At 41.3% G+C, this 142,847-nt stretch overlaps 8 protein-coding genes and 1 long non-coding RNA gene across 21 annotated transcripts in view; 5 read left to right on the top strand and 4 right to left on the bottom strand.

Annotated features, from left to right (window-relative positions):
• LOC119217042 (dipeptidyl peptidase 9-like) overlaps positions 1–4,837 on the top strand; it is a 10,099-nt gene extending 5,262 nt beyond the window's left edge. Inside the window, exons 11-21 of the mRNA XM_037470355.2 lie at positions 1–104; positions 205–364; positions 723–802; positions 1,358–1,528; positions 1,944–2,079; positions 2,169–2,314; positions 2,474–2,620; positions 2,940–3,092; positions 3,229–3,371; positions 3,556–3,667; positions 3,965–4,837. The exon at positions 1–104 is cut by the window's left edge and continues 74 nt beyond it. Of these exons, the coding sequence (XP_037326252.2) occupies positions 1–104; positions 205–364; positions 723–802; positions 1,358–1,528; positions 1,944–2,079; positions 2,169–2,314; positions 2,474–2,620; positions 2,940–3,092; positions 3,229–3,371; positions 3,556–3,667; positions 3,965–4,057 (1,445 nt within the window). The 3' untranslated portion in view covers positions 4,058–4,837. The remainder of the gene's footprint in view (positions 105–204; positions 365–722; positions 803–1,357; positions 1,529–1,943; positions 2,080–2,168; positions 2,315–2,473; positions 2,621–2,939; positions 3,093–3,228; positions 3,372–3,555; positions 3,668–3,964) is intronic.
• Positions 4,838–5,708: 871 nt separating this feature from the next.
• Positions 5,709–8,669, bottom strand: LOC119217043 (angiopoietin-related protein 4-like). The gene is made up of 7 exons (XM_037470356.2): positions 8,103–8,669; positions 7,662–7,772; positions 7,461–7,551; positions 7,007–7,120; positions 6,699–6,794; positions 6,315–6,599; positions 5,709–6,192 (listed from the first exon to the last, which is right to left on the bottom strand). Exons 1-7 carry the CDS (start codon positions 8,592–8,594, stop codon positions 6,011–6,013), a joined length of 1,371 nt encoding a protein of 456 aa, XP_037326253.2. The 5' UTR covers positions 8,595–8,669; the 3' UTR covers positions 5,709–6,010.
• Positions 8,670–19,422: 10,753 nt separating this feature from the next.
• Positions 19,423–41,003, top strand: kank3 (KN motif and ankyrin repeat domains 3). Of its 3 annotated transcripts, none has more exons than XM_037469542.2 (12): positions 19,425–19,547; positions 30,030–30,090; positions 31,657–31,732; positions 32,113–33,885; positions 34,264–34,372; positions 34,581–34,826; positions 35,035–35,125; positions 35,971–36,190; positions 36,501–36,643; positions 38,179–38,379; positions 39,891–39,989; positions 40,263–41,003. In XM_037469542.2, exons 3-12 carry the CDS (start codon positions 31,696–31,698, stop codon positions 40,323–40,325), a joined length of 2,982 nt encoding a protein of 993 aa, XP_037325439.2. In that variant the 5' UTR covers positions 19,425–19,547; positions 30,030–30,090; positions 31,657–31,695; the 3' UTR covers positions 40,326–41,003. The 3 variants fall into 3 exon arrangements, 2 of the variants coding, with proteins under 2 accessions (XP_037325439.2, XP_037325441.2); XM_037469544.2 differs by having other exon boundaries at positions 19,538–19,642; XR_005120137.2 differs by lacking the exons at positions 39,891–39,989; positions 40,263–41,003 and having other exon boundaries at positions 19,423–19,547; positions 35,035–35,114; positions 38,179–38,316.
• A 3,695-nt stretch (positions 41,004–44,698) lies between these two features.
• On the top strand, positions 44,699–47,052 carry LOC119216759 (GTP cyclohydrolase 1-like). The gene is made up of 6 exons (XM_037469867.2): positions 44,699–45,084; positions 45,369–45,478; positions 45,642–45,697; positions 45,837–45,868; positions 45,978–46,062; positions 46,322–47,052. Exons 1-6 carry the CDS (start codon positions 44,823–44,825, stop codon positions 46,449–46,451), a joined length of 675 nt encoding a protein of 224 aa, XP_037325764.2. The 5' UTR covers positions 44,699–44,822; the 3' UTR covers positions 46,452–47,052.
• Positions 47,053–48,238: 1,186 nt separating this feature from the next.
• On the top strand, positions 48,239–64,306 carry LOC119216917 (phosphatidylinositol 3-kinase regulatory subunit gamma-like). Of its 3 annotated transcripts, none has more exons than XM_037470150.2 (12): positions 48,239–48,802; positions 50,473–51,207; positions 52,740–52,880; positions 53,220–53,316; positions 53,454–53,552; positions 54,848–55,028; positions 55,308–55,433; positions 55,547–55,689; positions 55,816–55,992; positions 57,929–58,000; positions 58,437–58,598; positions 58,783–64,306. In XM_037470150.2, the coding sequence occupies exons 2-12, from the start codon at positions 50,946–50,948 to the stop codon at positions 58,970–58,972; spliced, it is 1,650 nt and encodes a 549-aa protein (XP_037326047.2). In that variant the 5' UTR covers positions 48,239–48,802; positions 50,473–50,945; the 3' UTR covers positions 58,973–64,306. The 3 variants fall into 3 exon arrangements, with proteins under 3 accessions (XP_037326047.2, XP_037326048.2, XP_037326049.2); XM_037470151.2 differs by having other exon boundaries at positions 48,239–48,806; XM_037470152.2 differs by having other exon boundaries at positions 48,240–48,802; positions 55,311–55,433.
• On the bottom strand, positions 55,683–65,501 carry LOC119216920 (uncharacterized). The gene is made up of 3 exons (XR_005120174.2): positions 65,379–65,501; positions 55,988–56,075; positions 55,683–55,811 (listed from the first exon to the last, which is right to left on the bottom strand). It is a non-coding gene; the product is annotated as an uncharacterized LOC119216920 (long non-coding RNA).
• Positions 65,380–69,207, top strand: LOC119216918 (gamma-interferon-inducible lysosomal thiol reductase-like). Its single transcript, XM_037470153.2, has 7 exons — positions 65,380–65,620; positions 67,227–67,415; positions 67,489–67,560; positions 67,655–67,744; positions 68,139–68,291; positions 68,648–68,716; positions 68,964–69,207. The coding sequence occupies exons 1-7, from the start codon at positions 65,396–65,398 to the stop codon at positions 69,021–69,023; spliced, it is 858 nt and encodes a 285-aa protein (XP_037326050.2). The 5' UTR covers positions 65,380–65,395; the 3' UTR covers positions 69,024–69,207.
• Positions 69,208–69,682: 475 nt separating this feature from the next.
• LOC119216916 (cAMP-specific 3',5'-cyclic phosphodiesterase 4D-like) lies at positions 69,683–129,962 on the bottom strand. Of its 7 annotated transcripts, XM_037470141.2 has the most exons (17): positions 129,933–129,962; positions 124,612–124,814; positions 82,720–82,911; positions 82,086–82,127; positions 80,962–80,998; positions 80,496–80,569; positions 80,361–80,410; positions 79,927–80,039; positions 78,310–78,403; positions 75,694–75,866; positions 75,506–75,604; positions 75,106–75,270; positions 74,922–75,021; positions 74,524–74,678; positions 73,664–73,786; positions 73,009–73,191; positions 69,683–72,773 (listed from the first exon to the last, which is right to left on the bottom strand). In XM_037470141.2, the coding sequence occupies exons 1-17, from the start codon at positions 129,945–129,947 to the stop codon at positions 72,222–72,224; spliced, it is 2,370 nt and encodes a 789-aa protein (XP_037326038.1). In that variant the 5' UTR covers positions 129,948–129,962; the 3' UTR covers positions 69,683–72,221. The 7 variants fall into 7 exon arrangements, with proteins under 7 accessions (XP_037326038.1, XP_037326039.1, XP_037326037.2 ...); XM_037470142.2 differs by lacking the exons at positions 124,612–124,814; positions 129,933–129,962 and adding an exon at positions 122,725–122,989; XM_037470140.2 differs by lacking the exons at positions 124,612–124,814; positions 129,933–129,962 and adding an exon at positions 105,172–105,659.
• A 6,145-nt stretch (positions 129,963–136,107) lies between these two features.
• On the bottom strand, positions 136,108–141,399 carry LOC119216169 (uncharacterized). Of its 3 annotated transcripts, none has more exons than XM_037468633.2 (4): positions 141,265–141,393; positions 140,240–140,593; positions 139,491–139,654; positions 136,109–136,956 (listed from the first exon to the last, which is right to left on the bottom strand). In XM_037468633.2, exons 1-4 carry the CDS (start codon positions 141,323–141,325, stop codon positions 136,912–136,914), a joined length of 624 nt encoding a protein of 207 aa, XP_037324530.1. In that variant the 5' UTR covers positions 141,326–141,393; the 3' UTR covers positions 136,109–136,911. The 3 variants fall into 3 exon arrangements, with proteins under 3 accessions (XP_037324532.1, XP_037324530.1, XP_037324531.1); XM_037468634.2 differs by having other exon boundaries at positions 136,112–136,956; positions 140,240–140,437; positions 141,265–141,399; XM_037468635.2 differs by lacking the exon at positions 140,240–140,593 and having other exon boundaries at positions 136,108–136,956.
• Between the last annotated feature and the right edge of the window lie 1,448 nt (positions 141,400–142,847).

Raw genomic sequence — 142,847 nt, 5'->3', positions numbered from 1 at the left:
CGGTTCATCAGGACGCGGTCAAAAGGCAGGAGAGCCTAGAGGCCCTCGGAGACAACGTGCATCCCTTCATCATCTACCAGGAGACCTGCGACATCTGGATCAATGTAACGCCTGGGACCTATTTGTTCAAAGGGCGTTGATTACAATCTCGGAGAAAATAGTGCAGCCTTCAATGGAAAAAGAACATTGTGATGTGTCTTTCAGGTGCACGACATCTTTCACCCTTTCATCCAGACCACTGATGATGAGATCAGCTTCATAGCAGTAAATGAATCAAAAACAGGGTTCTGCCACTTGTATAAGATCACCGCAGTGTTACAGCAGGGCAGCTACAACTGGGCCAAAGGATACACGCCCTCTGAAGGTAACACCATCAACAAGCCCATTCACAATGAAGGTGTAGCAGATGAATTATCTTTACTGGATGACTTCAGGGAAGGGCATGTCTTAACTTATTTTTGAAATTTATAAAAATGATCTGAAAGGAAAGGACACGTTCTAGTTTTGGTCTGTAATTTAACTCAACCGTACTGTACCCTAACAATGTATTAACTTGAAAAGCCCAATTCATTCAGTTTTGGAAAATATTCTTTGTCTTTTCACATATGAGCCACAAAGTTTTGTCTTCTAGTTTCAAGACTTTCTATTCTGATAGAATGGTCTCATTATGTTCTTCTCAATTGATCTCTTAGTTTATGCACACTTCTCTCCCCTCTCGCCAGATGATTTCAAGTGTCCACTCAAAGAGGAGGTCACCATAACCAGTGGGGAGTGGGAGGTGCTGGCCAATCACGGATCGAAGGTAAGGCGCTGCTGACACGTGGGTTCAAGGTGGCTGGCGTTTAACTGTATCCATTCCTGGATACCACCGCATCCCCTCATCAGAGCACTGATATGAAAATAGAATTTGGGATGCTCTGCTTCATGTGCTGTATATGTCATCAAGGATAATGTGGCTCTATGGTCTGTTCTCCAGGGCTCCTTCTTCAAGAAGCGAAATCAATTACGTGTTTTTTAAAGGCCTTAATAATTCTGGTATTACACAAATGCAATGAATGCAAGCCGTGTCAGTTGTAGTTTTCAGTTACAACTTTGTATTTGTTATTTTCTGTTCAATTCAATGGACAATGAACTCTTTGGGAAATGGAGAGTTTTGAGCCCCAAGTTCAAGTATATGTGTTTATGCTCTGCATATGTACGATTGAGACATTTAAATGATAATGTATGAATATAGTTGAATTTGTTTTAAACTAATTAGAACATGACAAAGAAAATATTAAGATGGCCAACTATAGAAAACTAAGACTTTTTGTGTCTTGACACTTTTTCTATCTGTTGTTTTGGGGATTTTTTGCAGCGTTCATCAAGTCCTCAGATTTGGGTGGACGAGACGGCAAAGCTGGTGTACTTCCAGGGAACCAAAGACTCTCCTCTGGAGCATCACCTTTATGTTGTGAGCTACGACTCGCCAGGAGAAATCGTCCGACTCACCAAACCCGGCTTCTCCCACAGCTGCTCAGTCAGCCAGGCATGTAACACACACACACACACACACACACACACACACACACACACACACACACACACACACACACACACACACACACACACACACACACACACACACGGCACATTTACGAACTAACCGTAGTTACAAACGAGGATCTAAATTAAGGACAGATAATCACTCAATCACTTTAATTTAATAATTCAATAATTTCATTCTGTCTATTTCATGTTTTCCCCGGTTGTCTAAATGCTGTTTCGAAGGTTATTTCACTCCTGTTTCGGTCAAAATCGTAGAATTTATGTTATTTCTTAATCTTGGCACAAAATATCACTCATTCCCATTCTCATAATAAATGTATTGAAACCCTACAGCTTGTTCCTGCATTAGTTGTCAAGAGTCAACAGTGTGATGTTTGCAATTTCTTTTTACACAGACCTTTGACATGTTTGTCAGCCACTACAGCAGCTTGACCACTGCACCCTGTGTGCACATCTACAAGCTGCAGGGCTCAGACGACGACCCGCTGCACAAAGGGCCTCAATTCTGGGCGAGCATGATGGAGGCCTCCGGTACGGAAATCTTATTCGTTACGCCTGTTTAAAGATTACACTCGTGTCCGCTGGCTCCAACTGAGTTCCCGACTTGTGTTCATTTCCAGGGTTCCCCGTTGACTCCACTCCTCCGGAGATCTTCAGCTTCACAGGGAAGTCGGGCTTCGAGCTGTACGGCATGTTGTACAAACCGCACCACCTGGTGCCCGGCAGGAAGCACCCAACCGTTGTCTTTGTTTACGGCGGCCCGCAGGTTTGATCCCCCCCCCCCTCACAGTAGACTTAAATGAGTAGATTTACTTCTGATGCTTGATTGATGTTTTACTGATGAAAGGCAAACAGGGATCTGCCTTGTGACTGTAATGACGTTACACACACAGTTAAAGCTGATCGTGTTCTCTTTCTCCTTCAGGTCCAGTTAGTGAATAACTCTTATAAAGGAGTGAAGTACCTGCGGCTGAGCACGCTGGCTTCTCTGGGCTACGCCGTGCTGGTCATCGATGGACGAGGCTCCTGTCAGCGGGGACTTGAGTTTGAGGGAGCTGTGAAAGACAAAATGGTGGTTAACATATAAGTGATTGGTCGGTTTATATGTTTTACTCTAAAAGAAGTGTTTATAGAAGAAATTAAGTAGTTTAGTGTCGATGAAGGTCGGTGTTTTATGACGACATTGCACAATAACATAGGCATCTTTTAGTTACGCTATTATCATACTCTGAATTAGAATTCACATTTAATGTGATACTTTACATTTTATTTCCATTTTATTAGTTTTCACAGTTTTCAAACTTGTAGTCAAAGTAACTGTGTGCATATTTCCTGTAGGGAAATGGTATTTCATTGCCATGTGACTAACCCACCTGTCCTCTTCCAATCAGGGTCAGGTGGAGATCGAAGACCAGGTGGAGGGTTTACACTACGTTGCTGAAAAGTACAAGTTCGTGGACCTTAGTCGTGTTGCCATCCATGGCTGGTCATACGGAGGCTTCCTCTCCCTAATGGGCCTCATCCACAAACCGGACATCTTCAAGGTCAAAGCAACTAACGTTAACTCTGTTCAGGGATTATGATCTGAACTGCCCTTTTGGCCAAATTTCAAAATAGATTTCTTAGAGGAAGCTGTAAAACAGAAGCGCTTCGGTCTGACTTCCTCTTCATGTTTTTCAGGTTGCCATTGCAGGAGCTCCTGTGACGTTGTGGATGGCCTACGACACTGGATACACAGAGCGATATCTGGACACGCCTGAACAAAACCAGAAAGGATACGAGGCTTGTTCTGTTGCCCTGCATGTCGACAAACTCCCCAATGAGTGAGAGCATGCATATAACTACATTATATTGTACTCTATTTGTAGGTTTATTTGTTTATTTGTATGTAGGTTGAAGTTGGAAGTATGTGCCGTATTTGATGTACTGTCTCTATTTGTGTTCAGTTTTGTTTGCATGTGAACAATGGCACAGAAACTAAGAGTTGCATCTCTCTGTCAAACTAAGGCCTAACCGATTACTGATCCTGCACGGGTTTCTGGATGAGAATGTGCACTTTTTTCACACAAACTTCTTGGTGTCTCAACTCATCCGGGCAGGAAAGCCTTACAACCTGCAGGTAAGATGATTCTTGTATGTACACAATGGCTTCAGTGAAGTCTGTGATGAAGATGGGATACTGAGTCTGAAGGGGTCGAATACTTGATTAAAGAGCTGCGTTGTCATGGCCCAATGCGTTGGACCTTCATCATCATGCGCATGTCTTTCTGTAATTCTCACAATAGCAAAGTGATCCAGCGGGCTGAACTGGACCCCCAGCAGGCTGCATTCGGGCTTGTTTGACTCGCCTAAGCATTAAACAATCCAGCTGATCATTGATGATTGGATGTGGGGTTTTTTGTTTCTTTATTTCCAGATCTATCCCAACGAGCGACACAGCATCCGATGTCCAGAGTCTGGAGAACATTACGAGATTACGCTGCTGCACTTCCTCCAGCAGAACCTCTGATAAACCCGGCTACCCACTGATCTTCCTTTCCTCGCCTCTTAATCACCTCATCTCCTTGTCTCTACTCCTTCTTTCCTTCTTTTATTTAAACGTACATAATCTTATCCTTTCACTTAATTTTATATTATGCTGACTGCAAGCTATGCCAAACCTCATCACACCTCAAGAGTTGACAGACTTAAAGGTGCTGAAGATTTTTAGCATCAATTAATCATTACTTTTCAGATTTTAGAATCAACAACAAAAATGAGACAATGGCTGAGAGCAAGAATGATTGCAGTCCACACTGTACTGTAACAGTGAAGTGGAGTCTGCTGGATTGCGTTCGGCCCAAAAACCAACAGAGGGTTCGCCCCGAACAAACGGGGCTTAAGCTTTCCGAGACACTTGAACAAATATATAAAAAAAGTACAATGTCACTGATGTTTAGACAGAACTTTGTCAGCAGAAGTGGAGAAGCCACTCTCTGTTTTAGTCTTCTTCCCTTTGCAATTCCTTTTTGTTTTAAATTGATCTAGCCCCTTTGATGTTTCTCTCGGATCGTTTCCCTGTGTCTGTGAATAAACACTGGAGTGATTTTGGCAAACGTAAAGCTCTATAAGAGCATATAAGCAAGCTATTGCGCCCCCTTGTCGTATACTCTGTGCCCTGATGTACTTCTCCTGCACCGTGTCACGTCACACTTTCGCAGATCTACAAGAAAAAAAGTCATATTGTTTTGTTTAGTGTCTAGAAAATTTGTATGGATTCTTATGCATTCATAAAAGGTTGAAATATGGAGCAACCTGTTGCTGTTTCACCCGTTCAATCACTCACTCACTCAATCACTCGCTTGCTTAGATTTTGTGGGGAGCTTCTTTTTTCTTCTGCTGCTGCTGCTGAGGAATTTTGCACATATTACATACATTTGCCTTGGTGCCAACAAACTGACCTATAAGATGATGTATGACACAACTGTTTGCAGTCTGAGGTGCCTTGCTCGTAGAGTATATATCAGGGAAACTGTCTGAGGACCTACGACAATAAAATGCCTTGTTACGCATTTGTCTGACGACCATCTTTAAGATCAGCTACTGGGACCCCATCATGCTTAAGTGCACTCTTGGATATTAAAGAAATAAGAAGTTTAAAGTATTATTTAAACGTAAATCTTTTTAGGGTATTTTATATGCAGGTTCCTCTAAAGGTTCAGGAAGTTGGTAGATATTTGAGTTTAGGATAAAGAGAATGAAAGGAATAACATATAAAAAAAACGGTCGGTTCCGGTTGAGATAGACTCTTCTCAACATGAAGATATCAAAAGGGAAATGTACTACTCCCAAAATCCCAAAGAGTATTAATCACCCTCCATCAGAACCATTTCACTTAAGAAACAAAGTGAAAAACACTCAACAAATGAGCTTACTTTAGATAGACAAACATTTTACTTTTCCATTCATCTAACTGATGCAGCTTTCTGTTTGAATTTGACACATCTGTGGTCTTTGTAATTTCCCCAGCAGGGAGCAGTAGTAGTAAAGAAAGATGATGAACCCCTTTGTCCAACACTCATGAGATGTTAAACAAACCTCTCTGTGCCAAGTATTTTGATGTAATAATGAATAAACAAGGATTTATTAAACTTTTACATTTTTTTATTCTCATCCACTTCATGAAAATGAAACATCAAATGTCTAAAGTATAAAAATAACCAAGATAATACATTGCATATTATTTAAGTAGAACTAACTTAAAATCCATACATTAGGTATTACAAAATAAAATCAAGAAGCCCTCATAAAGGGTACAAACAATTGTCAATATGACTGAACGTGTCCACTGTGACACGTATTGATCGTATGGCACAGCATAGAAATAGCTGATGATCCACTGATTGGTGGAGAGATCATCAATTAGTGTTAAACAGAGTCACGTTTTCCTTGGTCTTCTTCGGTCTGAGGCGGACTGATGTGCTTATTGTTTTATTGTGGCGGGGGCAATCTTCAGAAGAGTACCGCTCAAAGGGGCGTCTCGGCCCCTTGTGGACGTCCAGAACAGCGCTCGTCTCCTCGACTGCTGCCGTCTGAGTGCGCACTGCCTTCTGGGATATCTCCCATTGAGGTTGGACCCCCCGCAGTCACTGAACCACCAGCCACCTGTAACAAAACAAATAAAAGAGCGCTTTTAGAGTTGCTGTTTTTTTTGTTGCTTCATTTGTTGTTGTTTTTGTGCGGTAGAAGCTGATCAGACGTGATCGTACTCGGTGGATCTGTCGTACCTGAGAGCAGGGCAGCACAGTTTACGTCTGACGCCAGGTCGTTGTCCCTGTCGGCCGTGGAAAAGGGAAGACCGGATTCTTTGGGCGTCGTTATGATCTCCTGAGTCCCAGATGAAGCCTCCTGCTCCAGGTGGAGAGCAAACTTCTTTTCCTCCCCTTCGAGTCGGAATCGGTATCGGGCCTCGTGCTGCTGCTCTCCCGCGCAATCGGAGAGCTCGACCTGCAGGACGTATTGGCCTTGGCTGGAGAGAGCCCGGATGTTTTCCAAGCCCAACCAAAACTCACCTGAAGGGAAGACAGGGGGTTGAGATTCATTCACCACTGAGGTTTAGCAATGCGGTTGTTTAAAAAAAACAACAACTTCTTTGAGCAAAGCTTCCTTACCTTCCAGGTTGCCAAAGCCTTTCTTATAGCTTTCCCATAGCTGGTTGAAGTTCTCGGATCCATCGTGGCGTTTCTGGATCACGGTCCATCCGCCTTCTGCCAAGAGAGAAACACAACATATTGAGCTAAAGGGCATTATTACACAAAAACACTTTTTTATTGACGCTAGAGTGTAAATGCAAAAACACAAGAGCTGCTCAAATTGCTTTCTTATCACTATTATGTGCAACCTTTTGAACAGTCACTTGTCCTCTTAGGAAGGTCCTTTGGAGAGTTTTCCACAGACGGTAAGGGCCTGTTTGACTCACCTGAAGTCATTTCACAGAAGACGTTGAAGGGCTGCGAGTTCTGCGGTTGTATTTTGTAGACGCCGCTGACTTGCTTTCCCCGTAGAAACAGATGGTGACAGTCTCTGGCCAAACCTGAGAGGTACCAGAACAAAGAAAAATTATTTTTGAGCCCTCTCTGCTCTACAGATGTACAGGACAGAAGCTGCTTTGTTCACTTTCTCCTGATCTTTGGACTGTCTGGGAACTGCTCTGCCAGCGAGTCAAGTGTTACACATTCAGGTGCAAAGGTGGTTGTTCTTGTTCTTATTCAAGATGAATGAATAGCTCTTTGCAAATTGTTGCAACCTGAATGATGTTTGCTGAACTGCCGTCTGAAAGTCTTTTTAACATCATCACTTATTTAGATTTTTTTGTCTTTCCCCTGAAAGCTATTTCGTTTTTTTTTCTCTCCATTCCTTTTAAACTTCCTTACCTGATGCGTCTCTGCTGGGCTCCTGTGGTTCTCCCCTCAGTGCTGTCTCTTCGTCTCTGCGTCGGTGTGATTTTATTCTCTTTTGTGCAACCTGGAGGATCACAGAGCAGAAATCACAATGAATCATTGGGTTCATACAAAGCTAATCTTGTGGCAGGGATCATCCTGCAGCTAAAAAGTCACTTGTCAATGAAGGCTCACCTTGATTTGCAGAGTTTGCAGGTGCAGGCTCTGCTTTTCCAGTTTTTCTTGTTGCTGCTTGATTTTCTCCACCAGCTGATCGATGCGTCTGTTCTGAGCTGCTACCAGTCTCTGGAAAAACACCATGTCTCGTCAGCTTCACAGCTTCCTTGTGTTTTCGGGGATAAAGCTTAGCTTGAAACATAACATCCAACATGGAGGTGTTTATATGGGAAACAATCGCACACACTACTACAAGCTCGTGTTTTGGGAAATTCTGGAAAGCAGTAGGGAATTTCTGGTTTTCAGAATGTATCTTTGATCACATTTGGGTTTAGATTATCTGATGAAATAATCTGTGAGGGGTGGGGTCAATGGTGACAACCCTTTACAAAGTGTATTGGATTTCTTGTGGGAAGCTGAAAGGACATATTATAAAAGCAGTGTTTTTCTCTCTCTTACCTGTATAAATGGGACTCCTGTGTGATTGCTGTGGTTGCTGACCAGCGCTGGCCCTTTAAGAACCGCATCCACCTTCTCCTCCAGTCTGTCCATCCTGCTGTGGATGTCGTCGCTCTGTGCCTTCACCTCCTCCGCCCTCCCACTTGCCTCCTCTGCTGGCCGCGCCACTGGCTTCTCCCTCTCCTCCTCCACCCCTTTGTTTCTTTCCTGCGAGGCTTCATCTCGCTCCAGTTGCTTCCTCTCCAGTTCAGCCACGGTGAAGTTGAAGGCCTTCAGCCTGGCGTTCACGTCCCTCATCTGGGCCTTGGTCTTGTCCACGTGCTCCTTCAGAGCCTGGCCCAGCTGCAGCAGGCCGTGGGCCATCACGTTCATGTCCTCCCAGGCGGCCTTTTTGTCCCGGCCAGCCACTGCTCTTCTGTCCGTGGGGAAGGCAACGGCTGCGTGCACCAAAATGATGGCCACCAGGAGGGTAAGATGCTGGGGCATGTTCATCTCTGTGTCCGCTGACAGTCTGTTTCCAAAGTACCAAACGCTGGTTCCGATGTCTGTGTCTGAACTGGAATGAGAGGGTTTTATAGCTCAGTGCGGCAGCAGAGGGCTCTTCTGATTGGCTTCCAGAGCCGGGAGGTGGGATGAAGGGAGGCCGGGGGCGTGGAGAGTCTTTCATAGTACTCACCCTTATGTGGACTTGGATCATGATGCAATGAAAGGTTTAGATTACTGATTAGATACAGAAGAACTTTATGTTCTAATATGTATTTCTGTGCGATTTGTAGTTTTTCATGAAATGAGTAAGATATCATTATTTTTTCTTATTGATTCATCTGCTGATTTTTTTTCTTAATCAACTGATTAAACATCTTTAATATATCAGAACCAGGACAAAATACATCACAAGCATTAATTGTCCAAAATGTTCCCATTTGAGAATCCGGAACTAGGACATATTTAGTGTTTTTGCTTGAAAAACACCCAATCGATGCAAACTAATCAATTCATTGGCTTATTAACATAATAATAATAATAATCCTGTATATTCCATGATTATTCCAGATTATTCATTTCAAATATTATTGCATTAAGTATTACATCTAATACTAAATAATCCCTATCTGACATCCCAAACTGATTTAAACTGTAATAAAACAATATTAATGTACAGTGTTTTCTATGCTTTACTTTTATTTTATTCCAACAGTTTATTCAAAGCCATTTAACGCAATACTCAAATATCTGTGTGGCTTTTATTATTTTGTTTAACTTTGTGTGATACTTCAGATTGTGAAAAAAACAAGTTGTAATGGACAGACTTTTGTTTCTTCGGCCGCCACAGAAAAGTCACAAATAGATAAACATGGGCTTCTATCTGGGTAAGGGAAGCAGGCAAGTCGCTGCCTGTCCTCAGTACGAAGCCTTCAGGAATGCTGGATAGCGTTCAAAGATGGAGGAGTCAGTGTGAGAAGTAGGGGAAAGTTCAGCCCTCAGGGCCTTTTACACACGCTGTACTGACAAAAGAAATCCAAGGTTCGCACAAGTAGACATGAGGCACGTGCAGCTTACCAATGAGGTACAGATGTGTCACGGAATGCCAGACAGTTAGGCAAACACATGCAGTACGTTTATGGTGGCTTTGGGACATTTTACAGAAATAGTTTGAAAGTGAACACTTAAACGTATGATGCACTACAAAGTTTGTAACACATAGTTTGTGGTTTTTAAAACCAAAAGTGCAAATATTCCTATTTTAGATGAAAGTCATTCTTTCGGTTTTAATTTAGCCTCGACGTCAGCTTCCTGTGCGTTTGCTCTGTGATCTGTGACCCAGTGCACGTATTGTCTGGGCTGCAGGCTGCCGTCCTGCACGTATCCCCAAAATTTCCGCTTTCGCTTCCATGGGGCGAAGCTCTGAGTGAGCCTTGGGACGTGTTATAAAAACAGCTATTTCCTTTCAGTAGGAATGGATAATGGGGGCTTTAGAGACTGGAAGAAATATTAATTATATTGTCTGGAGGCTGCCAGCTACAAAATATTGTTTAGTTTAAAGACATTCTTCACAAAATATATGATGTATAAAAACTGTGGCTCCAATTGAGCTGTCAATTAAAATATTTAAAAATATATAATCTAGAGATTAAAGTGTTTTCACTCTGTCACGCTTTACTGAATAAGGTGCCATTTCTGAATAAATGAATTCCCATTGAAATTGGTCCGAAATTTAATGTGAGAGTTTGTCAATGTTCAAATGTCGATGTTAATTGTGTCTCTATGTATTTTTGCCTTGTAGTTGGTGATAATCACAAACATATTACACACAAACTGCATCTGTGCCTTGAATGAGGGGAATGGCACTGAGCGGAAGATAGCGTCTGATTATATGGTCCCTCAGCCTTAGATAACCGACCATCTGCAGAAGAATCACTCCCAACACATCCCGCTTTGACAGGAGTAGGAAGTCAACGCGGTTTTCATCTTTCGACACATCCAGAAACAATCCTGAGCCTGGACGTCACTTTAACTGTACAGATTACAACAACACAACATGTACCATCAGATCCGCACATGTACAGCACATGAGCTTCCACCGAGGGGCGGGGGGGTGATGGGGGGGGGGGGGGGTAGACCATGTCTTTCAGGCACCAGTGGGTCAGTGTGTGAAAGGTGAGGATGTAGTCATGTGTCTGGGGTGTTGCATCAGCCTACTGCCTAACTGTGTTTGTGATCTGACACACTCAGCTGGGCCTGATCTGAAGGGCTGGAGCTGGATCAGAATGTATTTTTAACTTTTGTTTTGACCTCGTCTTTATCGGCCACCTTGGGAAAAATAAACGCAGGCGATTCGCAGAAACAGAAGATGAGGAAACCAAAAATTGTTGAAATGTTGTTGTTGTTTCAGATGCTGGTGAGACGATCCCGCCTGGCTCCAGCGGTTTCACTAAGAGCCTTTAATGGGATGTAATGTGGTTAAAAGCAGCTGTGCAGTGTAAATTTACATTGTTTATGTAGGTTAGTAGTCTCGTATCCATCTTCCTTATACAACTCAAAGTGGAGTATTTGCCATTATTTCAATACCTAGTAAGACAATATTGGACATTTTGGTTATCTACATTGAAATGTTCCGTCTATATTTTTAAGGAAAGGACATACATTTACTGAATTCTGTAAAGAAGTTGAACGTGAATGTTTCAGTCTTTAATTTTTTTTCTTGATGGTTTTGGTTTTGGTATAAGTTTTGAAAAAACAGTCTTCACTCTCGGCTCGTCTCATCTTTTTTGTTTTCAGCATATGGGAGACAGCTCAGTTCATTTGGCAGAAAAGCTAAGTGTGTGAAAGGTAACGCTCGTCTCAGCATTATACGTTTGGGTTCATAAAAAAAAAGAAAGCATTCTTGGCCCATTCACATGCATCACTCACCGACCTTTTACCCAGTTTAGCTTTCCAGCATCTGTATCCTGGTTTTCCCTCTCGCTGTGGGACCCGTTTGCCTTTCCTCTTTTTTAAAACCTTTTTTTTACAACCCGATTCTCTTGTTTGCACTTTAACCTAGAAAGTTTCCCTGAGGCGTCCACTTCTTCATCAAAGAGTAAAACAGAGGCGAAGGCATGGAGGCTGTTTAAAAACCTTTGCTGAGTGAGGTTAATGAGGTTTTTACCTTCAGGTACAACCTGTACCTTAAAGTTACACAAACCATACAACCACTTTTTTGCTTTGTGTTTTTAACAAATTTAAAGTCAAACCTTTTATGAAAATGACATATTTCTGTGATGTAATGAGAGATTACCCTGAAATCACATTTAGTCTGTCAGAATACCCTGATGAGGAATTTTAATGACTTAGGCAATTCTTTTGAATTTTCCTTTGAAGACAGATCAAAGTTATTACCTGTCCTAGATGAATCAGAATGAACTTCAGGTGGGACCATAATAGCTTGTAGACAACAGTTCCATTAAATAGGTTCATCACACAGGTGTAAACATGGAATGTGGCACAAATAGCAGAAAAAAAGGCCATCTGACTCTTTTCTAAGCTGATTGTTCAACTTTCATCGTATTGTATTGATTGAAATATAAATATTTTCTGACGTCTGCTCCGTTCCTTACTATGAAACCCTGTCTAACTTTTATTAACCAGGTATTAACCTTTTACTTCAATCCAAAAAAAGTTACTGACATCGGGCTTCACTGCCTCACTGCACGCACATCACATTACTTAACAAGCTCGGCTGTGACGTCAAATACCTTCTCTTACACAGTCCACCTTTCACCCAGAAACCGGTAGGAGCCCTTGCGGTGTGAAAAAAAATTGATCGTGGTCCCGGGAGAGCCACTCCTTTGTTGTCTGGGCGGTGCGCTTGGTGTGGTTGTCTCGTTGGAAGATGAACCTTTGCCCCCCGGTCTGAGGTGCAGAGTTTTCATCAAGTGCATCTCTGTACATGCGTTCACCTGTCCCTCGATCCCGACTGGTCCCCCCGGTTCTTCCCGCTGAAAAACATCCCCAAGGCATGAGATAAGATCATCCTTTATTAGCCCCGCAATCCCAGGATTACAGCAGAAAAGGTTAAAGTGCAAACAGACATAAATACGAAGATTAAAAAGTAATAAAAATAACAACTCCACAAAAGAATCCACAATAACATAAATATGATACATGCAGGCAGATAAAAGCCCGCCACCACCATGCACCACTGTCGGGATGGTATTTCTCCAGGTCATGAGCGGTGCCTGATTTCCTCACGACATGACGCTTGGCATTCAGGCCATAAAGTTCAATGTTTGTTTCATCAGATTGACATCTGATGTCAATTTTGTTTCTCACTGTGTGAGAGTCCTCCAGGCGCCTTTTGCTGAGGAGTGGCTTCCATTTGGCCACTCTACCATACAGGCCATCACCTTCTGGAAGGTTCTCCACTCCTCACAGAGCAACGCCGGAGTGACCATTGGGCCAGGGACGGATGCTGCAGGCCACTGCGCTCGTTGGAACTTAATGAACTTAACAATGTGGGAAAGTGAACACTCTACAGATCCACTGCACACTACAGTAAATCATACAAAAAATATACAAATCTTAAATTACATCCCTACTCAAATGTTTTATGGCTTCAACTTGTTTTTTCTGACACCAAAGAAGGAGCTCATTTCCCTCCTCAGAAGCCTTGAAACCAATGCAAAATGTGTTTATTACTTCTTCCTGTTGGGCCTCGCCTGGACTCTTCTTTGGGCCTGCAGTAAAGAAAACATGTTTTTCTGCCAGTGTCTGGACTTTGACTTGTACTCCAAGAACATGAAGGAAAGGTCTCCTCCCACATCCATCCTGTCAGTGCCATTCCCTGCTCAGTAGGACGATTGCATGTGTGTGTGTACAAAGGTTTCTACAAAGTTACCGCCACAGAATCAAGGTTAACGGTCAAAATTCAATACTTTAATGCCGTGTCAACTCAAAAGAAGAAGATGCAGAAAAAATCTTGTGTGTGTGTGTGGGTGCATGCATGTGCACTAACATACACCACACCAGCTGTACAATTTATGACATGTGTGTTTTCCTGATGACTGCCTGTGTGCTTCTGTGTTTATTTTCCCCAACCAATCATTTTCAATCACTAATCAATAAATGAAGCAGCTGCTATTCCGGATACATCTGTGGCATAGCAGAAGATGGGGGCTGGTGCGCAGGGCCGGCCCTTCCTAGAGGCGCCTTAGGCAACCGCCTAGGGCACCAAATTTGTGGGGGGGCGCCCTCTAGCATAACACATCTTTCTCTCAACAACTTTGATTAACAAAATAAAACCCAGGTGAAATATAACAGTGATTAAAACAAATGACCATGGCGCCCCCGCCATATGTTAGGGGGCGCACGATGACCCTGTTACCTCTATTATACAGATTTTATTTTACAGATTTGAAACAAATACATTTTTCACAAGTGACGTTAGCTAACGTTAGCTAGCGTTTTTCACAAGTGACGTTAGCTAACGTTAGCTAGTGTTTTTAACAAGTGACGTTAGCTAACGTCAGCTAACGTCATCAGCTTCATTCCTAGTAAGCAAGCCATTGTTATATATTTTGTTGTCAAAGGGAAACGTGCCTGAATAAATAATGATTAAGCTTTACCCAGACTTTCGTTCATAGACAAGTGAAACGCTGATGTAACGTTACTTGTCCAAATGACAAGTGTGTCAGTACAGGGGGCTCGTAGGCAAGGAGGGAGGACTCAGACGCGGAGTATGCAGAAAAAGGACTTTAATAGTTTACTTTAAAAAACTAAATCAAAACCACTCCAACCAAAAAAGGGGGAGAAGGAGGAGAAAACAAAAACAGCCAAAAAACAGGGACCTGGACTTGAAAATACCAACGGACATGACACGGAACGTCGACATGTAATGACGCCACACAAGACAAGAGACTCACAGGGCTTAAATAAACAAGGGAGGTGCAGGTGATTGGACACAGCTGGAAACGATCAGGCACGGCAGACAATCACAGGGGAAGACAGGACAAGGCAGGAAGTGAAGTTACCCAGGAACACAAGAGACATTGAACTACAAAATAAAACAAGGCAAGAACCCAAACCGTGACAAAGTGCCTCAAATCGTTATCCTTTTACAATTTTCACCCGATAGTAACTGTTTTTTTTATTGTTTTTATTGCATTTATTGTGCCTGGGTTATCTGTTGGTTTATTTATCTGTTTATGCTATATCTGTCCTGGTTTTACTTTAAAGTGTCTTAGAGTACCATGTAAAGCGCTCTATAGATAAAGTATTATTATTATTATTGAAGGATTTTGCTGACAAATGGTATTCTTAATTTACAATCTGGTATATATATGCATTCCACACAATATGTTGTCTGGATTGTATTTATGGTAATATAAATAGTAGTTACATGTGAATAAATGTGTAATGTGGTGTTATGGAATGCTAATATTATTTTATATTTTCATATGTCCAGATGCACTCTAGAAACTTTTGCAGAGACCCTCACCTCCTAATGAAAGCTCAGCTGATCCCCCAGGTTCACCTCTCTCCGAACCTTGTAAGTTTTTATTTATTATAGTTATTGGTGGTAGTAATAGTTTTAGTAGTAGAAGAAGTAGCAGTCTATAAATGCATATTAATAAAGCTATAATCATATGTAATCGTTCAATACACTCAAAATATGACCTCACACTTCCATTCATTGTAAACGACTTTCAACTTCATTCTTGATCGTTTCATAATTTAAAATAACTTCACTGATGTTGTTATTCTCTGTGCTTGAATACAGCTGAAGGGACATGTAGGATCACACCCAGCGCAGCAGCCAGTGAAACACAGAGTAGGCGGTGGGAGCGGATGAGGCGTCGGACAGAATAGACAGGGCCTCCATCGACGATGCAGGGAGGTGGGGGGGCCGTGGCGGGGACGAGAGGGCTCTCCATCACAGCCAGTTTTTTGGAGTCGTCACGAAGGGGAAGGTCCTGAGTCGATAACCAGACCTTCTAGCCCACCCGGTAAGTGGGCGCGGTGGAGTGTCGGCGGTTAGCCGAAGCGGCGTATCGCACCACCGAACGCTGGAGGTTGGCCCTCGCCCAGGTGCCTGGACATTGGCGGATGAAGGTCTGTACGGCTGAGCAGGAGACCTCTTTCTCCTGGGCTGGGAACAGGGGTGGTTGGTACCCGTGCGCACTGGAATGGGGAGAGGCCGGTGGACGAGCTGACCAGTGTATTGTGGGCGTACTCCACCCACATCAGTAGTTTGGACCAGGTCGACGGGTGGCTGGTGACCATGCACTGGAGGGTCGCCTCTATCTCCTGGTCCTTCCGTCTGGCCATGGGACTGGGGGTGGAACCCGGAGGACAGGCTGGCAGTGGCCCCGATGAGGGTGCGGAACTCCCTCCAAAAGACAGAGGTGAACTGCGGTCCCTGGTCCGAGACCATGTCCACGGGGAGGCCATGGAGTCTGAACACGTCGCGGAGGATCACCTCCGCAGTCTGTTTGGCTGACGGAAACTTAGGCAAGGGAATGAAATGCGCCATCTTGCTGAACCGGTCTACCACCGTGAGGATGGCGGTGTGCCCTTGGGATGGTGATAGGCCGGTTACAAAGTCCAGGGATACGTCGGACCTCAGATCGGACTCGGGCTTGATGTTGCGGCTACCTGGTCCATAAGAGAGGGTGAAGTTGAAGCGGGGGAGGAAGAGGGACCAGCGGGCCTGCCTGGAATTCAGTCTTCTGTCCGTCCTGATGTATTCCAGGTTCTTATGGTCGGTCCACACCAGGCCCCTATGCCAACATCCGAGGCGTCCACCTCCACTACAAATTGTCTTTCTGGGTCGGCATGCGCAGGATGGGGGTGGAGGTGAAGCGTCTGGAAGGCGGTATCGGCTGAAGGTGACCTTGGGGGAGGTGAGAGTCGTGAGAGGGGCTGCCACTGTGCTGTATCCTCGGATGAAGCGCCAATAGAAGTTGGCGAATCGTTGCAGCTGTTTTCGAGATTCTGACAATAATGCAGCGCAACACATTGACGAAGAGCGAGTTTTGCAAGAGTCTTTGGAGGACCGCCCGGACGTGGTGGATGTGGTCGTCCATGGATCTGGAAAACAATAAGATGTCGTCCAGGTATACGAAGACAAACTTGTCAAGCATGTCCCGTAGGACATCGTTGACCATGTACTGGAAGACGGCAGGGGCGTTGGTGAGGCCAAAGGGCAAGACCAGATACTCATAGTGGCCGGTGGGCGTGTTGAAAGCCGTCTTCCACTCGTCCCCCTTTCGGATGCGGACCAGGTGATAAGTGTTGCGAAGGTCCAGTTTGGTGAAAACGGTGGTCCTCTCCAGGAGTTCAAACGCTGAGGATATGAGGGGGAGCGGGTATCGGTTCTTTACCATGATGTCATTGAGGCCCCGGTAGTCTATGCAGGGTCTCAACGTCTTGTCCTTCTTTTGGACAAAAAAGAACCCAGCCCCAGCCGGGGATGAGGAGGGACGGATGATGCCGGCGGACAGAGAGTCGTTGATGTAATCCTCCATCGCCTTTCTTTCTGGTGCGAGATGAAGTAGAGGCGGCCCCGGGGAGGGCTGGTGCCAGGGAGGTCAATGGCACAGTCATACGGCCGGTGCGGAGGCCGGGAGGTAGCCTTTGACTTGCTAAAGACCTCCTTGAAATCGTGGTACTCAGCAGGCACGCCCGCCAGGTCTGGGGCTGAAGTGGGGCAGGACGAGGGCTGGGAGATGAGGGCTTGTTTCAGGCAGACTTGATGACAGGCTGTGCTCCACCCAAGGATGGACCCTGTCGCCCAGTCGATGTGCGAGTTATGCTGACGAAGCCAGGGGAACCCCAGGAGGAGCGGGATCCGAGTTGAGTCCACGACGTGAAATGAAATTAACTGGTGGTGGTTCCCGGAGAGCAGCATCTGGACAGGGACAGTCTGAGGTAGGATGGCGTGGGAGATGTAGGTTGTTGTCTTTTTTCCCTTTCAACTGCATTTTGTGCCTCATCTTTTCCATCTCTGAATGGCGGTCTTGCATCCGTCACCCAAAGATGCCCAATTTTTTTTTTAAAGTCCAAACAAAGTCTTCGAGGAGGGTTTTTTCTGCCTCATATTCTTGGACCGTGGTGGCAATCAGGTCCTCCGTCTCCCTGATCCTCATCATCAGGCCCAGCTCATTGAAGTCAGCGGTAGCGACTTCCTTTTGGTATTCCCACTATTGGCGCTTGTTCAAAGCAGCGAGAGAATCCCTCTCCTTTGTAAACTGGATGTTGTCTGCCTCCAACTTTTATTTTGTGAGCTACCGCTGAAAAAGGCTGTTATTTTGAAGAAGAATTACAATGTGACTAAGTGTGGTCTTCGAAACAGGGTGTTGAAGGTTTCAAAAGGACACTTAAGTCTAAAAAAAGGACAGGTAGCACTGATAAATTCTCTCTCGAAAAAATCTCAACCGCTCATAATATAATAGGGCTGTCAATAGATTTAAAAAATCACTATATCATCTTAATCTGGATTAATCGCAATTAAAAGTTTGTTTTTCATTTGAAGACTCACTTTAGAATGCGTCTATTTTAAACACTGTTGTTTAATTGTAATTTTTTAAACACAACCCCTGCTGTATACGATTTCTCTTAATAGCCTTGAATATCACACTTGTCCTCTATTGGAGAGTAAACACGTGGCACCATCTCAGAAGCAGCACGTTCAACAACGTCTCTAAAATCTAAGCCATTAACAATGACTTTAATAAAAGGGGACTAAAATTGAATTACACTGTTTTGTATCACTATTGGTCAGAAAGTAACCTGTATTTAATTTGCCTACCTAAAACCCTTTCGTGCTTACCTCAGAGTTCAGGGCCACCGTGATGATGAAGGCATCATTATACTTTATTTTAATTTTGTTAGGAAGTTCCTACCAAAATGTATACCTTTTCATATCGTTTACGGTTTAGTCGGTCGCAAAATTCTCTGACTTCCTTCAAACTGAAACACAACAGCGCCCTCACCTGCTTGATGGATGCCATTGTAGTTTCTAATGTTTTGTGGTTTTAGTCTATGAGTCTCTCTTATGAGACTCATATAGTCTCAATCATAGACATGGTCTCAATATGGTTTTGTCTCTAGCTGTGACGGAGATGACACCTAAAGTATTGCGTGAGCACTGGTGGAATCACATCGATTTTAGATATTTTGACTGAAAAACCGAAGTAAACAGGACAGGTTAACTGGGTTTGAAGCATATGGATTATTTTTAAATTTGTAAAAACGCAATTATATAAATTAGCAGATTGGCGTTACGACTATGAAGACACGCAACGAAGCGGTTTGCCACCAAACCAATGAACAAGTCCCGCCCCTCTGTCGTCCCTGATTGAGGGGTTTAGCTGTCTGTCATTGATTCCTTCAGCCGGGATCAGCGGCAAACCAACTGCAGACTTAAGAAAGCCGGTCAAAATGAACAGCTACACAGGAAATGACTAAGTCAAACGTGACCCTGCCTTCACAATAAAAGCAGGGGGTCGGTACACTAAAAAAATGTATTATTATTTATTTTATGCTCAAAGGCAGACTGTTGTAGTGTATATATTTCACACTCAGCCTAAACATTTGTCTTGTTGCCATTTCATTACCATATTTGTCAGGCTTTCAGCATGAAAAAAATAGTTGTGTCTCCTTCTGGTTATCAAATCTTCTCATGTTGTCAAACAACATCAGTGGGTTTCACCACTATCAAGGTTTGGCACACCAAAAATGTTTTTTTTTAACTGTAATGAAATTTATTAAAAAGTATTGCCAAATCTAAATTTGTGTTTTATTTTTAAACCCCACGCCGGAAAACCCATTTTATACATTGTTTAACTTGACACCAGTCAGAAGGGTAGAATTTTTTTTTCCCCATCTTCTCCTCCCAAACTTTTCTTACCCAGTCTTTAAAGTCATGACAAGTCCCAGTGAGACTGGACTGAGAGACGGCAGAAGGTAGGAAGCAGTCCGAGGGATTGATTACCACACACGATCCTGATAAGTGTTGATCAGCTGATTATTGGGAAGCTCCGCGAACAAACGACACAACGGTTTGCTCAGCTTCTTTTAGTCAATGTGTTGCGCTGCATTATTGTCAGAAGTACTCATTGTGTGCAGCAAATCTATGTTTTTGATGCTCCTGTAATATTTTCAGGACTTTTAGTGTTCATCTATGCTTACGTGTTTAAAATCCCACGGTGCCTTTTCTTTTTGTTTTGCATTTTCAACTTTCCAGCAATGTAGCCGAAATCCTTTTAATTTCCAATAGAGACCTATAGTTTCTATATTTTAAGTCATTAAGTTTCATTTAAGTAAACGTGTGTATATATAGGTATTTCTATTACCTTTATTACTCAGCTTATTCTTCATTATATGTCCCTTTTTTTCTCTGTCTGGCTCCCATTGAGGACTCCTATTTTCCAAAGTGCTTCATTAATGAAGTTTGTATGCTTGCTGAACAAACATCTTTCAGACGTAATCGTGGGTGAGGCTGCTAGATGGGATGGAAACTCACTCCCTTCCCCTTTTGTCGCAAGTTTTGGACCCAAGTTGGTAGAAACCAAAGAAATTGCTTAACTACATTTCAACTCTGACTTGCATTCACTGGGCTGACACAAACCCAACTCTATAACTTCTGGATGTGTAAATAAGCAGCTATTTGCCATTAGGCTCATGTTGTTAAACTTACAATGTGATGAAATGTCAATGCTGTGCTCAGTTTTCGCTGCTCCCCTGTGGCCCAAACAAGTACGTTAATGCGGGACTAACCACAGCTAGTTGTAAAACTGCTAAAAAAAATTCTAATTGATAACAACGCGACAACCTGCTGTACAAACACGACCTGAGCAAGCAGTGGCTTGTCATTCGGGGGGATGTTTATCTCTTTCTAAACTGCCTTTTTGCAACAGGACTCTGGGGTCTGACTTACTGCTGTCACCTCAAAAATAGATTGTAAGTGTAGTTGGAGATGTCAGGAGGTCAGTGTTACACTTCGATACTCTGGATATTTCCTCTTTTGCTTCGGTAATGATCTGCCTTTTTATACACACTCCCTCGTTCATACATTCTTGTCTCACACCTAAGAATAGAAGGAGGATAATTTAAGCTATGTTAGATTTTGGTGTGTTTGTGCTCTCGCTCACGAGCTTGATAAGATGCATGCTGTCGTATTTTTAGCTCTATTACGAGTGGTTTTATTTCAGCGCCTCCAGACTGTGTAACTCTGCACTGCAGTGACATGTTAAGCGAAGAGAAAGCTGGACTAAGGGTTACGATGACAGTACGCCAAAGTTTGAATCTAAATAAACCTTTTTTTTGTTTCGGTAATATGGTAAATTTGCAATTCTATTACCTAGTGCATTTGAATTAAGTCGCATTATGGGCACACACAGACATTTATTTCTGCCTCATTCCACGCATTCATTTACCTTTTTTTTTTTTTTTAGTTCAGCAACAACCTATGTTGTAATATTGTGAACACAGACACAGGCCTCGGGTTGCTTTTGGAGAATCCTTTTAAATTTGATCTTCACCTTCCCAAGCTCAGAACCTCTTGCCTGTTTGGTGCTTCCAGACAAACCAAGTAGCTAAACATGACTGTACCGACCTGACCTCGCTCCACTGCTTTTCACCCTAGTGTGACCTCCGTGGGAAGTTGATTTTCGGAGCGCAGCTTTAAGTGGGCATTCAGGCGTGTTGTTGAGCTGTAGGGTAGACAATGAAACACATATTCTTTGCTTCAGGGCTCATCAGACACCAAACCACTGGACAGAGGAGCTGTCACAACATCTTATGACTCCTGGAGAGAGTTTGCGGCGGCAGCTATTTCATCTCTTGTGACAACAATCTCAAAGTAAACATTCTGAATCCATATCTGATGCTCCTAAGTAACGTACCAGGATGGAGCGCTTACAGGGAGCCAATGCAGGATGAGGCCAGATGACATTGTGCTCCTTTGCCAGTTAACTGTCACTGTACTTGACTATTAAATTTACTTTATTTGAATAGTTCCGTTTTATTCGACAGATAACCACTGATTTAAATAACAATTCCTGCAGAACTTTAAATTAATTAATTTTCTGCTCTGAGAATCTATGCGGTTTGTTTACCTTTCGGTTCGAGCTATTTTTTTTTTCTTCTTTTTTCTACGGTAACAATTAGTGTTGGAGCGGAGTGGAACCTGATAGCCGGAGCTTTCATCCTAATTAGCAAGGGTCCAGGCTTTGCAAATGGAAACGACCACTTTCAGCTCCATGCTGGACCCTCTGATTGGAGTGGCTTTACAAATCGTCCCTGAAAGGGGGGGGAAGCCTTGTACAAGTTCAGCAGGTTTGTGTGAAGCAGCTGGGAATTTTCTGCATGTAGCTTTAGCTTCACATGGGACATCTATACTGATTTTGCAGATACCATATATTTTAAAACAAGTAGACTTCCAGTCGCACAGGGCGTTTTGAGCAATTTCAATACACAAACAAACATTTTGCAGATTGAATATGTATTTAATAGTTATCTTTAGCTATCGAGATCTGTCAAATATACTGAAGATCACAGATTTGTGATTTTGGAGGAATGTAACTTTAATTGAATCATGTTGTGTGATTATCTTTTATAATCAAGTCATTCCTCTTGGCTTTTTGAATAAGTCTAATCAAGTCTCACATATCCTTTCCAAACAGCTAATAGAATTGAACCGTCTCCGAAGAAAAATGAGACATTGGAAAACTTAATTATCTTGGAAAAGAGAACTGTTTCAGTTGTAATCCTGAGTAAATAGTTAGATCCGTTGAGGTAACTCAATGACCTTTATAGACATGAATAGGAGCATTTCTCTCCCAGGAGGATCTTTATATACTTAGAATACTTTATATAATACTTATATAGTTGTGTTGCAACATCATGAAAGTCCATCATGAAAAAGGCGTGACAGTTTCCTGAAGCCGGTGGGCACAGCAGTTTTTAAATTAACTTTATTTGAACAGAAGTAAATGGTGTATTCCTTGAGTAAGCCATTCGGTTGGAGATTAATACACAAAACATGCATCACATTTAGGCTACACAGACTTTTACTGGGATAAATTCATTGTTTGATGAATATAATATGCTACATAATATTCTGCGGTTGCAAATGACTACACATAAGTATAGGTATGAGTGAATTAAAAGGTTAGTGTCGATCAAGATACCAATATTCACTGAGGTACTTGTGCAGATGATATCAGGCTGAGAAAAAGCTAATTGTACAAATCTACGCTGCATTTTGATTAATCTGGTTAACCTGTTTAGTCGAGGCAATAATCACGGCTTATAGTCTGAGGTACTTGTCCCCAAAAGGCTGTTTGACAGGAAACACAGTGAAAGGTGGTTTGAGAAAGACTGACTTTTTTTCTGGCTGAACTGACCACTCGTCTCTGTGGAAGAACCAAACCACGGCGGCTTTTGGGAACCCTTTCTGCAAGTCACTGTGATGCCTTAAACATTTAGAACTTTTAGGATCAAACAATGAAAGTTGTTGTGCGCCTCTAGAGAGAGAGAGAAAGAGAAGCTTGTTGTTGAACTCAAATTTTCTCTACAAATGCGTTAGATTTCAAATGTGATATCTGAGAAAACCTCTTTGAGGGCACATGGAGAGCGAGTCCTTGAACTCCAGTTTAATACGTGTTTCTCAGCACAGAGATCACGTCTGTTCGCTGGCTCATAGGAGGAGATGTTGTGCAGAGGCACCTTTGCCCTATGAAGTCATACAGAGGGGCTGAACTACACTGACATGCAGCCACATAAGATGAAAATGGTCTTCTTTGTACCCTCATTTTGTTCTTCTTTTAGGTCTTTTTGAAAATAGTTTAGCATTTTTAATCTCCGGTTACCTTTTCACTACTTTTCTATTGCTTTTATGAATAGCAGTCATTCATGTCATGCGTTTGATGCAAAGCTTTATGTTAGGAAAAGAAAATCACCTTTTACAGCAATTACAAATAATTACTTCTTTGGGAATCATGTTGTAAAACATCTGTGTGGCTGCTTTGTCAGAGTTTCTTACTTTCTAATAATCAAGTTGTTCTTTTAATCAAGTTGTTCTTTTAAAGAAGTCCAGCCGGTCCGTCTGAAATAAAGGAGCCCGAAATACTGTACAGGACCAGACAACCTAAATGTTGGTTGTTATTGCTTAATACTCATCTATTCAATTAGTTATCAACTTAATGATCATTTTTACTTTTTAGGAAGCTGAGCCAAAATATTGAAAAACAGCAAAAATCAACAGGCAAAAGAGTCCTGTAAACGTAACAGATGAGGCGACTGAAGAGGAGCAAGTCAAAGCTGACTTCATATGAAAAGATCGCTGTGCAGATTGTCTCGACGTCTGCCGCGTGGCATCGATGTGCTCACTTATGTTTCGTAATGTCAGATGGCCTCTCACAAGTAGTGAGTATCTTTAGAAGCTAACTGATTCAGTGCCTGCTCGAGAAAAAAACCTGAATTAGAGTCCACAAACGTGTATTTTCTACAAGAGCTGCTCCGTGGTGATAAAGGTGTGTTTGCAGGAGCTTCGGGAGACATTTCAAAGACCTACGTGCACCCGGTGCCTTGTCATTACCCCAATGCTGTGCATCAAAGAGATGCTGAACTAGGGTAATTTCCACCAGTGAAGGATACAACTTGATGATGCTATACACACATTTCCCTTGTTTCTGGGCAGAAAGCTGCTGACATCTGGTCCCGTTCTGTAGTTATGAGAATCAACCATCTGGAGAATCCAGTTGCTACTGTTGTCAAAGAGAAGAAATGTTGATATCCCCTCAGACAGACTTTACAGATGCATTGAGCTACTATAATGGAGAACTTGGAGAATCTTTTCTTGCTATTTAAAAAAAAAAAAAAAACAGCAGCTTCTACAAAGGTTCGGTTTGTCTTGTTGGAAAAACAGGCCTTTGTGTTTCCAAGGCGGGACAACAAGGTGATTTGGTCCAAAAGGCAACGTGACGTCGGACTTGTACTCTGGCTAATTGGGGAAAACTTGATTTCTGAATGCTGCTTTATTTCGGGGGGGTCAGCCATGGGACTCGCCTCGGTCTCAGCTGACCGGATGCTGCTGTTGCAGCTGCTGAGATGATGAGCAGCTCTTCAAGCTGACGCTCACACCATTGGTGCCAGAAAGAAAATATATATCATTTTGCTCTTCCAAGAATTCTTTAATATGCAGTCGGATCGTTTGGTTCTGCAGTCGTCTGTTTTTTATTCTTCATGGATGGAAAATCACAATGCTGTCTTCACAAAAGATGTAGAAGGAAGTTACTCGTAACCAAGAATAGAAACCAATGAAGCTTCAGATATTGGGTGAACACTGGAATGCAAGGACTATGTACTGGTTGTTCCACGGTTTCTTCTATTTTGAATCAATCCTCCCACAGTATGTTTGTTTGTTTCTCCTCTGACCTGACCCTTGCTGCTCTTTAGAGGCCATACTTTCCCATAATTCTCGAGGCTGCTTATCCACGCTAGCTGTTTGTGGCGCCCGTCTGGCACTCGGTGAGGGGGATGTATTGTATGTAGTAGCAGAGACGCTGTGGGAGTGTCAGTCATTCAACAGAGACGTGATAAATATAAATTTTTCCTTTTTCAGGCGCATCGATAAACTTGGTATTTCTAATGGATGAGGCTTCAGGTGGGCTGTAGGAGCTGATCCTGTTCTGATTGGGCACGATGGCTTATAAACGGTCTGCAGGGGGGGAGCAACAAACGTTCATTCAATAACCCCCAAAATCAATTTTGATGAATTTCCCTGCTGGTATTTCTTACAAACACTCATGCTATCCTCCAGCAACTATATTTAATTTACTTTGTGACATTATGGTGTGGAGGGCGGGTTCTGTGGCGAAAACCAGAGTTCTCCCAAAACCTCTCGAAAACAGCGTCGCCACTAAAGGAGCATAAAGCTTCATTGTGGAGTGTGAATGGGCCTGATTGTGTTGGGAGGAAGAGGGCGGGGAGGCAGGACGCATGTGATGCTTGAAGTCAACATTAAGGTGTTATGAAGAAAATTATTTCTCATTTAATTTGGATACAAACGTGATGTGCCTTCACTGTGTGTGTTTAATATAGAGACGAGAGCGACGACGTCAAACTGCTCTGTTTGTACGTTTGTGCCAAACAACGGAAAAGAACTAGCAGGGAAATGGAGAACTCTTCTCATTTTAAATTTCTTCCACACAGAGTTGATGGAACCAAAGTTACTTGTTACCACTATTGTCCTGTTTTAAATACACACAAGACAGAGGAGAACTGCTTTTAATTTGTACTCTTTACTTGGGTAACCCATCCATGCCTCCCCCCCCCCCCCCCCCCTCACCTGATACCCCCTTGGGTCCTACAGGTACTGTTTCTTATAAACATCAATAGGCATTATGAACATCCACGTACCAACATATTTTTTATAACAAATACAAAACTACTGAGCAGAGTAGCTGCAGCTCCCTCATAAAAGAAACGTGTTTTTACTGCTACCTGTCCAGAAAAAACAGAAAACAGGTTCATGTGTGTAGACTTGTTTGGAAGGTGCCTGTTATAATGAAACTTGTTTGGCTATAAAGGAACCAGATAAAACGTTAATGTACTGGCATTGTGTGTATGTGTGTGTATAAATGTACTGTTTCTTTACGTTCAGTGTTACTGTGGGACATTTTAACATGCAAGTCTTCAGTCAAAAGTGCTAACACGTTATCTAACCTCCATGAGATGCGTCATGTGATCTCGGCCTTGTGCTGTTGTTGGCTTTAGCGTGTGTGTGTGTGTGTCCCACTGGCTCTATTTGTTCGGCTCAGTTTTTGCTTGCGTTCACTCCGGTGTTTTCCTGCTGCCTTCAGGAAGCAGCTTTCAGGACGGCCTGATGGGTTTCCTGGCAGGCCCCCACCTCCCCCCAGTTCCTACTGGGGGACAATGGGAGGTCTCCCACAGGGGCATGAAAGGGTTGTGTGTGTGTGTGTGAGATGAGGGGGGTTTATTGGGAGAGACGTGTGTGTGTGTGTGTGTTTTTGAATATTTGTCTGTTAAGCCGAAATCTCCTCTCCTCGCCTCTATAGGAGATTAAGTTCCGGTTTAGCAGAATTAAGGTTTAAGATTAACTGGGATGAGGGCTGAAGCTTGTTAAAGTGGACATTTCTGTTTCCTGTTTCAGAAAGCAACAGCTGAGTCCATGTTCTACGTTCATTCTTGATTTTTGGAAATAACAGAGAAAAATCAAACCTTAAGATGGGGTCAGTTGTCCCGGTATTGTAGTTCATATTTCATTTTCCTGAACAATGTCCACTCACAAAGTGGAGCTTCAAAGCTTGTTAATGACCTGATTCACACGTTGGACTGTACAATCAACATCAGCACGTCCTTCAGTCCTCAGTTTGTCCTCCTGTTGTCTTGATTTAACAGTTTAACCCCAAAATATTACATTTGAGCAACTTTTAGTTTCAGGACAAGATGTCTGTTATCTTTTAAAATGACCTAAGGGAATGTCCTCAGTCAAGTACTACATAGGGTGTCTGTCCCATATGGTGGAGGCCTATATTTGTGGTCTATATTTCTGTTTCTTTTTGTCGATGTAAAGCGATCGGTTAGTGAAAGTTAGTGAGAGGATGTCGCCTCTTTCCCTCCTCGTCCGTCAGACTGACTTTTCTTTCCCGGTAAAAGGGTGGAGGGCAGCGTAGATGAGGTCACTGTTAAAAACACGGCCCCCGAGCCTCCACCCAGCACAGCATTTCCTCTTCCACGGAGTGTAGGATAACTCTGAGTCTGCTCTACTTCTCCTCACACACAAGAGAACGTTGAATCGTAACCAAACTCATTTATTCAACGTTTAAAAAAATAACATTATTGGTCACTAAAGTATTCATTTTTCCTATTTAAAAAAAAATAGAAATAAATGTCAGTGTAAATCAGAAATTGACTTCTATCTCAACTATGCTGGTGGCATAGCCACACCCCGAAGAGGAGCCTCCCCTGCTGCCCCTCGTCTTGCTCTTCAGGGTGGGGGGACCTTAAAGCCCCCTCCCCACTCCTTCATATCCTCCTTGCTATCAGAGATGCGCCATCCCACCAACGAGCGCAGTGGGGAGGTTCTTCTCTGGACAAACCCTCTCCAGGTGTCCCTCTCCACCACAACAGAGACACCTCCCATCATCCGATGTAGCAAACATGACATATTCGAATACCTCGATCCTCACCTTCATCACCAGGCCGAGAGCCCGACCTCCTGTTAGGACCATGCTGTCTCCTGTAAGGCACCACACGTCTCAGCAGAGGAGACCTGCACCCTGAGGACACCTTCCTCATCTGGGACACCACCTTCCTGTGCTTCACCAGCTCACCGAGCAACACACACACACACACACAGGGAGAGCGAGCTTGCATTTATGGGCCTTTTTGTTATTTTGTTTTTGGCATGTGCAAGTGCCATTATGAGCTGTGTGAGAATGCTCTCAGCTGGTCGGGTTTCGGGGGCTTGGGGGGGGGGGCGGGGGGAGGAGGGTCAGGAATGCAGCTTCTGCCTGAAGTCTGTAATTTGCTGTCTGTCATCAAATCAGAGGGAGAGACAGAAACACTCGAGTTGTGTGTGTGTGTGTGTGTGTGTGTGTGTGTGGAGGAAAAGTAGAGACTAAGGACTGAAAAGGGGAAATGAGAAAGAAAGGAGAAAATAACTGTACATGAGAATAAGGCTTGGAGGAGAGCACAATGAGAATAAAATGGATAGCAATGAATATAAAATAGCAGGGAGGAAGAGATACTGCACTGCAAGGGTTTTATTGTGTTAGTTCAACAGTCAACTGAACTTTAACACATTGTGCGATCAGCTTATATGCTCTTACCATCAACATTTCATCCGACGGGGTCAAAATAAGCACTACTGCTGCTTTGTACCTGTTAAAGTCTCAGATTTCCCCAGAGTAGGGGCCTTTCTGAGGGGTCTTTAAAAAACGATTATCCCCATTGACCCCCCTGGTTACAGAGATGTTTTGCACTCTGTTAATAAACAGAGTTCTACCTGGTCCATGTACAAATGGACACAGACTCATATATTGTCTGATACCCCATCTAACATTTGAGGTTGTAATGGAGACATTTAAAATCATGGTATTCATTTAGGAATAGCTTCAACTAAATGAAGGTTACCAGACAATTCAAGGCTAGACACCTATGATCACAAGAGTGCAGATGTAGAGTTAAAGGTTCACAAACCAAAGCCAGATTGTCTCAACATCTTCTCTTCCATTTCCAACCAGGACCAGAATTACATGCTGCAACAATTGCATAATAAATAAACCATCCTTGAGTCTTTAGAGTTGTGTTTATAAACTCTGGTTAACAATCTCAAAGTACAGTAAACTACCTCCTTCTGGCTCAGGCCTACGTAAACCAAAGAGGTGAAAGCTTATAACTCGTGTCTGACCGGCTGGGATACTGCAGCATCGTGTCTGCTGTGATTTGACCCGAGCGAAGCATCCGACCGCCAGCCTGAGCAGAACCAGAGCTGCGGCTGATTAGGGGAGACTGAGCAGAAACATTGTTATCAGTTCAGCAGATTCCTGTTCCTTCCACTGCTTATTTTAATGAATCTATTGTCCGTAGATAGTCCACAGTATGATCTGTGATTATTAGTCCCCTGTCTCTCTGGATGTTGTCTTCTATACTTTGACAATAAACAGCCTGTCTGCTGAAGGCTGAGAGGACACATGATGTGTGTGTGTGTGTTTATTGGTTATCAGTCAGTCAGCTACAAGGACAACTGGCGTGTTGCCACAGCATGTTTTAGGAATGTTCCCGCTGGGAAACACTGCCGTATGCGTGTTTAAAACGGATTGATTGACTTGTGTGTAGTATTTTTTTTTTTAATCTGTCTATTTAGAAAAATAAATAAAAGGTATGCCCACATTGCTGGTGATTTTCTCTGTATACCCAGCTGTGAGGTTTGTGCTGTTGGATCCATTGTTCAGCATCAAGGCCTCTCAAATTCTACTCTCTGGCTTCTCAAACTGCCCCTTTTCACATGATCGCCCATCTTCTTTATCTAGACGGTTCTCTTTGTCCAATGTGAAAACGACTTGAATTTGTGCAAAAAGGACAAACAATGAGCCTAATTACTGCGACTGTGGGATTTTACACACATGTGACAAATGTGTACAAATTGTCGCAAGGTCACCAGAAGCTTCCTGAACTGCTTCATTCTACTGGATTGATTGATTGATTACCCTTTTTATAGAATGGTGGTCAGGTGTTTATCATGTCAGTCCCGAACTTCCGATACAGGGTTTTGGATCTGTTGAACTTTGAACGACATCATTCATAATCATATGGACAACATGTTGGACTTTTTCCTATTCTTGCAACTCCACTGTGATGTTTCTGATGATGATGTGTCACTCACTCTCACTTGGTCTCTCTCTCTCTCTCTCTCAGGGCTGAGTGGAGCAGCAAAGAGGGAACCAGCTGTATGAGCCAGTCACTGACGGGCTGAGAGGTGAACTCCTCTAAAACACAACATTCATTAGAAGTTAAACTCTGTTAAATATAAATTAGGGCTGTCAAATGATTAAAAATGTTAATCAAATTAATCAGAATTTTCAGTGGATTAATCAGGATTAATCACTATTTGCAATTACACCTTAATCCTAAACCATTTTTTCTTTCTGAAATGCATACCAAGGATAAATAACAGGACACAGACACATAATTATTATTATCATCATTATTATTTTTTACATAAATACATGTTATTGATATTTGACTTGGTTTAATCCTTTCCAGATTCCAATAATCAAATCAATGTTATTTGATAAGTTACAGACTGATTTCTCTAGCCTGCATGGCTCTAGAAGGGTCTCGAGCCTCTGTAGTTTATCCCACTCTGCTGTGGTCGGCAAAACGAGTTTGTGCTCCTGTTGGTCCAGGGCTGCGTTGACCAGACATGTCAACCCTCTCGATATTTACGGGAGACTCCCGAATTTCAAAGCCCCTCCCGAAAATCTCCCGGACCGACCTTTCTCCCGAATTTTTCCCGATTTTTGGCGCTGCAAGGAAAACCGCTAGCACACCCCCCCCTCGTTGATCGCCAACACCCCCCCACGTTGACCGCTAGCACATAAAAAAATTGACGTATTTAACAACAAACAACTAATTAACGTCGTTAACGCGCTATTTTGGACAGCCGTAATATAAATTAATGTCTCCTCCTTTTTTGCTATACTTGCTGTGTACACATTTCTAGAAATTGTTCAGTTTAATGCCTGTAAACGGCACATGAAGCTTTTGACGATTTAGTGTATTTTTTGAACAAACCCAGGAAGAACATGCTGTAAATGTTATTATGACGGAAAGAAGAAATACAACTGTTTATTTTATCCAAAAAAACAACTGAAAAGATAGTTGACTTTTCAATGTTGGGGAATTCCCATAGTGTTCAGCTTTGTTGTTTTGGAAATGATGGTTTGACAAGTTAGTCAGTCCCAAATTTGTTTCTACATACGTCTTTCCCAAAGGAAAGGATTTATGTGTGTCGGGTTTCAGCAGTCTTGTGCTGACAAGAATCCTGTGGTTTCCAGTAGAGTCGGATGGTGTGATGCTGTCATTAATTGAGCAGCTGGCTTGTGGTTTGTGAATAGCGTTCAGCTCTTTGTTGTTGACTTTGTTCCGAGGTATTTCCCCCGCAATTGCCAACTTCGCTGTGTGCCAGAAGTTTCTGTACCCACACACTGAAAATGACACTTCAATGTTAGGCATGTATTGTGTCTCGCATTCTTAGTGAGTTTTAATTTATTCTTTTAGGTCAAGCAACAGTCAAAAGGCTGACTGTTTGAAGCACACACACACTTTAATGAGCCAAACTTTTTAAGGCGTTTCTGTACTTTGTCTTGAGTTTATAAGTTCTATAAAAAAGCATATGTCCACCATTACAGTGAAGGCAAGGAGCCACTTGTTTGTTGCGTCTCCCTTTAGGAAAAACATTTAACTTTTTCTACAGTATCATTCTTTGAGGAAAAGCTCTATATAAATCGGATTATTGTAATATCACTGTTTATTTTGCCAGGTGTTTATTTGAAGCTGCGTGCTGACAAATCTCCTGAAAATGACTCAGTCGGTTCAAGTTAACCCGAAGCTGCCTGGTAAGAAACTGCAGGACGATGCCATGTTGTGTTTGGTATTCAAACCTTTTATCCCAATTTATTTTGTGACTGTGAACATATTGAGACTTCTCTATTCTCCTCTTGGGATTTAACCCTTAACTAAATTAATTTTAAATTGTATTTGTGTGTTGCATGTATTGTCGGCACAACAGGTCAGACACACATACCTCTGTTAGAATAACATTATCTACAATCCAGTAGAATAAATAGCAATATGAGACAGGAAATAACACATTTGTTAGACCCCAAGGACCCTCCAAATACTTAAACACAAAGTGTAAACAAAGCATTTTTCCACAGACCATAACAAGTAACAGGATAGTAGCCATATTGTCTTGTGGCGTGCCTTCTTCTTTCAGATCTTGGCTCTCCCTTCCTCTACTCGGGTCAGGAGGACGCTGACCACTCGGGCTCCTACTCCGTCCAGACGCCGTATGGTTTTCAGCTGGATCTGGACTTCCTCAAATATGTCGAAGAGATAGAGAGTGGGCACCACCTCCGTCGGGCTCCCCTTGGCTCCCGCCGCTCTGGCCGAGGCGTCAGACTCTCCCAGAGGGGAGCGGGGGGACGCACCAGCGGCTGGACGTCCACGGAGTCCCTGGCGTCTCCGGCCAGCGAGGACGGCAGAGCTCCGCCCCCGCCGCCGCCGCGCAACCGCCTTGGGTCAGCACCCTGCGAGGGGCTCCGTCTCTCCCCCGTGACCCTCCTCAGTGTTCCTCCCCTGTCCGCCGGAGCCAAAGTGCCACCTCCTCCGCCGCAGCGCAACCCCAGAGTGGAGCGCACTCTCCTTGAAACCAGCCGGCGGCTGCAGCAGGAACAAAGTCACCAGCACCAGAACGGGCCGCGCTTCCAGCTCGCCGATCCTCCAAAACCGCTCGCGGCCTCGCAATCCACTCAGCCCATGCCGAGTAGCTGGACCAAACCCAGTCCTCAGACCTCTGGGCGCAGCACTCCAGCTGTTGGCGCCACAATGACTCCGATCCCACCCAGCCAGCTGCAGACGGTCAGGGAGCAGATGGCTACAGCCTTGAAACAGCTGAAGGAGATGGAGGAGCGGGTGAAGGGTGTCCCTGCGCTTGAGGACGAGGTGGCCAAGCTTCGTGCAGAGAAGGACACGCTCCTGTTGGCCCTGCAGGAGCAAAAAGAAGCCAAGGAGGTGCCCCAGCCCAAGCAGAGGTCCACAGATTCCTTTACCCAGACCACAGAGGTTCTTCAAACTATGCACTGTCAACTGACGACACCAGTTTCACCTGGACATAAAGGCCTCGGAAAATCTGGTGAGCTGAAAAGGCTGACTGAAAAGTTTGAGGGGAATCAAGGGAAAGCTATAGAACCTTCGTCAAAAGTTTTAGTGAAACCTCAAGGAAAAGTGGCTGTTGAGAAGAAGTCAGTGGCCGTTGGGGGTGACGTGCCAATGGACTCTGTTGTTTTCTACTACAGGCAGGGTGTGAGAGATGCTTCTGAGGGCACGGAGGTCAGAGTTTGTGATAAGGGCTCCGGGATAGACGCTCCTCTGGTAATAGAGGAGGGAGTACAGGTCAGTGTGGAGACGGCAGAGGCGGAAGTTTGGGTTATAGAGTCCCTACTTGGTCTGACCGGCGAAGCGCAGCGGGAGATCGATACTTTACAGGACACCATTAAATTCCAACAGGAGTCCATTGTGGCTCTGGAGGACCGACTGAGTGTGGCCGACCAAGACCTGGGGATCCTTAAAGTCCAGATGGAGGAGAAAACCTCTAAAGTCACATTCGAGAAGGGCGTTCTTGCCAAACCAGACCTGACGAATGCCCAGGCAGGGACATGGACTGCTGAATTAAAACACGTTGCAGTCTCGTGCCATCCTGAGGTGAATGATGCTTGTGTGGGCGAGACCTGCACAGCGGATCAGATGGAGCAGTTCACCCAGACTGACGCCGCAGCAGAGCCAGCACCCGTTGCAGCGGTCAGCACTGGATGCCAATGGGAGAACGTGTTTGAGGAAAAGACGGAGCTCCAAAAGGTTGCTGTTCTTAAGAAGAGACAGATGACCATTGCTGAATACAAAGTCTCGCCAGAAGAAGAGGTGGTCAGTATGGCTGAGAAGCAGGAGGACGACCAAGGAGAGAAGACGTCAGCCAACAACTGCAAAACAGGTGACAACTTAAGGGTTTTTACCTTTTTAATGTAGGGTTCAACTTCACATGGGTCCGACCAATGAAAGTCTTCTTTTTTTTTTATTCACAAAATGCATCAAATGTAAAATCCTTTGTTTCATTGATGCAAAAGTAACGCATCATTGGTGAGTGCATCCTGCGGCGCATGGCCGAATATTCATCACAGTTGGCGTAGCTTAAAGTCACATATTCCATCTTATCTTTAATAAAAATGAATTTTGGAACTGTTTCATAATAGGAAGATAAAAATGAGGTTTTTTTTAAATCCACGGCTCAGTGGTTTAACAATAGACTGAAAACATCTTTTTGTTTACATCATGTGTGAGTTATGTGTATTCTTTTTCTTTTTTTCATCAGCTTCCATAATAGCAGCAGGAATGCTGAAGTCCATCATGAAGAGGAAGGACGGGAATAACTCGGGCGAGAAGAAGAAGAGCCTGCAGTTTGTTGGAATACTGAACGGAGGGTGTGTAACATAAATTTTTGTTTTATATTACAACCACAGTAAAAATATAAAAAGAGCAGCATGTGGTCTACAGGTTCATAAGCTGGACGTGTGAGACACAAAAGCTTTTTTACCTCCATTTGCAGTGGGCTCTCCCCGCCATCAAAGCTCCTTAAATGAGGAACTACAAATGTTGGTCTGTATTCCAGAGAGTATTTATGTATTACAGGTATGAATCTACATCCAGTGAAGAAGAAGGGGAAGAGGAGGAAGAAGAGGAGGAGGAGGAAGAAGAAGATGGGACTTCTTCTGGAGAAAGTGGAGAAGGCGAGTGCTTGGACAGCACAGAGGAGGATGAGGCGGCTCTGGAGAACGAAACCTCAGAGGAGGAAAGAAACATCAACCTGGACGAGAGTGACACTGACGAGGAAACCCTGAGAGACACAAGTTATTCATGTGAAGGTGTAAAAGAGAAGTATGTTGTTACTGAGTATCCAATACTACATTTTGATTGTTGCTATAAATTCAGTCCCAGGTTAGTGCAGTCAATGTGAATCCTACCGAATCCTGTTGATGACAAACAGCAAATCTCCTCATTCAATCCAGGGGAAGACTGGATATGACTATAACTGTGTATAAATTGTTTGGTGTTTCAACTTTAGATCCTTCTGTGTCTGTTGCAGATTTGAGCTGAGCTCAAAAATGCGTGAAGCGTGCCTCATTCTGAAGAACCACCTGAACGATGACATCACAACACTGAAGAGTAAGGAAGTGGTGCGTCCCTGCATGCTTCTTCAACCCATTTATCCCAGAGTTACACATTTAACTTAATTCATTTTTGGAATTATCTCATTCAGTAAAAGTTGGTTTGGACTGTATTTCAAGTATATATTTGCCACTAGTGAACATTCATTATTAACACTTTGTACACAATGGTGTGGGGTGAGAAAAGGCTCATGAACTGAATGATTGATCAAGGACTTTAATCCACGACTTCCCTTTACAGGGAAGTCAGGCTATAAACAATGTCTTTGTTTATACAAAAGTTTTACCAAATAATGAGCTTTCTTTTTGTGAGAAACAAGTGTTTGTGGTGGTAGAAGTATTTCAACATTTAAGTGTTAAAATACTCTGAGTCCTGTTCTCAAAACCTTAAATGTACAGTGCAATGTGCTTTAATTACCTAAATGTAAAAGCACTTATAATGCAGAATGGCCAACTTCACACTCATATTTTTTATATATATATATATATATATATATATATATATAATATAATATTGTGATTATCATTGATAAAACATTTAAAGATGGAGCTTATTTTGCCTTCTTTTAATACTACTAGGTAGTAACAGTTTACAAAGGATCACTATGGTCTTAACTGATGATGAAACATTACTTGATTTATACTTATCAGATTTCAAACTTTTTATGACCTTTTTCATAGTCACATTAAAGTAGAAGTATTGAATTAAAATAATCAAATACAAATACTTGTACTTTAACATGGTGCTTGACTAAATGCATTTAGGTACTTAAATACAGCTTTATAACTTTCTACCTCCAGCTGCTCTGTATAAATATTGTAGATAATATATCACTTCAATCCGTCACCCGAAGCTCTCCAGCACCCACACCGTCCAGCTCGAGTGGTTCCGTATCTCCAGTGCCAAGATGGCTCAATCTCCACGGGTCTCCGACTATCTGATGGTGTTCTCCGAGGTGTCGTCAGCTTTGTTGGTTCACGTGGTCAACATGACGGACGGCAACGGCAACACCGCCCTCCACTACAGTGTCTCCCACTCCAACTTCAGCGTGGTGGGGCTGCTGCTAGACACAGGTCAAGGACCTCCTGACAATAATGAACCTTACACTAATGCATCTAGTAAATAACCCAACCAATTATTAGAAGTGAAGAAGGAAAATTTCCCCATTTTTGGGCTATTTTATTTTTACCACATTTATAAACTGTCCCATTTCTCTGCTTGAGACCTCAAGTTTGTCTGATTTAAAATAACAAAAATAAAGAAACGGGACGTGGAGAAGTTTGTAACACGTATAAAACACCATGAAACTGATTGTAAAGTATCTAATCATCTGCACTGACTAGTAAGTAGCTCTGTGCTCTAAACAGCGTGTGCTGCCTGCAGGTTTGTGCCGTGTGGATAAGCAGAACAAGGCCGGGTACACGGCCATCATGCTAGCCGCTCTCTCTACTGTGAAGGAGGAGAAGGACATGGCTGTGGTCAAGAGGCTCTTCAATCAGGGCAATGTCAACGCCAAGGCCAGCCAGGCAAGTCATCCACACACACACACACACTTGTTGCTGAAAGACTTGAGGCACGATTTTATTTAAAGGTTCAATTCTGCTTTTAAGAAGGCATCACCTAACACGGTGTGCAAGGCCGACGTGTGTTTGTAAAAGCAAGAACACGGAGACTCTCATTTGACCCGACGCATTTGAACACGTAGGAGTCAATCTTTATTCAATGTGAAAAGATTGACTATAAAAAAAAACACAGGGTTAATTCTACATATTAAAGTCAAATAAGAACGAGGGTAAGAGCGGTAGATGAGTCATTTATTTTGGGACTCTCTTTTTAATAAGGCAAAGTAGAAACCAGCTCAATGAATATCTATGCGATTCTCACTTGTTGGTTTAAGTGAAGGTAAAAAGAACTCTGGGATAAAAGCCGTCTTTGTTCCCTGTTTACTTCAACCGGGAAAGTGTTAAAAGAGCCTGCCCTGTGTTGTAAAGAAGTTCTTTATTCAGTCAGATGAGTAATTGGATACAGGTTCAACTGCATTAGAGGAATGTTTAGCGTGCGTGACACATTCATGACAATCGGTTGCCTGTTAAGTGGCTTTATCTCTTTGCTTTATTTGATCAGGTTGCACGTATTTGTGTTTGAACACAGCACATGACAGGCTCTCACACTGCCAAGTCATAGGACTCTGGATTCATGGCCAGTGATGCTATAAATGCAATTTCTGGCACTGGTTGTTGTGGCTGTTGGGCTAAAAACAAAAGGCATACAATGCAATGTTATAATTTGCGCCCTGTTGCATAAAAGCACTTTGGCCAGGGTTGCACTGAGATCTTTTTTATGTTTTCGAACAGCTACTTTTACATTGCAAGAAGGTAATGGGCAACAGTTTCGCCCAGAAAATCTACAGGGACCCACAGCAGTCACTTAATTAATAGTTGAACAAAAGAAAATGGAAGAATTCAAGAGGAGATACCAAGACGCATTTTTAATTTGTTGAGCCACGAAAAACCTGTTGTAGAGTAAATATTTTAATGTTGCTTATTATATATTACATGTAGGCTAACAATAATGACTTTGGCAAAGAGACTAACTTAAAGCCACTGTTTGAAACCCATTGGCATGAACTATGTGGGTAGTGTGGATAAATGAGAATTCTGCTCCCTTTTTAGATGATTAGTTAACTAACTATAACTTTTAAAGATTGGTGTGGTCTTCTGTGGACAAACTGACAACATTTTACAGATCGGTCAATTACATCAAACAGTTAAAGACTAAAAATCACTTCAATTTGAATTAAGTTTACATTTGAATGAAGTGAGCATGAATGCTTAGGAAACATTCTCTTCATATGTAAATACAACAATTTCCTCATTCATATTGTCTAAAATAGTAAAACATAGGATAAATATCAGTGAGTGGTTGTTTTGGCTTTATTTTATTTTTTCAATATTTCTCAAGCTGTAAATTGTGGAATTATTTCAATCACAATAAATAAATAATAAAAGCTCAACAAACCCTTACTGTCTTGGAGAGAAATTACATCCTTTGCCTCTTGCAGGCGGGCCAGACGGCGTTGATGCTAGCTGTAAGCCATGGGCGGCAGGAGATGGTGCGGGCGTTGCTGGAGTGCGGCGCTGACGTGAACGTGCAGGACGACGAGGGGTCCACGGCTCTGATGTGTGCCAGCGAACACGGCCGTGCCGAGATTGTCAAACTGCTCCTGGAACAGCCTGGATGCGACATTTCCATCATCGATAACGTAAGGCATTTACATTTAGTTGAGGCCCTCTTTAAGGAAGCTGCTCAGTAACTTAACCTGAACGTACAGGCGAGGCCGACTGCTGGTTCCATCATTGCTGAAACCATCAGTGCACGTTCTCGTCTGGGTTTCAGCTTAATCTCCTCTCAGGAAATGGTTCCTTGTGGGAAAATGGTCTCTGCCGTTTCCTTCTTAAATCTTTTTCTCCCTCTCTACTTTTTAGCTTTTTCTTCAATAATAAGATGGGCTGAAAGCTAAAGAGACGCAATCAGATTAATGTCAACTCCATCTGGTTGAAAGCAGTGTTGTTTACTGGAAACCGTCACTGGGTTAGTCAAAGGCCCCTCGAGGGATGAATTAAAAACCCACAACTCCTCCATTGACAAGCGCAGATTTTGGACACAATGCCTCTGCAGACTCCATAAAATGACCCGTTCAAAGTCAGCAGCCTGTTCACTAACATCATCTAAATCCTCAGTGATTTTATTTTTGAGATTTCTTTTGTCAAATAATTAACATAAATGAATCACCAAATGTATTGAATTGTTGTTTTTCTGGTGCATCAATTTGTCAGTAGGAACATTTCTTTTTTTCTCAAATAGCTGAAAAAAGGACCAAAACTTGCTTAGTTTCTCGCGTAGTGTTTTTGTTAATCAGCACAGCTGTGTGTTTTAAAAGTGATTTCACACCAGTCCGAATGTCTGCAGAGGGGCCTGGCAGACTGATATCGGAGCATTCACATCTGTGCCTTGCATGAGTTGACCGTTCAGGGAAGGGAGCTCCACGATTGTGTTTCAGTGCAGCACAGCTGGACCGAGCGGTGGACTGGGGGAAGAAAAACATTTGGAAAAGCCCCCACCTCCACACACACAAAGAACAGAATGATAAACCATTACTAGGAGAAACCGAAGAGTTGTTTGAACAAACATATTCAATCCATTTTAACCAAAGGTGTAAGGGAACATGACTTTTGGTTCAGTGTTCCAAAGAAGTAATACTTCGTGTTGAATTGGCTTACTATGTCAAAACAGGTCTTTGTTTTCGACTAGAACAGCTTGTTAGCCCCATCATGCTGGTCGGGTAAGTTAGGGTGAGTGTCTCTTACGTTTCCCAACATGTCGTAGCTAGTCGAAACAAATTAGAACTGTTGAAAACTTTGTACCATTGTGAAACGGATGAATACATTTAAAAAAAACAACAACAAAAAAAACCGAGACAAAGCCATTCCCAACAGTTTCAATGCTTCTTTTACGCTACTCGATAATGTTTGTTCACCTGCGCATCTGAGTCAGTCACGTCCCTTAAATAAGTACAAGCTCCCCGTAGTCACGCTCCCTACTGATAGGAATATTTCATATTCAAAAAAGCAACCTGATTACTGGCTGTTACTTGGAAAATACTTGTCTGCCCTGACAAACCAAGACCAGTTGTTATATTCTCTATTGTATCATGTTTGAAGGGTGAGTAAAGTCCCTTTTACTCTCTATGCTTAATCTGGTTCTCCTCTATAGGATGGCAGCAACGCTCTGTCCATCGCACTGGAGGCGTCTCACAACGACACGGCTGTGCTGCTCTACGCCCACATGAACTACGCAAAGAGCCAGCCTGTGGTGAGTGCTCCTTCCCACCAGTCTCCTCTTCTTAAGAGATGCTTTAAAAAGCCCTCGACTTGCAAAATGCTGGGAAAATGTAAGCAGACTGAAGTCTGCGCAAGTCAAATCTCACAACACAACGGCCCAGTGAGTGATGTCTGACGTATCTCAAATGGGTCGGGTCAGTTCCTCGGGAGCGGTCCAGGCGTCAGTGTGGGCAGCACGGATTGGAGGGCCACTGCTGCCCTCTGTCGGTGCTATTAAACACTTTCAAAATGTGTTGTCTTTCAGGGGAGTCCAACAGCGCAGCCAAGAAGCCCCACCAGCTCCCACAAGTCCTGGCCTTCAGACTGATCCCGGCTGCTGACTGGTGATCACCAAACATAACTGGATATGAGCTGTGAAAAGCTCCACTGGAATTTATTAAAACATACATGTATTTATATATTGGTATTTCGTTTATATATGTCCTGCATTTTATTATATATTATTGTTTATATGAACATATTATTTTTCCATAAAGGTGGTTATATAGTATACTTGACTAACAAGAGCTCTATCTCTAGCATATCTAAATGAGATCTCCAACTCCTTTGTTGTTACAGGAGATGAGAGCATTGCATTAATTATTTGCACTCCACTAATATATTTTTACAGTTTAGAGTGACACACACCGGTAGGATACGACGCACACAAGAAAAAACGTAATTCAATCTTCATTTTCCATGTAAGTTGACACGCTGACATTACGATATCCACCGGAATGCACCACTGTGTTGTTTCTGAAAGTCCAGAGACTGTGTCATCAGCCTGTATGTCCTGTGGGCACTTTGGCCTCGTCACATGACACAACGACACAGCCGGTGTGTATCTGCTCTTTCTGTCCTGCCTCGGTTAACTGATCTGTGAGCCTCTCCACCTTCATAGTCCGCACTAACTGTCTGTACATTTTGTATTCATATTCATACACAAACATATGCAACCATGTCTGAAATAAACATATTAAAATAAATGTTAATGGAGAGCAGTTTATTCAGTAAACCTAAATGTGTTTTCAATGCTACTGTTTTAAAGTGAAGATTGTGTTCAAATCTTAAAAAGTGAAATATCTTTGTTCTAACTGGATCATTTAATTGCTTTGTGCTTGCTCCGTTTTTGTACCAGCATTTGCAATTTAAACTGATTAACAAGCTAACGTGTAGGTACGCTTATTGTGAATGAATCATAATGTGACATTCCTACCAGGACTGAACACATGACACCAACAACTACCACATTTTGAAACTTGTTATGTGTTTAGAAAAACTAAAAGAAAAATACATTACAGTATTTGTTTTAATTTTATGGAGTGGGCTGAAAATCCCAATAGATACCAAGTAGATGATGACGTTTCCACTAGTGGAAGAAGGATACAGACCTTTTACTTCAGTCACAGTGATATTGCTACTTCAAATTAAAATAGTTTTAGCATCAATATATACCTAAAGTAACGTAGTAAAGCTTTAGAATGGTCCATTTCAGATTTAATGTGTCATGTTGTTGAGTTATAGTTAATGCTGCATTAATGTGTGTATCACACAGTAGCTTGGAAATTTATCTCAAGAGGACAGATTTTGTATTAATGATCTCTACAAAGTACATCAGTTATGTCATGCTTTTGAAGTTTAATATAAGTTAAATGATTAAAACAGTATTAAACTGGTTTAGATAATTTGAATAGTGTAATTGGTCTCATCACTATAATAAGTGAGGGTGTCTGGTGACCGTCACAGAGGATCTCATGGTCAAAGCTCTCTGGAGTATAATTAGAGTCGGTCAATCCTCCTGTCCGCCGCTCTCCTGTCTCATGTCCTCCTGGCTAGTTCTGTTGAGCACAATGACACCGCTGTGTTATAAGATGTCACATGCCAAAATGTCTGACATCTGGGAACCTCTGACAAGTATATGCTGTGTCATACAGACACTGGAACTGCACAAATTGTGTATTTTTTTTATTAGGTTTTCAACAGGGCCCGTTTGCTGATTTTCCACTGTATCCCTACCTATCCAAGTTAGGTATGATGTGGAAAACACATGCAGTTCTTATTGAATTCCTCTGTGTCTCTGAGTCACAGCTGCAGAAATCTTTTTGTTTTTGCAAAGGTGACGCACTCAGTATGACGAAGAACAACAGCGCTTTATTTTCTGCCTTGGTAACTGTGCAGTGCAATGCTGCTTCAAATGCCCTTAGTCTTGTCACAAAATGATTGACTGACTGACCGAACATTGGGAGCAATATTGACACTTTTGAGTTTATTTATCTTACAATCAAATATAGCGGGTACAATTGAAATAACATGCATCTTGCATGTGCACTTAATAATGGACCATGTTTGGATATCTATTTAAAAAGGAGGCCCATTTTCCATTTAACAATTGTCATGCTATTTATTTTATAGTCAGCAAATAGTGATGCTTGCTTATGAATAATTCTGGCAATTATCCACCAACACAATTGCCTTTAAATAAAGAAAAGGTCAACAAAATGTCCGTACCTTGCAGGGCATAAAAAATTGATTGACGGATCAATATGTATGGCAGCATATGACCATCAGTAAGCTGAACCTGACATGTGCCTCAACTGTCATGCCTTCAAGATACTTCTGTCTCTCATTCGAAAGAAAGTGTCAAACAAAGCATTCCTCATTAGACTCACTCGTTATTAAATGGATGATATCTCTGACATCCACAAGGCTATGTGAAAGCGAGGAGTCAAAAGGTACAAACGTGACAAGTGTAATTGTGACATCCAGCCACAACATTTCTGAAAATGCTTTTTCAATAAGGATTCCATAAGGAAACAAGGTTATAAAGTATTGAAGAGAAAATAAATGGTAAAACTAAAGTAACCACTTATTTCATGCTCATTAATGCATTTGGTTTTGGTCCTGTCTAATGCGCCGGGTGAATTTTGATGGACCTCAAGATGTGGGAGATACGAACATTCCTCTGAACCACAAGACTGTCAGCAGGGTGAAGGTGGGTCTTGTGTTTCTTTTAAATGTATGACATGTACAGTGAACCCAGGGCTCAAAATGTTATATCGTAGAGCTGCACCATTAATACAACATAATATTTTCCTTAACAGGCCCGTAATTATGGTCTGACCATTGGGCTCAGGACCCCCCATGGAGGGACACAACCCCAACAAGTAAACTCACTGTTATTATTGTAGGAATCATATTTTCATATATATTCTCTTGGTTGGGATTTGTTATTACCGTTGTTGTTCGTGTGTTTGTTATTTTACCTCCTTTATCAAAATCTGAATCTCTACCACAAGGACTGCCAGACTTACACACCTTTTTTGTTGTATTTACAAGTGCTGTCAAACGATTAAAATATTTAATCACGATTAATCATATTTATGTCATAGATAACTCCAAATTAATCACAATCGCAAATTTTGATCTATTCTAAATGTTCCTTCATTTATTTTTTTTCCATCTTTTTTTTTCATTTTAATGCTCTAATAAAGTGGATTGGCTTGCTTTATTCAAATATTTTATCTCTACTGAAAAACAACAATGCACAAACAGTGTGGTACAAAAAAAGATTATAAAGTGCACATTTCAGGTAAACAATGACTCAGTCTATAGTGCAGTTAAACTATGGCTTAATATTTTCTTTTTTTCAAGTACAAAGCAGTCAGGCCTCTTATTTCAGAAACAATGAACCGTAAGAGGTTACCAATAAGCTACTTCTTTGCTTTCAGCTACTCAAACAGAGAAGCCTGTTGACATTTTCAGACATCAGTCATCCACCTCCTTAAAAAATTGACAGTTGTTAAAATGGGTTTGCATTAACGCTGTCAATAACGCACTTTAGTGACAGCACTACTATTTACATTAACAAGCTTTTAATGATTTAGTAAATCACACGGTGTCCTGCACCTTCAGATGTAATTATTATTGGAAGAATAATTACATTTTCTTTAACACACATAATTTCAGGTAAAAGTATTTGAGTTTGTAAGTCCAGCGGACTATTATTATTTATTTATAGGTTTTCGGGGGTTTTAGAATTACAATGGGGTTTGAGTTTTTTATTTATTTATTTCAAAGCAAAATGGGCAACATGCCACACAAAACCATCAAAATTTGTTCAAATCAGTGTGCCAAATGGATCTTTTCAGACACGACAAAAAGGCACAATACAACAAATACATGTGAGTTGAGTGAGCTAATTTTTGAGGGAAGGGAATTGAGAAACAGTTTCTAATTTTCTGATTTTTTAATTTCTTTATCCATTCATTTTATTTTACATTACATTCGTTAAGAATTGGGACTTAGATAAATGCTGAGTGGGACATTTGCCAGTTGGCCATTTTTTGTTTCCATCCTTATTTCTAAATCCTATCAAATCCAATACATGAGAATTTGTAGCCACCACTGTACAATGGATAATCCTGCATAGTCCAGGACAATATGTCAGCCATCTGCTGAACCTTATTCAACTTCATTTCACTGCTCAGCGGCAGTCCTCTGTGACCTCAAATCAAAGCATGGGGTTCTATTTCAACTTAAATCACAGGATAAGTCAAATGCTGTTCCAATGCATTTAATTCAGGGAAATATGAAATTGATTTTTATGGCAATCCATTTCTTGTCAGTGAGGCGAGTTCAAGCCCACCCACTCAAATTGACAATTGTTCACATATAATCATTTTCTGCTCGGGGTCTTGAGGATCAAGTGACGCTGACGCCATACGTTCCCAAATCAGGGTATAAAAAGAAAGCGTGTTCTTTCTGAGGCCACAGAACAATCAGTGTACTACTGGTCCTATTTCCTTGTGTGTTTGAGTTAGGAGCCATGATGGAGTGCCAACATGCTCCAGAGATGAACGGAGGAGTCGACAGGAATCTGACCGTGTGCAAACATAATAGTTTGTGCAAAGAAAAGGAGTCAAAGGACAATGTAGAAGCAGAAAAGATGTCTATCGTAGAGAGAGCTTACAGAACCATACTGAGTGAGCTCGGAGAGGATGTGCACCGGGAGGGACTTCTGCGAACACCACTACGTGCAGTCAAAGCCATGCAATTCCTCACCAAAGGATACAATGAAACAACTCAGGGTAAGGATGCACTTCTTTATCTTGTTGAATATTAAACTTTCAGGAGTATTCATTTCACTTTAGAATGTAAAGACTTTTCAAATTTGTTTTGAAGGGAATAATAAGGATACGTTGATAACATTTTGGTTGATTCATGAAAGATCAAATGTTCATAAAAGATTCAAAGGTAAATCTTTCTTAGATATATGCTGGGTTCTAACTGATGATTTAATTGGCTGACACTTTTGAATTAATCTATTGCTCCTGTATGAACACTGAATACAAAGCTAACATCTAATCCACAGATATATTGAATGATGCGATCTTTGATGAAAACCACGAAGAGATTGTTATCGTCAAGGACATAGAGTTGTTCTCGCTTTGTGAACATCACCTGGTGCCCTTCTTTGGCAAGGTAACTATTCAGTGTCCCCAAAATAAATTAAAATTAGATCAATTAAAACATATTCATCCAAAAAGTCCTGGGTTACTCTTGATTGCACGTGTATATTTCAGGGTACTTTAATATGTACATTGCGCATCTTATACAGAGACATTAGTTTCTTTAAATATTCCAGGCTCACATCGCGTACCTCCCAAACAAGAAAGTGGTTGGCCTCAGTAAGCTTGCTAGGTGGGTGAATAAAACACGGCCACACACACACACACACACGGCCACACACACACACACACACACACACACACACACACACACACACACACACACACACAAAGTAACATACCAACATCTGTTATACTCTTCTTTTTTACAGAATTGTTGAGATCTACAGCAGGCGGCTTCAAGGTCAAAACTAAAGCAGTGATACTGTTTACACACACACGTCTCCTTTTGTAATGTTATTCATCTCTTTTCACATCTGTGTGTAACATCCGATGTGTTACTTTCTCCACAGTTCAGGAGCGTCTAACCAAACAGATTGCTTCTGCCATCTCTGAGGCGTTGGAGCCGGCAGGAGTAGCCGTGGTGATTGAGGCTGTGTGAGTGTCTCATTCATATTGGACTGTAATTTATTATAATTTCTTACGGTCAACCCAATAGGTGTATTTTAATTTCTCCTAGCTTCTTTGATATTGTTTGATACATGCACTGGTAAGACACCAAAAAAATTGTGAAACTAAAACTATCCATTGGACTGCGCCTTAAAATATGACTCTTCAATTCTCATCTATGACATCTCATTGATTCTGTGCAAATCATCATTTCATAAATGTAAACACCTTGGTTTGTGTGTTTCAGCCACATGTGCATGGTGATGAGAGGCGTGCAGAAGATAAACGCCAGCACTGTTACAAGTGTCATGCTGGGAAAATTCCATGATGATCCGACAACCAGGAAGGAGTTCCTTAACCTCACAATGAGGAAGTGAACGATAGTTCATCAGTGGATAAAAGAAGTTCAGATCGGGCCAGTTGATGAAGTCTGAAGTGCTCCACCTCTATTCCTATTCAGGCCACACGATATTCAAACTAGTTGTCAGATATAATTAGACATTTAGATTAATGGTGCTATTGTGATCAGTCAAACTCACACATCTCTGCCAGTTTTACTTTCAGTGAATTGGTCTTTTGAAGCGTTAAGGGTGACACTGCTTGATTTCATATTTAATCCATTTTGACTGTCAGGTACAAGCAGCGCTGTCACAACCGTGAATTTTATTTGCCGATTAACTATCAGGAAAAAAAAATGCAATTCATGATTTAATTGTCTGTGATTAATTTAAGCCACACAGCGGTGCTGGTAGGAAAAACTATTCTATATATATTCTTTTGGTAGCAATTATTTTGCAATATTCATATTTGTTTACAATTTCCAGAGTTCTTGACTAGTATAAAGATGTATTGTTATTCTTTACCTTTATCTGTCCACCTGTACTGTTTTTGTCCCTTGGTATTTCTTTTTCTGTGTTTGTTCATTGTAAGAGGAGCACAAATGGAGTAAAATCCATGTGAAAGCATTTTTGGCCAAATAAAGCCCATTCTGAATCTCTGTGTCTGTCTCTCGCTTTGATCCAATTAGAACAGCTCAATGGAAGTGACAAATCCAGCCTAACTTCCCCCAGACCTGTCAAACACACTGCTGCACCTGCAGCCTGCAATAGGTCAAGATGCACAGTATTGGCACCTCTCTGTCATCAACCCAAATGTAGTAAGATCTAGACAGCAAAGCTCTATTTTCTAATTCTTTTTTTTTTTTACTTAGAATGGGAACTTGCTTTCAGGGGAACACTTTATTTACCCAGGAAGTAAAACATAAGATTTGGTATACAATCATTACAAGTTGAAATGGAACTATCCTTTTTATAATATGGTGATTTCAAAAAATGTTCTCTTAAAGTTTGATTAGAGGAAAAATAACCCTGTTTACTGAAGTTACTTAGCAAATACGTAATGATGAATGTGTTGGAAATGCCATGTCCTCAAAATAAGACATAGAAATACATGTTATGCGTTGGCAGAAGTTTTAGCAATACTATATAAGAAATGGTAAGGTGTAAAAAAAGCATCAACCAGAAAACAAATTATAGGCACCACCCTTTATATCTCTTGCTCGGTTACAATTTGATGAATTTTTAATGCAAGGACCTACTTTGTAAGTATAAGACAGCTAAAAATAAAACAAATAAAATCACTCAATCAAGATATTTAATAAACGAAATGCTCTTTAACCTGTCCAGTAACAAAAACACAATGTAATCACAGCACATCTGTGTCTCATAAAATTGATCATATCAGCAATATCAAGTGAAGACAAATGTTTTTTCTCCTGAATGTTTGTAATTGTCCTCACTGGGGTGTCAGGGAGTGAGTTGGGGTGGTGGGGGACCGTGTCAGCTGTTTGGGTCTACGGTGCCGTAACGTCTTTTTTTAACCAGTTACTTCCACACCATTTCTTTCATTATGCTGATCTGTGAAGCGGAACGCGGCGCTGGCTGAGTTGAGAGGTCAGGGGCTCCCGCTGCCTAGATACATACAGTCTAATATTAGAACATTTCCTTGATTTGTTAGCAGCATCTCTGCTGACTCCTGAGCACATGGCAACAGGCCGGCCAATAGGATTTCAGGAGACCACTAAGCCTCTCGCTCTGTATAGCAACAGTGGCATCCTTCCCTTATTTATTTATATATGAGTTTTTTTTTTTTTTTCACCGACTCGTGTTCATGCTTCTGTCCCCCCACTGTGCATTCACACTGTGCTTTCAAACTGTGAAAAAGAGTTACAGTGCGAAGAGTAGAGCTGTTTTTACCTTTGCCTTTCATTTACCTGCACAAGATCTAAAACCTACATGCTTTTTGCAGGTTATGCTTTTATATTATTGCAGTTTTTTTATACTGCATCACACATTTTTTTGTGTGCATTGCATGCAAAAGTAAACTCTAAGTGTCATGGAAAAGGCTTGATTTTCACGAAGACACGAGGAGCATCGTGACGAGGAGAGGAAATACCCAGAGGAACAGCACAGTGGGAAAATGTGACACTCGGAGGGGATGGACAACAACGAAGTGGAGAGGATCTTAAAAAGATGGAGGAAACAGGAGAGAGGCGGTACGGGTTGGGAGGAGAGGGGGGGTAGAGGGACATTGGATGGCGTGAGGACCGAGGCCGGTGGTTGGTTTGATCTGAGCCACGTGTGCGTCCTGCTACGTCTCTTCGACCCTTCATGGATGTCGATGAAACGTCGGCTTCCCCCGCTGCCCGGTCCCTTCTGTCTTGGCCCAGGTAGGTGCGTACTGTCCCGTCCTGCTGAGTTTCATCATAATGGTTCTCTTTTTTTCAGGCTGTTTGGGAATTTGTCTACACCAGAAGTTGCCATTTTGAAAGTTGTGTGCATGTTCATCCTCGGTATGGCATCGTCATTCCTCGGCTTCGCTATGGGACGATAGAAAGCTTCAATGCGTTATGGGAAATATGGCCGATATAAGCCGTCCCGTTTTTGAGATACAACACTGATCAATAACCGAGTACGAGCGCATATTTGACCAATAAACGCGTTCGGAAGACAATCAAAATAAATACGTTCTTCAATTTTTCATGGTTGAATGACAATTCTAATTGTCCGACAAAGTCAGTGACATTTTAAAAAGAGCGTTTCAAAAAGCAAGGTACGTCAAGAGATTTTCAGGTCTCCAACTTAGTTTCTCACTACTATTTTTTCTTATGGATCTACCAATCCAATAATTATGCATGATTCAAGGAAAACACATATACTCTGATTTGATTAGCAAATCCTAGTTTGGGACAGCACGTTGTTCTCAACTAAAGACATGAATAGAAAATGTTGCTATTGATCAAATAAGGTTATCAATAAAATAAACCAATAGACCCAATGTGCTTTTAAGAAAGTATAAAAACATTGGAAAATTAGTTATAGAAATCACAGGACTTTTTTGTGCATCATCTCAATAGAATCTGGACACAATGTCCCTTTCACACCGTCAACCAAGACTCCATGGCTGGGTAACATTGGAAGTATTTTATGTCGACGCCATTTCCAACGCTTAGAATTTTGATCGGCAAATTTCTATCGCTCAGTAAATACCGATTCTACTGTTACAGATTACTGTTGAACCCATTCAAAGTAATATTTTTATTAACAGAAGCAATAGAAAAAGTAAATTAGAGTTGTCTCATAATCAGTATTATTTCAAGTTTTTTAGATTTCTATGATAACAGAAAAATGGTGCTGAGAAATGGTGCTTAGTTGATAAGATTTAATAAATAAGAAAAGGATTTAGTAAAGGAAGTTACACATTACTGTGTTTTTGTTAAATTGCTTATAAGGTTAGCAACTCTAACCTAATTTTCTGTTCAAATATATTTTGATGGGATCCGGTCAATTATGGTATGAAAATAATCTTATCTTGATTATAACACATTTTGATGACAATTAAGTTATAACAATTTAAATCTTGCAGCACAGATGACACCCCCCCCCCCCCTATCTAACTCTGGTCTCATTGTCAAGGGTATAGGAGGGTAATAACTGCTGACTAATCCCAGATGCTTCGGAGAGAAAGCAGATTAAGTCACAGTCCTGTGGATTCTTTACAATATAATGGTTTAAGCCTGACAATGATGTGTTGACACCTATCAGAAAACTACGGTGTGGAACATATATATGCTATGTATTAACATGTCGGTAACCGAGTGATTATGTTTTTCTAAACTTGTTAAGCAGGAATCCCCTAAAGGTTACCTCTTATACCAGCTGTTTACTATTTGCTACAAGTTCCTGTTTAACTGTCCAAAATATCAAATAAGGGACAGATTTGTGACACCGTGCAGATTATTAAACCCTTATTTGGCCCCATGTTTGCATTGAAAAAGGCGTACTTTCCTAATTCTCAGTACTAATCCTCACACTTCATTCATGCATTTTCTTTTCTTAGGTTTTCTGACATGAGATGATGCGTAAGAATGAAATCAGACGGCCGTGCCTCGGTCTGTTACTCACTACTGGGTTTACAGCTCAATAACTAGTGTCAAAGTGCCTTTGAAGCAGGCGGTCAGCTGTTCACGAACAAACCGTGGTTGTTCTGGGTAGCTCCAAGATTATGAATCCCTTTAAGCGAATGACTGTGAAGCAGAACAGAGAAAACGGCCACTGAGTACATTCAAGGGAAAACACAATGACGCAACGTCATCGCTCTGCTCTGTGATGAAGTTCAACCGGGGATTCAGGCTGAGGAAAATGCTCCACCTCCACAACACGGGGCAGCCTTGAACTCTGCTGCGCCACTCTCTCTCCTCAGCCATGATTGTACCTCCAAGCTGATAGTATGTGATCAACAGCACCCAACAATCCCACAGCTTCTCCAACTCAATAAAGCCCAGCTGGAATATTCGGTCCGCGTTGCAAAAAATGGCAGAAGCGGGTTTCCACCTCAGAGCGCTAGACAGTGCAGAGGACGATGAGCTCCAGCAAGATGACCTCCCCACGTCGTCACTAGCATCCCTCCATCTCAGGGACCGAGCTGCGGGCATCGACCAGAGCGCCAACCATACGGGGGATAATCCTGGGCCTCATTCTGTATTTTCTGTAATGTCATCACTGCTCAACCAATCACAACAGCAAGCAGACATATCCGTTGCTACCAGGCCTGAGCCTTCACCAGCAGTTGCAGGTAAGCTTTGGTGTTTCTTTTTTTTTTTTTTTACACATCAGTATGGATAGGACTTCCTAGAATAGTAAATGTGATCTATTTGAAGAATTCTAGTAAACTAGATGAGAAAATCATGGAAAATCAATCTCATAGCAACAATGTTGGTGTTGCTAAAATGTCTTAATTGGTTGAAGTGCAAGGATGTTTTTAATCAAATGTCGTCTCCATTTAATCAAACATTACAGTTGTTAGGAAGTTCCTGTCAATTACATCCTAGTACATTTATCTGATGTCATTTCTTTTTCTTAAAAGTGTTAAGTGTAACATTTGCACCTCTAGGTGACAATAAAACTCAGCAATTATATCACTTGATATCGATGATAGATGGTAACCATGCATTTACAAGTGAGTAGAAATGTTAAGCTGTTTCAGTACATTGAGGGCTAAAAGCCACAATCGTGCCTAAAGTTTTGAATGTTTGTGTATGAAAGCTAAAGGGTTCTTTAATACAGTGAAGTGAGAGGCTGTGAACATACAAACGAAAAGAAGCATCGCAGTATTCAATGTTGTAAATCTCAGTTAATACATTTACTCTTACTTTGTAAAATTGGCTCAATAATATTTACAAATTCCACAAATTAAAGTTTCATATTGACTGACAAAAATATTTGTTCAATTTACTGTAAAAGTGTAAGCAATTAATTAATTAAAAAGGCTTTGACGAGAGCATTATAACAAAAGATGCCAGTCAATTTTCTTTCAGCCAATTAATCAACTAATCTTTTTAGCAAACCAAGCAAAATACGGCCATGTTAAAGGCTTGTATCCAACCGATTCATGTGCATTCAGCATTAATAAGACGCAGAGATTTTCTCAGGTTTCTGTACAGGACAAGTTTGGACAGAGCTTCACTATTTGCAGGCTCTGGGCTAATGAGTTAACGCTCTTTCTAATTTTACTACAGCATATGTGATTCCTCCAACATTCGGCTCTATTTGCAGCAGCAATTGAATGCATCTTCAGACATACCATCACAAGTGCTGAAGGGATGATTTACATCAACTGCTAACGGCACGCCTCTCACATACGAGTAAACACAAACGATTCCCACGTAGATGAAATGCCTGACGACAGATTCTCAACTTCCCCTGCTTTCCAAATACACACACACACACACACACACACACACAACCAACACAATCACACACAGCAGTCCATCAACAGCTCCAGTCCTTCATGCCCATGGCATCTCGCTGCAGACAGCTGTCGTTTGTTAGGCAAGGCGAAGCAAGGCGAGGTCGGGCCCGAGCAGAGTCCGGCGGTTGACTCCGGGTGTTGAGGAGTGCCCATTCTGGTATTTAAGGCAGTCAGACAGTGTCACCTGCCAGCAGACTAGTCTGGACAAACTCTCCCCACGTGGTGCAAGGCTAAAGCAACACAACGATATCTCCCCTCGGAGTCCCTGTCAGTGGGCCAGCAGTGTGAGCTGAACTCCCGCAAAGTGCAGATGGCCACATGCAGCCCGGCCTGAAGTGACACCGCTGATGTTGCAGAGTTCTCGGAGCCCGAGGAGGACCAGAACGACGGCGAGGCTCGCTCTCGCACCCTGACAGCGCTCCCGCAGGACTCTTCCTCCCCCGTCGATCACGATGAGGTGTCTGATGCACTAAGAGCCGACATTGTCGAGGAGGGAGGTAATCTCATGCACCTTTTTGTTCGGCTTGTGAACAGTATAAAAGATGTTCTGAAGCTTATTTAATCCATTCGGGAACTGCATATTCAACGCTTCTCCGGTTTTGAAATGTCATTTTTTTAATAATGACAAAAGTTACCTGCTGATCAAATGAAAAAAAAACTAGTGCTTCATACTTTTAAGTACATTTAGGCCTGATACCTCCACCATCCGGACTTAATAATTATAATAATAATAATATAGTTGATAATAATGATGATTATGTAGATTTTCTGATTATGTAGATTTTGGTTTTGTCTTTCTGTATAATAATAGTTTGTTGTTTTTCATCTGTGGTCAGAACTTCAACCTAAGACCAATGCAATGGCAGCATGCGACTGCAGCTCTGATGACAACCATCTGTCGGATGCTGAGTGGTACTGGGGCAATACCTCCAGGTATTGAACGTTTTCATATGGCATGTTGATGGTTAATCTGTTTTGTTCTAAATGTTGAAGTTTAAAATTAAAAACACAAATGAAAACTCCCAAATGACCAGATTTAAAATGCGTAATGCCCTTTTGTTGTTGCCCAGAGAGGAAGTAAACGAGATGATGAGAAACACTCCTGATGGCACGTTCCTGGTCCGTGATGCCTCCAGTAAGGTTAAGGGGGAATACACTCTGACTCTTAGGTAACTACTGTTGACTTCTATGTGTTGTGAGCACTTAACTAAATTACATTTCAACAGCTAGTGAAGTGTTATTCCTGTGTAAGTATTTGGAAAGCTAACAATAGGATTGTAATAGGTATTCTGTATCTCTCCCAAATCCAAAATGTCGTCAGAGGTCAGTTATTATTTGCTAGTTTTAAGTCTACATTTCTTTTTGCGGTTTTATACTGTAAGTTTAGACATTTCTATTACAGTTTGAGGGAATGACGCCAGGTGAGGTTTCAGTTCTACAGCTTTGTTGTTTGGAAGTATGACATTTTGTTGCTTGGTTGTGGAATCCAGATAAAGGGTCCAAACAGGACAATGAATTTATCAGTACAACCAAACAGCTCCGATCATCTTACGCTGATTCCAGAAGTCTAATTTTGACTGGCTGGCAATTTCAACATCTTGCACCAGATAAACATCTGTGCTGAGCTCTGTGACATGGAGAATTTTTTCAAATCACAATATTTTCCACCTAAATCTTTCACTGAAGAGAAAATGAAATATTGATGTCTTACAGCTCCTTGCTCCACAGATGGATGATTGAAAAGAGCGGAAAAGAGTTGAAAACAGTACAAAAAATGATACAAATTGATGAAGTAAACAAAGGATTTTCTTTGACTGGACTTGTACTATAATGGTGCTTTAGAACGTAGGTCTGATTAAAACAACACTACTTGCCCGCTAAGTAAAGCTCATTGGGCTTGTGTGAAAGCTGATTAAACAAGTTCACTGAGCTTAATTCAAGGGTTTGTGTTAAGTTGACTAGTTGAATTAGCTGATAATGTCTGCATTGGTTCATTAAGTCCAACCAAAAATCTGATTGATACGAGATGCCTTTTATTCCTGTCTCTACCTAGAAGTCCGTCATGACTCCTAATATTGGCTGCTGGCAGTAATACACATTAGAAAGATTTAAGCGATGCTCAAACTCCCGTCAGAATTTCATGACAATGAGATACCTGTCAATCAGTCCAGTATAACTTTAAGCATAATTCTTTCCTCTTGGTCCGGAACAAGCTCTTAACACATTGACTGTAAGCTCGGCCAAATTTTTTAGTGACCAAACGGTGGAATTACAATTCTCAGTCAGGAATGTGATCCCACAGTACCCCAAAAAACCTTAACTTAACTTAAAAAGACTTACATTAGGAAAATAAATTAGTCCCTTGTTGGATTAATTATATTTTTGTATCAATAAACTTGTGAACACATGAATTACCCTTAACAGCAACATTAGACCTGGTAAAGAAATCTGATCTTTTTCGTAGGAAAGATGGCTACAACAGACTGATAAAGATCTTCCATCGTGGGGGGAGGTACGGCTTTTCTGAGCCAGTGGGTTTTCCCTCTGTGGTGAACCTGATCCAGTATTACCAGAATAAATCTCTGGCCCAGTACAACTCAAAACTGGACACAAAGCTACTCTATCCCATAACCAGATACCAGCAGGTGGGTTTACCATTAAAACTTTATAATTACTGAATATAAATAAGTGAACCTTTTTTGGTTTCATTCATTGTAGTGGTTATTTGTTATTGCTGTGATTTTATTTAAAACTATGTAGCCCTACATGTGATTTGAGAAGCATCAGAGCAGTAATAGGAAAAAAATGAGTTGATTTTAAGGATATTTATGTAATATGTACCAAACCTTCTGTAATGTTCAGACTAGATAGAATGAATCATGAGCTTTCAAAATGTTCTTCCTAAATGTCTTAATCGTCCGTAGCAGCAGATCGCGGTTGACGTTGACATTGATGCAGTTGGAGAGCAGCTGAGGATATTTCAGGATCAATACAAAGAGAAGAGCAAAGAGTACGATCGTCTGTTTGAGAAGTTTAACCAAACCTCTCAGGTACAACAGCATCCTCCTCATTGAGACTTTATTTCACTAAATACATCCGTTGTTTCGGTCTGGCTGTAAGGCCTCGACGGTAAAAGTGAAGCTTGGTTTGCTTTCCTCCTCAGGAGCTGCAGAGCAAGCGGACCGCCATTGAGGCTTTCAGTGAAATCATTCGGATCTTTGAGGAGGAGTGTGAAACACAAGAACGTTACAGCAAAGAATACATCGACATGTTCATGACATTAGACAGCATCACGCAGACAGACAAGTACGCTTCAAAATGACGAGCCTTGCTTCTGACTTTGTCCGTTTTGGGTGATGTCTTGACTTGTTTTCTGCATTTGCAAAAACCATCTCTTCCTCCTCTTCTTCTTCCTCCTCCTCTTCCTTCTAGGATTCAAAACAATTCCGATGAGCTTCAGTTCAGGGTGGAGGAGATCCACAACAGCAAAAAGAAGTTGGAGGAGGAGCTGAGGAGGAAGGCGGTGGCTCACATGGAGGTTGACCAGAAAATGGACAGCCTGAAGCCCGACCTGGTGCAGCTCAGGAAGATCCGAGATCAATACCTTCTGTAAGTGAAACCCTTCAGCGCCTCATCTTCTAGATCCAAAAACATTGGATGCAGGTCTGGGCCACGGCTGTCACCGAATATTCCTACACCGGAAAATACATTCAAATGGTGAAAAGAAAAGAAAAAAATTATATTAGATTGTGAAAATAAGCAACACTACCAATCAGAGGTGGGATCAAGTCACTGTTAGGCAAGTCACAAGCAAGTCTCAAGTCTTTGCCCTCGAGTCCCGAGTCAAGTCGAGTCAAAGACGAAGCAAGTCCCAAGTCGAGTCACAAGTCACAGCCAACAAGTCTCAAGTCGAGTCACAAGTCGTACCATTTTAGTTTCGAGTCATTTCGAGTCCTTTTATTATAGTGGGGACGGGGAACCCTGGGTGATGGTGCGCTGCCTCACAGACCTAGACTACGAAGGAAAGGGTAATGGTGGATCGACTGTGACTGTGTTATAGTACTGTAACGCTCACCCCAATGCTGCAGCGTAAATAAGGAGGCGATGACTGGCTTGCAACTCTGCTGCATTTATTTATATAAAACAACTCAACTTCGGTCACCACGCCGAACGAACACTTCCGCATACACGGCCCCCCAAAACTCGGGTTGTCTCGCGTAACTACAGCTGGTAACGGAGCATAACGTGAACACATGCAACATTTGCATAACTGATTAACTAATAACTTTAACTCAGCTCATTACACTACTTTAAAACGGACGTTGACATAATGTTGGCGAGGATTTCCATCGGAGTCTGTATCCGGGTTCAAAAATCCCGATTTTTGTAACCATGAACGAGCTGTCTCGTTGATACGGTCAAATGGACTGCAGTGATTGGATGTTGTTCAGGCAGCGCGCGCTCTCTGCATACAGGTGGCGCACATTTTTTTGACAGATGCAGATAAACAGAGCGGCGCGGTGGTGTGAAAATGTTTTCCCCCAGTTTTCATGGTAAGTAGCAAGTCTTCTCGAGTCAAAAGGCTCGAGTCCAAGTCAAGTCACCAGTCATCGGTATTCAAGTCCAAGTCGAGTTGCAAGTCTTTGTACGTTTTGTCGAGTCGAGTCTCAAGTCATCAAATTCATGACTCGAGTCTGACTCGAGTCCAAGTCACATGACTCGAGTCCACACCTCTGCTACCAATACAGCCAACAGCAAGTAGGATTCTTTTCATTCAATCTCCCTGTCGCCATATCAAGGTTTCGTGTAGTAAAAAGGGCAGGTTTTGTACAGAAATCTCCTCATTCCATCTTCAATAAAGTTCAGCTCAATACGGCGCTGTACACAGCACAGCCAGTTAGGAGACGGTCTCATGTACACAAAGCTCAAAAATAGGTTTTGAATAGTTTGAACCTTAAAAAAAATATTCAAACGTCCTTCTTCACCAACTCTGACAGGCCCCTCAGTTCAGATTATAGACACGTTAAAACCGATATCCTGAACCTCTATTCATTGATAAATGCATTGTTAGAATGGAATAATTGTTTGTTGTATCAAGCTCATTATAACTCTCTGGATATCAGGTCACCCAACATGGGGCCCTAAACCCCAGCGGGCCGTAACAGACGTGTCACCAAGATTGTTGATTACGGTCAATTACAATCAGACAAATTCATCTGATATATATATATATATATATATACATGTATATATATGTATGTTAGCTTCCAAACAGCCGTTCACAAACCAGTTGTGGTTTGTGACAGCTGAGTGGTAAACATGTAAAAAACAATCAGCTGTTGTCATTCATGTTGCCACAGCTATGAATGTCCAGCCTGCTCAGCACGATGCCTGATGGGAGGACCGTGTCTTTCTAGTAAAGTCAAATGAAGAGACGTGCTATGTGACCGCTGACTATTCAAGCTATAATGGACAATGATAATATTTTCTTGTTGGAAGAAACTTTATCCTTATATGGCTTTGTTTTTTTTCCTCCATGTGTCAGGTGGCTCACTCAGCAAGGCACTAGACAGAGTCAGATAAACGATTGGCTGGGTATCAAGAACGAAGAAGAAGAGTGAGTATCCTCATTTAACCTGGTCGAGTAAATTAAAATAAAAATAGTCAACGGAAAAGTGTAGAACATTCAAGATATTTCACTATTCGTTATTAGTTACTTCATGTGACACTCACAATATTCAGAAACACACTTCCATGCGTATCTCTTCATGCAAACATCTGGGTGTGGAAGGGTCTGTGCAGTATGCCAACCACCTTCACATGTAACAGGCTTGAATTAATTAAAAAACACCAACTTTGGCAACTGTGGTAACAAAAAACTGTACCAGTTTTTGACTGATTGATACTGTTTGTATGATGAAACTAGCATCAATGTGGTGAACGATCAGATGGGGCCTAATTATTGTTACTATTAGTTTAACAATAGTGGGCTTTAAGATGTATATGTTTCCTCTCCTAATCAAAGCATTCCAACTCCCAATCCAATCCTTTAGCCCTTACACTCTGGCAGAAGATCCCGACCAGGATGAAAGAAGGTGGTATGTTGGTGGTATGAGGCGTAGGGAGGCAGAAGAGCTGCTGAGAGGGCGGAAGGACGGGACCTTCCTAATCAGAGACAGCCAGACTCAGAGAGGCTCCTTTGCCTGCTCTGTTGTGTGAGTACCATTACATTTGTATCACGTAAAGATCTCATCATTTCTGACTGCTAATCCCAACGCAACACAGCCACATTTTCAACAAAAGTGATGAGACCACCATGTGTTGGACAAAGACATCCAAACTATCCTCGGACTGTCCCTTAATCATTACTATTGTCCCATTCTGTTTTGTCTCATGCAGTGTGGATGGCGATGTGAAGCATTGTGTGATCCACAGAACATCCACAGGGTACGGCTTCGCTGAGCCCTTCAACCAGTACCCATCGCTAAGAGAGCTTGTCCTGCACTATCGACACACATCGCTGATCCAACACAACCAGCAGCTGAATGTAACCCTGGCCTGGCCTGCTCTCAGCCAGCAGCCCAGCTGAGACGCACCAGCACGACGCCGCTCCCCCACAGCTTTACTGTTTCCACCCCGGATGCACCAACATGGACACAGTTGCCAGGCTAACAAAGTACCGGTTTGTGTTGTCACCCCTTCGTCATCAGAAACGTTTTGAGTGCTTACCAACACTGGATCGATGTCACAGCAAAACAAAAAAAAACTATTACCCAACAACAGTCACTCAAAAACTACGCTAAGTCACCCAGGGCAGATATTGAACAGCATCTCAATGAAGCTGGTTGGTTGATCAGTTGTCACCTTAAACAGAAATGGTCGCCTCTCGACTGCAGCTCTGTGCTCTGCTAGCCAGTTTATTTTTCTGAAGCTATTATTGCTAATACTAGAAATCCCATTTGCTCAACATCTGCTTGGAAAAAAAAACACATTAAGTACTTAGCTGAATTTGTCATTGAACTACATACTGAAGAAGTACTGGAATACTGCCTCCACCTGATCACAGTACTGGTCCCAGCCAGATTCCCAAACTGATGATGGTGCTAAAGTAGAAGTATACAAGTTAAAGACTCTTAACTGCACAGTGGTTTATAATGGCATTAAAAGGGTACCACAGGAGAATACTGATACTTAACTCCTTTCTATGAGCACAATAACCAACATTTTGGCTTGCTACTTTCAAGTATAAATGGTTTTTCATAGTGGAGAGAAATTGGCTGAATTTATCCACAAATTCATACATCAAATATATATATTTATTTATTTATTTATTTATTTTCTGAAAGTAAAGCACAAGAAATCATAAATACTTGAAAAGGCAAATATTAAGTTTCGCATATAGAATGGAGGTGATGGTGTGAGCCATCCTCCCTCCACAGTGGATATATCTTAAATACGTGTAGTCAGCGCGGTTGCAGTGTTTAAGGTGCTTCTAGGTAACTAAGCTCAGGATGGGACTCACATTTGCACTGTGGTTAGTGCACTATAGAGACTGAGGTGACACACAAGCACTTTATCTAAACAAGACAACCAGAACACATATAAGCACAGAAATGAGAGTTGGAGGTTTGTGAGACACTCATTTCACATATTGATGTTGCTGGTTGAAAAAAATGTTTTTATGTGGAATATAAGTTATTTTCTTATTGCCACCTTCATTCTGCACTTTCCCACAGTTTTCTCCTGTCATTAAAATAGGGAATAGCCTCTGTGGTATATTTTACTTTATATCCCCTATGCGTACAAGGTTTTAGAGTTATTATAGAAATCAATCGGCAGATGAAGATTTATGTTGTTATAAAAATGAGACAATCAAGCTTAAATTGTTGTAATCTGTAAATGTGTTTGTTTATTACGTTACGGTGATGGTTATAACGTATAGGCGGGTATTAACTGTGAACCAGCAGACATGAGGCACAGGACATTAGCTAAAGAATTTCTTTGAATGATGTACTTGCCCATTTTTGAATAACAACCAAATAAGCAGTTGCTACTGCTTCCTATTAACAGTTGATTAATCAGACAGCTGTATTTAAAGTTCTATATTTTTTCCAAGGATTCAGCTGGAGCTAACCAGGAGCTTTGATACGTTTCTGGGTGTGGTGGAGGTCTTTTAGAAAATTGGGTTGGAAAGTGCCCTTAAATGTTCCTGTTGCAGCCAGCATGATTTATTTAGTCTTACTCTCAGGCCAGATGTTTTGTCCCCTACAGGAGTATGATGTTGGGTGCAAATCGCAATGCTCTAAAGACCCGTGTCAAGCTGGACACAGAGCTACAATAGCACAAATACCCAAATACTCGTATACTACAATCAGTATGCTAGAATAAAATATGAGGAAATTATAATATTTAATGTGTTGTTATATAACGGTTGGAAGACAGCAGCAGAACAAACCTATAGACCTAAATGTGGGTTGTTCACATTTACGGCCTATTCTGGTCCTGCAGCCCTCGGGTTAGGAAACAGGGACTCTTTTGAACGTGCATGTGTGTGTGTGTGGCTGTAATGGGAAAAACTATTTTTATAAGCAAAAATATGACATTGTTAGTTTTGGCTACCCATTAATGTATTTTTTCCTGTTTAATGGGTTACTTTGAATTCTCTCTCTCTCTCTCTCTCTCTCTCTCTCTCTCTCTCTCTCTCTCTCTCTGTCTTTCTGTCTCTCTCTCTCTCTCTCAACTGAGTGGTCACAAGTTGAAGTTCCCTCAGCTTTCAGTTTTCTCCAATTCCTGTTGAATGGCACTTAGAAAGGTGTAAATGTTGGATTTTTTGCATTGCATTGGAATGGTACGCATTTAAGACTTATAATGTGGAGATAATGGCAGGGCACTGTTTTAAATATTGGTTCTGTTATGAACGACATGTTTTGTTACCTTTTCTTAGCTGTTGTTTTTTTTTGGCTTCGTCTCCATCATTGGTGCTAAGCACTCATTGCTGTAGTTTTTTCTTAAATGCACTTCCATCATACAGGATGAGTGAATATCGAAGCAAATGAAAAGCGCTTGTGTTGGGTTTGGTCCGTTATACTTGTGAACGCACAAACCTGCGATATAGTGTTGCAGTGTTTGTATCACACAGGTTGTGAAAAAGCCAGTGCGAGCCGCACTTTCAACTTGTTTAGTTACTCTGTGGAGCAAAGAAGCCCATTTTGAAAAGCCGGTCAGCTTTTGATGTTGTTTTGTAGTACTTTGTAGTGCTTATGGGCAGCGTTAGCATTCTCCCATGTAGAAACAAAGGCTGAGGTCAAACAGTCCGAGACAACCGCGGTTAATAAGAGAATCTGACACTTAGATTAGGCGACGTTGATGGGTTCCTGCCTTTGGTCTGACACGCTCAGACCACAATGATGTGAAGATGGAATACAAAAAGATTATATGTTACAAGTCATAGAAGTGAAGTAAAAACGTATTTTACCCTGCTGTACACTCATATGTATCAACAGGAAACCCAATTAATAGGATCATATGAAAACGCCTCGTCAGTCACGGTGATCGTCTGTCGCCAAATGACAAATAGTCCTTCACTTAAAGACAATGAATAGTGGGACAACATGATTTCCTTTCCCTTTGAGGTCCAGTCTACCCTTTGTGAAAGGTGATAAGAATTAATGCATTTAGGAACATTTGCTTAACATTTAGAGAATTTAACCAGGTCATTTCACTCAAATGAAAAACCTTTTAAAGACTATTAGACCACAGCCTAAGACTACGTAACAGTCTTCAATAAAAGTCCCAAAATCTACAATCATCAGACTGTTGAGAATGAATCAACATGAATCCTTTTACATTAAAGTAACATTACATGTCATTTAGCTGATGCTTTTGTCCAAAGCCCAACTGGACATTCATTAAAATGTCATATGTTTTGTTGTTATTTACAGTAAACATGGATGGATGCACATAAACGACTGTTATTACGCAAGGCATGTCGCATGCACATGTGGCATGTGGAATCTGTTCCTTGTCATTTAGGACACGTCATATTTTATTTTATTTTTTTTGCACACTCAATAGATTGATAAAGTGCTTAATTGAAGTTTGTCACTTCGAATTGAAATTTTTTTTAATATTGTGAAATATAATTAAAGAAAAGAAACTGAATATATCATTGTAGCAAAAATACAGAAAAGGTGTACGGTTTGTATGTGCACAAAAAACAAAATGGACAACAGCAGTTCTTTGTGGTGTTTAGATTTAAAGCAGTGTTTGCACACAAGTGTCTCCTGCTTGTTGGAGACACTATGACTGTCTTCATCTACATCCACCCTGTTGCTCAAGCAGGTGGTGGTGCTAAATATAGACAAGTTGCTGATGAGATTGACATGTTGTTGCACTGATAAAATACTGATATGAGTTTACAAAAAAATCTCTTTAATGCGTTGTCCACTAAATAGCAATGTTGTTTGTAGATGCAAACGTTTCTCTCTCGTAACTGTTTCACTTCGTAGCTTAAACATTTTATCATTGTGTGAAAAAAATGAATACAGAAATAATGAAAAAATATTACAAAAAGAGAGAATAGTTGGTTTCTCATATCACAAAATGTGTCATGATGTGCTTTCAGCTGCAATCACAGTAGTGAAGTTTTGTCCAACAAATGACTCATAACCTACTGTTACTTTATGCTCTAACATCCATTACCCGCATAGATTTGCTGTTGTGCACAGAATTATACATCATAAAGAATAATGTTATGTTAATGAATTAAAGCTTTGTAACAAAACAAAAATATAATAATCATATAAATATATTATGACAGTCTGTCAACAAGCGAGACTTTGTAAAATCTGGATTTCTTCTTCTCGAGAAACCTTGTGAAGATTTACTGTATTTTGCGCTAAATACAATCAATTTGTGAGTGGTGTTGTAAGATCGAGATGGTTTCAGCTGTAATAATGCTGGCTTTAAATGTGTTTGCTTTTTTTCACACTTGTTCCATGTAAGGAATGAAGGTCATATTGGATGTGATTTTTAATCAACACCAATTTCCAGCTACAAGGCAGGAAGTCGTGTGTCACCTGGGCACAGGAGCAGAGGGTGCTGTGTGAGAGCTGGAATAGTGGCTGAGCATGTCAAATGTTTGATTCTGATACAGGCGACTGGGGCCGGCTAATAAAGTGAATACAGGTACGAGTGTCTGCAGAGCGCGTCGAGGTCGGGGTCGTGTGTGATGCACAGGTGGTTATTCAGACGTGTCTGTGTTTTGGCTTATGGAGCTGAGTGAGGGAACTAGTCATGTGCAGAAGGAACTGTGTCAGAGCTACTGGATGGTTTAAGCGTTTAGTCAATGGTTTAGTAAGTACGGGTGAGGCTGTGTTTAATGAGGATCTGCTAGGGTTATGCAAGGCTCCAGAGGAAGGAGGTTGTTCAGTAGGTGATATTTGCTTTCACACAGTGCTCTGCTCCATCAACTAATCAAACCAGGACATTTTAGGAGATAGGATTGTTTTCCAGGATCATTCTTTATGGGAGTTTTAAATGTTAAATCTAGGGATTTGATGTAATTAGTTTTGTTTCATTTTGGCTGTGCTTATGATCAAATACCTCGACCTTGTCTCTTAATCACATTCAACATAGTACTTGATGTTTCTGTAACTCTGACTTCAATTTTTTCCCCATTGTGGCGTGTGTTTTGTTTTAATTTTACTTTGGGAAGGTGTAACTGCTTATTTAATGTATTAATTGTGAACTTACATTCAGTTATTTTTAAATAGCCTGTGTTTCATTCAGAAGATATATCTGAAAAAAAGATGGTTTCAAACATTTTTGTTGGTGTAAAACCTGACTTTACCCACTTTAGAACATCATTGTTCATGTATGCACTTTCAGATCCCCAAATAAACTTGAGATGATAATAGTGGAATGAATTGTTGTGAGTATTATTTGATAACCTGAGGATGAAGACTTGCGATGTTCAAGGTGATATTGGATTCAAACTGCAGGCCTAGATAAACAAAGTATAAAGTATGCATGACAAATAACACTTACATTTACAATATTTAGGAGCAATATATATTAAAAAAAATGTGCTGCAGCACACTACCAATTTTCTGTGGATGTACAGGCATCTAGCCAATTTATTGCACATCGACTTACTGTACTGTGTAGAAATATTCCTCCGTGTCTCCATTACAAAACAAATTTTTAAACCCAATTAGGCTGGTTAAATAAAATAAAATATATTTCAACCACACATGTATCCACGGTAATATTTATATCGTTGGACTAAACCTTTTCTATGTTGCACCCGGTAAAAGTGGATGATGAGTCTTACCGCTGGGCCTTTGGCCTGGGATTTCCCCCAAGCCATAATTTACCAGTGGAAGTGTGGAAACCTGAGAGGTGAAGAAAAGGTCACCACATGGGTGTTCAGCGTGGCAAATACAATTGACACAGGAACAGGAAAAAGAGTGTCAATGCAACATGAAAACACACGAAAGCAGAGGAATGCAGGCAGACGTCGTTACACAGCGTGACTCATTAAAACATTACATTTAAAGAATTCCAAGAAAATAGATCAATTGACAACAACCTCTTAATTACCCAGCAAAATGCTGTCCCCTTTGTATATTTACACCATTTGACACCTTTACAGCGCCTCTCACAATGTTGGGGGCATCAGGATTGGGCCTGTGACAATTTCCTTAAAACTGCACTATTTCATATTTTACTGCTCATTTGTGACCACCAGAGGGCGGCGAAATCCCGCACTGATACCAGTATGCAAACTTAATGTGGAGGCTTCACCATCATGGCCAGCAGTTATCGTATCGTGTTTTTTTGTCATTTATCATGATGCATCTTTGTCAAATGCTAAGACACTGTACTCCAACATTAACAGCCCGATGTTATTTGTTGTTTTTGTCTACCGTATCTGCGGAGACATAAGCAAAAACTTTCCAGGGGTCCCTGAAGGCAGCAGCGGTCCTTCTCACCTGGAGTCAATCAGCTGATGATGAGGCTGATTGGGCGGTTCTTGAGGACCAGCGTTGAGTTGTTTCTCCTCCGTCACACGCGAGGACCACAAACATCCAACATGACGCCTTTTGGACTGATCGCTGTGTTTTTACTTCTCTGTATTGATCTGGGAATTTCCAGGACGTATCACCCGAAACCGTCCTGCCGTTACCCGCCGTCTCAGTGGTGTCGGTCCCTGGAGATCGCGATAGCATGCAACGTGAGTACAATAAACACACCGGAATCTACTTCCACGAGTCTGTTTTTTCACACCTGCCGGGGTCTCTGGGAATTGTGCATCTTTATGCGCATTCATTGCAAACGTAAACCAAAAATATGATTTGATGTTAACGTGGTAGTGAACTGTAATTAAATGCTTAACTGTTCTCATCAGGATGTAACTGTTAATTCACTTATTGCTTATAACACAGTTTAGATACGTGAGGTGTTTTGTGCAGCTTTACTCTCTAAAAATGTTATCTCTTTCCTTTTTTGGTAGACTTCGAGGCCGTTCAAGTTTTACAGCAGTCACCTCATGCATTTGTCAATATTAAATAATTTCTTTATAGATGAGGACACAAGTAAATTCTCAAATAAAATATGTGATAATTTAACACCGATAACAAGAACTACATTAATATTCTTGAGTGTTGTTCGTTTTTTTTTTTTTTTTTTAAATGAGAGTCATGCTTCATAAATTGAACACCAGTGGCTCTTCATGTGACCGGCAGAGCAGCTCTGCATCAAATCAAATTGACCCATAATCAGTTTAAAGCTCAAGGAAAATCGGGCAGCCTTTTACTAAAAAGGCAAAGCTGAATTCTCTGTGCATTAAAAGCCACAAATAAAATGCTTATCTCCATTGATGTGTTTTAAATAGGGCTGTCAAATGATTAAAAATTTTAATCAAATTAATTAGAATTTTCAGTGGATTAATCATGATTAATCACACCTGAGTCCTAACCATTTTTTCTTTCTGAAATGCATACCAAAGATAAATAACAGGACACAGATACATAATTATTATTATTATCATCATTATTATTTTTTACATAAATACATGTTATTGATATTTGATTTTTTTAATTCATTTCAGAAAATAATCAAAGCAATGTTATTTGATAAGTCACAGACTGATTTCCCTGCATGGCTCTAGAAGGGTCTCGAGCCTCTGCAGTTTATCCCACTCTGCTGTGAGTTTGTTCTCCTGATGGTCCAGGGCTGCGATGACCAGACATGTCAACCCTCCCGATGTTTCAAAGCCCCTCCCGAAAATCTCCCGGACCGACCTTTCTCCCGATTTCCACCCGAACAACAATATTGCTGCACCACCCGTCACTGGGCGCGCCGTTTCAGACCGAACAATAATAAAGGTTACACCTTGAAGTCGAGCGCGGCGATTAGAACGACTGGCGCTGCAAAGAAATCCGCTAGCACCCCCCATTTCAGTGTGAAATATTCCCATACCTGGGAGGATTTAGATCGCCTTGGCTTCTCTTCCTCCGCATGTTTCAGAACAGTATTACGGGTCTCTCCGATGGTCTTTCCCAACAGCCTTTAAAGGCTTTCGGTATTCTATTTGTTTTAAAACAAAACAATTTATTTTCTCATTCATCATAAAACTAGAAAATAGTTGCATCAGGATCTCACTTTGCTTTATTTGCTCTCTGGAAAAAAAATTCTTTTACTTTTTTTCTTTTTACATTTTTACTGAATCCAATGAGCGTTTGAATGTTTTAGCCACAGCCCGCATGTCTTTTATATATAAAGTTGAACACATATTTTGACATTTGAGAAACCACATTTACTAATCTTTTCTTGTGTAGGTCCAGAAACAGTGTATGGAGGTGAATGCTACCAGACCAAATCAGGCGGTTCCTCCAGTATCGGTCACTCTGTACTATGAGAGTTTGTGTCCAGACTGCAGAGTCTTCATCACCCAGCAGCTCTTCCCCACCTGGACAATGCTACAGGACATAATGACAGTCACTTTGGTCCCCTACGGGAACGCCAGGGTACGCTGATCCACTGTGTTAATGGATAAATGATCATCACATGACTACTGAAAGGTGTCCTGCTTCTTTTTAGGAAAACCCGTCAGCAGATTCTCCCTTCACCTGCCAGCACGGAGAGCCTGAATGCAGAGGAAACCTGATTGAGGTCAGAACCATCTCTCACCTTCACGGTAGCTCGGCCACGTTTTAATCAATATGGGAAAATGTGATCTCATTGTCTGGATTGATCTTTTCCTCAGGCGTGCATGATCCATTTGACGGGACCCTCAGCCTTTCAGATCATCTACTGCATGGAGTCTGCTGAAAATGTTCTCAACGCTGCCCAGCCTGTGAGTACCTGCAGAGCAAACTGCACAAGAAAAAGAGCTCTGTTTGAACAAAACGTCATATTTTATTCAAATCAAACGCAAAAGGATACTTGCAAGAGATGTCAATCTACAGCTTTGCAGGACTTCCCTTCTGACAGTAATTATTGTCGTGGCGTTTCATATAACCAGAGCTCTGCAAAGCCTAAATTGGCATCACATTGACAATTGTCGTTTTTAAGTTTAAGCGTAGTTTTAAGCATGAATAGAAATGTAGTTCTTCTACTTCACTCCAGGGATTGAGAAGAACTGAGGGTTCCTGTTAACTCTTTGTCTACAAGCCTACAATTTTTTCGAAAATCTCAATTAAATTTAGAAAATGAATGAAAATCAATCGCACAGTGTTTATCTGTTACAGTGTCTCCAGTTGTATGCTCCCTCGGTCTTATGGTCGAGTGTGGACTCCTGTTTGAGGGGAGCTCTGGGACGCCAGCTGATGCACGCCAACGCTGTCATGACCAGAGCGCTGCACCCGGCTCACACGCATGTCCCCTGGGTCACCGTCAACGGGGTAAAACACTGTGATAAAGACCTAAAGCAATTAAAAGAGGCACACCTCTGCTTTTCTCGATTTTGAAGGGGTATGATTACTTATTTAACTCATTTTTATAATGTTAAAAAAATTGTAGTTTCCCCTTTTTAAATATAATGTGAGCTGTACAGAAGGATGATCTTGTTTACTGAAGTGGAGAAAAAAAGCAGGTTTAATATCAAGGACCTGTGATCAAAATATCCTAAACTAAAAGACGTTATAGTCAAAGTAATGTAACTCATCCATGATTATAGTTTCTGTATTAAACTGTACAATGCTATGAAGCTTTGATCAATTGCATTAGGGAGGACTTATCTTGAACCGTTTCTGTTCAGGAATACACAGAGGAGAATGAGGACACGGTGTTGTCGTCTCTCTTCCACTTTGTTTGCGAACTGTACAAGGTGAGTTATTTAACTGTCTAATTTAGTCATTTGCAATATTGATACGGGTAAAAATCCATGTGAAGAATTATGGGAAATATTCCATAGTAAAGTTAGTAGTGATGATGGAGAAATATTTATTGCAAATAAGATACTTTGAGTCTGTATATTTGTCCATTGCTGTTCGACACATTTCAGATTTGATCACTATATATTTGAATTGACCTGTATGTACTGTGAAACACTTACAGCTGTGTTTTGTGTTCAGGGGGTGAAGCCTCCGGTCTGTAATGGCGCTCCAGTCAGATTGAACAGAAGTTTCTGCTGAACACAACAAACTAACATGTAGCACGATGTGGGTGTGAGATTGGATTTAAAAGTGGAATAAGTTTTGAAATGTGTAGTTATGTAATAATATACATTTAAATAACCGTTTGCTTTTATAGTCTAATGACATAATAAACACTCAACAACCAGTCTGAATAGATTTCCATATTTATTGGCATTTTTCACTTAAATCACCCTGGACTCCTCAGTCTTTTGGCTTAGAATGACAAACAAACAGTATTCTTTGACAAAAACATTGGAGTGGCTTACGTATACTTTTAAAGTACATTTGATTTTTAGGCTTCAGAACATGAAATCAAATGTTCTATGTTACAGTACTTTGTCTCAACATACACGTTTTGAATAAATATCTTTTGTAGAAGTTTGCACGACACAGGTGGAGAAAACAGACGGCATAAACATCAATGGTGACTGTGTGACATTCTCCTGCCCATGAATACATTTAACACTGTAGCTCAGAGACGTCTTCCTGTGTTCAACATGCCGATGGAACTCCTTTTGATCACTAGGCTGCAAATTACATCCATTGTTTCAAATCCACATGCAATGTAATTGTTGTCCAAGAAATGTGACCAGTTTTCTTGCTTTAAAGTCGATGAATTTTTCATAATGACCTGATGAATGTAAAATGATCTCTTCCTGTGCTTCAGTAAATCGCTAAAAATGTACTTAGATTCATCATACTTCCTGTAAAGAGAAAAAATGGACTGACTTATTATACAGTGCCAACGTCTGACTGGGCTTTATTGGTTGTACTCAATGTTTTAGCTGCATACTATTAGGGAAAAAATAGCATTAGCTATAAACTGTTCCCTTTCCTGTATTGTAAAATGAATATGGCCAAACATCAATACAACTAGTATTGGCAGGGTGACTAAACTCATGAAGTTTGGGGGAATGAATTTTCCCACCATCTTTGACATTTTGTGCAACTATAAACGTTTACACGGTATGTTGGTGGTGGCGTTTATGATACTATGCATAAAAAGTGGAACAGGAAAGGCAGATTACATGTTTAAGTTTCAAAGGCAAACAGTTTTTGATTCAGGTTTGATCAGATCAAACAACACTGGGAGGATAACTTATCGTAAATCTTACTGGATGCATTAATGAAATATTGATGGACTATTTTTTTTTTCTTTACGACTGCCTGACCAGGATGTGCGTCAAACCTTTGTGTAGTGCTTGTTTACTTCCTGGTCTTTCTACCTCTGGGGAACGCCGCTCGAGACTGAAGGTGAACATTCACAAGTATCAGCTCTCCGAATAGGACAGAGCCAAGCGGCACAAACGCATATCACTTGTAAAACTCAAAGCAATGGTCATAGACTTTGATACAATCATCAAGTGACAGTTTCTAGTGTAAAAATGTACAGCATTGTAGGCTGGCAGGAGTTTTCATCCCTTGTGGCACACAAGCATCTATCAGGTAATCTGATGAACACAATCTAGTTTGATCTCTACAACACACCATGTCGGCAGGGCAGGAAACACCAGGTATTTATTTGAAATTATGACATTAAAATCGGGCATTTGCTTGTCTTTGGGATCAAATTTTACTAAAACGCTTAGTCAATCAGGTTTTGTAAAGTAAATGCGTTTTAGTCATGAGGGTATAATGACTCAAAGGATAAATGTTCTGTCAGATTTTTCCTGCTGTCAACAAAGCCCATGAAAAGACACGACAACCATCAATTAACTTGTGCATTGTAGTTTGATTTGGAACAATCTCACCCAGACTGCCCTGCTGCTGTAAATGCATATCAATCCACAGCTTAAGGAGGCACGCTTTTACAAAAACAAATTCCTGGTAGTCGTAAAAGACTCCTTTGTAGAAACAAAGGCTGACACCCCGAGGAGTGAAGTATTGAGCAATGCACTAAAATGTTTTCATGGAATTTATTTTCAACAAGAAAAATCTATATACACAACACCAAAACTATCCTTAAAGGAAAAGAGTGTTTTGTTTTTCCCACGTAGCAATCATTTAGAGGTTCAGAAAGGCTCACACCCTGGCTGGAAAGGCTGTTTCTCTCAGGAGGAACAGGGATCATTTTCAGGGGGAATATTGCAGGTAAATATCACTGTTGAGTTTCCTGCTCCGCCTGCTGGTACCTTAGTCAGACGTCCTGTACTGTGTGATCAGTAGGCCTACAGTGGACGGAGCCCTTTGTCTGACAGGATCAAAGAGCTGAAGGGCAAAGACGGTAAAGTGCTACTGCGGACCGGAGGCACCCTGATAAAAAAAAAAAATTAAAAAAAGCTTTTCAAGCACAAACACAAAAGACCATCAAACGTACAACTGATTAAAATCTTGAAATTATCTCAGGTAAAAAAAAGACGCTCAATCTAGTAATCAGGGGATGTCTTGTATTTCCAACATGTGAGACTTCAGTGTTGATTCGCTCTGGTGCTACTAGCTGGTTTAAATACATAATATTTGATTGCTTCAGTTTCCAAATGTTCTATTAAAGGGCTTAATTAAATGTGAAGACACGCAGGTTAAACAAAGTTACAGAAGTTGTGGTTTGGAGGTAAATCAAACAGGAAAGACAGTTTGGGGTCAAAGGTCAGGCGAGGGTTACCCACTACATCCGTGCTACATTAGATTTGTTTATCTACCCTGAGGTTTAGGTCCGTCAATTTTCTCTCAACTACAGCCTGGATTTGGTAAAATGATTCATATCTTACATCATTCTCAAATAAAGTCATACTCGTATATTCCAACCGGACTCAGTCATTTCATGTAAAAAAATCAAAACTACGGTGCAAAATAATTTCAAGACCCTGTCAGACCACAGCGATCTTCATTCCCATGTCTGAATGTCATAAACGGTTATTTTGGAGGAAGACTTATCCTTTAACCTCTTGTTCGAGTATCTCGACTTGGCTCCACTCTTCTCAGCAGTTCAGTTGCAGCAGTCTTTGTCACGGGACACTCTAAACTCAAGCTACAACGAAGCAGGATGGGACACAGAGGTCATTCAGGCACACGAAGAGAGGCTGAAAGGACTCTCTTGAAAATATAAAATAAAAACAGGGGACACGTCCCTCTGCTCTGTGCACTGTGTCTCCAGTGTAAAGGGGCGGTAGTGACTTTACAGTAAAGGCGTGCCCTGCCTCCGTCCCTCCATCCTCAGCATTCGTGTCTGTAAGGCGGGGCAGGCACTGCTGGTTGTTACGTGCCCGTACGCGCCACCCCGTCGCCCTCCAGGCCCAGTTCTCTGTCCCTGCCGGAGCCTTCCCGATCTGGGAAGGCCATCGTCCTGTCGGGGCTCCGCACCGACAGGGCAGCCGGACTCAGGGTCCGAGACGGGTGAGGCGAAGGGGGGCGGTACCTGCTGTTGCTGCGGGGGTCCGGGGACAAAGACGGAGAGGAGTCCCGGTGCTGCTCTCCACTCGACTGGGACTCTGCCTCTAAGGGGCTCTCCTGGTCAGACTCCACCTCCCCATCATCATCATCCTCCTCCTCTTCCTCCAGAGTAAGTTCAAACTGGAACTTATCCCCTCCTCCTGAAAGGACAGGGCCACCTGCTCCCACGTCGCCGCCCCCTGGGATCACCTCCGGGTGGTGCTCCTCGGGGCTGGAGGGAGACGGGCTACGGCGGATCATGCTCTGATACCACTCCCTGTTGTCCTCCAGCGTGTCCAGGATGTCCTGGGCGTCAGGGTGTACCAAGTCTGCCCATGTCTCCCACAGAGGGTGGACAACGTAGTCAATGAAGCCCACCTAGTCATAGAAATAATATTACAATTTTAAAGAATCTAAATATGTAACACAAACTAAAATGTGCATGTGCTTCAAATGAGTTTCAAAACCATTGCTGAATACACATATGTGCATAAGCCCTGTGGATGTAGAAGGCTGTAGAAATAGACATGTCTTTTGCCTCTATGTTCTCTTTTCTCATCTAAACTCTGAAGTTCAGAACATCACTGTTCTCCTGTGTGTCAGCGGGCTTTACCTGGTTCTTCTCTATGGAGGCGTTGTGTTTGTCACACATGGGACTGATCTCCATGCCTTTGTCCCGCTCTTGGTCGCCCTGGGTGAAGAACTCCACCATGATGCGGTCTGTCCACTTGCGGTAAAGCTCCAGCGGTTTGGTTGGGTTGCTCAGGTCGGCACAGTGGACCATGTTCTGCAGAACCTGGACAATAGACGGATCATTCTGACTCAGAAAGTGCAGCAGAGGAAACTTGAGAAATGCAAGTAGCTTAACTTTTATCGGTTTTCCAGATTTTATATCTATAGTACGGACCGGTTGAAAATAGCAGATCAGTTTTTTGTTGTGCGGAGGCGTGAGACACAGCCTGATATTTACTGCACCTTTTAAGTATTTTAGCAAAAGCATTATTTCTGACTACAGCCTCAGATTAATGATCCATTTCTAAATCCTGGATCAATTCCCTGTTACAATTTGTATTTCACGGAGACAGATATCAAGTATCTGCTGTTGATCTTATTGTCAGGGACTTAATGTGAAAGGTCATAATGATGGTTAGTTTCTTACATTACTATAGAACGCTGTATATTTACCTTTTGTCTGCCCGCCATCTCTAAATAGATCACGCACTTATGAGTAGGACATGATACTATGTGTTTTACTATTAGCACCTCACCTGGATGCGGTCAGAGTAGTTGTCTAGCAGCAGAACACCTAGACTCGTCACCTTCTTGGTCTCCACCATTGTCTTCATGTCCGCCAAGAAGTTCATGTGTTTGGACATATCCGTGGCGAGCACCTTGTGAAAGGGTTAACACATCGTCAGTCACCCGTGTACTCTGTATAATGTTGCGTTGTTGTTGCCTTTATTTCTAGAGATGAATGGTTTTGTAGGTGTTGGTTAGTGAATCCTGTATAACAAGCGTACATGAAATTCTTAGCGGTAATAAAGCATTAATTAACGCCGACAATTGAATCCCAGCTGTGTGTGTGTGTGTGTGTGTGTGTGCGCGCAGGACCTCTTATCAAGGGCACTTGCCACTAGACAGATTGATGAGATATATATAGAACGGTTATGATGCCCCTGAACAAAGACATGTTTATGCGGGTACTGGTTAAAAAAAAAGTTAACTTGCCTTATGTCATGATTTTGGAGGGTAACTTGTTTTTCTATTACAATCTAGATAACATGTTAATACTCTGGCAGTGGCCAATAGCTTTAGTTTTATATTTGATTTGATTTTCATTAAAGGTTAATTTGAGAAATAATTAAGAAATATTATAACAGCTACTGAGTAAATGGAATACTGCATCCTAAAAAGATTTTATCTGTTTAGTGTGTTTGCATAAATGACATTGGCCAAAAGACTACTTGACCAGATAAACAAAGCTGCCACATCAGGAGAATTTTACTGAACACAACCATTATTGAACCATGAACAAAAACAATAAAAAACCAACATTATAAAGTAACAGCTCAGGTACAGCACATCTGAAAGGATAAAATATAATTTTTTTTAAAAGCAGCAGTCTCACCATGTCAATCACCATCTTTCGGAGGGACTCTTTCTGTTTCCTGGTGAGGTTTTGGAAGATGTCACAGTTTTCTACTTGAAGCAGTTTGAAGCCCACGGCGAGGTGGTGATTCTCCAGCACCGAGGCGTCGTTGTACATCAGCGCGAGCTCTGAACCTGTGCCGGGTTGATATTGTTCAAACCCTCTAACAGGACACCTCAAACATAATAACATTTCACTTACATCAGTGCTTGTGGGAGCTAATAAGAACGTGCAACGCAGGCAACGTGACCCAGACCCAGTTCAGGTTAAGTGAAGAGACAAGCTATCGCCTCGGTACGGAGGTACACAGCGGACCAAACCGTGCGTCCTCCGGTGTATCAAATGCTGTAGTTGTGCAGCGTCAAAGTGAGACCTACTGGTGTTAATGAGGAACTGGTTTGTGACTCCTGGGTGGTCAACATCGTGGATGGCACTGGCAAACAGAACAGCCATGATCTCCAGGTCTGTGAACACCGCCTGGGATGACGAAGAGAAAACACATCGAATCAAAACCATAGGCTGATATTATGTGGTAACCGGGGGTTACGGTAAAGACCTCACCTCCAGAGCAGGGGTGGACAGGAGGACGTGGATGGACTGCACCACATCAGCCGCATGGATGTTGTTGTGGTAAGCTACGTCTGCCCGGTAGTGGTCCTCCAAGGTCATCATCAAGGTGATAAAGGTGTCATTTGGAATCTTGAAGATTTTCATCAGGTCCCGCTCCTAGAAGGGTGAGAAGGAAGGAGACAATCGGTCACATCATCTACAAATCAGGTTCTCTCTTCTGTGGTGTTGATTCAATTGGCTGCGGACAATCCCTAAAGATTTCTTGCAACCAGAATATTCTTCCTTAAATTGAACTTGCTGGGTCGACTCATAAAATACACTGTAGAAACATACAAAATTCTGTATGACTAATGTATGACTTTTTAACTTTTATGACGGAGAATCCTCCTACCTGGAAGATGGTGTACATAATCACCGTCAGAGGGCGGTTTCCTGAAAATTCTGCTATCTTGAATATATCCAGACCCCAACGATCGATGTCCTCGACCTCCTGGAGAAGCAAGACAGGAAATTTGTGAGACACGTTGTGTTTGTGTTACGAGTGTGTTTGTGTGAGCGAGTGAGTGCGTGAGTGCCCACCTTAGCCAGCAGGCTCTCCTGGGGCGTGCTGACTCCAAAGCGGGGGATGCAGGTGGGTGCTAAGCTGGGACTCTGTGTGGACTTTTTCACACCAATGATCTGTGACATTGGCCTCTTCTTCTTCTCCTTCTCCTTAGAAGTTGGAGAGAGGATCTCCACGTCATGTTGTTTCTCTGCAGCAAATACACATTGAACACTGTTGAATATATGCGTCGGTTTTCAAGTAATTTCAATAGCTTTTTCCACATGGTCACCCCATTTTCAATGGGGTTCTATCCACACATTTGCTTTGAAATAAACAGTTTATGACTGTTGATGTTCTTTAAGAAAAATAAATGACCATCTCTGAAAATGAACAAAATGTAAATTAGTGGAGGAGGTATGCAGGTTTTATGCATGCTTGTTTAGAAATATGGTCTTAATCTGCTTACATGGACCTGGGCTGGTAGCAACCAATGGACACCATGACTTACATGAACCTACCAGTGGAAACATGAATCGGTCCATGTGTTTACCCATCATTACCCTCCTCCCAGAATGTCTCACCTAACAGGCTTCAGTGGACAAAGATTTTCTTGTCAATAAAGACAATATCTTTGCGTGAGCTCTGATTATTACGGTCTTTGAAGGGGACTTGTCTTGACCCATAAGTGGGTGTCTCCTTCTGTAGTAATTGTTATTACTCAACCTGTGTAAGCCTTTCATTACCAGTGCAATTAGTGCTTTGATGGCTGCTACCTCTATTAGCTATAGTAATAATTCTGCCTCTTATCTTTGTATCAATACTGCCGTTACACTCCAAACTATTATACTGTCAGCATTTAATCAATCATTAATCACAATTACGGTTGGAAGTATACCAAAAGCTATTACTGCCAATATCACAACTACCAGCTAATACACACACACACACAGACAACAAAGTGTGTAATGACATGAAACCTGCTATCAGCAAATGACAGTCACCAAGTATGCCAGTAACAATACAATCAGAATCAAAGGAGTCATTTTTATGATTTCAACACAAAAATGGGCCTTTTTTGAGCATGCAGTTGCACTTCTTTTCAGCAGAACAGTCAGAATCTGTGTAAATGAGCCTGTACACAATTAATAAATTGTCAAATTATTATTTATAGATTTCAATTTTAGATGTGTTCTTTTTGTATACAGGTTATTACTGTGAACAGATAGTGGTCGGAAGGTCACCGACAGAACGATACTGTGTGTAGCTACAATGAAGTACACCTGCAGTACAAAAGGATGTATACGAACAGAACACAAGTAGTAGAACGCTAAGGATGATTCTCAGGAGCTCAGCAGCATCTTGAGCTTGATGACAAAGTGCTTCTCATCTTTCCCAAATTGTTTTCCTTTATGTGGGTTTGGAAAGGCTTTATCACCTCTAAATGATGGAGATCTATTTTTTCAACCCAAAGTGGAGCTCTTCGTCCTTTCAGCAAAAGCAAACAAGGTTCCCACCAAGAGTATCATCATAATCTTTAAAAACTTGTTGACACTAAAGATGCTGTCCCAGCATACACGATAATGTTGAAAATGACTCATCCGTATTTGAACAAACCAAGGAAATAACGATCCCACTATGACATCACAAACAGCCTGCTTTACCTCACGTGCACACATCATCTTGAGTAGTTCAAATCCACGTTTGTTTTAAATTAGCCCGGCAGGAACAATATCCAGGAAAAGAGCTCAGATACAAGCCACCATAAGGATGCAGAGAGACCCGAGTGGCAGCGTCACACGAGGCGCTGCATGGCCTCTCTCACCTCTCTCGCAGTGCCTCCTCTTCCTCACACTGAAAACCCCGGGGTTCATTTCCAAACGCGGTCGGGCTCCACGGCGAGGCACTCATGTCAAAACGGTAGCCGATCGACAGCTCCGTCCTCCTTCGGCTGGACGTCCATCCTGCCGGCGGGGCTGTAGAAGACTGAGCCTCCTATTGATGCAGCACGCCGTCTAATAATATTGCACCCTGTTGCTACGACAACGCCACACAATGTGTCAGGGAATGCTGTCTGTCGCCACGCTTCCCTCTCTTTTGAATGAGGAAAAACCCTCATCTTCTTTATTCCTCCCAATTTAATGAACAGTCATCTCATCCTTCCTCTCCTTTAGGAAGATGTTCTCTTCATGATTTCCGTTCCCAAAAATTCCTCCTCCTCTCTATCGTAGCGCTGGCAATGCTGAAATTCTCATCTCGGTTTCTTAAATCACTCCTCCTGTTTTGCTTCCTTTCCCTCAAAAGCAATCTCTCCCCATTCTCTTTCGAAAAACATATACAGTATATACAGTATCTCTCTATATATAGATATATATATATATATATATATATCTATATATATACACACACACATACATACACGCACACATATACTGTGTATATATACATGGCTGTTAATAAAACAAACATGCAATGCAATTATGCAAATCCACATCTCTATAGCAGAGCTGTGCAGCACGGACAGGTTTAGGAAAGCACCTAATTAATTTTATTTCATAAATTTAGTGGCTGTAGAATCTAGAGGGCTGTTGTATTATCCAGCATCAGCTTTATCCAACTTCTCTTGCGCATTTACATCTGGCATTAAAACTCACCTAGGAAGGTGTTGGCGATGAACTCTGACACCTGATTCCCCGAGCGGCTTGTCTCTGATAGCTGCGTCAGCTCGCGGTTCAGCATCCTCTTAAACTGTGTACACAAAACAAAAAATGCAGTTTGTGTATCATGTTTAAAACAACAGTTTGGAACAAAAACTAAATTGTAATACAGTTATAAAACTAAACATACCAACGTTCAATTCACACCACAATTCTGTATATTGCAAACTATATGGATGGATTAAATGTGTGCTCCATTATCTTTGCAGTGGTTTGTTAAAGTTAATGAACACCAACATGTAGGACATTGGAGAAGTTTTTCAGATTTGATAATGATAGTGAGATTGTCCGGGTGCCAACAGAAGCGGCTGATATAGCGGAAATAATACAACATTTTCATTATCACAACTATCTTTATTTTTCATATGACAACGTAGCAAAATATAAGCAACTCACGCAGTTTTTCCACGCCTGAACAACTCTAAAAACACTATTCTGCCTGTAATTTACATCTGGGCTGTCATCCATCACATTGAACACTATATGGAACACCTTAAACTTTCATGAAGTTTATAAATATCGTGACATGATCATTTTAATAGTCAAAAGTAAGACTGTTGTCTGACAAAGGAAGAATTGCATTGTAAAATTGCCGTATGAAATCTGACCGTGGGCTGTGATTGGCCTTCGGGCCGGACTTTGGACGCCTCGACTCAGACCCACAGAAGAAATCTGCACCGTGGTTGTCTGTTATAAAGCCATGTCAGCTGCTCCCTCTTACATTGCTGTCTCTTTTTCATACCACCTGCATACATTGATATTAACTAACTCAACATTCAGTCCGAGCTGACACACATATGTCAACCCGGGCATGTTGGTGTCACAGGTCCCTAAAAATCCCAATAAGTTTGCCAGCTCGGGGACGAGCTGCTCGATAAACTGTAGTTCACGGGACCAGTTTGAACAGAAAGGTGGGTGTGTCGTGTTGGGGGTGGAGGGGGCTGGGTATGTGGTCTAGAATCGGGGAGAAAGCGTGAGAACCGCGTGAGAACGGCTTCTCAGCCAACCGCTATCACAAGTTCACTTAGGAACATAAAGCGAGAGAGGGCGGCTTTGAGGAACCCTGCCCCGCCCTGCATGTTGCGCCCCATTCTCTGTCCAATGAGATCCACTGGGCTTCAAGGGCTTGGTGGAGGTGTAGGATCTGATTGGCTGACAGAGATTGAGGTGGGGTGAGTGAGGAGCCGTACGGTAAAGGGATGGTGAGAAGAGAGGAGATGATGATGAACTGTGAAAAGTGGAGAAATCATCCATTCATATGTTTCTGGGTGTGTTCACACTGCAGCTGCATGTGTCATAACAACTGACTTTCTCCCCTCATGTTATTCAAATCTGTTTTTCCAACAAGAATGAACAGGAAAAAGCTACAAGGACGTACACTTTGTCAATACTGCTCAGCACACATGGACAGCAGCTACAAAATCAGATCTATAAAGGAATGAATTGTAATAAATTTGAAACGTTTTGGGTTCAAAAAGCTTTGCTTATGTAGGCTACGTGTCTCTTAACCGAGATTCAGAAATATTCTCAATAACAAGGCTAACTTCCACTCACCTTGTTGGACGCCATCTCTCCAACAGAGTGTCTCGTCTGCAGCGTCTCCAGTTGGTCCAGACACCAGTCTAGCTCTTCTAGTGTCTCTACCGCCAGCTTTTGATAGGGCTCCTCTGAAAGGTCAGAGGTCACACATACAAATGTCCCAGGTCAGGTCTGTGGGACTGCTATCAAAACATCCACATCCTTGAATTTTGTCAAGTGATCCAGGGCTGTGGTGTAGTTCTTAAGAGCAGGCTGAAAAATGACTGAGAAAAATCCTCTAGCTTGGTTCAAAAACAAAGCCGCCATGCTGGAATGTTCAGTCATTTAAATAAACAGAACCATTAGAATCATACTCTTTAACATGTTAACTAATATATATATATATATATATAAGTATCTTCATGAAAAAAAAACGATTCACAGATTTAATATTGGATATTAACGCTGACCTGTAAGACATGGCTTGCACGTGGATGGCTGGTTGCTGCTTGTTGGACGCCTGCAACGAGAAAACAGTTCAAGAACAAGAAAGTAGAACAAGAAAATAACAGTTGAGTCACTCAGTCCGTCTTTCTAGTTCTTACTTGTTTGCTACACGATCTTGCAGATTTGTCATAACAGCAAAGTTACTTCTCACTGTTCGCAGACTGGCAAGAACCTAAGAAAGGAAAAGGAGCGAGTTTTGTCGTTGCATGGATGCGTATGGAAGGAGTACAGTGCGCACTGCAGTACCGTTTGTAATGGCCTAACATCATACATCTGGTGTATGATTGGTTAATGGCTGAAAAAATTAATTAATCCAATAAATAATATTTCATCAGATGAACTGCGTATTGCAGCAGCAGGTTCTTCAATAAAATAATTCACTGGGAAGAGGATTTTTATAAATCCACCTGATTAACAAATTATATTGTGGTGCTGTTTTACTATTAAACAGTCTCTAATGGTAAACCTAACTTCTGGTACGTTGCTGTACAGGTAGTCACTTGGTACTTTTGACTTAGGAGATTTCTCGTCACACAAAATCAGAAAAATGTAAATTTTACTAACCTGTGCAAATGGAGTCACTATCATGTCTTCTCCATGCCTATGAAAACCACAGACAAACACATCCGGTAAGAAAGAAGCGTGTAGCCATGTGATACAAATAAAACCTTCAAAATACTAACAATGACACCAAATACGTTGGTTTGTTGTCATTGTCTTAATGCGAGGATTGTAAAGGAAGAGTGAAGTGGGGTGCAGCCCTTGTTTGGTCTAAGAACACTTAGTTATACAAATATTTCTTAGAGGCAAAGATACAGCTTAATGTTAAGCATAATAGCTAAAGAACCACTGCTTTAAAAACTCTAAAATACAACAATATAAAAATAAAAACCAGGACACCAGGTTTACTCACAAGATAGCATTTAAAAGATCTCTGCTACCCATTGAGTTTTAATTCAACAAGTTCCAATGAACCAAAATGATTAAATGATAAAATCCAATGACAGAAATATCAATCCTTATTGTATTTGGTTGTTATGACGCTTGCCAAGTAAACTGGCTGTTATTTCCAGCATGTCTGCCACTGGTCCAACAAAAACAGGTAAAAAAGACTAACTCAATCGAAGTGATTGGTATTACTATTTTCTATTGTTATGAGTTTTGCCTCCAAGATATATATTTGCTCAACAAGGCAAGGAGTTGTTCGTGCATGGGGGGTTTGTGAAAGCCAACTTCTGGAGAGGTAGAACTTTCTTGAAGTTTTAAGGACACAAAATCTAGACTTCAAGGCCAAAGATACAGTTTTAGAGTCAATCTGCCCAGCAAACATTTCAACATTGAATAACAACAATGACAACATGTGCGTATTGTTGTTCATTGTTTTGTAAAATGAAATATCAAAAAGACTCATCGTCAAATTAACAAATGCTTTTTTTAAAACTTGTGATACCATATCACCATCTGTCAAATGCTTGCTGGGACTGTGAAAAAATACATTGCAGGTAGGATCACTTGGAGTCGAGCATCCACGACATTCAAGTCGTAGTAACAGTAAGTGTAAGGTGGAGGAGGGAGGGGGGGTGTGGAGGGGTCGAGGGGTAAGTGGTAGTAGGTTTGACTCATGACAACATGGCAAAGCCTGAAGAGATGGACAAACAAACCACAGCAGTCTTTAAACTGGTTCTCACCGAGGTGGCCTATTGATCTCCCAATGCTTCAATCCCTCCTCCCTTCAAAACAAAAGGAGCGACAGCTATTGGTGGTCGAGGCCCCATTTACACTGGCTTCAAATAGACTGCTAGCTGCACAGAGAAACCTTTAGCTTATAAACAGGCAGAAACTTCTGAGCTAAGATTATGGTTTTAGCTTTACTTGTATTTACCAATTAAACATGACAGCTGTTTATCCTGACACACATTCGCTTTGCTACTAATAGCCTCTTTAAGGCCTAAATTCACTTTATATATATTAAAAATACATTCATAAAAGAAAGGATTCCATCCATATCTTCTCATGCTACATATATATTTGTACATCTAAATTATGGGATCACAAGGCAAAATCAGTATCTTTGCCAAATAAAAAAAGGGTCACAACTCAAAAATGTTTGTTTCAATTCCTTTGAATAGTAAATAAGTGTAAATATCAATATCTCACTGTCAAATTGATTAGGCTCTTTAAAACATTTCCCCAGCCAGTGTTATTGGAAAGTTGGTAGCAGCTTCTCCTGAAAGAACAGCAGTCACTTCATGTTTTGCACTTTAATGGCAGGTTGTCTTATTGGTGTCAGAATGACCAAGAAAGTGGATTTAAAATACTCACAGGTCGCTGGCAGTAGACGAGTTGCGGGACATGTTTTTGGGTGAAAGGTCAAAGTCGGAGTCGGAGCGGTAGAGGAAGGACTCGCGCCGTTGACTGTGGGGAAAGTTGGCCTGAAGTACCAGCCCAGAACCCGGGCTGGTCTGAGAGTCCAGTGGACTGCGACCCGCCGACAAGCCATTCTCAACATCAAAACTACAGAGAGTGAGACAGAAAAAACACATCAATACTACTGTTACTGTGGCTTCCACCTCATAATTAGCCCACCGTGCTATTCGGTTTCACGTCAATTTACCTTTAATTGCATGACTGATGCTACTAGGACTACAACTACTGTTACTAGTACAACTACAACTGCTACGGTTACTAGTACAACTATGATCACTGCTAATGCTTTATGAACTATATTTCCTTACCTCAATATCATAGGAGTACATAACAAAAGCAGCAGAGAAGTTCATTAAGAAATAAGCAAAACAGAGAGAGTAATGAGTAAAAGAATAAAAACATGCAATCATTGATGAGGTATCTCAGCATTACATTCTAACCATGGAAACACAAACATTAAACTGCCCTGAGAAACCCATGATTGGGATAAAACAGGGCCGAGAAGTCTTTATTGAAGCTGCGTACAATAAAGCTCTGCAAAAGAAGAGTAAGTACATGCATGTACTTGCATGCATTCACAAATATAATTGAAATGATCAAATACGTGTAAATATTCATGTGGGAGTATGAAAAAAGCTGCATAATAGCAATCACAAAACACCTTGGTTTGAAAAGGATAAAACAGTTGGATTCAGAGTCTTTACAAACAGGTGACCTTGTGTTTAAACATTTTTTGCAATCAGACCCACACATCTCTCCCTCTGCCATCTCTGTATGACGTCAACAGTGCCTTCCTGCAAGGTGCGTCACCCGGTTGCGTCCCCCACATTGAAAGGCACCCCTATTACTGAACCAAGTACCTCAGGCCCTTGTTGGCGACAGGTAAATCTGTAGTGGAGGGTTAAAAGTGGTGCTGCGCCGGGCTCAAGGACACACAAACACGACGCATGTCAGCTTTTATTCAAAAGAGTGAAACCTGGTTACAACTGTTCACGTCTTCTCTTACCACAATACAGTCCTCAACAATAATAGATTATACAAAAAAAGAATGTTGTGATTTGATCTTAAAGCTCCACTATTTGGATACTGCGGTGGTTATTTTAATTTTTTTTGCATCAGATGGATCAATTGATATCTGTGATAACAGACAAAAGAGCACTGGAACGTTGCTTCTGTTCCTTCTTTTTAACTCAGCCTGCCTCCAGCAATAGCACTACATGTTAAACGAAAGTTGGCTATTATGCATTTGATGCTGAATGAAAGAAATCATTCACAGAAGCAGAGAGACCCAGACAGGGAAAAGGACGAGGTGGGGGTCATCAAGGAGGCTGTATCCAGCACAGTGATGTGGTTCAGCATCTCACACCTGATTGGTGCGACGCGGCAGAGGGGGGGGGGGACTGCAGCGGGGCTTGCCTCAATGATAAACACACTCACCCCTTCACGAAACCTCACCCAACCGTATTTACACCTTCACCCCCCCCCCCTCAGTGAAGTCGGCCTTGACGAGGCTCCATCAGAGGAGACCAGTGACGTCAGAAGCTATAAATAGATCTGCCTGCCAGGAACGAGGGGAACGGGAGACTTGTGACGGAGCGAACGTAGGTACCCCCTGCAGGCGAGATGATTTCTCCCCTCCTCATGAATACATACATGGAGGACCGTTTCGTTCTGATTGGTTGAGTGCTTCACCTGACTGCAAGTAGAAATACAAGACGTACACTCCTCCATATTTGCTTTTCAACTTGTATCGAGCTGAGGAGGTAGGATATGGAAGCAAGGACATGTTACAGTGTAGATTGTTGCAGCTGCTACTAAGATGGAACAAGGTTGGATGGTGTCGACCGATCCTTAAGTACAGTAAACCAACAAATCGGATTTCATGTTCTCGTTGTACCGGACTCTATAATTGCCCAGAGGTGGATGAATGTGAGAGTGAAAGGTTGTCTGTGTCTACGTCAACCCTAAACATCAACAAATATGACATTGTTGTAGCTGTCCATTATAGCAGAGGTGGATGGCACCGTCTGGATAATTAATCACATTTATTGATTTTGCCCTTCTTTAAAGCATTGATTATACTCCCACACGGACAAATACTCAAAAGCCTACGTGCACCACTGACGTGTAGAGGTTCTGAGCTCAGCAGCAACTGCAGGTCAATGGCCTTCATTCTCATCCAGAAGTAGCAGAAGCCAACAGGCGTCTGAAAGGGAGACCGCTCCCACTACTGAGGAAACGTGGTACTGCAACGTCCCACTAACGGGCCGCTGCTGAAATCTTGCTTTGGGAATTTAGCTCCACACAATTTCTTTTTTTTTTAAATAGAACTAATTTAAAAAGGATATCAAGCCAAAAGCTGGTAAGGACAAAAACGCTTTTTCAACTAGCTACGACAGACATGCCACCTTTAAACAGACAGAGGCGGATAAACAGACAGGCAGGCAGCCTGGCGTCTTGTGCAGTTGCAGCATACATAACAAGTTGACCTTGCTCCGTCTCCTGCATTGTTTCACCATTTCTCTGACGTAGGTAAAGGCTCCCTTTTCTCTCTTTAACTCTGTTTTACTAAACCACACACACACACACACACACACACACACCTCCTCTACACCCACATCCGAACTTCTGCTTTTGTTCCCAGGATGTTTAGTTTGCACCTCTTCGACATTTGGAGAGGACGGATCTTTTCGAAAGCAAACAATAAGATGGCAAAGTGCGGAAGTGGTAAACAAGAAAGTTTCCATATTATCATCAGGCAGAGTGTTTGCTCATTTGCCTTTTGCTGCTTTTGTTGCTAAAGCTGCGTAATGCTATTAATTACTCAATTAATGAATATGTCAAATCAAAAAAAAGAAAATGAAATCAATTATTAAAACTATTAACTATTTAAATATTGTAACTGATCGGTTTCATGTACACATTGATATAAACTGTATTTAATGAAATAAAACATCATACCCCAGTGAACAGCACTACAATATATTCATTTAAAAATGTCTATAAAGCCCAGTTTCAGATATCCTCCGTGCACCCATGTTGCAGTCATGGGAACCAGGGACGAGGGATTTAAGGAACTTTGTTATGTATGTGAGCGACACAGAAAACAAGCATCAAGGCCAGATGTTATCTGATGAGGGGATGACACCGATCCAGGGCTAAAGGTCAATTCACACACACACGCTCCCTCCTGTTTTCGTTCCTTAAAGCGTGGGAATTGGCTTGGAGGGGTAAGGCATCACACCAGGAAGGAGGCAAGAGGTGAGGAAGAAAACAGACTAGGGAACACTGTATGTGATCTGCGTGCCTGTGAGTGTGCGTACACACATGTGTATGGGTCGGTGAGTATGTGGTAGTAAGAGTTCAGGGGCTAAAAGGCGGTTTGTTTGCTTTACACCTCAAACCTATTGTATTTGGTCTGGAAGCACAAGAAAAACACCCTGCTTCCCTCTCATCTAGCCAGCCGCCAGATCTTTCCACCTAAAAATCACAACGGTCTGTGTGTGTGTGTGTTTTGTGTGTGTGTAATGGGGGGAGGGGGTTACATGCTCATGACAGCAGACTCAAGGACATGTTGGGTAGCGAGAGTGGAGAAGACCGAGCAGGAAGGTTATTCATGCAGATACAGATCCGTGCACATCAAAGCACGATCATCTGATTCATTCAACTGCAGTCCGTGTGTCCAAACGGTTTCCATGTTGATCAAACAAACTCCTAAACGCTGCCTTTTAATGAGCAGTATTTACCTCCTTTTCTTCAACTTCACCCTGTGCTAATGAAATAAATCTTTATTCTAACAGTTAAGACAGACCATGAATGTAAGGCCGAGCAATATTGTCAACGTTTTCTATCATAGTATGTCATCTTGATAACGATGTATGAGATATAGCATGTTTTCTTAAACAATAAATAAAATAACCACATGGTCAAGACATGCTATACTCAAAAGTGAATGAAATACTTCCTTGATAATGAGGTTAGGGCAAAATGAACAGCTTTAAGTTATATTAGACGTAACAAAGAAATATTTCTAGATGACACTGAATAAGTTTCCCAGCGTGCATAAATATACAGATTAATCAGTAGACGGCAATAGTTAACAGAAATTCATCACACTTTTAGTGATTTTTCAAATACATTATTTTGTATTGGAATATCTAGATTCATGATTTCATCACAATATGAATCAATTGAAACATGAAATTAGGATGTCTCCGGTTTGAGTGAAGTCAAGGATCTTTGTTGCAGCTCTCACGCATTTAAAGTCATCTCCTTTATTTGTAATAACGCTTAGAAATGCCCAGAAATCATTTTTTAAAAATAGGTCTACAAGATACTTACTGTCTACACTGGCTATGTTAAAAGTTTACTTCTCACAGTGGTAATACCAAGCGTTTCAGAACGTCGCATAGCTCAACATCAAAAATGCTCTTGAACAAGGCAACCAGCTGGCTTAATCTGCCCGTATATGCTCTACAAGTTTGCCGCTGCATAAGCAATGACTAGGCAAGCTTAATTCAGCCTGGATATCAGGAGACACAACAATGCAAGAGAAACGGAGGACACAGACGTCTAGAAAGTAGCACTGAAACCACAGAGGCCTCAAGATGCGATTGATAACATGATCAACCAACAATTGGTGTCAGAAAAAATAAATACAGGGCCACTCGCTGGCCACTTCCAGTGAACCGTTTGTTCCTACCACGTCGCATCAAAGACACTGCGATAAGACGCGCAAGCTCACCTAGGATCCAGTCACTGCAATTCTCACCTCATGGAAGCAAATTTGAACAAAAATTCAAAATTCAAAATACACTAAAATGTATATCTTGGGTCATTTGATTTACCACCCTGTACAGGTTGAATTACTGCAGTCTCACTGTAATCAGTCCACTGCAGAGAGAAGAAAAGAGAACGTTTCAAAGAACCATTAAATTTGACTCATTCTAAAAAACTACTTTGCGTGTTGATTACAATCATTTTGGATTGAAACGGAGCGCCACACCTCCTCGTAGAGCCAGTTGCTCTTTCCATCCAGATCGGCCACTGTGGATAGCTGTCCAAACAGAGCAAACACTCTGTGTCCAACATCAACATCTGATCTCAGAGCAACTCATGTCTCTCTAAATATAGCCAAGGGGAGGAGAAGGTTGCACAGAGTCAAACCAGCTGCTGTGTTATTATTTTTTGTGTGACCTTTGACCTACAGGCAGAGGAAGGACTCTTAAAAATGGTCACAGGCTGAACATAAAAGGCCTTGATCCATATCCTAGGGCGGTTTGGCGGGTAGACCGGAGCTGGCAGGGATTTGTTGTTTGGTCAAAAAACACTTTTGCGGGAACCTTTTTTTGTAGTCTTTGGTGTTTGAACTGTGGCGCTGCGGTTAAAGAAAGTCAAACTAGATGAACTTTAGCTGAATGGTCCTTTAGATATGAATGGGACCGGGGGAAGTGCTCAAGTGTTTTTTTGGTGTGCTGGGCGCCTCACTCCTCCGGACGTGTATTGATCGTAAGGTCTATGTGCAGTGATTAGCTCTGTCCGTCCAGCCGGGGAGAAATCCATACAGTGGCAGATCACTATTAACATGATTAGAAACTGGTAGGTAGGGTAACACACTGGGCCAGAACCGAACACACTCTCACACAAACAGGCAGCATGTGATTATAGCCCCAGCAGTAGAGATCTAGATTTGGCTCCAGAATCGACCTGAAAATCAAACAAACTTACATCATCATTGGTGCACAACTAAGCAGCTCAGGACACACACACACACACGCGCACACGCTGAGTGTTCCTCTAATCATGTTCATACTGCACTAATTGGCATCTTTCAGTAAAGGTAAGGCAGGAGTGTGCCACTTCCTCCACTAATTAGCCAAAGGGGCAAACCAGGAGCGGCCAATCACATCGCTGCTCAGCGGGACACGACTAGATGGAGACAACGGGGTGGTGTGTTTTCGCTAAGTTTTTCTGTGCTTTTGTCTTAATTGGTTTGTACGCACCAGTTATTTAAGATTACCATTAACAACAGTGCAATGAACAAGATTGTTACTGAATCGAACAGACAGACATTGGACAACAATTTAAATCAATTAAGAGTATTTTGTGCATATTCTATTGGGGATCACATAGTGGAATGGTATCATTCCTGACTGATAAAGCAAATGACGGATCACCCTCAAAATTACACACCCATATTAAATAGTTTCTGAATGTTATCCTACATTATTTTCTTCTAAACAGCATTTCCTACCCAAAGTAACTTTCAAATATACCCAAGTGAGTTCCAGTGAGGCGTAAATATCAGCAGAGTTTAAATATCACAATTGGTACTCGATGCATCCATATATGATCAATATTTCTACATATGCTTAATTGGTATTCAAAGCATTAATAGTGGCAATGGTCATTTATTTTTGTCACATCTCATCTACTTAAACATGCTGCAACAGGGCACAGCTTCAGCGTGACCTGATGCAATGTGCACACATGATAAACCAAAGACATCTTTAAAGCACTCACACACAGACACATCATCATAACACTACACTCCTTGTAATCCCGATGGAAACTAAAACACAGGGATTTCCCCACCTGGCATCCTGCTGTGGAGGCAAACTCCTGACGTCTCTGTAGGCGATGGAGTTCACCTGGGAGTGACGGCGCTGACGCAGACTGCATGTGGACGCCTCATTTCCTCATTGCTTTGGTTTACATTAAAGCCCATCGGCCGCACTATTGTGTAATCCTGCATCAAGGATAACGGGAAACACAGCTGTCCCTGTGCCACAGTTGATCCTCATTCCTGGAGTCACAGATGTCAGGATAACACTCAGTCCACTATTCTTCCAGTGATGTTCTCCACGAGAACACACACACACACACACACACACACACACACACACACACACACACACAGTCACGCAAACACAGTCTCACTTGTCTGCTGACGTCAGCTGTGGTTTCATGACAGCCGCTGCAATGCCGATCGACCCGCTCTAAGGCCGGCAATCATTCCTGACCCGGCACTGCGCTCGATGCCCTTCCGCTTTTCCACCAAATATGAATCTTCAACACAGAGGATGCTATGAAACGCACAAAAGGACGATGAACGTCAGGAGCCAGCTGGCCGAGCTCTCGCGGACGCAGTGGGATCTCTGTTGAGGCGTGTTTGTTGTAGGAGAGCAGAGGAGTGACTCAAAAGACGCCGTGCAGAGGCGTCCTGAGGTTAAGCGGGTCGAGGCGTCAGCAGCGAAATTGCGTGAACAATTTGGGATCAAGTCCAGTGAACAGCCACGTCAATATTTCCTTTCAGCAGTCACCCGCAGGGTCAGAAATTCCTGCAAGACTGTTAGCTGAATGAATGATTCACCGTATGTATCTTTTAAGTATTCAAAACTAGGGGCGATGGATCCTTCTCAAAAAAGACGTGTTTACTGTAAACTCAAGATCTTGAGTGCTCTCCTTTTGTAACCCCAAAGAAAATAAATCCCCGGGGCAGAAACTGAAAGGATGTATGACATTATCATGACATCACTTGCAACAGCTGTGGGGAACACTGCAGTACATCAGGGAAATGGCAGCTGTTTGTGAACTTTAAACCAAAACCAGATCGACTGGGTGGAAGTAAAAGTCTTGGGAGGAGTGCGTGGATGGGGAGTCCTTCACCATCTTTGAACAGAGACAAGTTACTCTTCATATACAAGCGTCTTTTAGCATACGATTTAAATGTCCAATGCATAACTGCATACTGAAAGATTTGAATTATTTGTCCTCTGAGGAGGATTGTGACACTTGGTTGAACACGCTGGTAAAAGTTGACCTTTAGTTGAGGTTGATTGTTTTTGAAGTTGAAGTTCACTTCAGATATTGAATTGGTTAATTTACTGACTATAAACTGCCCCAGATAACATGATCTTCAACCTTGCTTTTGTATAATCAATGATTTAAAATTAAACAAAAAAAATGTGCCTAGTTTATCCTGCCATGTTACTCAAAGAGGAAAAACTCCAGCAACTTGCAGTATGGATCTATTGAGTGAGATCACTCACAATAAAGTTATTTAAACTACAAATATTCATGGAGTTTTGACCTTTTCAGACTGTTCCCCATCGTCATGCACTTTGAAAGTACAATGGGTGAAGTTGTGCCAAAAATTCCTCCTGTGTTTCTATAGCAGCTTCGTCTACAATCGCTTTGGGGGACCACTTTAGGGTAGCATTCTATTGAATACTTCTTTTTTCAAGACTATGTATTGTTATTGGTCACCCTTCACTGAATCAGTGTTTCAAGTTTTGCGGAATTAAATATGGGGGGACAACCAACTGAATCAAACCCATCAGATCCATATTACAGAAGGAATAGGACGAAGGACACAAAAAGGCAAGAGATTCCTGTGACCAGTATAGAAAAAAAAATGGTGCTGAAGTCTGGAGCGAGAAATCCATCAACATTGTTAGCACAGGCGAGATAAACCCCGCCAGCTGCAGGGGCCAAATGAGACGACTGATACAGTCAGCTGGTACTCATAGCTCGTCTCAGTCAGAGAGCTAACGCGGCTCTTCATTTGCATTACGTTGCAACATGCTGGCGGCTTGCTGTGACCTCTGACCTCATGCGGAGTGAGCCGTGCGTCACGTCGCAGTGTGCTGACATGGGCCGAGGCCCAGAGGGCGGGCCAACCTGCTGTGACACCACCAAAGGTCAGATCTCATTTCAGAATCTCTAGGAGGGGCAGGCTGACACTGGTGTCCTGATCTGATGAGGGTTTGTCAAAGCTCCTTTCTGACCAGATCCATTAAATCACAGTTTTAATTTCCTTAATCGCTCAAAATGTTATGATGAATTTTTCTGGTAACGGAGGAGACGTGAGACGTAACAGTTGAGGTGACTCGACAGTTGAAGGGCTGCTGCCCCCAAATTAGTAGTTACACCTGAAAATAGTTTGATCAAAACCACCAGGTTCACAGAGCTAGTACAACGCCTTTAGCAAATGATCACTTCCTGCATCTGCAAATAAGTAACAGCCTGTCAGTTAAGACACATTAGTGGGCTTTTATATAAGCCTAATTGTTTTAAATCAACATTATTTTAATTTTATGTGGCCTCCGACTTCACACACTATCAGGGTTAGTGAAGCCATTGCCTGAGCTTTCCCTTACCAAAAGGTGAAGCTTAACATTTGCATTGGAGAAAACCGGTGTTACCGTTTCAAACCCTCGGATCTTCAAATATTCCCATGAATAGTAAAAACAAAGAGGTAATCATCGAAGCACTATGAAAACTATAAAGTGGGGTGTGTTTCGTGTGTCATTTCACAAGCAGCAAAGAGCACAAGGCCTCACATTCACAGAACTTTGATGACTGCTGCATAATTCCAACCATCATTAATGCCACCGATTAGCGGTTAGCTCCCATGCTCAGTGTATGAGTCTATGCAGGTCCATACTGGGATCATGATGAGTAACTAAGAGGCGGATGGCATTCTGCGTCATCACCATCTGCATCATCATCATCACTGAAGTTATAAGTCTTCAGACCAAAAGAGCAATACTGACCGAAGCCCTCTACTACGAACCAAATCAAGTCATCAGACTCCACGGTGCCTAAAACAGCAAAAGCGCCGAGTAACCAAAGTCCCCCCCCAAATAAATATCCGTTATGTTATTGTTATCATCATGTATTTTTTTGGGGGGGGGGTTGTGATTGGTCATTTCCATGGATTGTTATTGTATGTGCTTTAGCCAAATGTTTCTATTGTATTTAACTATCTTGAAAAATCCTTGTGTGAACAACATTTCAGATGTGTTTGGCCCCTTTGCCCCCCACGTGCACCCAAGCAGGAATGAGCTACTATGGTTACGGGCATCAGGGCTGCCAGGTCGCTTTGTCAGGACGTAATCCCTACTGCTTTGTATCAAAATATAACTTGTTTATCAAAATAACTTGACTAAGCCTCCTACTTGTGCTGCTCTGCTTGTCTAAAATGACATCCACATTTAGTTATCAAGAAAATAGTTATTCCCCTTCCTAACTGTTAATAACTTTATAAATTAAAATCCTGCATATGCTACAAATACATAAATAAAAAGGCCAATCCTGAAATGTACGTCTGCCACCTGATGCTCTGGCTAAAGGATTCACAATCTGGCCACGAGCGCGTTCACCTAAAACAGGAGACATTTGCAGCACATGACCAAATCAGAACAGCATATTAAACAATAAACACAAACTATAAAATGACAGGCATGCAAAGAAGTTGAATCAAGCAACACATTGCAGCTGACAAAATGCAGGAGGGACAGCAGACAAAACCCCCAAATCCAAATTGTCCCTACTGCATTTCCTACTGGACAAATAACTAAATAGAAAAACATCTGTAAGTACGCTTACTTTTTTATATTAGAATTAAGGCTGTGCAAATGTGGAGTAGAATTTCACCAAATTCTTACTTAAGGCTGTTACACTATGTTAGAGAGTCCATTGAGTGCGGTTCCTGGTTAGATAGTTAAGTTGTTTCAGTGATTAGGTTTGGTTTGTTTCAGTGATTAGGTTTGGTTTTTGCCTTAATTTGAGAAAAATCTGGATAGTTTTGAACAAAAAGGAGGATTGTGGTTTAGTTTCACAACTTGTAACATTTAGGCATTGTGCATCTCTGCAAGCAGAGAGAAACTTGAGTTGGATGAAGTGCACTCTACTCACTCTGTCTTTATACACACATGTGTTTAATTCATCAGTCTTCGAAATACGTCAGCACCGGCTTTCGTTAGGAATCTTGCTTTGAAGTTTTTTTTTATTAGTGGGTTGACGTTATTAACACACTTTGATCCCCCTCCCGCCCAACAAGGCTGATGTCGTCAGAGTTTTCTGAAACGCTGGCTGCAAAATTATTCCCATTTACTTGAGTGACCCTTAAGTCAGCAACCATTTTCAGGCAGACTCTACCAATGTACTAATGTAATGTGTGTGGTCCAATGCATGAGCAGTAAACTATACTTTGTATGTATATACGTTTCTGGTTTGTGATTTTTTTTTTTAAAAAAGGGAAAAAAGGGTGTCATTTTAAGCTGTAATAAAAGCAGTCAGCTTTGACCCTGAGAACGTAGAATAAATTAAAGATATTCTATTATGAATCCTTAAACTTTTAACTAATTTTCTTTGTACATTTTGAGAATGCTTTCAGGGAAGTCTGTGTGTAAGATACTGTTTTGTAAGTGTTTCACTTGCATTAATAAACTCTCAAAGAGCAAACACACATACATTTTTCTGTGACCAGCAAATTGCAGACTGACCCGTGACATTGTTAAACTTGATTTTTTACATTAAAAGTAAGCAAATTACTACTACGAGTTACTGTACAAATGAATTCTACATGCTTGTGATGGAACTGTTGGATTAACTTCTACCACCATAAGGTCAAGGTTAGGTTCCCGTAAACATGAGTGGCATAATAGGGACGCAAGGAGAATAAAGGAAATTATTAAATACCATCAGTACTCTGAGATACTGGAATTGTAAATATTATAAATATTGACACAGTACACTCTCAGTATAAATGCATGTGAGGAATATAATTCAATGATACAAATGAAAGCCTATAAATGTTACATGTGAAACATTAGGAATTTCACAAGAATATTTTTTCAGGAAAAGATATTCCAGAAATGAGAAACAGGTCACTGCAAGAGTATTATCGTGCAGTTATACTGTAGCAAGCAGACATTTAGTTTGAATGAAAGTCTAAATCCAGAATTAATACTACAGTAACGTTATGGTGCTCTTATCAAAGCGTATTGAAGTGCTTGTCAGCAAAGCGATCAGGACACTGGTTTGAAAACCCAAAGACAGCTGTGCGGTTAGATTTGTGAAACTGCAACATCTGGATTTAAACCGTATCTGGCCTACCGCCTGCGTTTCTGCACAATGTCGATGGGCCGGTTGACCGCGCACGGCGACCCGCAGATGTTCCCATTCCTCACTTTGAGATGGCGATCCTGGACCGAAGGGGCAGGATACATACAGTTAGTTGGCAAACTCATGTTTGTGGCCGTTTTGTCCCCCTTCCGCTCGGATCTCCACTAATCCTCCTCCTCTTCTTCCTCCTTCTCCTCCTCTTCCTCCTCCTCCTCCTCCGGGCGCTCCTCTACTTCTCGGCTTGCGTGCGCTCTCTCCTCTCCCTCCACGCCGCGCCAGGTTTCCATTGAGACGCAGACAGACGGAGGAAAGCCCTCGTCCGTGAGTTTCAGCGGCATGCCTCCAGTCGAGAAACAGGTCGGGGGTAGAAAAGAAACCAGCCAGGGGGATCACAGCAGGGTGGGCTTTTAAAGAGCCATCTCCTTGGTTGGACTGCTACTGTTAAAATCCACATTGGAGGAGTTGCACGCTCAAGTCCTCTGCTCTAGATACACACTCCTCCCTACTTCCCTCCCCGTGTCTCTCTCTCTCTCTCTCTCCCCCAGTCTACACATGGAGCTCTGAGGCTTTAAAAAAGACCTGAACTATAAGTGAGTGTGCGCGTGAGCAGGGGGAAGGGGGGGGGTTGCATCACGTGTATAAGGATTGAGAAAGGAAGTCATACTTCCATGCATTTCGATGGGCATTAAAATGACAACGTGGAGCTCCAATCGGCACTGTGCAGTCCGCTCATCCAGGGGTGGAGTGATGGATGACCTAACCAACAGGCTGCTGTCGACATCATTGACAAATATTTGTCTTTTAAGAGACCTGGCAAACGACAGAGTCAGACGTGGTGGCAAGCCCATTGGTGGAGTATGAGAGGGGTGGGGTGCTTTAAAATGTCTTGCCCTAAATATTCAAGTAAAAATCATGATTAAGATGAAATAACCTACCTTGAATATTATAAATGTAGACCAGCAAACATCAGCATAATTCCATCCATTGAAGCAGACATGAGCTAGTGATCATTTCCATGAAGAGGAGGGACTTAATCCGTGACCCAATTGGTCCCTTATCACACACATTAGCCAACGCATCCATAACATGGGCAAGATATTCTGCATCTAGATCTGCTCTGTATTTGCTGAACATTAAGGCAGAGACTTTAGCTCTCAAAAGAAATCTCCCGGGTTTATCAAAGGAGCAAACCAGCCTCTTTAAAAAGATCATTAGCTCCATTTCATTGTGCGCACACAATATATTGTGTTCCAAAATTATACAGAAAATCTAGTAGTGGTTATTCCATTGGACGGGGTTCAGTCGAGTGGGGAAACCTCTTCGCAGTAGGCCAGTATTTCATTTATACCTTTGCATCTCCGTAGGCCAGCGCTCACACTCATGACAGTCCTGCAGACTGACAGGAGCCCTTTAGCCGCTGATCGCATTAGGAACGGGCCCTTAGTCCAGCTTAAACGGAGTGCTTTAAATGTCATTATTCACTGTTGTCCTATTGTTATAAGTACCTAACCAAATTGAAAGCATTTCATTTAATGTATGTATGTTTTAGCGTGGCCTACAAACTCACAAATCCAGTTTTAATAATAGAACTCAACACAAATTTTGGATTTCACCAAATGAAGCCCCTTACCATGGACTCTTTATCTGGCTTTGCCCCAACAGATGTGAAAGCAATGCTATTGCATCCGTCATTGTCTGATTGTTGTACCAGCAAGGGCGATATCCGATGGTGCTCCTGGCTGTGGACGCCTATTATTTAGTTTGTACACTGTGCGAATTTGAATTCTCTGAAAAGGCTTGAGGCTATTAGTGTGCTTCTTCAGAACTACTTGTTGCATGGTCGGAAAGATTCAGAAAGCCTCCCCTGACAAGCCACACACCTCTCTGATGCCATATTTGTTTTCACAGTCAAAGAGGTCTTTATCCAGCTACTTTTCCTTGACGTTTGTTCCTTTTAATATAGTTGTACTATATTGCCAGCTGGTGTTTTTAAACTGTTGCGAACGAGCGTCGGCAGCCCTGGAGCCTGCGTACTCCGACCGGCGCGCTCTATGTTGAGACAATGAATGGCAGGAAAAACAGTGTCGGCTTTGTTGTATTAATTATCCCAAACTGCTGTGTTCCTACTGACCAGCTCACCTTTAGTGGAACAGGTTGGAATGCAAACCACATTTCCCAATAGTTTAGTAAAATGTAGGGATGGACGCAAATATTACTATTTGGATTCTCATTTAACTTTTCAATCCTTTATTGTTTCGAAACAAACCCTGGTTACAAACCTGCATTAAACACCAATGATTCTTACCAAAATGCAAATTCAAATACAAACAACATCAAATCCAGTCCCCAAACTGAAACCGAAAGACGTGTCAGTGACTCATGTGATGGACGCCAGCCAAGCCACAGCCCTTTGACGCCGTTGCTGCTGTTGGGGACCCACCCAGCCGCGGCTCGTGCCAAAAGGGCTAAAAGGAAGCCTCCACAGGTGGCATCACGCACGGGCTCCCAGCAGCTGCCAAAACAGGCGGTGCGTAACGCCTGGAGTACCAAAGCCTGAAAACACCGGAGCGCAGTGCGCAGTGTGCACCGTAGCAGAGTGTCCACGTTACTGTAAAGGCTCAAATCCGCTGCGTTGCACTCATTCGAGACACTTGAGGATCTTGACTTGGGGGGGATCAAACCCAACCCTGAAAAGGGGAAATTCCCACTTTGATTGGCCTCAAAAAGGTCATTGACCCTTATCAAAACCACTTCACAGCCATGTGTTAACCGTCCCTGGAGTGGATACACTTTCAGTCGTCATAGTTCAACACCTGTTTGGCAAAGCGCTGTATCTTATCTGCACAGAGCAGGGAGTTTCCACTGTGTGCATCTGGCCCTTTTTAACCAGCGATATTGAATCACAGAAGCTGCTGACCAGTTAGCCTCAGAGAACCTTAACTGAAGCTACAGCTATTGAAGTTTGCATAAACCTGCATGTCACCGTGCAAAGGCAGAGTTAATTTTAGACATTGATTTCCAATATCACATTAAGAGCTTACAGCGGTTTCATTTTTGTCTCAGTTATACTGAACTGAAACCCTAGCGGGAACCATCCCAACATGGTCTCGTCCCTCCTTGTGCAATGTGCTTGTGAAACACGTTGGACCTCAAAACAGATGCCGGGGTGGAGGTTTGCTCAGAATGAGACAAGTGGGAGGCCCCTGTGTAACCAAATCCACCTGCCATGTGACTTCTACGGTCCAGCTGGCTGCCAGCTCTAAAGACAGCACAGCGTCTGCTAATGAGAATCCGCTACCACAGGGGAGTGTAATGCATGTGCTTTGCGTGTGTGTGTGGGAGTGTGATACAGTGAGAAAGCCAACGGTTTGTGAGTCTCTACCAGGTTTACAGATATCAAACTTATATTGACCTTTTTGCATGAGCACGCCGATGAGGCAATAGGGTTTCAGACTGTGGGCATCTAAAGCCATGGCTGTGTGTACATGCATTCTTTTGCGAGAGTGTACTGTGTCAAACTGTCCAAACTTTGTCCACACACACACACACACACACACACACACACACACACACACACACACACACACACACACACACACACACACACACACACACACACACACACACACACACACACACACACACACACACACACACACACACACACACACACACACACACACACACACACACACACACACACACACTGGAGAAACGTTTCATCTGGCAGTGACATGCAGCCACGCTGTGAGCAGCAGCATTTCCAGTGTTAAAGTTCCTTTAACAAAAACAGGAGGAGATCAACAGAGAGCAGTTTAGTCAGAATGACATTGATCATTCATCGGTCAATGTGATTGATCGGACTTTTCCAATTAGAGTTGCTGCAGCTTTTACATGGAGTTCCCCAATAAATAAAAAATAAATAAAGTTAGACTTGTTTTTATCTTTAGAGAATCGATCCAGAAGGGGTCCCTGTGCCTATAAACCGCTGTACATTTACACAAAACAATAAACACATATACAGGCAGACATACTAAGCACAACTCAACAAGGAAAGAGGATGATTCAACTTTGTCATTGTCATACAGGTTCAGAGACAACGGCATGTTTCCAGTGTGCAGCCGGAAAGGCGCCCGGGGAGTAATTTTTGCTCAAGGACACTTCAGCACAGGACATGGAGCAACCCTTTGGTTCCCAGCACACCCAGTCTACCCTATGCGCCAAAGGTCAGTATTATTACAGCGATAATGACTCCACACCACTTCTCCGTTGTCTTCACTGGTTACCAGTTTTACCTCTGACTTCTCTTCACTGGTTACCAGTGAAGAGAAGTCAGAGGTAAGATCTGAAAGAAAGAATATTTTAACCCTACGGCCAACCACCCACAACCTTTCAGGTGCTACAATTCTTCCCTAAAACTTACACAGCAACTTCAAGAACAAAGCTGACCAAAACGTCTCAACCTTTTGTCCGATTTCTCCCAAAACACAACACCAGTTTGGTATTGTTAAGGTTTTCTGGGGCCTTCTCCATTCAGTCTGCCTCACTCAGCACCTCAGCAGTCCCCTTCCTCGCCGACGGCTGAGCTCTCGTTGCCTCAGATCAACTTTCAACACCCACTTCTCAAATAAAGCTGTTTGTGAACCCACTAGGTTCTTCTTCCTTGGAATGTGGAGCAGGTAAAACCTGTTTGGTAAAAACACCTCATAATTCCACAATAATTTAACAGCAAACTCAAAAATATTCCAAACAGTCCACTCATCGCCTCTCCAAATCAGCTCAACAAACTGTAAACCTCTTGAAGACATTACACATTGCAAGGGGGTTTTGTTGGTGTTTAAAATCCGTTTACTATATGAAATTCCTGGTCGACAGTTAAAGTCCCTTTTCAGCCACAAGGTGGTAGCTTTGCTCTACTCAGAATTTTGTCAATGATTGACACATATACACAATATCTCTTTTACTCTTGGGCTTATTCATACATATAATTTGTGAGCCGTTTTTCAGAAACATTTAAATTTTAGTTTGTATGTAATGGATAAAACGTCATTTATTTTACTTAATGACAGCACAAAAATGTGAATTTACCCCAGATGCCAATTTAATGCAGGACATTAGTGTTTTTACTGTCTATTTCATGAACTGCACTGAAACTTTTATTCTTCATTTTTTTATTTCCTTTTGTTTTACCGTTTTATGTGAATTACCTTGTTAAAATGTGCAGTATAAATAAAACTTCTTGCGTTGAAAGCTGCACATATTTTGTACTTCCAGTTTACAGGTTAACATCATTATGAGCCAAGGAAGTCAGAAAATGTCTATTCATCCAATTGGGCTCAATACTACTTTATAAGATTTATTAATTGTAGGAAGGATTAGACTCACCACCAAAACACGATTGAACAGATCTAAAAGTTATTTTTTTCAAATAATATACTTAAAAACCAGATGCATTAGATAGGGATAATAGGATTAAAAGCATTCTTCTTTTGCTGTACGAGTCTTCCTGTAGTTGACGTTGGGGAAAGCGTGGCATGTGTGTGTGTAATCATACTGGAATGTGGTATGGGAGGCTCAGTTAACCAATGACTGGAAACTGGAGAGCGGGGCGGTGCCCATCAATCCCAGCAGGACTGAAGGCAGGAACGGGCGTGAACACACAAGTGAAAATATCACAAAACTAAATGCATGCAATAGGAACATGCTTGTGCTTATAACGTGACACACAGTAAGTAAGTCACTGATTGGACATGAGCAACATAAGGCCAGAACATCTCTCCAACAGCACCCTCTCTGTGCAGACTGACAAGGTCTCAGGCACAACATACACATGTATATCAACAGTGTAGGACCAAAATGCATTATTTACTAGAATTCATAGACATTGAACAACTTCCTTCAGTGATGTGTTCACTTAGCAGAGCATTTGTCTCAGGGTTATTGTGCTACAAATATATCTTTAGGTGCCTCTCAGTAAAAACAGGAAGTCTGTTGACTAAAACTTGCCACAAACTAAACTGGTTTCCTCTCAAAAGCAGTTGGGTAAAATGTCCGCAGATAAAAGGAACATCGCATCTCAATAACTACCAAGTAATTAACTGGCTCAATGTGAGCACAGACAGCGCGTTCTACTGTGCAGACCTCCATTACTATTTAATGTTAAATTTTTATGAAACATTCTGTATTCATCAAATCTATTAATATACAATATGATGAAAGTTTCAAAATAACATTTCACATAAAACTATAACAATAGTGAGAAATTCCACTATAGTTACTCTCCCTCTGTGTGCGTGTGTTGTTATGCTAACTTTTCCATTCATTGTAGATACAGCGGGGACTGGTTGCGTGTGGTTTGGTGCACATGCGCTACAGGTTAGGACTCTGCACTGTCCTGATGGGGAGGTCACAGCTGACAGTGCCGCCCCACCCTCCGCTTACCCCGCAAGTTAACACCGCCAACACCTTCTGCATAGATGTCACCATAAAGTAGTGCTAGCTATTAGCGGTTCAGAGGCAATCAAGTGGCTTGCAATGATATACTAAAACCACATTAGGAAAGGAGTTAAAAAGAGTTTTACTCTTCCACAATTTCTCAACCCACTCTTGAAACAGGCTAAGCTTGAATCCCCCCATGAACAAATGGCTCTTCTCTCAATAGCCAAACTTGACCAGTAACCATTTATAAAACCATGTGTGTACAAACTTTACCAGTAAATTCCATGAAATGTATTTGGTTTAAAAATGAGCTCGTCTACTGCTGTTGCCCGGACAGTGACGCTTAAACTCCCTCATGAATAAGAGCGCTGAAAAGATACAGGATGCATAGATTAGGAACGTACCCCAAACATGAGTGTCTCCGATCGTGTCGGAAACCCGCCTGCGGCGCTTTCCTTGCCATTCGGAGGTCTTTGTTCATTGTCCTTTGAGCTCCCGACTCATGCAGGACACTCGCATAAGTGGAACATTTAAAAATCGAGCCCGCTACAGATTCTAACAACTCAGTCTGTTATTATCCTGTCATTGGTCCTCCGTGCTTCAGACTGAATGAAAAATTGTTCAGGAAAGTTGCATAGTTCTCCCACTGAAGTCCCAGGCAAGCCCCAACAAGGCTGCCCGGAGTAAGATATTCAATTAGTCACTCCAGGAGGAAGACGCGAAGAGGGAGATGTTGCAACTGAAGACTCGGCTGCATTGAAATACTTTCCACAGTTGCCCGTCCTCCCTTTCTGACTTGTTCTTCTTGCAAACACTCCAAGGAATCCAAAACGTCACATTGATTACATTCCTAAAAAGGAGTTCAGAAGCATAGCTCCACATTGTATAGGGGATCTGGAGGTGAAGTTTGGAAAAAACCTTCAAAAGTAGCTTCTGCCAGTCACTGTGTTTGCAGGGAAGGGGGTGTGGTTGAGCTGTTGCATGAGAGCGATGACACGGCAGAGCGTCAGCGGGGGTTGACCTCTTCCTCCGGCAGTGTGAGAGCATGCGGAGTCCCCCGAGGTCGCGGTGGGAGCTTTGGACAGCCCACCAACTGCTCAGGAGCTGTCGAGGAGTCGGTTTTCCACAGGATATCCGATGCCAACACAAACACAAAAGAGCTCGACCTGAACGCATTTGGAGGAAGTTAAAGGCCAATCTTCTTTTAGGGAACATTTGTCTTATTCAATATCGAAGACAAAGACGAAACATTCAAGTGTTGACCCTTTCCAGCTTTGACAAACTGAAAATACCAAGCGTACTACAATAAGTGCTCCAATATGGCGAAACATGTAGGCGAGTCCCAACTTGTTAAGGGGAGATCTGCGTGGCTGCTGGGTGTGTTTGTGTGTCTGACGGAGCTGGCTCAGCCTTCAGTGACACATGAGAGCATCGGGCCACCTGACCCTTGTGCTGCCCCGAAGCTACACAATTACAGGGGGATATTGTTTTACTTGGTGCAGGGCAGCAAACAAAACACAAACTCACATTCACAGCAGCAACTAAATTATATTCTGAATATAGAATTCAGCTTTTTTTGGTAAATCAATGGTTCTTCTATTAAAAAAAACAAAAAGGCAAGAGAGCCCAAGATGATCTTGGTCCTTAAATATCTTGTTTTGTGTGACCCACCTAGAGATATTGAGTTTATATCAACAAATCCTCCCACTTGAGGTACTAAAACCAGAGAATGTTTCGACTATTTCTGCAAGAAGTATGACTGAAATAATGAATAACTTATTGTAAACTTATAAAATACATTAGTTGCCATTACTGCTCCATTCTAAACATAAAATGGAGGAAAACAGAATACTGAAGACTAAATATTTGACAACTGCCAAGTTAAGAATCCTTTTAGTCCCTCAGTGGGATAATTCCCATTATAATATAACAATGGATTTACAACAGGTAAAGTGCAATAAGACAGTCAAGATCCAACAAATATTTCACTTATACAGTAATAAAAGAAGTATCCACAATAACTGAAATAAATGATCTGTACTGACACTGACCGTTATTGCACAGTGTGTATATGTATTGCTCAACATTCAAGTGTTTTGTGGTCTCCTGGAAGTTGGCTGTGCAGTCGCAGGAAGGAAGGGCCTGCGGTACCTCACACACTGGGGCCGAGGCAGCCGGTGCTGAAGGAGCCGTACAAAGGGAGGTGGTGTGCAATCCCGTAATAATAATCATAATCACACACCTAGGTTTGCCTGCGTGAGAAAGGCAGTCGAAGAGAAGTGAGAAGATGAATTTCACAACCCCTCTACACTCATTAACTTCTCCCACGTTATGTGACAGTAAGTTAGAAGCGAAAACACAGGATGGTGCTTTAATCAGAACGGAGATAACACCCCATCCAAACACATACCTCACTACAAACCAGGACATTCCAGAATTTTAGACCAAGAGACAGCAGTGAGATCTCACCAATAAACTGCTTAGAAGTTGTGCCTGAAATGCAGACAGTAAATATTTGTTGATGTCATCTTCATGCGCTTTCCCCTCCGTAGGGAATATCGATGTTTCCATTCTAGACTAGACTTTTTCCCAAGCATATTCAAACCTCTTGGAAAAAGTATATTGTCTTTCAAATCATGGACAGACAGCGCATTTGGTAAATTAACACACCAATTGCTATACGGGCCATGATAAAGACTTCAAGTTCTAGATTAAACTAAGTATGCAAGTGTTACCATTTTATTTTCACATTGCTTACACCAGGGAGGCCAGTGGCCAGTTTGATGCTGACAGTCAAAACCACCATCACCACTTCCCTGAGCAATAGAGAACTACACTCGGACTGAAAAAAAATGGTACAAATACATGGTTCTCAGAAATGTGGTCAAACTAATTGTCATGTTTAGTACATCTATGAGCCTTGTATAAATACCTACAATGAAAGACATGTTATGTAAATGTTTCCTGCACATTAAGATACCCTCCCATTAGTACCACATTGATCTACCAAGGCCTATAGGGGAAATATAACTTTTTATCTTGACAGTGCTTATGAATTTATATTGTTTTTATACTTACCTGAACCACTTTTATTATATATTGTAGTTTACTTGTAGACCTATAGTGTTCTATTTCCACAACCTAATACTATTTACTGTGTGTTTATAAACTGATAGATGGAGGCTTGAGAGAGAAGGGTACATTTCCTTTCTAGGAGTTTCCTCAAATGACCTATAGGTCATGGTTGTGTCCATGGAAAATCTATTTCATACGTCACTACTCGCCAGCTTTTACTTTACTTGCAACAACATGGGTAGTTTCTATTTTAAAAATCAGTAAATTACTTCAGAAAGAACATTCTGTTCTGGGATTACTAACAATCTGCCCATGTCTTTTTAACATGAGATTCCAAATAAGGTATTGTTGCAACAAAATTCAATCAACTTGATTTTTGCTGACAAAACGGCCGCTTGCGGCCTATTTTCTGTCACAAGGAACAAATAGCATCAACCTCTGAATTCAGTCGTCTCTGCTGAAGTGACACCTCAAGTCAGAAAGAAGCAGTCCAGCTCCTCCTTTAGAATCTATTCTTCTCCCCAATTGACCTACGCTCGGTCTGGTGAAACACCTTAGGCACCAAACAAGACACTCTCTTTCATTGCCAGAACAACAAGGTCCATTGAGGAGGACACCAGTCCCCACGTCAACATCATCATCATCATTTACCACAGTCACCTTCTCATCACAGACAATGTGCCTTTTTTGGCGCAGCAAAACCATGACGCACATCTTGATGACGTGAAAATGGCCCTTCACCTTTATCAGCAGCTGAAAAAACCTGAGGTCATCAAAGTTTAGGAAGGTATCAAAAAGACTGAAGTCAATGTTGTCAAAATGTTGTCAAATCATACTGCAGGCAGTAAAAGGGCTTAAGTAAGTACTGTCAATCCTGATTATCTAACATCCAAGCCAAAGGTTTGTAATTATTAATAATACCTGGACGTGTCTGCCAAGGTGAAGTGCCTCTTTAGGGCGATGCTGCGGTTCAGCAAGAACTTGCGAAACAGCAAAGGCGAGTGCCGGGGGGAGTTTAGGGGAGAGCTGCAGGAGGAGATTCTGGGGGATCCAGACACTGCCTGCGGATTCAGTTTGATGAGCGGAGAGCTGCTGAACGGGAAGGAACCAGCCTCCTGGTAGCTTTTTAAAGGTGCCTCACTCATGTTCAGGGTTCAATGAGATATGGTCTCCTGCGCTGGTCTCCTTTGCAGACTGTGGACCACCCGGAACAGGACTCAATAGCAGCCACGGGAGAAAACGTAGTCTCTACTCAGTCTTCACTACAGAGGGTTCAGGGGCAGCCAGTCACACGGGCAAAGGTATCCAAATCGTCAGGCAGAACTCACTGGCGCACAGGAGCCGGTCGGGTCCGGGCGGAAACCCACTGTGGATTTGCTGGTGAGCTCACAACGACAGACTGGGAGCAACTGGCACAGGGCACAGAAGTAACACAGTCTAGGCACAAGGCAGGCAACGAGGCACTGGTGGAAACAATCGGCACAGGGCTTGCAATCACCAAGGAGGAGGAGGACGCTCGGGGAGGGCGGAGTAGGTGTCTGAGGCAGGAGACCAGGTCCAAGTCCCGGTCTCCACTCTAATGGACTCACAGACGGACACGGAGTCTGTGAGGGTTTAGTTCGGTCCCACTGTCACTCCACCGAGTGTTTGAGGGTCTCTGGCAGATATTATGAACCCTGGCTGGATTTAAGCAAAACCAGCAAAATCTTTAGGACGTAAATAAACGGTAAACACAGAGGACGTGGCATGTGTGTTCATATTAAAATGTGAACATTGAAAACATTATGGGTTAATAAATATGGAAATGAGGACTTTCAAATCCGAAAAAAGTGTGAAATAAATGCACTAAAATGTCATGGTTTAATATGTTGTCATGGTGATGGCAAGGTGACGTGATATCTGGCAGCAAAGTGTGTCCCATTCATATTTACACCATTTACGCCTTACAGAATCTCACACTCAACCATTTACCAGGTGACGACAGGTAGTCCCTGAGGGTTTAGCGGGGGGTGGGATTGGGCCCTGGTAAGTGGCAGAAAACACAGAAAAATCGATACAAAAAATCTACACGGAGGCCCAGGGTGTGGGTCCTCTAGGGCAGTCCAGTTTTGTCCATCTCAAAAGCAGCAGCATTCTTCAAGGGAATCAATATAATAACCAGTAAGTATCCACTGTAATGATGCACTACATACTCAAAGACATTCGTGGCCCAAATCCACTTTTACTTTTTACTAGAATCTTCCATATCTTTCTCAACAAAGCTATGTGAACTGCCGATGGACACTAGTGCAGGAGAGGGGAACGCCCCTCAGCAGTAAGCTCTGTTGACAAAACACTGAGTCCTGCCTAAATATGGCCACGCCTGGGTTTAAACGTTGTCAGCTGGCACTAGCTGTGTCCACCATCTCTTCCTTCATGCAGGAGCAGAGCGCTTCAGTATACATTTGTTTCCTTCCTCATCGGTGACTTCGGCTGTGCAGACACATGACAGACCTGTGGTGTGCTGAGAGGCTGCAGCTTGGTTAGATCTTCCATCATGCTGGTCAGCAGGGCCCGTGTGTGTCTAAAAACAGAGCCCCCCTGAGATAAAAGATAACCAAAAGCACTGACATGTCACTTAAACCTTTAGTCGTATCTTAAGCGGATACTACTTTCCCAACAGGGCCGAGGGGACAGTGAAAAACAGAGATCGAACTGAATTTCATCTTTGACCCACCGACATCCCAAACCCCCTCCACCCAAAACAAAACCTTGTGAATTCAGCCAAGATACACAAACTTAAGTCCTGAACATTTCCCTTTATAGTAGCATGCTGTAAATATAAGTTGCTCCTACCTTTAGTTCATTTTATCCTCAGACAACACAACTCACATATATCCCACAATACATCAGAGACAAACTAGTGTGAATACAATGTCTTATGTTGAGTAGGTCTTGGTTTCTCTGGGTGCTTTTTCCTTTTGTCTGTTCAACCAAAATCAATACAAATACAAAACAGTAGATGTTAAAGCTCTTGTTAACCGCTTATGTCATTATGTCTCTTTGTCATTCTGCATTGATTTTAATGAGGCACTAAAGTAGTGATATATAAAGAGTCTTTGGTCTGATGGGCCGACAGCCAAAGCACAGATTGGATTTGGGACGGGTCAGGAGGGGTCACTGCAATAAGCCCACCAACAGAAAGCTGCAGTGGGACATGGTGCCAAATGCAACCAGCAGGTGGTGCACACACACAAATAGGGAGCAAACACACTCATGCAGCCAAAGACGCCAATGCAAGTGTTGCTACTATGAGTCGATAGGACGAGAAGACGAGGCGCTGAATCCTGGATCTTTTCTTAATGACTAATACTGGGATATGTTGAACTACTTATATAACTGAGTCACATACCTTTCCTTCACCCACAACCACCAGATCAAACACCCAAAAGCAACGCTGTTTTAGCTGACACACACTCACATTTAGAAACCATCCATGAGAAGCATATACTGCTTTATCCAATAAACTCCAGTGTTTATAAGTGTCTTAACCACATCATACTTCATTCTCAACCAAAGACCTAATAAGAGGAGATGAGAGCAACCAAACTACCTAATATAATTTAATTTGAGTGACACGATTCCCTTTTACTAAGCCAGCAGTTGCTCATACTACAAGTGGTTAAGCTTCCAAAATGAACCCTTCAGCTACTTTGGCTTTCAAAAGAACATGTTGGGGTTATTTGTATGTAATAACTATTATATACCCAAAAGTGTTCCAGCAAACCCATTTAATACGGACATGATACAAAAGATGGGAAATGACACCTGTGGAATGCACCTGGCGATGATTCATTTATTTTTATTTTTTTTCCTCAAGATTTTCAAGACATCTGAAAAGTCACATTACCATCTTGTTAATTTGGACACCACGGTTCAACCTCACTTCTGGATGCTGAGTCACGAGTGAGTGATTGAGGGGTGTGACCAGCACTGAGGTGGGTGTGGCCAGCACTGAGGTGGGTGTGGCCAGCACTGAGGTGGGTGTGGCCATCAAGGTGAAGCTTCGCTTCGTAGATCAATGAGCAACAGTCATTGACAAATTATATTTTGCGGCACCACACGACCCTGCCGACGTTTGTTGCACTTTAAGCTACTGGCAGAAAATCACCGGCTTGGTTTTCAAAAGGAAAGAGGAATGTTTGCAAATAATTACAAATGTAATTCATTTGTCAATGTGTATTGATATTTTTTTCAACATATTTTAATATGGCTCTAGCATCCACAGTAGATACACATTGCAATTATTACTACGGAGTTGAGCATTCTGCTTAATTCTGTGCTCAGCTCAGCGGTGTACTGTGTATAGACAGCCTTATGACTGATAATAGTTCATTATGGAGATTGACAGAATGACAAATTAAAAGGGAAGGAGGTAATAACTCTTATTTTCTCACCATAAAGAAAATGAATTGTAAAATTTGTATTCATTCTGTCTCTTCTCCATTTTTAGAAAGTTTATCATTATCATCATTATTTTTAATTGTACAGGGGAATAATGTGATCTCAGTTTTAACACTATAATTGCTTTTGTAAATAAATGCAAATTATTGAATTCAGCTTGTTTGTTGTGAAGATCTTATCTTATCATTTTACTTTTTTTTAAAAGGGGGGGACATTTTGAGAGACTTAATTTGAGTAAAGGGCACCACTTAAAGTTGGAACACTACAATATATAATATATATCATCATATGTCACAAAAAAGCTCACACGTTCAATTTAAAACGTGGGTAAAACTGTGATATACCAAAATATTCCCAAAATACTACTCCCATAATACATAGAATAGCAATGTCTACTTATTGTGCTAATTAGTGGCTTAACAATACATCAACATAGATTAATGTGTTGTTTTAATAACGATCTAATAACATGTATGAAAGAAGAAACATATTGAAACATATCATCATCTTCCTCAATGTATCTTCAACCAAAGAAGAACAATAAATCATTGTATAATCGGGAAACGTGTGACCTACAGTATATTACACCCTATATCGCTATGTTAAAAACACAACATTCAGACAACTTACACCAAATATCAGATACAGTCCATTAAACATGCCTTCTTTCTTTAAATGAGTAAGAATTGCTCATTCACGTAAAATGAATAATGATTAAACTGCTGACCTGTTGCTACTTGTTGCTAAGATGTCCTCTAGCAAAACAAACAATTAGCAAGATCCAATATGAGGTCTCATCAACATCAACCCAGGATGAAAACAATTATCTCATTACATACACGAGGCTTCGACTATCTACTGTAACCCAAAGGGATGAAATCATTATGAAAACATTACTTTATGGCTTCCAAACCTTGTCTGTGGCTCTTGACCACAACATTGAAGACAGAAGTAAATATTGCTCTGTTGTGGACAACTGTGAGCCACACATTCAGAGTGGCCCATTGCTTTCTTTCAGCCAGCACAGGAATAAGTGGTTAGGCTTTAACTTAAGAGAAAACTTCCTTTTTGGGATTTATTCTTAACTAAGAACACGACACCTGTAGGTGGGCCTTCTACTGTAACTATGGCCGTTCCTTTTTAATGGTGATTAATAGAGCTGCAACTAACGATTATTTTAATAATCGATTCATCTGTCGATTATTTGTTCGATTAATCGATGAATCGGATAAAAAAATAAAAAATGTAAAAACATTAATTTCCAACCCTTTATTGAAAAATAGAACTGACTGTGCACTTTCTAAATATGTTTTGCACTAAGCAAATAAAATGGACTAACACAAAAAACATACACACATCGCATGATGTATACTTTACAGCCGCCAAATTAAATATATTAGGCACAAAATCATGAATCATTGCCGTGGTGCTCCCGTGCCAGGCCATGCCCGAAAATATCCCGGACCGACCTTTCTCCTGATTTCCACCCGGACATCAATATTGCTGCACCACCCGTCACTGGGCGCGCTGTTTCAGACCGAACAATAATAAAGGTTACACCTTGAAAACTACTGGCGCAGCACCCCCCCCCCCCCCCCCCCCCCCCCACCGTTGCCCGCTAGGACCCGCACCCCCCATTTCAGTGTGAAATATTTAGATCGCATTGGCTTCTCTTCCTCCGCATGTTTCACAACAGTAGTACGGGTCTCTCCGATGTTCTGCTGCGCGAGCGCGCAACTTTCTTTTAATACTCAAAGATAATAGTCGCGCGACACAACGAATCGATAATGAAATTCGTTGCCAACGCTTTTAATAATCGATTCTAATCGATTTCATCGATTCGTTGTTGCAGCCCTAGTGATTAAGTATTGATGTTGAAAAGGTAGAATCTAATGAAAAGGTCAAATTGAAAAACAGAACACATCAGCTTACAGAGTGAAGAGAGCTGTAGAGAGCGGCATTAAAACAACTCCAGATGGAATACCTGAGCCCCAGCCAACTCCAGGGGAAAGAAGATGAAGAAGCTCATTCTTGACAAATTCCTCTGGAAAAGGTCACAAGCTGGAATGGAAGCTGGCATCCTATGCTGGAGAGACTCTCAGCAGGCTGCGAGCACATTCACGCTGATCAGATGACTACAGACCACGTCGCCCAGTTGATATCTTTCTATGTCTATGTTCAAAAATGTAATCTTTGCATTCATTGCTGGTTGTGCAGCACCAACTGAGCATTGTTTTGGTGTGTAATTGACATACATGTTGTGCTGAATACATTTAAATGAAAGCAACTATACTGCTCAAAAACATTAAACGAACAATCTCTCTTGGGACGTTCTCAACACATCAGCAGAACCTTTATCTGCTGCTTTGGGCAAGGAGGAACCGGTTGAGCGCTGCCCTACAGAATGACCCCCAGCGAGAAAGTCTCTGCTCAAACAATCAGAAACAGACTTCATGAGGGTGGTCTCAGGGTGTCCTCTAGTGTGCCCCGTGCTCACCGCTCCGTGGAGCTCAATTGGCATTCGCAATAGAACGCCAGAATTGCCATGTCTGTACCTGTGCCTTTCACAGATGAGAGCAGGTTCACCCTGAGCACCTGTGATAGACGTGAAAGAGTCTGGAGAAGCCAAAGAGAACGCTGTGCTGCCTGCAACATCGTTCATCCAGTCCTTGGTGGTGGGTCAGTGATGGTCTGAGCAGGCAAATACATGGAAGGACGCACAAACCTCTACAGGCTAATCACGTTACTATCGCGCAACCAAACACACTAACCTATATATAACCTATTTGTTGCAAACAAGCTATGTTATACTTTACCCAACTCTACTGTTAACTAATAATACTTTGGTTAAGGTTTGCTCTGAGGATAAAAGAAAGGACCAAACAACCATAAAAAGAAGAAAAGAAATAGAAAAAAACATTATCACAACACAGCCTCAGATTCAACTGTCAGGTTCCACTGCGTCTCCTAGGCAACTGGGAGCTCCTCAATAGCAAACATTATGTTGTTATTCAAACAGGGCGTCTGGCGGGGCTCTATCAAGGCTTGGTGACCTTGCACGCACCTGGTGCTGCGCCCACTGTTAAGTAGCGCAAATCTGAAGATAATTCAGAAGGGGGAAAAGGATGTTGCAGCGGATGAGTTATGAGGGAAAACAGTTTAAAGTGTAAAACGTTGATATTGTGAATATAGTAATCAATGAGTATACAATTATCTCTGAATACAACAACTAAAAATGTCTTGTCTCGACATGCCAGGTCCCCTTGCTAGATACAGATTATCACAGCTGCATCGCAGGCCGGTGTAGATCAATGACATTACGTTACTACGGGTCGCCAATAGAAACATTGTTTATGGACGGGAACGTGCCGTCCTTCATCCAACGCCAGCACCGACTCAGTGGTAGATCATTAATGTATGTTTTTTAGTCCCGAACACAGGCGGACGTAACTGCTGATCAAGTAGTGATCACCCTTTCCATTGGTCACAGTGGCATAGAAATCCTGCAGCATTTCATCCATATTCTCTCTGGTTATGGTCTTCAGGTCTACTGAGTTACACATCTCTTCGCAGTTAATTTAGTTTGGCTGACAGTCTTTATTTTGTTGTGCGACATTTCACAGGCCTCAATTTCTTTCTTATCTACGGGAGCATGATGTGCTCATGCTGATCATTTCCCCCAAAATATCAAAGTTTACACAAAACATGTTTGGCAACTGTCAACATTGAAATGACAACTAATAGTGGTGCAAAATCAAGTGCTGATATGGAACACTCTGGTAAATGTAAACAGATGTACAGTACATTATAGCTCAATGAAGAACACCCTGTGACTCCCTATGAACCAATCGGAATGCTTGATTTCATCTACATGTATTATAATTGAATTTACATAACGGGCTTCTGGTCTTCCGACCGTTCTTTCGAGTTCTTTCGTTACCTGTGAAAATTCACCCATTCACACGCACGTACACTGATGGCAGCAGCTGCTATCCAGGGTGCTTATATAAGATCTTATCTAAATGCTCATTAACACTCACTCACCTACACACACACACACACACACACACACACACACACACAGTTTCTTGCCCAAGGACCCGAGGAGCCTGGTATCAGTGAGGGAAAAAACGCTCTACCCACAGAACCGTCTGTGGGTAGATACTTAAGTAAATTTTTTGTTAAACTTTGTTTGATATGGACATCACAGCAGTATTAGAGTTGTGACATACACTTATGCACAGTAATTAGATACACTGTGTTAAGTGTTTGCTAAACGCTGATTTACAACACCTGGCCACACAGCTTTTTCACTTAAGTTAATTTCGGAATATTATTTCAAGAAATAAAGGTACATAACAACCGTGTTAACACCAACCATCCTAATGGTTTTCATGCAAAACTATACAAGTTGTTCTGTTGCCTGGGTAAGACAATGGGCTGAGGTCTTTAATCCACCCCCTACCCATCTCATTTCAAACCACAAAGTTCCTGTGCTGTATTTCATGTCCAATCTAGATATCCATCTGTGAATAGCTGAGAGGTATTTTATCTTCCCACACGCTGCACTCAGCTGACCAGCAACACGGGGCTGCACAAAAATACATCACCTGGCGAGAAAAGAAAGACAGGGCTAAAAAAACGGACAATAGCTCCTCATTGACAATGTTCCTGGCGCAGATATGCAGTGGCACAGGAGGCACATTTTAATACTCCTGTGCACTGAGATGCCCACGAGGACTCCTAAAAAATACATATTCATAGTATAATTTCTTGATGTTGTCTAATCCTCCACTACATATATTAATTTGCAGAATGATACATTAATGCAATGTCATACACCAGTGATACTCAACTTAGGGTGCTGAGTGGCCTGTGAACAATTTAAATAAATTATATGTATAATTTTGTATATAAATTATATAATTATAATAAATTAATCCACAAGAAAAAGAAGTTTTACTTTCAATGTAAAGTATGTAAAAAGCATCGTATGGACTTATTCAGTTACGTTTTTTATCAAATCTAACAAAGGTCTGGCCTAAGGCCAAAATGACAATCAATAATTCACGAAAAAAAGTTATGGGCCTTTTTGTCACAGTGTGGGTTTGTGTCTTGTTTTATTTTGTAATTTCCTGCCTCTTGTGTGCCTGGGTCAACTTCACTTCCTGCCCTGTCCTGTCTTCCCCTGTGATTGTCTGCCGTGTCCCTGATGATTTCCACATGTGTCCAATCACCTGCACCTTCCCAGTGTATTTAAGCCATTTGTGCGTCTTGTCCTTTGTCGAGTCATTATGTTGTATGTGCGCTGGTATGTTGGTCAGGTCCTATTCTGTATTTGGCCCCTAGGCCTTATTCCAAAAAAGTCTTTATTATTTGCGAGTTCTGTTTCCACCACCCCGTTGTGTTTGTTCATTTTAACCAACGGCTGTTTTTAATGTTTGGTTAACTGGCTTAAGGCCATCTGTCATTTTGTAAAAGTGGCCAATGTGTACAGCAAGTAGAGTATCCCTGTCCTGCAGCTTGTGACGAGGTCAAATAATTACCATGAAACGGGCTTTGGTAAGAGAAAGGCACTTTCAATCATTATCTCTTTCAAATTTAAATAAAAAAAGTGGACAGTCTGATTTTCAGTAGTTAGCATTGAGACCACTTTGGGGCATTAGTTTTATTTAGAAACTGCATATGTTCTTCAGTGGCGGGAGGTGAAACGTTTCAACACCAGATAGTGAGGAAAGTAGCACCAAAATGTGTTACCAAAGCTGAGGAGTGTACACATGTCCAATCCGCTTCGGTTGCCATCCCGTTACCATGCATGTACTCCAGCAGCACTTAGGAGAGCCTGACCAGTGGTCCAAGTTTAAACCGGATTGCTTTACGGTAGTAAAGGAGAGGAAAGATGAGAGAACAGCCTGGAGCTTTGGTCAAATGTGAGACCAAGTGAACAGAGACAAGATGTGTAACTCAAGTTTGAGTCATTGAAGTGCTGTGCCTTTATCTTTCTACCAAACCTTTATCTTTAAGTGATATGTGATGTTTTAGATTGATCAAATCAGTGTCAACACTGAACCGTGGAAGGAGCTCTCTATCATTTACAGCTAATGAAATGCACGAGAATCACTTTTGCCATTGGTGGTTGATAGTGTCTCAAGAAGATCACACGTTTTCCCCTTTCTGAATAAAAGAGCCCGAGGTAGGCTTATTTTCACTAAAGTAGAAGAGTAGGGACTTCTCATCCTTTTGTGAAAATCAATTTGTACTCCATTGAGAATTAATTTCGGCTATCTTTCTAAACCTGACATCTGCAACATTAACAGGAAAAGTTTTATGTCAATCGTGTTTGTTAATTGATATAAAATGAGTTCCTGGGCTTTGTCAACAAGAAGAACATTTGCTACGATTTGAAAGTTTCATGTTGACAGTCCACCCAAATCGACATGTCTACTGCAGTAGTTTTTGTATTGTTCATTGCTAGGACAGAGATGATAAAATTGATATGGAACTGTTTATAATGTTAAAAAGTCTCAAGGCTCACAAAGAAATGCAGAGTTAACTTAAAAATCCATGTTCCTGCAGGTAATACCTGCTATTTAGCGTTTTGAGCACTCACCAGTACTCAACTCATCCTTAACAAGGAGCAGAACCACAGCTTGTGCCACACCACCTGCTACTGTTTACTCATCATGTGATAGATATTCAGCCACGGATTCAACATACCAGCTGTTGGCCTCCCAGCTAACCATTTCCACGCCTTTGCTGCTACTTACCATGCTTCATGCCACATGGCCAAATTGAAAGCGAAGCGTTTCCACTTGATGGCTGTCAGTGCAAAGCAAATGTCTCTCATGTTCTGTACCACTTTCTATACATTTTATATGTTCCACCCCTTGATGGAGGCTATTTGTAGTCTTTACAACGGCCTCCTTTGTGTCTAAAGATTTTTCTGAAGGAAAAAAAACTGTTTCACTGCAAGATTGCCTAGCCTTTCTGCTCCATGAAGAAAATGAATCCCAATCTCTCTTTGTGTAATCTGCGCAGAGATACCCCTCTACTCCACACACCAACAGCATCGATGTGATGAATCACAGCCGTGGTGCCTTCTGCCTCCTGTTTGCTCGTGCAATGGATCTGTTGTCCTGGCTTCTCATAATAACAGTTAAACTAAAGCATATACAGATATTAGAGATGGTTTTGTTTCTGTGTGAATCGGAGGGAAGGGAGGAAAGGTGAAGCTGAGCAAGCTGTTACCAACAAGCAATCGGCAGGCGAAGTGGCGAGTAGCTTCCGAACAGCTGCATTGGAATAAATTGCTGATATGGCTCACAGGAGAAGAGGTGAGCGCGAAGCGTTGTTAGTCTTATTTTTGTTATAATGTAAACCAAACTAATTATTTTTCTTATTCAGTTTTTTCCGTAGGTTTCCAACCTTGCAGGGGGGGTTTAGTCCTTGCAGGCAGACATGCATTCTCTCTACGCTGTCTGTCTGCAGGTGTGCAAGACAACTGCCATGCCATGAGGAGTGGACAATTGTAAAAGAAAAAAATATATTTATTTTATTTTTTTACAGCCAAATTAAATGATTTCTTTAAGATTTAAAAAAAAAATGTTTATAATGCCTTCAATGCTTGACTTCTTTGTTTACCGGGCTTGGTAGACAACGGTCTGGCCGTTACCCTCGTTGTCGTCTAGTTTGTTCACAATATATCGTGTTTCTATCTTGCTTGAGCATGAACACGCTTGTGTGTGCTTAAAGAGCACTCAGCATGTAGACACCTTTAAGATGAGAAGATTCCTTTTCCCCAAATCATCCCCATAAACGGAAAGTCCTTTCTATTTCTACACTCACTAATTCACAAACTAAAGGCTAGATTCGTTATTTGGTACTTCTTTAATCTCTCATAATCCTTAAACTGCAAATGACACGGTGCAGCACCCAAGGACCAGCTCCAGTGTGAAGGAAAACACAGAAATATTTCTAAAACCCAACATATGGGTCAGCCACAAGGACAGTGACCGAACCACCTGCTCGGGCCATTTGGATTTCACTCCTGTCTCACTCCTGTTAGCAGGATGCCACGAGAGAGATAATGCAATACAATCAAAAAATAATCCCTTCTTCACAACGTGTGTCATTATATTTTGATTTTATGTTTATTTGGCATTTGTAATTAATTGTCACATCCTGACTGGGAAGAATGACACTGTGGGCCTGTACGTACCAATTTACATTGGACATTTCTGTATGTTCTTCCGAAATGAAACGCAGCGAGGAATAAAAATGTATGTTTCCTGACACCAATTTGTATTCCCAAGAGCCCATTTCAGTGAAGTAGAGACATTGTCGGACTGATATTGTGGAGTCTGATTCCTGTAATACTCAGTGTTACATGGAGTGAATACCAATGTGTGCTTTAAGTTATGAAAAAAGAAAGATATTAAGGGGACCTTATAGTTGGATTTTTTTCAACTTCACGAATAATTCCCCATGTCACAGTGCAGGCAATCTGAAAAAATATCAGCTTCAATAATAATTCAACAGTTATTCGTCATACAGCTTGGAACATCCAGAGCTCATTCCTGTCGGCTCTATCAGACGTCCCTCTTTGTAGTAGCCTGAGGCTTCTTAACTGGTTCAGAATACGTAGTTTTGGTGGTTTGCTGCTTTTGCATTGCAGAGGAACTATTTTGCAGTATATTGACTCATGCTTAAGAAGGACTGCCGTTTAAGCCTTGACTTAAAACAAAACTACTTAATTCAGAGCAGAAAATAAAGTCAGTTGACTTTTTTCCCCCATTGTCCTATCAGATGAATCAAGAAACAGGCCTTCTGTTGTGGTTAAATTAAATGTCCTAATTTTGTGATATTTGCTGGTCATATATTTTCTTACATAAAACTGCTCAGTGGACCAAAAACGGTTGGGGAGCACTAGTCTAACGTGTGAGTCACATCTCTACCTAGCGTGGGTTCTCCTTCGCTCTGGATTCTAAAAGCCAAAAAGAAGTGATGATAAACAATGTTTCCAGCTTCTCTTCACCATGTCATCTGTTTGATGAGCTGACAGCGCAGAAGGGCGATTCGGGCTGCTTGTTGAACTTAAAACAACATGGTGATTGGTGATGATAACACATCAATGTCCAGGCCACTGGACACTCGGTCATCTGCAGCTTCTGCATTCACACCTTCCTTAATGGGAAAATGTCTCGTCAACAAAAGGACAACTAATATCAAATAAATTACATTAAAGGCGTTGGTAAATTTAAAAACTACGGCAGCAAAGACGGAAAATATTTTTGAATCTGTTTGATGAAAAAAGGATCCAGACTAACAAATTACAACTTAGCACATTGTTTTGTTGCACCTTTTTTTTGGCACTGCATCAATAAGTAGGGAAAGTATCTAATTGAGTTTATTCAAGTATTGTACATAAAATAGTTTATGAACTCAGATCACTTTTTTTTTTTTGCTTTACCCAGACTTTACATAGTTCTTCAAGAAGCGAAAAAATATATAAACATAAACATAAAAAATAAAATAAATAAAAAATATTTTTTACTACACCATTCTCTTTCCACAACAAATAAATAATAGAAGACTGACTCACTGCACAAGGCAGTTGAATAACGGTTATGCACACATCGGACCTAAATTGTCAGAATCCATCACCAGCCTTTAATTTCACTGGACAATCACATCACAGTGGTCCCAGTGGCCTTAAATGGTCTCTATTAAGTATTGCAACTCGATAAAAGCTACATCCACACAACAAATTACCTCTACAGGGCAACTCATACAGCTTAATGCACTTCTACATTACCTTTTGGTAATCTTGCCTCAGAATTCTTCTAATTAAAAAATGATTTTAGTGTTATGTTAATACCAAATTGGGTAGATAACATTCATTTTTTTCTGTCTCCGTAACTGCCTTCCCTCCCTGATAACCTAGTTGTGAACCCTTTATGTGATTATCCCTGAAAAACAGATGGGCTCCATAGCAACATTTTTCACCATCCCGAAATGACATCCCAAGAGAGGCTTTCAAAGCAGGCAGTTCGGGTTTCAAGTTGACCGTTGGTCCAGGTCACACTTTACTTTCTCACCATGTAAGTGAGGCCACTTGGATTTACATGACCACACGGCGGACATGACATCTGAACATCTTGTAGCCACGAGACCACCCACTAGTTCCCTTTCAGAGCTGACAAGCCTCCATCACCAGTAACGTGTTGTTGACGTTCACTTGGGCAAGACAAAGCTTCGCTGTTTAATGAGTCATTGTAATTCAGCAAGGAGCGAGAAGAGAAGCTCTAATTCACCAAAAGCTCAGGTGTCCCAATTTTTCACCAGCAAGCCTTTGTTTGATCTGTGTGTGGCAGGAGAAAATGGCCTAAAACGTTGCATGCGATGTTTGTATCCGGCGATCCGTGCACACACACACATTTAAATCTGTAAATAAATACACGGGACATTTGTATACACAGGAACATTTTTGAAGGCAAAAATAATCAGATCTGTGAAGCTGAAGATAAAAAGTCTGTACATAAAATGTTTATTTTTATTCAGGTTGTGATATGTGCATTTGTAAATGCATTGATATTTGCATGTGTTCAAATTGCTTGATATTTGTGAGGTGACCAGAACAAGCATTAGTGAATACCTCCAACTAAGCAACATTTGTTGTACGACAGTTGTAAATCTTATTTTTTATTTGTAGATCATGTAATACCATTTGAACAAGACTGTCTGGAAATAACTATTCAAGGAAAACTATTCAAGTAATTCCCAACTCCGCAGCGACTAATGAGCTCATGTCAGTGAAATCAGACCATCTGTTCGTATTTGTATTCTTAATTTGTTTTGACAGTGACAAAACACATACTGCATCTTCTCACTGCCAGAATCTCCCTTCCTGTATTAGGGAATGTATACTCCTCTATTATATTATCATGCAATGCATTTACAAAATCTGACACATATTCAATAGATCGGGCTGCATTGAAAACAGCCAAAGTACCAATCTTTTTCATGTAGCATTTTCAGTGAAAGGGAATTCTCCAATTACCCGTTTTGAGCAGATCTGATTAATCTGAAGTGTCGTATTTTTATAAATGATGTGTGACAAAGGCTAAACATCTATCTAATCTGTTTTGTTCTTGTCACATGAAATGGTAATGCATCAGCCCTTTGTCTCTTCCAGAGCACGATGAATGCCAACAACAGACACACTGTTGTATGTTTATTTAGATTTGCCCTTTCTTGTCAGAGACAAAAAAGATGCAAAAATGTTGTATTAGGATAAAACACTACATAAAATAAGTGAACAAGCAGATCGTCTAGTAGCTTGATGGTTAAGGTTAAGGAAAAAGACTTCTAGAAACCATCTTGATGGAAATAAACTTACTTGCAGGGGGAAACCCAGATTAGTCTGAAAGGTCATATCAAAAATAGACAAGCCAGAAGAAGTGTCTACTTTAAAGCATGTATAAATTACAAGAAGGAGAAATGTCCCTATGACGGAAGTGACACATATCCATCCAGACCAAGGCTCATCTTTATCTACCAGACACAAACCATACTGTGTAACCAGTGGGCACTGTCCTCGTGACCTGCCTCATTGGTTTATAGACTGCAGTTTTGAAGCATTGATTTCAGCATTTTGACAGTCGCTATGTTGGATTTTTGCAAACGCCATCTTGTTTTTTTTTGCGGCCAGTGAATAAAAATGACCATATTTGGACAAGGTATTACTATTTACTAGACAGGACCATCATTTACTAATGGAAACAATGCTTCAATTTTATTGCAACCAGAAGAGTCGCCACCACATGGCCAGTCAAGAGAATGCAAGTTCTGCTATAACTAATGAACACAATATTGTGGAATCCATGCTTCACACGTGTCAAGACAACAACGAAAATCTCACAATCGGTAAAAGAAAACATGAAGGGAAAATGTGTAAATGCTTTTGAGGTAAAACGAGCAGCTGACCTGAACTGTGGTTTATTTTATTTTAAATGAAGTCTCAGTGTTTCCCACTAACCTATTGTTAAATACAAAAACATATGAGGCTCCTTAAGAGTTTTCCTGAAATCTCACAAAGAATCCAATTTAAATCTACCTTGGCAATAAATCTCCAACACGTATGTAATAAAAGAATTCATTGAGTTGCTTTCTCCTTTTCTCTTATTTCTTTCTCTTTTCTTTACCCTTGATTCCAAAAGCAAGGCAGAAGTTCTGTCAAATTATGAGCTGTACATCAATGCAAAAGACAGACAGGACAAGACACCCGCCATCCATCTCCTCCTTTGCAGTGCTGGAGTGAAGCGGCTTGTGTCCGAGCCCCTCCGAAATTTACAGAGCAGTTTAACTTGCAGCGTTGACATCGCTCAGATTTCCATTATCCCTTAAAAGTGCATGGAGTACAATATAAAGCTCAGCCTGAAATACAGACACGATCCCTCTGCAGGAGAGACCCTCTTGATCCCCCGGGCAATATTTCAAATAGGCTTTTAATCAAAAACACCTCAGAGACATGACTTAATAGCCTTGGTACGAGCTCCTTTATTTTATTTTTTTTACAGGTTGAGATTCGGATTGATTTAATTCATCAAAAGAACTAATTATTCTTTTATTGCATGCTTTCTGAACTTTGCAATAACAGTTCGTCCCCAAGGACACAAGTCGATGGGGACAATTTATTCCTCAACAGCCACCATCATCTCAGTGCTCTGCAGCATCTCGTGGAAGTCCTAATTGGAGCGTGGGCAAGCTGACGGAGAGGACAGGCTGCAAGGCGTCGCTAGAAATCAATGTTTCTTCAATATCACACATACTTGTACAGGTCCATCAATGGAAACTCTATTGTGCAGAGCTGAATTTTGTAGATATATTTATTTTTCTAACCAATTTGAGTAAATATCCTACAGTTTTACACATTTGTTCACCCATACAATAATATTATCTGTGATTTCAGTAAGGAATTCGACATGTGATGTGATGTCTCAGTTTGATCTTGGACGTGAAGTTAACATTAAAGAGGAGTATTAATAACATGGAAGCCTCTTCCCGTTGTGTGTGTCTGTCTTTCTTGCAGGTTCCTGGGGGACTGGAGAGTGAAGCCGTTCACCAGATTGGAGGCAGTTGGCCAGTGCAGCCCGTCTCTAAGAGACGCCCTAAACCTGATGCACTCTCCCAGAAGACTCCTGGCGCGACTGGGTACATGGCGGTCTACGAGCACTACTTCCACGAATGTCTTTTGCTCCTTCTTTTGTAAAGTAATGGTTTACATTCATGGAATAAACCTTTTTGTTTTAAAAAAAACTTTCCCAAAGAGCAAGATTTATGTCAAGTTATGGAAGTCAAACTAACTGCAATGATCTATTTTGTGAATGTATTTTGCAAAAACAAACTGGGCAGAAAATAACAATGTGCAATATCTTTAAGTGATCAGAATAGTGATAGTATCATGCAAATAATTACCCAGTATTCTTAATCAACCCCCCGGCATTCATCATCTGTTTATGTCAGCAGGGTTAAGAGGTTTTTGGTGGATGAGGAAGGCTTTCTGCCTGACAACACCCAGCAGAGAGGACTCCCACTACATCACGAATTCAACAACAGCACTCCTGGACCTATATGGAGGTACAGTAGTAGTTTCTTCATGTGGGGGTTGGTTCTAATTAGGAAAACATCTCGAATAACTTTAAAAAAAACATAAATGAAAAAAAACGTATTTTGGGCATTTGTGCGGACTTAAAAGACAGAAAATATTCGTCATTATGACACTTTGCAATAGCCTTATTTTACGCTACGTTTCAATCCTCAATGATCAATTTCATATGTTACGATAGAAAAATAGAAGGGGAGCAACCAGAGCTTTACTAACGTTAGTCAACGTTAATTCAGCTAATTTAAACACAACGAGTCGTCCACTGGACTTTGTTTTTCTCCAATGGATAAAGTCCAGTGAACCCGAACTTTAAGTAAACAAGTCAAAGCGCGACGAGAGCCCTCCTTAGAAGGGAAACCGGTTACCGTTTCTGCGGGGAGGGCCAGGACATGCGCGGCTTCCTCAGGCCGGGGCGCAGCTTCTCCAGGGTGCGGTTGCGGCACAGGTAGCGCTCGGTGTCCGAGTGGAAGCGCTGCTTGATCCGGATGTGCGTCCTGGGCTGCCGCCACAGATGCTTGGGCGGCTTTGCGAGCCCGGCTCCCTCTCTGCTCAGCGTGGTGACATTGGACTCCATGCTTCGACTTTAGCTTCTTTTCTGGTTGTTGTTGTTGTTGTTGTTCTTGATGTCGTTTAACGGAGAAGAGCTGCAAATGGGATCTGTCCGGAAGTTTGAAGGCGGGGGTGGGTGGAGGGGGGGGGACCACTGCGCTTCACACCTTGGAGAGGACGGAGAGCTGCGTGCGCGCCATGCTGCTGCGCTGCTGTTTGCGAGCCGGAGTGCTGAGAGTCTGAGCCTCGCTGTCTGCCCCCCCCCCACACACACACACACCTCCCCCCTCCCTCCCGCTGTCCTCCTTCACTCTCGTCTAATCTGTCCACGCAGACTGATCTATTGCTCGCCATTTTTTATAATTCAATCCGTTAGTCTTGAAGGTTAAACACAGAGATGTTCACACTATTTCATCTGCAAGCCGTTTGTATTCGTGTTTCTTCTGAGCGACACTTCCTAGTGAAACACTGGTCCTTCCGGTGATTAAAGCACAACAAGTTGGTTGACCAACTTATGTTTGAAGGAGGGGAATAGCACAAGTTTTTGCTTCTCTTGGGTTTAATATTGTGCATCTGAGGTTTGGAGAATCTGATGAAAGGCACAGACGGGGCTCAGAGAGTCAAGGACTATCTAGATTTCAGTGTATTATTTAAAAACTGCAGTTGTGTTGCTGCCCGCTGACAAGCGTGATAAAAATAGATTTCCGATATATGAAACAGCAGCTTTTCTCCAGGCCCTGATTGTGGGCTGCGCGTTTACTGCTAAATTACTCCAATTAAATTCTAAAAAAGTCCTCAGGAGTTTCCATCCATTAAAAAAATACAGCAATTCCAACAAAGTTCAATGACTAGTTTGAATATCACCACCTGTGTTTATTGGTAACACATTTTGCAAATTGTAGTTATTGTTTTGTAACTTAGGCCATGCTTTATTTTGTTAACATTAACGGTGTGCTTACCTGTGTGGAGTACTTTTTATGTTATCAAAGTGAGTACCAATAAGAGTAAATCAGAGATAGGGAAAGACACACACAACCTCTTCCCTCAATTACCAGGTTTCTTGAAAAGGGAAGGGCACTTTCATTATCACCTGAAGCCACCTCTCACGCTTCTTTGTTTGTGTGTGCGCGCTTGTGCGTGTGACTGTCAGTGTGCAAACGCAGATGTGTTAACTTCAGTGTCCCTCAGAAAGCTGAGAAAACCTTCTGAATCCACCTGGACTGAAACACCGAGATTCAAGGAAGAGAAACAGAGCTAATGAGCAGAGGTAACTCTGCTGGCATACCGTAGAGAGGGAGGGGGGGCAAATGAAAGCAAAGGCCTCTATAGCCAGACAAAAGTGCAATTACTGGATTTTCCTGGCTTTTTTTTGCTTTTTCTTTTTCCATCAACGTAATGTCTTGCTGTGGTCATTGTTGAGCTGGATTTACAATGGTAACGCAGGGCAATAAATGGTCCGAATCCAGATCAAAAAACTGAATAAGAAAACCAACAAAGCATCCGTCCTTTTCATAAAATATCCTGCACGAGCGTCAACAGGTGGCATTAAAAAAGCCCTTAAAACATTTAGGTGGTTCCAGTCGCCAGTATTAGAAGAACACAAGTAGAAGCACTTTCATATGTGTGTAAGCCTTACACACAAAATCAAATCAATACAAAAATACAGCAATGCGAAGCTTAAGAGCACATTCTAATCCACTGACCTTTGCTCATCGTGACTGGCCAGTGCTCGTCGGTACAGCACTTCCAGCCGCTCCAGGGGCAGGCCGAGTGTTGCAGACAGCCGCCGGTTGTCACGGTGGTGCTCCTGGCAGGAGTGTCTCCTCCACAGAGGGGGCAGCGTCAGCGGCCCTGAGCAACGCCGCCGCACCACCTGGTGCACCACAGGGAGCGACTCCCGACGACCCTGCAGCCCGGGAAAAAAGGAAGGCGGGAAGAACGTGAATGTAAGAAGCCCCGGGGACGTCGACGCAAAAAGAGAGCGAGACATTTTCATTTCATGTAACGCCGAAGAGCAGCCGCAGACGTCTTCTGTCATGAATTATAGGAATCGGAAACAGGAACATTATATGTTCGACATATGAGGAATTTGACATGGCGGTTGTTGCATTACATTGGGAAATAGAAAGATGTTGTGCAGCGCAAGTTACTTGACTTTTACGAAGTAAGTGATGAAACTGCAAACGGCATAAACATCAAGCTGTGATAAACTGTCTGAAAGAGTCTGATGGTGCAGCAGATAAAGCCAGCGTCACATTTGGAAAAAACATCACCCTGTTCAACAGTTATTAAGTGGCACCAATAATCTCATTCTGGAAGCCAATTTCACAGCTAATAACACCTGCAAGCACGCCTGCAACCGGCTGTCAGTGGACATTGAGTCACTTAAGATCTACATCCTGTCATATTAGGAAGGGTTGCTAGAATCCATCGAGAGCAGGAAAAGAAATCCATGGAATAAGACCTGTGAGTCATGAAGCCCCTCTATTCCTCTTAAGCCAATGTTGTTTTTTTGGCTGTGAAAGGTCCAAATTGGGATTTTCTTTGAACATTTATTTTGAGGTTTACTCGGATACGCTTACATAAGGATACAAAATTAAAATAAAGCAACATTTTAAATGGAACATACTTGCCGCACCCCCGGTTGTATCCTTCAACTGCACAGTATTATAGATGCGTTTCATGCAACAAAGACCCACAATGTTCCCACCAAGTATGCCGTGCACTTCAAGTAAACACATGACTCAGAATTAATTAATTAAACATTACCATTGAGACTCTAATGTCTCTCAGAAACGATGAAATAGTATCTAATTAGTTACGTTTGATTGAAAAACATTGCAAATAATGAACAAATATATTATGTGTGACTTATAGTTTCCAATGAGAATCAGGACACTGCTGCCATAACAAACTGAATGCTGGAACATTTTAGCCGTCTCAATTTCAAACAGTTTAACGAATAACAAATAAGTTGTGTACTCACGTGTGGACACGGGGCAAAAAGCCTAATCAACCCTGCAGGGTGTTGCAGGCGTAGCACAGACTTTTCACATTTGATATTAATCAAGTAGTAGCTTTTTTCGGATGTTCCCGTGCTAATGCATTTACTGTCCTTTCATGCACCATAACTGCAGATTGCAGTCAGGAAAGACGATAACTGGAGGGACTTCGTCCCAATGACAAACATCACTATGATAAATTCCTTGTGGGATTTTGTGCATGTTTGTGTGTGCAATAATAATGCAGAGTTTGTAGGGCTGTTGCCTGATGAGAGGTGTTCAGAGTGATAGATATTGATCTGCCATCAAGGAACTCCAACTGCTACTCTCATTTCCCTCCTCGGTGCCATCAAGGCCGGCCCTCCACCTAAGCTACAATAAACACCCGTCGGGTCAGTCTTTGACTCCGTTGCTATAGGATATCGATACAACTTGGTCCAGTGGATTGAAAGGTTTGAAAGATCTGGTCGTCTCTTTCATTATTTTTTCCAAGTCATTATAAACGAAACAATTTTACTCCATGTAAAAGAATATAAAGCTTCACAAAGTGGAGCTGATGCAGGTGATTTTATGCTTGAAAAGAAGTAGTTCTGTTAATCGAAATCAAAAAAGCAATAAAGCAAAACTCAAAGGCAGCGTGAAAAAAAAGCTGGTAATTAGGAGGGAAAGAATCCACAATTTTGTTTATCTCTACATTCTCAGTGTTGCGCTTGGTAGTTTGCAAACAGAGCTAGAAAGAGAAGAACAACCTTACTCACAGCTGGCCAATCGCTGCGTGAAGTTGGTGTTAATGTCAAATCTGACCCTGTTTGGAAGAACTTTTAGTGGTCCTCGAGTTAAAATTGTTTTCTCAAGAGCTGTTTCTATAATGAAGCTCATCTTTTAAGGCTCACGTGGACAACACAGCTCTTACAATAACGGAAAGTAGTGAACAACTTCATTTTCATGTGTTTTCATGTGACGAGGGCAAAAGCTACAGAATAAAAATGGTCTTTGAGTTGAGACTGAATTGTGGAGCTCATCATCGAGCAAGTGAACAGAGGCTAAATAAACTTTATTTGGGAAGATGAAATGACATTGGTCTCCAAAAAAATCGACTGACATTCACAGAATACACTTCCTATGCTTACATACAGTCAAAAGAAAACAGTTACGAAGTGAGCAAAACATACAACCAGTCAGTAATGAAATGTCTCTCGACCACAAGTCATATTTTTAGATTATTACTTCCTTTTTAATGCGCTGGTTTCAGAGCGCTGTGTAACAGTAAAATATTCAGCAGTGGAAACTCACTTATTCATCTAGAGCAGTGGTTGTCAACTGGTCTGGACCCACCATGACGACGCAATGACAAGCCGCGACCCAAATAGAATGAATATGTGTATAATATATATATATATATATATATATATATATATTATACCTTATGGAATATAATTATAATATATTATAATAAACAGAGAATTTCACAGTATGCTAACACCAAAACCAATTAATGCTAAACCGAAACGATGTTGAAGAGGAAAATATTCTCTTTCATTCAATTAGCTGCGTTTGAATTAAAACACGAAAGTAAAAGCCACTTTGATTTGGACGGCTTCATGCTCTCTTGAGCCAGAACGTCCTGCACAAGACACGCTTTTGTGGACAGTCCATATTTAATGTAGTCGGTGTTGTATTTGCACTCCTCAATTAAAATATAACACAAGTTTGAGGGTGTGAAATGGCGCGTGTCTATTAGCACAGTGGCTGTCAAATGAGAACATGAGATTTAAAAAAAAAAAATAACATTAGCATTCATTCTAAAGTGCTTTAAAAGCTATAGGAATATGATATTTTGGTGCATGTTCACCAGCCCCTATTTCTGAACTTCGATCTTCCGGTCTTAAGTCTTCATGATGAGAAGTAGAAAATAATCCTCTAATCTTAGTACCGGGTCCCTTGTTTCCAGAGTATCAGACCGTAACCCGGTTGCAGGCTCACACCACCACTCTCCTTTAAACTAGTTTCTTTCACTCTGGTTTTTATTTTCCGACTCCCTGACTCACTGAATATTCGTATGAAAACGTCAGTAACACCATCACTACTGGGCTAAACGTCTGTATTGCATCACACTGCAGTCTTCCACTTTGCAGGTTCGACCCTTTTACCTGACAACCACAACTTGTGTGTTTGTTGGCCGTTTCTCGTCTGAATTATTCATTTTTCCAGCCAATGAGCAGCGGAAAGGTAAATGGCTGGTTACCTTAACAGCTGGCTGATCTCCTGCCATGCCACACGCAGGAAGGGAGAATGAGATAGAGGCAGTAACAATACGGTGTGATCAGAAGGGACAACAGGTGCTCTGCAGCCAAAGAAGCAATGAGCCGATGTGACCGGTCCTCGCCGCACTTCTCCATTAATCAAGGGTGTTTCGACACTTCTGACTCACACTCTCTCCAAAAGTGCTTCTCGTATTTTCAGAACAGTGGGGCAGGACACAGTGGGACCTCAACGGTATCAGTGTTCAAGTCACGGATTAGTGACTCTGATGTTGCACATGCCAATAACATCGGTATAACAAGCAAGCAGGAAGTAAAGCCGTAAACCCCTAATGTGCTGAACTGAGATGGGACTCATTGACAAATGAAACCGACATAGCATAAAAGTGTTGTCGTTGTAAGCATGGTAGCAAACTGACATGAGTAAAAAAAAAAAAAAATAGCTATAATAGCTATAGTTTTAGATATGAACCTTTTTGAGTGTGTTGCAAGGTTGATTAGTTTTAAAGGGCTATGGAAGCTTTTTCTTCCATTGAAAGGAATGAATCCGTATGAAGATGGATCCACAAACTGGTTACACAAAGATTAAAGGACACAAGTAGTTATCGCAGCGATTTTTGAACCTTGATGGTCGGAAAAGTATGTTTTATTCCCTCTGAAACCAAACCGGACGACGATGCCTTTCACGGACCTCATAAAATCAATTTAACCCCGCTGCTGTTTCCTTAGATGGAATATATGAATATATGAATGTATCTCAATAAGTCGGCCTGACGTGTGAGCCTGTAGGAGCACAGCCAGCCAGAAGAAGTCGGTTCCTCTGATGCTGAGCAGAAAACATTCACCTGTACGTAGAGTGACTCCCAGGGCTGCAAACCCTGATTAGCGTTGCTCCATAAATAGAGCCAGGCTCCAATCACCCCTCTACCCCTCTCTGTGGCCGTGAGTGCATGATTAACTCAGCGGGCGGACAGAAGCTGAGTGTTTCATGGGAGCTGGAAGTTCTATACTCAAAAATATAATAAAGTAGTACATATTTAAAGGGAGTGACAGATCAACATTGCTGTATCCAATGCTCCTTTATTTGTGGAGACAGTAAAAATGGATCTGACAGTCCTTTTTTATAACAAAAGGCTTGAGAAGTAGATTAATACTTTTAGATCAAACAACATTTTGGATCAAATGCAGCTTTACTTTCTTTCAATTGTTACTAGCAGGAATCTGATAGAAGCAGGATACATAATTAAATACTCCTTTGTGGAAACAACACAGGACAATTTTACACAGTTTTTGTAAAGAAGAAATTCTTTGATAATTTCTTTAACAAAAAATGGAAAACAATGGAATCATTACATACACAAGGGTTAAAAAAGAGGCTCCAGTTGCCCTTGAAAAGGCATTTACCAAGCAATGTTTTGTGCATTATTCAGTGCTTTTTAAAATGCCTCTAACGTCTACACAACAACTAACGTCATTCTGAGTAGGTCATGATCCGACACTCCTTGTGGGTGTGTCTGCATGTGCGTATGTATACATTTGTCAGTGTGTATTTATTAACAAAAAAGAAATACCTGAAGAAAAGATAAAACTTTTATGACCCTCAAGTATTCAAAGTCCAAAGCCTGTCATTATTATACGGAGACACAACGTGACGCACGGCTGCATTGTTAGACTGATGTTCAGATGTATGACTTATCACGAGGCATGTAGGAGGTGTGTGTGTGTGTGTGTGTAAGAGGCCAAGTCATGAACCTTATTTACCTCAAGCCAAGACATGGATGCTCGTTGTTAGTCGCCACAGTGAGACAGCAACTGAAACAGAGATACCAAGGTGGTTTCGTAATGACATTCATCACTCTTTGACCAAGTGCTTTAATTAAACATCTTTGTCTCATATGACAAGACGAACCGAAACTTCGTTTTATTGCTCAGTGACAAATTAATGGTCCATTACTTTACCATCTGCAGAGATTTCTGCCATTGAAAAGCAATTTTCTTGAATAAAATAAAATCACTTTAAACCTTTACGTTGGTTATAATCTATGAATCAAATTAAGACAAATATAAGAAAGTAGGTCTTCTTAACGCTCAAAGCCTCAAAAGGCTAATGGAAACTAACTTTTAATGACATTCTCATTTATAAAGTATTCATGTGACTCATCAACACCACCTGGTGCTCAGTGATGGCGGATGGACCTGCGAGCTTGCCGCAGGCTTCACGAAGGCTAATGAGCCGTTTTCTCCAGCCAGGAAGAAAAACAGGGTGAAGTACTTTTATTACTTTGATGAGGTGTTTGGTTTATTTTCCAGTCACACACACACACAGAATGCTCAGCCGACAAGATGCAGTGGCAAAACAAAGTTTAACACAATAAATAAAAATCATTACAAACAATTAATTTTAAGCACTAAGGGACAATACATCTTAAAATGGTAAATTGACAGTAGTGATGTAGTGCTTTATTGTAAAAAGGTTTATAATAACTTACTGTATACATCCAGGCCTGTGTCAACCACTAAGGATGACATGGAACCTGGCTAAAAATTACATTTCATTTTATTTATTTTATTATTTTATTTTTGTTTTCACTTTTGAGTGTCATACACGTTCCACAACGCAACTCATTAGCCTCCTTTAGTAGACAGATCCAAACAGAGAAGAAAGTCTCTGGACCAAGTCGAGATAAATCTGACGACTGTCACAAGGAGTCACATGACCCAACAGTTTACACAGGCGTTTTGCCTTTGTTGTGATAATTCATCAACACTTCACTGGGTATTTGCGCTGTGTCATTATTCTACTCCGGGACGTCATTTCTGTTAGTTACAACCTACGGAAGCTCCAGGGAAACGCAATATGAGTCTGTTTTATCAGCTTGATTTCCTGTCATTAAGTCAATGAAGGTCATGAATTATTAAACTTCACTTTGGGACATGATATTTCATTCGGTGTTATCTTTGTACAAACATATTTAAGAGAAGTTGATTAATCTCCATACTCTGTTACCTTTCTTCACACCTTTGTAATATTTACCAACAGAATGGTACTTTTTATTCTACATTAACTTTGACAGATTTATAAAAGATGCAGACACATGCATTCAGGGCTAAAAGGGCATATTTATTTTGGGTGATTTCTGGTCTCAGAGCTGTGATGTCTTCGATTTGACTCTGTTCTCCAAATGTAATGCCATTTCTTAGTTCTACCTTAAGGTGCATCGTGGCGGCTTCATCCTCACAAACTAAAATATTCCCCTTTTTCATTATGTGACTGTCGGCAGCTGCTAAAGCCTTCAGTCTCACAATGTATTGGCAGGTATATTAGTTTTTATTAAAGGCGATGTCACATTGTTGTTGTTTCCTTGAGAAACACACATGCATTGGCTACTCTGCACCCTCCTGCAGCTGCTTCATTAAAAAGTGCACATCTCCACAGAAAAACCAAACAGTAAACAGGAGCTGCTGTTTGCCTTCTGGAGGCGATGCCAGCCTGCTCCTTCAATGTTTTTCATATTTAAAATGTGGAATTACGCATTTCACATGAAAAAGGAAGTGGTGTTTACGCGAACAATCTTTTGAAAGTGACAGGAAGGTACGGAGGCAGTATGTGACAAGCAAACAGCTTCCAGGCCACAACAACCTTCTATTAGAGATAATTCTAATTTCACATCTTCACGTTGTTGTGTTTAAACAAAGGTCTCAAGATTCATAAGCTTAAAAGCTTTACTTTCTGGCCCTATAAGCACATTTGTACCTCCAATATTTTGTGTTAATTAACACTTACAGATTGCATTAAGCACAGCATAAGATTCCTGTTAACAGACTTCAACGCAGCTCCGGATATTTGGTTAATTAGTTGGAAATATGGTGCTGAAGGGTAGTTACATCAATGGTGATTGAATTCCTCTTAACTGCTTGAGTTTTCAGGATCCTGGTGGGGTGCATGTTGGCTCACTGGAATAGAGCCGTTGTTCATGGTGTTGGAAGAAGAACTTTTGCTTTAGAATTGTGAAGTCGGAGTGTTTTGCCTTGCATTTTGTATTCCTATTTTGAAATTACCCTTTAAAAATATGTTACAGCCACATAGGTTTATGTTATGGTCACTAGTTTTAATTATTCTCAGTTATAATTGGCCTACGTGTCTGAATAGAATAATGTGAGTCTCAGTCAACATCAGAGGGGTGAATCCATGCGTAGAATATTCTAAGCACTTCATTGTGTCATTTGAGCACAGAGCAGGTGCCATAGTTGCTGCATGAATGCAAGATTACATTTATTCAAACTGTGTAGTTATTCATTCCAAGCAGCCATAGATACATTAAAAGCATACCATTAACTCCTGATCAAAGAACCAGATATCTAGTTGTTAATCTTTCGGGTTGATGATTCAACAGGGACATACGAGTAAAATAAATACTCCAACTGAGCCCAGTAACATTGTTTATGGGGAAAAGACGTTTACTTTAAGAACCAGTGGTGTCCATCATAGCAGGGGTGAACCCACTCCGCAAAGCTACGGGAAGTCAAATGTCCACAGCGAGAAAGGACTACTAGTTAAATTTTAGATTCAGAGGGTGGTGCAGCTTTGACAGCCTGCTGAGCGCTTTATAACTGAACAACATCAATCTCTCCTCAAGTCTTATGAAACCCACCGTATTATTTTACTGATTTAATACATTTTGCCTACTCAATTTTCTGTCTAGTGGACCAGGAAATACTCTGGTCCCTTTAATCACCAATACATTCTGCCAAGCCCATTTTTGATGGTATCCCAGTTTGAAGATGCCCTTCGACACCGTGCAGCTACAGCTACATTTTTAATAGATTATGGTCAGTTCCTTTGCAACCTTTCACTTCTCAAACTAATGAAAGCCAGCCTGACATTTATTATGAGTTTCTTTGGAGTGTTCCACCAAAGGGCCATTCCTAATGTAGTATGTGATTATTGTGCTGTGAACACATATAACGTCTACATAAGGACCTAATTAATAAGATTTCAGATACTAAAGAGTCTCCTAATTAGTACTTGATTAAAAGCCGGTGCATTAGGAAGGTCAATCCATTCAGTCTCCATCATAAAGCATCCAAACAGAGTGCAGTTGAAATGCAAATATGCAAGGTGTCTGCTATAGCTGTATACAGTCATATAAATCTAGCTCATCTTATGAGTTTTAATTCAAAAGCATTTTTGACTAACATGTGTTCGGTACTAATATGTCATATTACACAACCGTTCTTTAAACGACGACTTGCAGCATAACATTTTACACGGAACAGCCTGTAATGATTAACCATCTCAACAGTGTGTCCTTGTCTTAAATCCTACAATCAACCATCATAAAGTTAACACCCAAGGGGTCTTGTGATCTCTTCGTTGTTCTGGTGACACACGTAAGATTTAAGCTGATAAAGACCACCAAGTCTGAGCAATGTTCAAGAGCGTGACTACGAAATGTGATCCACGGTATTCACCCATTCCCACTCACCACGACGGATTATTGTAATGTTAAATTAGTCTCAATTTTATCAATCACTATCAGTAATATGGATATTCACCTCTTCGGTATCTTTTTAATCCTCTGAGATTACGTAGCGTCTTGCGGAGGTGGTACATATATATATATATATACATATATATATATATATGTATAGATGCCCACACACACATATATCTATACTACAGAGGAAGATGAATGACCTCCACGGTGGCTAAATATCTTTGCACTTCACGCCCTCATTAAACAGGAGGCGCTTAAATAAACCCACATGTTGGTTTATCCAGCTCAGAGTGACTCATGCCAACATTCGAAAATATTAACAAAAAAATACTGCTGCTGTGAGAAACCTATAAACTGCAGGATAAAGTCTTAATTTCAGTTCCCTATATCAATAACAGCCCAGGGGTTGAGTTTTTTCATTCTCACTTTGATTTCTGAGGAAGAAAAATACAAATGTTTTTTTGATCTCAGTTAACCAGTGAGTTGTGCAGACAGACAAAAGCAGATTCTGGCATGAGCTCTGCAAGTGTTTGCAGATAAAATAGGCAGATGATGCTGGATGATAAGAGCAAAAGGAGGCAGCTCAGTGCTGCAGCATCACGACATCTAATGGGCACAAACAGTACGGTCATTCATTCTGTGGAGTTGATGACACTGAAGGATTTCCAAAGGTTCCCACGTCACAGAAACAGGTCTGACAGAACAGTTTTCACCTGAATATGTGCTGGTACATGTTCTGTAAGTGTGAAGGTAGGAGATGAGGTAAAAAACAGGCTTTGGGCTGAAACTGGTCTGACTATGCAAATATTTAAAAGGGAAGGCCAAAGAAAAGGCATCGATCCTTCAAGACAGATCAGGCAGAGAGATCAGGAATTTATAACTTTATAAAGTTATTCAAAGTTTTATAAACGCTTTGTAAATATATTATTTAGTTCAAATAACCATAGAAATCTAACTTCTCTTCCCCTTTATTTATTCCATGTTGCTGTTTTGAATATACAGGCTGACTTGAGCAAAGAGGTAAACAAAAGGTAGACGGCAGTTAGATAAAAATCAAGTATATGCAACATTAGATTAAAATGTGTTAAACGTGTCAAACGTGATTCCAACCAAAGGATAGATAACAATGCAGAAATATAAATTTTCATCAATACTTTCTTACATTCACATTCTGTTAATGTGTGTTGGAATGATCACGAAAAAAGGAAAATGATGTAACCATGTCACAGGGGAGATACTCTGTATGTGTCTGTGTGCGTTCGTGCGTGTGTGTTTGTGTGTATTATAGTGACCAAATGAAGGAAGCAGATATGGAGGAAGGAAGGAGATAAAGACAGGAGGAGGGATGCATAAATATTTTGGGAAAATACATTCCAAGTCGATTTGCTCATGAACCTGAATTACTCCAACAGTTCAACTTGGACACATTCCTGGCTACAGAACATTACAACACAACTATGACTACGAACTACGAGGCCTTTACCACTGAATATAAGCTCCAATGATCCCATGATATCATTTCAGAGCAACATAAACAGACAAACGCACAAAACAATAGTTCATGATTTTGAAGGAACATCTTGGGAATAATAAAAAAAAGACTGAAAAGCAAAACCAACGCACTATTGTGTATGACTGTATTATAGGGATGCGATAATCATTCAATTAAGATCACATCTGTCAAAGAAAAAGTTTAACAGACAGGTTATGTCTCCCACAGTGGATTTCGGTGATTTTTCAGAACCTCCGTTCCCAAAGAGCGAAACGGTCACTCATTCAAATAACTTCAAATACTTCAAATACGTTTCCGTTGGAAACAAGTCTATATTGAACAGGTCGGCTGTCGCTCTGTATCAACGTTTTGACATTTTATTGTTTAAATTGCTTTGTACTCACCGCAACGACCGGCCGGGGTTCCTCGTGGTGGTTCAGACGCTGGACGGGATGTGTACGTCAGGTTATGCTGCAGCAGTCATCTCTCGTTTCCATTTTTATTGCGGCAGATTAGTTAGTTAGACTTCAAACTCTGCAACATGCAGCGCAGCGTGCGCCACCGCGCGTGTGACGTCACCGCGCCAGATCACGTGACCGGAAGAGTCGCAGTTAAACGTAAACAACCTCACTAGATGATCCACGCGGTCTGCTGAAATATCTTCTGACGGTTTACATGGCCTAATAATGAACCCTATGAGAATCTTATTTTAGTGTAGCCCATTAAATGTGGATGGGAATACATTTAATACAAGTATACATTTAACCACGACGTTTATTCATATAACGTATAACACTTGACAGAATAAAAATTTTGCAACCAAGGTATGCTTGGACAACAAAAAATATATGTGTCCCAGTGGCACACGTTTACTTCTACTTTCAGAAAAGCTTTATTTCTGGTGTCTGTATCATCTCTCTTGAGAAACCTGTGGTTTCAAAGAATACTGACCAAATACAATGTTGTTCTGAACTAAGAATCACAATAACCAGTGATATTAAAAATCTAAAAACTAAAACGTGATTTTGGAATATTGCTTTTATTTAATTGAAAACTGTCAAAAAAACAGCAAGTGTGTGTAATGCACATAGACGAGACAAGGTTTTGCATGGAATTATACCAAGTGTAAATATGCAGCATATATACTATAGCAAAATAGTATTTTATTCTGGATATTTATTCTGGATTGTATAAGGAAGAATGTGTCTTGGTCAGAGAGAGTATGTTTACAGAATTAAAATTAATAAATGATAGCAGCTTTGCCAAACACATAAAAATGTGGTTTCCATGGTTGGCAGTTTTAATGTTTCTTAGCCATAAAAATTCTATTAAGTTGTTTTTCCTCACTATTCCTGCGGGAATTAGGCTCAAACAATCAGTTTATTTCTTCTTAACCAAAACTGATTTTAGGATTTCTACTACAGTTTACGTCAAAGGCAATTGGTAGACATTTATACATAATTATTGGCGATCAATAACTTACTACAAGTTATATTTTACATGCACTTGTACTTAAATCGAAGAGTATCTGAAACGGTCTTGACTCTGCTTCGATCACCAGAATTACAAGCAGCAAAAAAAAGGTCAAAGGTCATAGATTGACCAGAAATACTCCACTGTTGATGACAAAGTTTCTTTGTTAAGTAATGAGAGCAGAAGAGAGAAATCATGTTTTTTTTCTGTCCAGAATCGTCTGAGTTGTACAGCAGACAGCAGACTCCTCCTCCAGCGTCTGATGGAGCGTCTTCCGTCATTTTGAGTACCGAGCAAATGGGGACTCCTCGTTCACTTTGTTCTAGCGAGATGAAAGGAAACAGCAAAGGAGTTAAAAGGAGTTGAACTAATATTTAAAACTTGCAACCAGAGAAGCGTACAACTGCCAATGTGGGATGTCCTCACCAATTAGCCCATATAATCTGCATAACTGGTGCTTTACATAAAGACCTTATTTAATTTGAGCAATTCTCTTTATCAACTTACCTCTATTCAGGATAACAGGAAGGTTTAGAAAATACCCTCTCTGTGGAACTGATTTAAGATGGTTCATTTCAGGAATTGATAACGTTAACACAGCTACATTTTGCTAAAACCTTTTAGGTTTTGGTTAAAAAGTGGACACTGACTGCCTGCCACATACACCTTTGTCTTTACCTTTACAGAAGGTTCTGCTTTGTTACTTCTCTTCAGTGTCGTTGCACAAATTCTAAGCTATGTTTTAAAGGATGAGATTGAAATGAAAAATTGATATTTCAACAGAGGAAATTCACTTTATCCTTGCAATGAGGTCAACATTTCAAAATGTCACTTCAAACTCTGAAATACACAATAAGTAGAATTGACAAGACAGAAATATAATCCCCACAGTTGCAAAGCATCTTTGAAATGTTAATTTAGTGAATATTAAATGGTTTACTGTGTGGAGGTGTGCGATTCTGTTCAGAAGCATGCAAGAAAAATAACGGTTTTCATTAAAAAACCATTTCGTATGTAAAGTACCAGTCAAAGGTCTGGACACACCTTCTCCTTGAAATGAATGAGAAAATTGTATGCAAGCTTTTGACTCTAGTTACCTAAGGGTCACTTATTAAACCTGAAAATGATCTGCTCACCATCCCCTGCTTAGTTTTCAAAATCAGATGTTTTTGTGTTGGACCCATTCGTAGTCCTGTATGTGCTGATGTGTAGGTCCACGCGCACTAACCTTTGTTCCATTCCGACGTCATGAAAGCTACTTACAGTGCAGGTACAAAGAAATGATTATAGATTGCTGGCGTCAGAAGTTTAGTCATTACATTTTTTGCTCTCTGTTTTTTACACGGTATCAGGTGAAGGTGTGACCAAAGCATCAGGTATCCAACTTGATGCTTCAGTCACACTTTCACCTGATATGACTGAAAGCTCCAGGATGCTGTCTGAATACCCCCAGACACACTGATGAAGTGCGGATTCTTTTTTTTTTCATTTCTAAAGAAATAGCTTAGTCACATGCTTTTTTCACATGCTGACAATGTTACCACTGGCTTCCTGTTTGCGTGAACGCGAGAGCAGCCAACCGCTCTTCTGTTGTGGGGGAAAAGATTAAGATGAAGATAAGATGTAAGGAAGTTTAATATGTTTGCAAAGTGAGATATTTCAAGCCTTTATTTGATATAATTTTGATGATTATGGCTATATATATATATATACTAATATATTAGTTTCACCTTTTAAGTTGAATTACTGAAAGTAATGAGCTTTTGCACGATATTCTAATTTTTCGGGTTTCACCTGTATACACTGCTGGTGTTCACAGGTCGAATATCTGCGGTCTAAGACAATGTGCATATGATGTATTGGCCGAATGGTCACGCTGTGTTTTTTTTATGGATGTTAAAATCCTGCCCTGTAAAGCACTCGATCTTTTTCTGTGAAAAGCGCTCTATGAATACATTTTACTTACTTACTGCTGCCAGTCACACTTCAGTTCGTTTTTATCATATAAGAAATCTCATGCGAGTGTTGCCACCTGCTGGTGAACACCAGAATTGTAAGCATTGTAGTTTACTTACTTACTTCCACATTTGCTTGGAGTTGAATTGTGCATGTCTCCTCTAAATGGGGGTTACAATTGCACAACATGTGTTACAAAATGCCATGCCTGCAAGGCAAAGGAAAATGCCAAGGGTCTGATGTTCAGCAGGTAAAACATGTAAACTGTGTTTACCTCCTGTGGTGCTGTGGCAGCCTGCTAACCTCTAACTAAAATGAAATGCGTCTGTCTGTATGTAAATATCTGTATGTCCTTTGATTTCCTCAAAAAACGTGCATCCGATGGACTCCACTTGGCAGGTGTACTGCTGAGGACCGAGACTGCAGTGCAGTGTAGAGTATAAGCTCTTGAGATCATGGGGACATATCTTTTTGCAGTGCGTCGTGTAAACAGTAGCATATGGAGAGAGGTCTATCCAACGGCCTGCTGGGTACAGATTGCCCAATGTTCGTGTCAGCTTTTGCAAGGGTATTACAGCATTGCCGGGGATGCAACTTTGTCATTTCTTTGTCGTTGGCCATTAATCACTGAACTGTGAACTTAAGTTTTCATCCTTTTGAAAAATAAATAAAGTTAAGGCACTACTAAAAAGTTCGAATCTATCCTAGATATAAAGGATAGAGGATATAGAGATATAGAATTCCATGAAAACCACCAATAAGTTGCTAAATTGGCAGATTTAATTACCTCTTTTAGTCTCATCATAATGTGTTATATTACAATTTTGTTGAAGATTTGATCACATTTCAGTCGAGAAAATGTTGTCTTACAAGTCAATTTAATTCAATCATTAAGCTCACCATCGGCACGTCCTCAAGCCTCTTAAAGTTGTTGCTCGATGATCCGATACATCTCACAGTGGTAACCACCAGGACAAGGACAAAGACGATACAGAAGATGCAAAGGACGGCCACAAGGCCAGGATTTTCATTCAAATCTCCTTTTTCCCACTCCTGTGGAAGGCCTGACGGGGAGAAAAAAAACCTCAGTCAGAAATTATAGTATTATGAAGGTAGAATTACTTGCAATCAGAATCAAGGGTCCTGCAATCAGTTTACTCTTAACCCAAATGGCCACTACGAGGTATCTGATGCTTATTTGATTTTGGGCTGACTGCAGTTTATTATTATTTTTCCTACAGGCACCAAATTATGATATTTGACTACTTGTGTTTTCTTTGCATGGAGTTTGAAAGTATTCACCCGACACGTTGTTATTGGTGGTTGTCACCCTTAAAAGAATTATATTTTTCTTTAAAGGCCAACTGGTGTACACACTAATCATTTAATTAAATGTCCATTGCTGAAGATCTGCTGTCCTCTAACAGCCAAAAATGTATCAATGCAACTTTAGTGTAAATAACGTAGGTGGCAGCCTGTTATTATACCGCTGAAGCGAACTCTTGTAAATTTATATTTTTCTCAGTAAAAGCACCATGTCTGAATCAATGATAAAGTAACTGTTTTGTTTTATATTTGATCATTTTTAGAGGAGCAGATTTGGAGATGTAATCGTTGTTCTCTGATCCATAATAAGGAATAAATCTGACCTGGGCTGGTCGTGTTTGCTGTGGTGGTTGCAGTGACGTTTGGTGAGTCTGATGCCGATGGGAGTGTCGATTGGTGGGATATTGTCTGGTTTGACGTCTGGTTTGACGTTGCAGTCTGATGAGGAGTGACACTGAAATGTGTTGCCTGTGTCCCGTTGTGTGTTTGCGGGGAAGTGGAAGAGGATGATGTTGCTTTTTCTGAATCGGATGCTGTGCTAATGTGCTGTGTCGTTGTTGGAGGAGGTTGTGTATTGCCGGTGGTTGTTGGACTAAATAAACGGACATTCTTTGCAGTCAGACTGGTGGGTTGTGCAGCACTTGTTGTCTCTGTTGTTATGGCTACAGCAGAACTGCCTGCAAAGGAACAAACAGCATTACATTTACATGAGGATGCACAGCATTGGCACCTGATCAATATCATGGTTGATAACCAAGCTGATATTATGAACTTAAAGCAAAGGTGTAGTTGGAAATGATTTGCCCTGCTATGTGCCTTTTAGATTAGTTTTATTAGATGAACCAGCATAAACGCAGTACTGCACTTGAACTGAAGTTTTCCCCCCACATGTACTGTACCCTCCAAGACTATTTATTGAACCAGCTGCAACCATTCTACTAATGAAGGGTTACAAAGTGAAATTTGTGGATGGATTCCATTTACACAACGGTGTATAAGAAAAAATAATGAAATAAATATTTTCTTTCCTAATTTGTTATACCTGAACCCATTTTTCATTTTACTTTTGTAAAGCTTGGTGGCTAGCATGAAAATGGACATTTCAAACTCACCACAATCTTTTACTATGTTGCAGATTGTTGTCCTACTTTTAATGTAATCTTGGGCCTACATAATGTCACAGGTATACAGATTGCACGAAATACCATGTTTGCCTACGCATTGACATAAATAATACAACAAGTTTTGTGTTTGTATCACTTTAAAACATTATAATACTTCAAGATTATTTGAATTATTAAGAATCGTAAATAGCCATTTAATGGTAAAATAGTACATGTCAACTTACCTCCACAAACAGCCACCGCAAACAGGGACACCAGCACAGTGATGTGCATTGCTGCAGGCATGTTGAGAAAGAAGAATAAAGCTTGGCAATCAAAGTAACAGCACACACGCACACACACAGTTTACATCCTTCTTCCCAGCAGGATGTGTTTAGTGCCTAAGGAGTGTTCTGAAGGCTGGGTCAGTGAAATCAACTCCTTCAGGGTGGAGTGTCAAGCTTTGCACAATGCTCTGTATTTGCTCTGCAGTTATATTGACATTAATGTCCCCTGTTGTGGCTCTTATCTGCTATTGTAGGGGGCATTTCTTGAAAAATAGCGATGGCTGTTGAAAAGCTGATGCTAAACTGAATAGTTGGCTTTAAAGGTGCAACTTGTCATACCATGAATGAATTGTCCGTGTACTTTTTTTTACAGGTCATGAACAAAGGAACAAATGAAATAGGGTCTTTCATCTCGTATGCACTCATTACTAATAAAAGAGGCTTTTTTAGATTATTAATTATAAATTTAAGTTACTTAATGATATTTCAAGTTGACAGCATTTGTGTTTCTATGTTAAATTTAGGTGACATCCAAATCCTACAGCTATAATCCTGACATGATGTTTACATGTGCAAATAACTTGTGTGTGAAATATTATATCAAATGATATCATATGAGCAAATGAGCATTCACGACATGCTGTATTTCATGTTGTCCTATAAATAGACTTGTGTTTGTGTACACATATACATATGATATGACTGTGTACCTGTATCAGATATCTGATATAGATATACAGTCAGTTGATCTATCATATATATATATATATATGTATATATATATATATATATATATATATATAGGCACGTTTCAGATATTAGTATACAGACACACAGGAAAGGCACACAATAAAATGTTCTATTGGCTCCAATGAATGACCTCACTCTTGAGCATGAACTCTGACTCCAAGCTTTCTTGGACGGTGGCAGCACACAAATTTCTATTTAAATCGGAATTTAAAATGAAAATTTGGAAAAACAGTTGTCTCACTTATTTTTGCAAAATAAACATTAAGTTGATAAATGGCACCATCCTCATTCTCCGACCCTCCACCACACATTGGAAATCGCTAATTTCTGTAAGGGGTCATAAAAAACACTTCATTAAAACTCAAAAACAAGCAGCTAAGTGGCTGTTGTGCACTGAGCAGTGTGTTTGTGCTGATAGCGCCATCAGCATTAGTGTTTAACAAAGTCCTGTTGAGACAGAACGGAAGTAATGATTTTTCTATAAAAATCTAATTAACCATGAAAAAGGATCCTGCAGTAAACTACTCTGACAAGGACAATTTACTTAATAGTTGAGTGCAGTACAGACTCTCTGCTCTCTAAACAAAGAAAGCCTGTGGCGCTCACAAATGATTGTTTCACATTTCAAAGGGTCAGTTATAACACCTGATAAAATACCCCCTGACTTAAAGCCCTGAAGAACAAAACTAGACTGAGAGTCTACAGCAGGGAGGTCTAACTCATTTTATTCCACACAAAGCCCAACAACAAAGTTTTAATTGGGCCGCACCAGTAAAACCACTGCATAATGT

Source organism: Pungitius pungitius, chromosome 7 (genome assembly GCF_949316345.1).
Source record: "Pungitius pungitius chromosome 7, fPunPun2.1, whole genome shotgun sequence".
Classification (NCBI taxonomy): Eukaryota; Metazoa; Chordata; class Actinopteri; order Perciformes; family Gasterosteidae; genus Pungitius; species Pungitius pungitius.
The sequence above is the reverse complement of the archived record's forward strand: the minus strand, read 5'-3'. Positions and strand labels throughout refer to the sequence as shown.

Coding starts and splice junctions, on each gene's coding strand:
- LOC119217043 (XM_037470356.2), bottom strand. CDS start 8,594: ATGAACATGCCCCAGCATCTTACCCTCCTGGTGGCCATCATTTTGGTG. Junction 7,121..7,460: donor GCCCAGCAGAGACGCATCAG/GTAAGGAAGTTT, acceptor GGTACCTCTCAG/GTTTGGCCAGAGACTGTCAC. Junction 6,795..7,006: donor CTTCTGTGAAATGACTTCAG/GTGAGTCAAACA, acceptor CTCTCTTGGCAG/AAGGCGGATGGACCGTGATC.
- kank3 (XM_037469542.2), top strand. CDS start 31,696: ATGACTCAGTCGGTTCAAGTTAACCCGAAGCTGCCTG. Junction 36,191..36,500: donor GGGGCTGCTGCTAGACACAG/GTCAAGGACCTC, acceptor TGCTGCCTGCAG/GTTTGTGCCGTGTGGATAAG. Junction 38,380..39,890: donor ACATTTCCATCATCGATAAC/GTAAGGCATTTA, acceptor TCTCCTCTATAG/GATGGCAGCAACGCTCTGTC.
- LOC119216759 (XM_037469867.2), top strand. CDS start 44,823: ATGATGGAGTGCCAACATGCTCCAGAGATGAACGGAGGAGTCGACAGG. Junction 45,698..45,836: donor GGCCTCAGTAAGCTTGCTAG/GTGGGTGAATAA, acceptor TCTTTTTTACAG/AATTGTTGAGATCTACAGCA. Junction 46,063..46,321: donor GCCGTGGTGATTGAGGCTGT/GTGAGTGTCTCA, acceptor TGTGTGTTTCAG/CCACATGTGCATGGTGATGA.
- LOC119216917 (XM_037470150.2), top strand. CDS start 50,946: ATGGCAGAAGCGGGTTTCCACCTCAGAGCGCTAGACAGTGCAGAGGAC. Junction 52,881..53,219: donor CGACATTGTCGAGGAGGGAG/GTAATCTCATGC, acceptor ATCTGTGGTCAG/AACTTCAACCTAAGACCAAT. Junction 58,001..58,436: donor ATCAAGAACGAAGAAGAAGA/GTGAGTATCCTC, acceptor CCAATCCTTTAG/CCCTTACACTCTGGCAGAAG.
- LOC119216918 (XM_037470153.2), top strand. CDS start 65,396: ATGATGAGGCTGATTGGGCGGTTCTTGAGGACCAGCGTTGAGTTGTTT. Junction 68,292..68,647: donor CCTGGGTCACCGTCAACGGG/GTAAAACACTGT, acceptor GTTTCTGTTCAG/GAATACACAGAGGAGAATGA. Junction 68,717..68,963: donor TTGTTTGCGAACTGTACAAG/GTGAGTTATTTA, acceptor TTTTGTGTTCAG/GGGGTGAAGCCTCCGGTCTG.
- LOC119216916 (XM_037470140.2), bottom strand. CDS start 105,395: ATGAGTGAGGCACCTTTAAAAAGCTACCAGGAGGCTGGTTCCTTCCCG. Junction 80,570..80,961: donor TAGTGACTCCATTTGCACAG/GTTAGTAAAATT, acceptor TTCCTTTCTTAG/GTTCTTGCCAGTCTGCGAAC. Junction 80,040..80,360: donor GTGCAAGCCATGTCTTACAG/GTCAGCGTTAAT, acceptor CTGACCTTTCAG/AGGAGCCCTATCAAAAGCTG.
- LOC119216169 (XM_037468633.2), bottom strand. CDS start 141,325: ATGCCTGCAGCAATGCACATCACTGTGCTGGTGTCCCTGTTTGCGGTG. Junction 139,655..140,239: donor AGCAAACACGACCAGCCCAG/GTCAGATTTATT, acceptor TCTCCCCGTCAG/GCCTTCCACAGGAGTGGGAA. Junction 136,957..139,490: donor GGCTTGAGGACGTGCCGATG/GTGAGCTTAATG, acceptor TCATCTCGCTAG/AACAAAGTGAACGAGGAGTC.